The 117,583-nt window shown below is 40.8% G+C and overlaps 2 protein-coding genes and 1 long non-coding RNA gene across 11 annotated transcripts in view; 2 read left to right on the top strand and 1 right to left on the bottom strand.

The window, feature by feature from the left end:
* LOC116783177 overlaps window positions 1–289 on the top strand; it is a 1,827-nt gene extending 1,538 nt beyond the window's left edge. For both annotated transcript variants that reach the window (XR_004355516.1, XR_004355515.1), the window contains exon 2: window positions 1–289. This exon is cut by the window's left edge. This is a non-coding gene — a long non-coding RNA (uncharacterized LOC116783177).
* A 2,835-nt stretch (window positions 290–3,124) lies between these two features.
* Window positions 3,125–13,724, top strand: C2H2orf49 (chromosome 2 C2orf49 homolog). The gene is made up of 4 exons (XM_032680514.1): window positions 3,125–3,292; window positions 5,001–5,167; window positions 8,902–9,274; window positions 12,178–13,724. Exons 1-4 carry the CDS (start codon window positions 3,167–3,169, stop codon window positions 12,232–12,234), a joined length of 723 nt encoding a protein of 240 aa, XP_032536405.1. The 5' UTR covers window positions 3,125–3,166; the 3' UTR covers window positions 12,235–13,724.
* A 1,994-nt stretch (window positions 13,725–15,718) lies between these two features.
* FHL2 (four and a half LIM domains 2) lies at window positions 15,719–75,952 on the bottom strand. 8 transcript variants are annotated; one of them, XM_032680915.1, is made up of 8 exons: window positions 75,754–75,952; window positions 74,753–74,859; window positions 73,394–73,454; window positions 30,775–30,954; window positions 22,932–23,106; window positions 20,143–20,312; window positions 18,096–18,282; window positions 15,719–16,584 (listed from the first exon to the last, which is right to left on the bottom strand). In XM_032680915.1, exons 4-8 carry the CDS (start codon window positions 30,928–30,930, stop codon window positions 16,433–16,435), a joined length of 840 nt encoding a protein of 279 aa, XP_032536806.1. In that variant the 5' UTR covers window positions 30,931–30,954; window positions 73,394–73,454; window positions 74,753–74,859; window positions 75,754–75,952; the 3' UTR covers window positions 15,719–16,432. The 8 variants fall into 8 exon arrangements, with proteins under 8 accessions (XP_032536806.1, XP_032536807.1, XP_032536810.1 ...); XM_032680916.1 differs by lacking the exon at window positions 74,753–74,859; XM_032680919.1 differs by lacking the exons at window positions 73,394–73,454; window positions 74,753–74,859.
* Window positions 75,953–117,583: the final 41,631 nt, after the last annotated feature.

Raw genomic sequence — 117,583 nt, 5'->3', positions numbered from 1 at the left:
AAGGTAATTCTGGCTACAGGAGATGGTGACCACTGACTCACAGCCCACCGACTCAAAAGAAAAGAAGGACTGAGCATGTGGCCTAATTAACATGAGAAGAAAGGGAATCATTAACCAATAGGAGGTAGAATACTAACTATAAGGGAACTAGGCAACTTGTAGCCAATGAACATTAATGCCTTTCTTTGCTAAAATATATAAATAATGAAAAGTTTTGGTGGTCGTTACTGGCTTTGTGGATTTGCCATCCCTTTCTGTGCAGAACTGTAAATAAATCAAATACCTTGACTCTGTGTGTGGATTGGCCTCTTGCACACCAGGTGAAAGAACCTATTTTGGGGCAACATATACAGCTAATGAACAAAGTATAAAGGAAGGTATCAGAACTGATATAAAGCATTGTTTTTCTAGTTGGAAAATCTTAAAAAGAAAAATAATGGAAAATGACATGTGGTATCATTAATTTTAAAATTATTAACCAAAAAATAGAAAAAAATTATCTCTACTAAAAAATGCAATAGGATCATTCAGCAGATCTATGAAAACGATATAGGTTATTAAAGTTTTATCATTTTTACAGCAATTTGAAAAGAAACATTACATTTTTATCACACTGTTTACATTTCATCCCTGTCAGAACTTCACCGTGAGAGGACATGGTCTGGTTAGCCAAAGAGGAACTGTAATTTTGGGTACAAGTCCCTACAAAATAACTATTAACGTAAGAAACTCAAGGAGTGAAAGTCATGATCGGCAAAACTAATTTGGTTAGCAAGGATATGTTTTCCATGAGGAAAGAACTTACAAGATACTTTAGGGAGAGAGAGAGATGATCCATGTAATTTAGAAGACAGTAATTTCATTGGCTGAAATAAGCACCAAAATACAGGCTGAACATTTGCCTTAGAAAGTATATTCATTTACAAGATTACTTGAATTAAGGTGATTTTGTGATGTAATTGGCTAAAGTGAGAGAAGAGTGAGAAAATAAAAATAGAACTAGTCTATCGGTGTGTTTGTGTGTTGGGCACACAGCTATAAAGTTGGGGCTCTTGGCAGTTGGCAGTCCCGGCGCACAGCCTGCGTTTCCCCTCGGATGCAGCTTCCCTGGAGAGGGAGCAGAGGGAGGGTAACTGTGCCCTTGTGCTGCTCCAGTGATGGAAAGCTCCTTCCTTGGCCCACTGGACCCCAGCCCACCCAGTGCGGTCTCAGAAATAACCTGCGCTGAGCATCAGGGCCAGCATCCAAATTATGCATCCATGCAGAGGAGGACCCCATCCCAGCAGCACAAACACTGGACACCACTCATGGTCTGGGCAGCTCTGGGAGAATCCATTTGTTATTTCCAAACACTGTAGTCACATTACAGATCATAGTAACAGACCAAGCCTAACCCAGGCATACAAAAGATACACATAGGTAGAAAAAACAGTGCTTCCAAGAAAAAACAAGCAGTAACAGTAGGTGGGGTTGGTTTGGGAGGAGGGACAGAGGGAAAGCACAAGGAATTGAATTGCGTATGCTGCCAGATGGCTGTTTTGATGACACCATTATGAAATAATGCTACTACTTACTTGTACACTTAAATGATTTTTAAATATTCAAAATCTGAATTCTTGCACAGAAACACTGCATATATGTAGCAATAATGTGGCATACATAGTGATATATCTGCAGCTCGTTCATGTGGATGTACACTTAAAACCACGACATTATGGTACTTGTGTTACATTGTTGCCTGTGCTTCATAATTCTGTAAAATGAAAATCAAGTACTTCAAATTACGTTGCAATTTTGTATTGTAACAATGACATGGTTATTTACTCAAAATCATTTGTAATTCCCTATTCTGCTTTCAAATATGTAAGCAGATGACTAACTCCAGTGGACAGGCAACTATTTTACTTTGGAATTACAAAGCAACTTTTGTTATTGCAGATCAAGCTGCATTAACAAGCAGGTGCCACAAGCAGGTATGGGCAGGATGGAGATCCTGTTTCATTTCAGTAGCACAGCTCTGGCATGTAGCAGCAAAAGTGGTTTGTAGTCTTGTATGTTGACAAAATTATAATAAAGTGTGTTGTCCCTGCTCAACGCTATCAGCTGGGGGATAACCTCACCTCATCAGCAACACCTAACTCCATGGAAGGCAGGGAGGCCCTGCAGAGAGACTCAAGACAAATTAGAGGGCTGGGCAATCACCAACTGTACGAACTTTAACAGGGCAAGTGTAGGATTCTACACCTGGGATGGGGCAACCCTGAATATACGTACAGGTTGGGGAATGAGATGCTGGAAAGTAGTGCCATGAAAAGGGACCTTGGGGTCCTGGTCGATGGCAAGTTGAAGATGAGTCAGCAGTGCCCTGGCAGCCAGGAGGGGCAACCGTGTCCTGGGGGTCATCAGGCAAAGCATTGCCAGCTGGTTGAGGTAGGGGATTGTTGCACTCTGGTTTGGCTTCACCTCAAGCACCGTGTTCAGTTTGGGTGCCCCAATATAAGAAAGATATAAAGCTATTCGAGAGCATCCAAAGGAGGCACATGAAGATGGTGAGGGGCCTTGAAGGGAAGCTTTATGAGAAGCAGCTGAGGTCACTTGGCTTGTTGCAGAAGAGGCCGAGGAGAGACCTCTTAGCAGTCTACAACTTCCTTGAGAGAGGAAGAATAGGCGCAGACACTGATCTCTTCTCTGTGGTGACCAGTGACAGGACCCAAGAAAATGGCCTGAAGTTGTGTCAGGGGAGGCCTAGATTGGATATTAGGAAAACATTTTTCAGCCGGACGGTGGTTTGGCACTGGAACAGGCTCCCCAGGGAAGCGGTCACAGCACCAAGCCTGCCAGAGTTCAGGAAGAGTTTGGACAATACTCTCAGGCACATGGCGTGACTCGGGGCTGTCCTGTGCAGGGCCAGGAGTTGGACTTCGACGATCCTTGCGGATCCCTTCCAGTTCAGGATACTCTGTGATTCCGAGTGATTCTGTGTGTTTCCCTACCCTCCTCAGTCTCGGCCGCCCCGCGGAGCGCAGCTCCCTGGCCGGGCACACCCGGTCCCGCTGTCCCCGCCCCGCAGAAGGTGACGCCACTGCCCCGCGCGGCTGCTCTGGAAACGCGTCTCCAGCCCCGCGCGGGATTGTGGGAGGCTGGAAGGGGCTGCCGGGGGTCGAAGATGGCGGCGCAGGGAAGGGCCCGGGCGGGCGAGGAGCAGCCGGGATCGGCAGGCTCGGAGTCGGAGGTGCTGCTGCTGCACCCGGAGCTGCTCTCAGAGGAATTCCTACGGCTCACCCTGGAGCAGGTGCGTCCGGGAAGCCGGGCTGGGGCGAGGCGGACCGACGGTCCCTGAGGGGGAGTTCAGGGGAGAGCAGCCCCCGAGTCGGTGCTCCATAGGCCACGGAGTTGCTGAGAGGAGACCCGTGGCGTGGGAGATGTCTCCGTGTTTGCAGAGGGTTGTGATTGAACACCGAGGCTGCTAAAGAGCAGTTTGCCCAAATCGACAGAGTGTCTGCATACAGTAAAACTGTCTGTGGAAAGATGATATTTACACTGTTGAAGTTGCGACGTCCATACCCAGTGTAACCTGCTCCAGGTGACCCTGCCTTGGCAGGGGTGTTGGACTAGGTGATCTCCAGAGCTCCCTAAATATTCTGTGATTCCGTGAGTTAAGGAAGTGCAGCCTACGTAATCAGTCAAACTAATGCTTAAATACTGAAGTATTACTTAAGTACTTATTAATTCTTAATAGTTGAAAAAAGAAATTCAGTTTGAAAGTGAATTCTAAGCAGTTTAGGACCATACAAAGCTTTTGTTGATGTAATTTGAAGTACTTGTTACCGCTCTGCCTGAAAATTTTAGGTGTATGAAACAACAGGAATCAAAGTTTCAGGTTTTTGTATGAGCTCAAAGAATTTTCATGTGCTCTCGTCCATGTAGTCTATGTGGACAAAAACGTACACCTTTCAGGCCACCATCAGAAGTCATGAAGTGTTGCCAAAAACATTAGTGACAGAGGCTTCACCTGCTTTTGGTGACCTCTAGTTTGGAGGATATTAGTGGAGGTTTTTTTCTCCTTTAATAAATCTGACAGGAGGTACCAAGAAATGTTCACAGCCCCATACATGATTGAAAAGAAAACTGATGTTCTGGTAAAACTGACAGTTCCTAGAAATCTCACAAAATCACAGAATATTTAGGGTTGGAAGGGACGTCTGGAAGTCATCCAGTCCAACCCTCATGCCAAGGCAGGGTCACCTAGAGCAGGTGACACAGGAGCTCATCCAGGTGCATTTTGAATGTCACCAGAGAGGGAGACTTCACGACCTCCCTGGGCAGCCTGTTTCAGTGCTCTGCCACCCTCAACATAAAGAAGTTCTTCCTCCTGTTGAGCTTAAACTTATCTCCTTTATTCTTTGGGAACTGGGGAAGGAAGGACAGCTCTATATTCATAAGTCTGACCTGCGTTATGTTCTAGTTACCTGGTTTTTAGAAGAGTGAAGAAGAGCTCTGGTACTGTAGTTGGTTTCAGAGAGGTGTGTTTAAGAGTGCATGAAAACATCAGCCATCAACAGTATCTCTATCAAATTTTTTTCCTTTTTTTTTTTTTTACTGCTGTTTTTATTGGCAAAACCTGTGGGGTTTTGGATAGGGAGGGCTACCATTGCAAGTGGTAGAAAAAGAAACCACTATGCACTGACCAAAACATCCTGTGTTTTCCATTGCCTCACTGAAGGGAGGAACTGAGTCTAATCCACAGATTACCACAGTTTTCTACACAAAACAAGGGAATTTCACAATAGGAAGGCAGGAGACCAGGCTGTCATTGGCTGTGGGCAGTTCATGGCCTCTCCAAAGTGATCATGCCAGCCACCCACTTACTTTTGAAACTCTTGACATTTATGCCCAAAGCAGTACCTTAAAGTGTATTTTGAACAAATAAATGATGCTATTAAGATGGTTGTGCTTTGAATTTGTCATGATAATAACAACTTTTTTTCTGTCCCCCGCAGAAAAATATATTAGTCGAAAATGATGCGAAAATGGACAAAGACAGTCTCACTGATCTCTATATCCAACATGCCATTCCCCTGCCTCAGCGTGACCTACCAAAAAGTAGATGGGGGAAAATGATGGAAAAGAAGAGACAGCAAAATGACCTGAAAAGTGAGAATAAAAGGTAAGTTAGCTTTTATTGGGCTAGACCTGGAGAATTTAGGACAATGCATTTAGTTCAACCTTTGTTTGCCTGATTAATGAAATTTGTGCAGCTTTTGGACGTTGTCACAGGTTACAGAGAATGCTGTGTCAGGTTTCCTGTTTCAGAAGTGATAGATTCTCCTACTGCAATAATAGGAAAAAGGGAAAGATAATGTTTTTGTTTTGTCATCCAAATGTTATTAATGGTATTTAGTTTATAGTGCTTCTTGATGTAGAACCATAGAATAGTTTGGGTTGGAAAGGACCTTTGGTGGTCATCTAGTCCAAAGAAATAAAGATAGGAGGCTAGATGTTTTTGGGAGAAGGAGGCAATGTTAATTTTTAGATGAGAGAATTACTTCATCCAGAGTTTATATGTACAATAACTTTAGGAGCTCTTATTTTGGTACAATAAAATGCAGTAATGGTTAAACCATTATATTTGCTGGGAAAACAGTAAGTATAAGGAGATAACTTTAATCTACCAGTCTGCTTTTCTTTACCAGTTGTTCTTTGCACTTAGCATCTAGCACACTAGGCTTAGTCTTTTGCTCTGTTTTTAGACCGTTTTAAGATTTTCCAGAAGTTGCTGTTTTTGCTTTTATTGCCTCTTTCATACTTAACAAATATGATGACAAAATACTGTTTAGAAAAGTTAACCTTTTCCTGCTAGTATTACTAACCCTAGAGAAATGAGAGAAATAGATTATCATCACTTTCAGCAAGTAAAAGTTGCGCAGAAAAAATTTCAGTTTTAGTACACTATATCAAGGAAGTTCAATTGTCTTTTTGGAATATTAGAATATTACACTTTTCGTCATAATTGTGTGCACCACTTAAACAAAATTGACACGATGCCATTGTGCAGAAGAGGAAGTAGAACTTGGCATTCCTGTTTCTAAAACAAAATCAAAATTCCTAGATATTTTGAAGCTGTAAGTTATGTGCAAGTTGGAGCTGGGAACTAAGCGTGCTGTTAGTTCACTTTAGAAATCAGATAAACTGATTGATTGTATGAATAAGAGAACTCTCTGATGAGTTCTTTGTGGAAATCACATGGAATTAGTATGAGGCTTGAAGACTTGATAAGCACAGTTCAGTGAGTTTTGGCTTGCCTCTGGTAGTTACAGATTGGAGGTAAAAACACAATGAAATTTAAAAATCAGTGTTGAATATTGTGTTTAGTTTTACTGCTGGTGATTAATGTCATGTCCTAGAAGACTTGTTGTATGTCAGCTGATTTGATGTTATACTTCAGTAACGCAGTCAGATATCTGAGGTTACAGATGATGGTTTATATATCTTATTACTGAATATCTGAGTTTGCAGACAATCATAGCAAATAGGAACAAGCACAGTCTTTCCAATTTCAGACGTTTCAGAAAGGATTTGTGTTCAGGGATAGTTAATTTTGCAGATCTGTAAGATCATCTTACCTACTGAAAGAGAGAGGATGATAAGAATCTCACAGTGTATATGTAGTTTCTGAAATGCCAGCAAGTCGAAAGACTCTCACCTGCAAACGCTCAGTCTCCAGGAGCGCTGTGGCTGTTCATCCTCATAGCTGTGGTCTTGGTAGGGCTCATCATTTCTGCTTAGCCTTCTGAGAGGTCACTTCAGTATGCCCTGAGAACTGCTAAGGTGCTGATAATACTGAGTTCAGTGCAAAACACTGTACTTCTGACCAGTTTCACAGAAGAGGTGATCACCTGCCTGTTTTGGTAACAGGCAAATATTTAGGATAATCAGGGTGTGGGAGCTAAAACCTACACTTCTCTATGATTACCTTAAATACCAGATTAAGCTAGACAAAAATAGGAACATTTTTCATTAAATTGTCCTCATAATTGGGAGGCCATCCTGACTGCATGAGTAATCATGTGAGAGAGTGGAAACCCAGACTGCTCATGCAGTGAAGCTTTTGCTGTCTCTAGTAAATCTTGTATCTTACCATGCACATCAAAATAAGCAGCGGGATTAGATATAGATGTGCATTGAAATCTAGGTTGCACAGAAGGTGATCTGCAGGAGGGGACACAATCCCAAAATGGCTGATTTCAGCAGTTAGTGAATATCAGTGTCCTCCCTCAGAAGAGTGCTGGCCTACAGGAGTCCTACTGTGAAGCTTTTATGGTTCCTGTACTTTATATAAATGAAGAAAATGTCACTCCCAAGGTTCTGTTTTGTTCTGTGAGACATGTATCTAAAAATTGGATGTGACAGTCCTTGACAGTACAGCATCTAAATTTCTTTTGGAATGTTCCCAAAGTTTTTCTCTGGGAGTGTTACCTATATTATATCATTTGTACAAGTGCTGCAAATACTAAAATTGGGTTTAGAGTAGATAACAGTCCAGGAATTGCAGTTAGTTCCTAACTTGCCACTTTTCACCAATCTGAATATATAAAAACCCTGACTCCATAGGAAAAGCAGACTTATTATGGTAAGGAATGTGAGGGGGAAAAAATCTAAGACCTGAACTTTGTCTTGCTTTATGAACTCCTAAACTGTGACCACTTCCCTTTTTTTGAAGAAACCCCTGTTCTTGACAGAAATTGTACAAAGTGATGTGCAGTTTCTTAATATGTGAGGTTTATCAGCGGCTACTAATCTAATGTTGTTCCAAGTCCAAACTGATTAAATCTCTGCTTGTGGCTTATTTTGAAGTCTGTTGAGATACTTAACATCAAAATTGTCAAATTCATATAGTTGCAAATCAATGCAAATATATATTCAATTGTTGAAACACTGTAATTCAACTTTTATTCATCTGTTTAGTATGAGATGACTGAATAGTCAGTGTATACTGAAAGCTGAAGTTTCTGATCAGGAATATTATGTACCTTAATGGTGGTTTGGGTTTTTTATTTGTTAAATCTGCACTTTCCAAACACTTTTTCTTTGTCATTCTTGAGCAATACTTTTTTAAATCTTTGAATTCATGTAGAGTGAGTTATGTTTACTTTGTACTTTATTTTTTTGCAATTAAAATGTTTTCTGGTAATATTGTTTTGATATCAGCTTGATAGTATTCCTTCTCATGAGTCACTGAATTGGCCAGCTCTGACTACACATAGGCTTAAAGGCACAAACTATTAAAAAAAGTCATTAAATCCACTTAGGGTTCCTGTTTAAAGACATCTTGTTTTAAAAACAGGTGTGCTTTTTTTGCTTACTGTTTTTATTCCTTGTGTAACAATCTTTTGGACTATCTTAACATTATGATTTTGAGTAAGAGTGGAAACAGGGAAATTTAGAATTATCAGAATATTAGATGCTGTTCTTGTAGGTAAGGCAGCACATGTTTTCTCAAATATTCATCTTTTGAAATACTTAACACTTATCTCTGTAGTTGCTCTGGAAGAGCTGCAGTGGTACAAGCATAGAGTCTTTGTTTGTACAACTGTAATTGTTTGCCTTCACAGTTCCTCACACAATTGTCTTTGCTGAGGAACACTCTTCCTCACACAAACCCCTGCCCCTTTATATTTTGGAAGCAATTTTTGTTGCTTTTTATTTTTATTTAAGTATATGTAAGTTTATATAAGTATTTTTATTTTAAGTTTGGAGCAGATCAAAGTTTAATGTTAGTGTTTTGGGATATATATTTACTTTAGACAAGATTAAATTCATTTTCACTACTCGTGTCTTGACTATGCTATTTTTTGATCATATAACTTGTGTTTCTGAGAATTTTATGATTTGTATTTTCAGTGTTACAACAGTGGAAGGATTAAGGAAACGGCCATTGATTGTATTTGATGGTAATTCAACAAGTACAAGCATAAAGGTGAAGAAGACAGAGAATGGAGCTGCTGATCGCCTGAAACCTCCTCCAGCTGGAAGCCCCACCAACACTGTTCGAAGATTATCAGTTTCTTCAAATGCCTCAACATACATTTCAGCCTCCAGTTTGTCAGAGGACACTAAGCTGGGAATGAGGAATAGTGAGGCTCAGCAGAACAATATTTCAAAGACTAACAGCGGTGTGTTGACTAGTCTGAAGGTTTACCCTTTGTCTCCAATAGCAGGAACTACTGTTGTGAAGTTAAAGAGGTCTGTTCCAAAAGAAGAATCCGGGTTGCCGGTACGTTTGTGCAGTATCTTGTTTTGCAGCTTTTTATAGTTGAAACTTACAGGAGCCAAAGTTAGACCTTTGTAAGAGTTTTCAGGATTATTTTATTTTGGAGTAATAGTCGAGTATTTAGAAACAGATGAAGGTGTAGCTGGTTGGGAAAGATTAGAAGGAAATAAATAAAGTACTTTACACTTGACCATGGGAAACTTCTATGTGAGAGATGCAACTCTGTGGAAACCATGCCCATAATTTTAAAACGAGTAGGTAGGTAAAACTTAAGGTGGTGCTGGTAGCAGTCAAATAAAACACCAACTAGATAATTCTACTGGTAGGTCTGAGAGAAAGAACAGGTATTGTAGAACAACATGAACAGCCATGGAGGGAAGACAAGTGATCTGTTTTCTGTAGTAGGGAAGGAAAAAATGAAATGATTTGTAGCAATCACAGTTGAATGGTTGAGTAGGACAAGCTTTCACTTGTCACAGTAAAGGAAGAGATATTACAGGAGCAGAAGTGAGATGCTGAGAGCCACAGAATATATCCTTAGAGAAAGAATACCATCTGTTTAAAATCTTGCATAGGAATTAGCAAGCTAGAGGAAGGAACTGGATGTGTTAATCTGGAGAGAGCTTAGTCTGTGGGTCTGAATGAGAAGCCAAAACAACAAACTGTATCAGTCGAGGTGAGACGCCAAAGGTCGAGGGCTCATTTTGAGACGGGATTTTAATTGGATACTTGGACATTGAGGAAGACATGCTGAGATCTTGAACAGAAGGGTGCTGTTCTCATGTAGAAGTCTGATGAGTGAGATGTTAACCATAAAGGTAAATAAGTACCTTCTTTCTGCAAGTTGGATTTGGCTGTAAACAAATTTTGTGTGTACAAGAGAACTACGCTACAGATGGGGGCAGAACAAAACTGATGAGCTGAAGGGATGAGTGAAGAGCTAAGGCAGGATCTATGAATTCAGCAGGGCATTATCTTATAAGATGTAGGTAATGGTCCTGAATGTAGCTGCCAGATGGGGAGATGGAGCAGTGGTTGATTTTGACAACTGTGTGGTTAGTCTTAAAGGGCTTGTCAGTGAGCAGGAGCAATGGGTAATCTCTTCAAAACATGCCACGAGGTAGGGATAAGTCTTATATTTGTATGGTATTCCTTCATGATACAAATGAGGGAGTTTTCACATTTCCACTGGAGTACAGGAATATCTGAAATAAGTCTTGGTTTCAGAGGAAGAAAGAGAAATACGAACTCTTAGTTGAACTGCAGGGGGAGCTTTAGATATACAGTGTGGAGTTACGTTTATTAGAATCTTCCCAAGACGTGAGTCTGAACTTCTGTTTTCTCAATATTCCCTCATTAAATGCTTTCTGTTAATATCTTCTTTAAAAATCCTTTAATGAAAGAATGCAGGTAATATCCTTGCTGCATGGATTGGTAGGTTCCATCAGACTTGTGTTAAACATGAGCACCTAAACATGTGTCTGAAAGACAGCTTTAGCAACTTTTACAAGAACCATGGCTGAGGCTCTGAATGAAATTTATGCTGGAGAGGTGTGTTTCCTACTGTCCATATTACTAACTTTTTTTAGTATTTAGAACTCTTCCAAGTGTTGGTCAGATCTGAACCTGCAGAGCTTTTGAAACTTGTTTAATATGCACCTCACAGCTTCTTTATATTTCATTTAAATGTTCTGTAGACACAAGGATGGCACTTGTAAGTGCCACTATATAACTGACACTCAGAAGCTATGACCTCTGGCATTTGACTTTCTACATTAGCCACAGTTAGGTTGTTCCAGTTAATACCTGCAAGTTCAGTCATGCCTTGGTTAATGTGGGTCAGATGTGTTTGAAGTTAGGCAAGTGTGTTCTGTGGATGGTACTTTACTGTCTGAAATTAAAGAATGTGGTGTTGAATAGTAAGTGATGCAGTCAGGAAGAATCTGTACTTGGCAGATGGCTGTGGAGTGTAAAGCCTGATCTATTTTTAGTATAATGACAGTAGTGACAATTTTCTCTTCAAGCAAGTTACTGTTCTTTGACTTTCAAGAAAAACTGAAGCTCTGGTGCTGAATAGCACAGAACTATCCCTCTTATCTTTGGGTCTGATTCTCTTAAACTTTTCAGTGGTTGCAGTCCACAGGATTGCTGTAAATAACAGTGAAACTCTTAAAGACAAGAGTTGCAATGAGTTGCAGAATGTTCTTGAAAACTCATATACCTGTCTTTGCTTGTATGAACTATTAAAGCTCCATTTTTCAGATTTCTTTTGTTATTATTATTTTAGATGGTGAAAGGTAATTATTTCACCACTTCATCTCTCATTGTTTTGCCTCAGATTTTCTTGATTTTTACAAGTTCCTTGGGATGGGGGGGCTTGAAAGATTAGTTCATCTGAGGCTTTGGCAGTTATTTATCTTTTTTTATCCAGATCATTACAAGGGAAGACCAAATTTTCTTTCTCTTTTTCTAATGCTTTTACTCTTTGACAAAACTAAATTGGTTTCTTAACTGTATGTTCGGATTTTTTTCCTTATGCAATCCCATTTCAACAAGTATTTTAAGAACACTATCTGAAATAACTTTGGAAGGGTGTTTTGAAACTCCAACAGGTACCTGTTTCTAACCTGCATAATTGAAAGACATTTTTGAATATTTGATTTTAGATTAGTAGAAAACAAATACTTGTATGATTTGCAGGTAGTTAAATTCATTGGCTCTATTTTTATTTTCTGTAGAGAAGTTCTGTGATATTTAACTTTCTCCACAAGATGGCAATAGAAAGCTATTGTAGTAGCCTATAGCTGAGTACAGCAATAGTGGCAGATTTGAATATGTCAGATTAATGACTGACTTCTATTTGCACAGTATGCCTAAGAATACTTATATATTTCTTTGTATTTCAGAATGACCTAAAGCCTACGGAAGCAAAGAAGAAAATCCAGCATGTTACATGGCCGTGAAGTAGCTAATGGTGCTTGAAACATAAATATTACTTCCATATTTTAAAATAGATAGGTATATTTAAACAATTTACATAAAATTGTTTTTGAACCTTATAGAGATTCAGATTGCTGTGAAGCTTTAACAAGTTTAACAGTTCCCTGTCGTAAATCTGGAGTCACTATCACCAGTAACCTTAAGAGTGTCTACTCTTGCACAACAAGTAGTTAATTACTTCTTTAACAGGTGATGATATTACACTATACTAAACCCTCCACTTCTAGTTTTCAAGGTTATTATAGTTCATCTCCTCCATGTCACTATGATTCACACGTTGTTTCACTAAGATTCAGTTTCGTTCCACATCTGGTTAAATAGTTAAAACAGCTGTTGAGATTTAGAGTGATCCCAAGAGCCTTCTTGGCTTCAAAAAGGTAATTAATTTGGATGAGAACACTGACCATTCTGCTGATAAGATGGTCTACAAGAAATTTTTTTTGGTTTTGTTGCGCAGAACAGGAGTGTAAAATTTGCAGTGCAAGTTAGGCTGGTAACGAGAGATGAACTATTTTAACAGCGTTACTTCAAATTGAAGTTTCTCTTGATATATGAAATAAGAAATGCACTGATGGAAATATGTTATTAGACTGTTTGATATGAAACTTTGAGAGGAAGTAGTGAATGGATTAGTGCCATGTTCTCTTAAGTACATAGGCGTATTTTATACAGGCATAAGTGTAAAATTGTGCCAATGTAGCAAATATGGTTGCTTTCTAGGTTACAATCATGCTTATAAAATATGGGAAAAAACAGTGGAATGCAAACCAGTGCTTTTTCAGCTTATGAAGTTGGAGAGGGACATGGAGAGGAAGACAGAGAAGTACCTTGAGAGCATTAACACATGTAATTGCACTCTAGAAAAAAATACACAAACCTGTTTTCCTTGCTTTGATAATTTAAGATGGATTTTGGTTTTCTGTGAAACTTAATGTTTCATCTGAATTGTTGGTAGTGCCTTACAGGGCAGAAATCCAGTTAAGTTGATAGAAACATTTTTATTAAAATTCAGTGGCTCAGAGTGAAGCCAATTTAGATCAGTTTTAGGTATGGATGGTAAATAATAACAATGCTCCCAAACTTAGTAAAACAACAACAAAAAAAATCAACTTCTGAATCCTCTTAGTTAACCCACTAAAAGAAGCTGTCAGCAGTGATCGGAAAGCTTGTTTACATTTTTAACACTGGTTTATATTGAAACCAAACCCTGTAGTTTAGTTCATTACTTTACAGAAGTTCTCCATTCACTGTTACGATATAAAAGGCACTTCTCGAATGCTGTAAAATGGTAAGAATGTGTGTTTTAAAATAGTGTGCTGTTTCCCTTTTACTAAACACTTGTGCAGTTTTTGTACTTGAGTACAGCAAACTTTAATGTAATGTACATTTTGTATGTAAAGACATGTCTTTTAAGTAGCCTTATCCTATTTAAATAAATTAAATTAAAAGCAGACCAAGCAGTGCTGACTTGTTTTTATGATGTAATTAAGCTTGTTGATTTTATACAGTTATATTTCAGTGGACTTGATCAGGTTTAGCAGCAGTAGTATCATGTGAAGTGCTGGTTCTTGCACTAGTGTAACAGTCTGATAGGAATTCTGTTTTGTGCTTGGCTTATTGTCAGTGATCTAGAGTGTAGGATGTATTTTGTGCAGTTCCAGTTTCTAGGAGCACGTGTGTGTTGGTATGTGTTAAGGAGGGATATTCAGAGCTGTACTGGAATGATGGCATGATGCTGCTATTGCATGGTAACAGTCTTGGTTTTAAGCCGGTATGCTTTCCAGCCTTGCCATGTTTCACCTACCTTTCCCCAAAGCTGGGACCATTTTGCCCTCTGTTGTAGTACTTGGGAGGCAAGGTGCAAGCCATGCTGCTCTTACTGTCTTCATAGAATCATTAAGGTTAGAAAAGACCTCCAAGGTCATCGAGTCCACCCCTTCCCTGGATACCACCACACCCACTAAACGCTATCATGAAGTGGGTGATTCCACCACTTCCCTGGGAAACCTGTTCCAGTGCTTGACGACTTCCACTGAAGAAAATTTTCCTAATGTCCAACCTGTACCTCCCTTGTCACAACCTGAGGCTATTTCCCCTTGTCCTATCACTAGCTGCCTGAGAGAAGAGGCTGATGCCCATCGTGATTCAGTCTCCTTTCAGGTAGTTGTAGAGAGCAATAAGACCTCACCTCACCCTTCTTTCTTCAGGCTAAGCAACCCCCAGCCCCAGCCCCTTCACCAGCTCCACTGCCCCTCTCTGGATGCTCTCTAGCACCTCAATGTCCTTCTTGTAGTGAGGGCCCAAAACTGAACACAGTAGTCGAGGTCCAGCCTCCCCAGTACTGAGTACAGGGGCATTACCCCTTTAGCTAATAGTAATCCTTCTCTCAGCAAAGCTCTAGGGCAGAGCTGCAGTGTGCTAAGGGATTGCCGGACCCCAAAGGAGAGTAAGTGAGGTGTTTGCCCTCCTTTAGGAGGTGTGGATATAAAAGGGAGTTTTGTGGCTATTTACTACAGCTTTCATGATAAAATGAAATCACCAAAGGATAGAATTCAGTGAGTTCTGGTTAGCACAGTGTGCACTTCAAAAAAGCCAGCGAAGTTCTTCAAATGGTGTGCAATACTCCAAATCTGATCTGATGCATATATTCAGCTTGTTGAATTAATGAGAGGGGAATGACCTCTTCGTACTTGGTACAAAAAGAGACACATTCAAGAGTGGTGGCAGAAACTACGAGCAAACTTTCCCTACCCAGTTACACACAGAGTAAGTATATTCCTGAATCTTTCCACATCTGAAGATTCCTGTTGGAGGTGTGACATATTTCTTTCCTCCTTTCGCTGGACACAAATGGATTCCATTTGGAAGGTGTACTGTGATTGTACACTGCATAACATGGCCATATTTCTTGCAGTTTGCTTTGGGACAAGAATTATCTTCCTTTGGATTGTTTCCTTTTGATTTTGTTGTCCTGCCAGCACCCTGTTGCTGACAGTTGCCTCTATGGCAAACATGTGGCAGAAATTATGCTACAACTAAGGGTGTTATGTATCCCAATACAGAACACAATTAAAGCATGCCCTAGTATAGAAGTTAAACTGCTGACTTTTGCAAAGATAAATGTCTTTTGAGTTGTCTTGACCTCCTTGCTTGATGAGAAGGAAAAATACTTTGGTTTGGAGTTTAGAGCCTATGAACACATTTTTATCAGCTGCATTCAGTTCAGTATTTTCACACACTCAGTTTTGCTGATAATTTTCCCACTGACTTCAGTTAGTAGAGGACTATATTGTATCAGCAGGACCCTTCTGAGGATTGTCTAAATTTCACACCCCCAATGACTGGGTGCAAAAAGGGTAGTATTTGTATGTGTTGTGTTTCTTCAGACTCTGAGAACATTTTACTTGTAAATAATATGTAAATACAATTAAACCACAATCACAGTTTTGTTTTAAATTATTTTATTTTGAAAAATACACTGTGCAGTGTAATGTCAACTAACTGGAATACTGACACTCAATCAGAACTTGTACTTCACACAATGATCAGCTAGTCATGCAATAAACTGTACCTATTGTGACGCACTCCCAGTTATCATTATCTCTTTATGGCATGGCACAAATCCCTGTACATTGAAACACACTCTACCTTTGCAGTCTTTATACAGATTTGACAGCACACACTTGTCACACAGCTCAAGAACACTGGGGTGAGACCATCACTTTACTGAAATTGAATGGCATTTGCTGTTCATTTCAGTGGGCTGAAGGTTTCACCCTAAATATCCACCTATGAATGTATTGTGTGTGGCCATTGTAATCCTTGAACTGTATCACTTGCTTGTAACTGGAATATTTACTGGAAGGAAAAAAAAACAAACATGAAAAATAGTATGTATGTCAAAAACAGCCAAATGGTTTTACATCTTGTATTTTGAATCAGTTTTTGTTTGCTGTAGAAATCTTAAACACCAACACTGCTACTGGAGATATTCGAGTTGTTTTCCCTCCAGACTTGGAGAGTGTAATGAAGAAGGCTAAGTAATGTTAATAGTACAGTGAGACACAGAATGGCAAAGCTAGTTCTGAACATCCGAGTGTTTCGGACTATATATTGGAAGCACGGCTTTCCTCTCTTCTTCCTCACCTCTTAGTTTGAGCTTTAGATATCCTTCCCACATTCAGGGCAAAGGATGTCATCCCTTTCTGTGAGGAAGCCACGACCCACCAATGAAAGAGAGCACTTCTTACAGTTAAAGCAATCATTATGCCACTGCCGTTCTTCAAAGGAGATGTACTTGGTTCCTCCGAGTCCTGTTTGAAAACAAAAGCCTTCTGTTAGAAGCAAAGAATAGCACATCAGCCATCAAGTGATGCAGACTCCCCTCATCGGCCTGGAGATCTGACACAGAGTAGTGAAAAAATGCCATTGTGACAAATCCATTTGTTACTATGCTAGTTTTGCCATCCTTATTCTGTAGCAACTAATATATTCATCCCCAGATAATTCTGTTGCTTTCAGCTAAGTGAGTGAGTGAGGCTGTTATAACTGGTAATAATGGTAGAAATGAACTTTTGAGGGATGGCACTGGAACATACAGCTGAAGAAAAGCAAAGCACCTGCCCTTGAACAGAATTCTCGTAGTTTTCTACAGAATGTTTTATGGCATCTGAGCAAGTTATTTTTTTGTTTTGTAAAAGTTCATTTAGATCATTAAAAAAGAAGCCTTTCGGGTTGTGTCATGACTTGATTCATAGCTACAAAGGAAAAGTGCCTCAAGAAAAGAAACAGATTAGTAAAGAACAGGGAGGATTCCAAAGTTTGAGGCTATGGAGGTTATCATAAGGGATATTGAAGTTGTAGAAGAAAAAAAAGAGTCAAATATGTCTTGGTGGTAATTGTCTTTTGCTTAACTTCAGAAATGTCAAAAAATTTGAATATGATGCATTAGAATGAATATGGTACTTTGGAAGTCAGTGAAAAGATTTAGTTGGCATATCTCTTACCTGGTGAGAGAGTTTTTTGTTTAGTTTTGCCTTTAGTAACAACACGTTGAAACAAACCATATCTAACTATATGATAGAAAGGACTGCAATATTCAAGAGAGAAATGCCTCTTTCACACGAACATAAAACAGTACCTATGGGGTTATACACTGGCTTTTCTAGGACCTATGTAATCAATGCTCCAGATGTAACTCATATTTGCAGTTTTGGACTGTATAGATCATACTGTTAAAGGCTAATTACTTCCTAGAGGAGGTTATAGGTTTATGCTATTTAATAGTAAAGTTCTAAGCAGTTGCTCCTCTAAATACTTGTGCACTGGAAAGCGTATCTAAAACCCTTGTGACTTCTCAGTTGACGTCCTGAGAAGGCAGGGAAGAAATGTGCTCTGATACAGCATAAGCCAGTTAGACACTTCCTGCTGGTGAGGGGACTGTTGTTGCTGAGGTCAGTGATCCCTCTAATGAACACAAGTGGGACGATGTACAGAACATGCATATCCCATAGCTCTGTTAGTGCACGTCCACTGTGTTCCATGAAAATGAGGGGAAAAGGAGGAAACTTCAATTTAAGGACCTCTTCCATTTCTTTTTGTTAGGCACTGGAAAGGCATCGCAAGTATTTAATGTCATAGATCTTGAATTATATAGTCTCTTCAGTCTTTCAAGTTATTCAGAATAAATTATTGAACCATTTTTAATATTAGAAGTAGTTCACTGAAAAAAAAAAGGCAAACAAAACCCCAAAAAACCCAAACCAAACAAAAAAAACCCAATGCACAAAACCCCCACAAAATATAAAAGCTATGAGAGACCTACCACTGATTGGGTTTGTGCACCCAGCACACTTTTTGGCATAGAGGTTGCAGAAGCAGCTCAAGCAGTATGCAAACTCATCCCTGGAGGTAAAGCGTTGTCCGGACAACTGCTTCTTGCATCCAGTACAAACGAAGCACTCCTTATGCCATGGCTGCTCCCGGTAAGTAACACCTCCTGTAGTGATAGCCTGTTTTAGGAAAAATAAGACAGAAAGTGTTTTATTAAGGGTTGCAGGTTTGTGTTTTGATTTGGTAGAGAGGAAGGGTGATGAGATTTTTATGGGTGGGAGTCGATCTTGAGAAAATTACGCAAGTCATTTATTATAATTTCCTAATTTATACAAACAAGACCCAAAGTAAAAGTACTTTATTCTGCATATGTTGTGAAATCTGCCTCTCAGTTGTCCTCTTTGTTTTTTAAGCTATTCTTTCTATGTCACTTTTCATAAGCACGTGCTAGAATCTGTCTCATTACTGTTCCTTTATCTTGTCTTTCTTCATGGTGGAATGACTACCTTATCTATTTCAACTTCCTTGTTACTTTGGCAAAGACCCGGGCTTGGCTACTCTTGGGAGCCAACCAGATGAGCAGGGGGTGTTGCCAGGCCTATTTGCAGGTGATTTAAAGAATCTCTAGGGAGCAAGTGGACAGGAGCAGGCAAACAGGGGCGTGGCATATCAATGAGGGTGTGGCACGACAGTTTTCATGGCCGTTCGCACAGGCAGGGTGAGCAGGAAGGGTGCAGCCACTCTCCCTGGCTCCTGCTCCTGGGTTGTGTGGTAGGTGTGCATGGTTTTATTCAGTGATTGGTTTTTTTTCTCTCCTACTCAACTAGATCCAGCAATGGTTTCCAAATGATCAAAAGCCACACTCCTGCTGCTGCCAGCAGGAGTGTTCTAACCCAGACAGAACCCCCCAAGAAGAACGCAGCTGTCCAGGTCACTGGCTGTGGGGAGTGTCTGAGCCTGGCATGAGTACTGGAGGACAGTGCTAAAGACACCTGCACACGGTGCAATCAGGTGAATGATTAGCTCTGTTTAGTGGCAGAGCTTAAGGAAGAAGTAGAGAGGCTAATGACTATTAGGGAAAGTGAAAGGGAAATAGACAGGTGGAGTCACACCCTTTCAGCCTCAAAAGTTCAGCAGGAGTCGGAGAAGTCCCGCCCCTCCTGCCATCAGGCAGATGGAACAGACCAAGTAGATGGAAGGGAATGGAAACAGGTCCCTGGTCAGAGACATAAAAGAATCCTCTACTGAGCTCCACCTCCCCAGGTGTCCTTAAAGAGTAGGTATGAGGCCCTGGACCTAGAGAGTCAGGCAGGTGACACTCAAGAAGATCTGTCTGGAGGGTCTTGTGGTTGCAATCCGTCTATTAGATGATCACAACTGCAGCTATTAAGAAAAAAAGAAGGGTAGTTGTAGTTGGTGATTCCCTTCTGAGGGGAACCGAGGGCCCTGTTTGTTGACTGGACCCATCCCACAGGGAAGTCTGGTGCCTTCCTGGGGCTGGGGTGAGGGATATTAGCAAGAGACTCCTCTAGCTAATTTGGCTCACTGTTTATTACCCACTATTGGTAGTACAGGTTGGCAGTGATGAGATCAATAAAAGAGGTGCCAGGGCAATTAAAAAGGACTTTAAGGCTTTGGGTCAAGAAATCTTGAAGGTGCAGGAGCAGGCTCTCCCTATGTGTCGAAAGGTGAGTCGGTGGGGAAGACAACCAGCCTGGCTGAACAGTTAAGGACAGTTGAGGACAACAAAAAGTGTTTTTATAAATATTTCAATAGCAAAAGGAGGTCCAAGGAAAACCTCTGTTCTTTTAGTATGTTCTCTGTATGCTTTCAATATGAAGGGATGTTTAACCCTAAGAGAAGTCTCTCTATAGCAAATGCTGTACCTGATGCAGGATGGGAACTGAAAATATCTCTTAAAATTAGTTGATTCTGGATCTTTTTAATACATACAAAAATGAGATATTCTACCTCTTTGGACATAGAATGGGATGGACTTCAATGCCTTAGGTTTCAGGTAAGTAAAGTAAGAGCATTACCTTCTTGCACTGGACACACTGCATGGCAAATTGCTTTTCATAGCAGGGTACACAAAAGTTTTGATGGTCCTTAGGGATGAAACTCTTTGTCCCAATAGGCTGTTGGCAGCGGTAGCAGATAAAGCAGGTCTCATGCCAGCTGTTGCCTTTGTATTCCATCTTCCGAGTACCTGTAATGAGACCAGAGCATCAACTGAACTTCTTCTGGATGAGATGGATGCAATTTGTACTTGTTTGCCTGGCATCTGGCTGTCAGTCAATAAGTAGTGCAGCTCTGAGCTACAGGCTATTTCATGTTTCTACCAGCTTTGCGTAGTATTGAATACCATTTAAAGTTTTTGAAGAGCAAGAGGTTCTTCTCCTCCTGTGAAGCGGAGAAACATTTATTGATAATAATGATGGCTTAAAACACCTTTTTGTGGTCTTATTAGGCTAATAATGAGTTCTAATGCAAAGGAAGATTCTGGTGAACTTGAGAGACACCAATAAAGGCTGCTGCTAGTGCTGGGTGAAGGTAAAGCCATTCCTCGTTAAAGATTGACTTCATTCATTTCAAGTATATTTTGTTTCTTTTCCAGATAACAGCAAGATACCTGGTTAATTATAGAATCATAAAATCTTTTGGGTTGGAAGGGGCCTTAAAGATCATCTCGTTCCAAACCCCCTGCCATGGGCAGGGACACCTCTCACTGTTTAAAGCCCCATCCAACCTGGCCTTGAACACTACCAGGGATGGGGCATCCAATTCCTGGCAACCATCTTTCTTCCCTTTCCCAATGAAGTATAGTCACTGTCCGAGACAAAGGACTAATTCATATCTACTCTGGGGTCTTTTTCCTGTCCTCATTGAGGTCTACTATGAGTTTGCAATCATTTCCAGCTCAGCAACTCCTAATCTAAATACTTTTCTGTCTCTTGAGATTTTCAGTAGAAAAGAAGCTTTCTCTCTAAGTTGAAAACATAGTTGCAACGTGAAAGGGAGAAAAACCTTTAAATAGTCCTTAAATGAAAAATGGAAAAGTGGTTTAGTACTTAGGAAATGAATGATTCAAGGTTTAGGGCTCAGATACTTTGTTTTGCAGATTCAGTCCACTGTATGACAGGTGGACTCTGAGCCCCTCCAGGAAATTGGAGATGCCCTATTATATGAACAAATTTCTTTGCACACTCTATAATTTCCTATTTACCACTTCAAGTCAGAATATTTGATACTGGTCAGAAGGATAAACAAACAAATGTTGTTCCTACAGTTCTGCATCATTCTTGAAGCCTGTGACAACAAACATGATGTCGAATGCTTGGAAGACTGACAAGCCAAGCACGTTGGCTAATGACTAAGGACCACACTAATGCCCTTATTGCTAACTCTCCGCCCCACCATTACTTGCAGAGTGAAGTTTTGCCGTTTTCCCCCTTCTCAAATATTAATTCATCTTTGTTTACTAGTTGCATGTTTTTCTTCTTTTTTTTTATGGTCTCATTAAATTCTGCCCAGAGGCATACTTCAAGATTTATTTGGAGGTGGGGTTTTTTAAAGCATTTACCTGCAGCAGTAGTAAGTGAACTGTTAATTATCTTTCTGCCTGATGCTTATATGCTTGAATATTTCTGTTCCATTTTATTAATGGACATCTTCTAAAAATTATGCCCCCTCTGTGCTGCTAAATTTCTATATCATGCCAAGGAGCAAACAAATCAGTCCTTGAAGGAATGATGTTGTGGAAGAGGAGATGTGAATTTTTTTTTTTTATAGTCTAGAATTTTACTTTCACATTTTCAGCTGTTCTCTCTCAGGTATTGTGTTGTCACTGAAACTCAAGGCCTGGACTGAAGTCAGTGTGAGTTTAATTTGCAGAAGGATTGAAAGATAAATCTTGTAATTACTTTAGTATTTAAGAGGCATATCATGATAATGCTGCTTTTAAATATTGTTGTTATTTCTAGTTATAAGTCCTACTTTATCATCAAGCCCTCATTTTTACACCTTAGGAGCACAATGTTTTGGTTTTCCTTTTGTCTAAGGTGACCAATGTCAGAACCAGCTGACAAAGTAACTAGTAATCATAATGGAGTGTGTACAAGGATTCTTCAAATTACCTTTTAATATTTTATTTCTGCACTGATAGCCCTTTCAATTTAAAGCCCTCAGATTATTACAGAATGTTATAGTGTTGACGTGACCAGATGAGATTTTAACAATCTATTACCTCATGTTTCATGTTGAAAATAGCTCTTTCCTGTTTCTTCATATCTTTGTGCTCAAGAAGGACCTCAGAGTCACTTTGATGAATTTTTCATTTTTTTCTGAGAGAAGCTAAATTTAGAGTAATCACATAAAAAGCTAAATTTCAAATTAAGTAAGCTGTTAAATTTGCAAGCTGTTTCCAGTTTTCAAGAAGTGGAAGTCAATCAAGACAGAGTACAAAGTTGGGATTGGATAGAAAGTTCAATATTATTTTTCCAGACATCAAAAGCCTTTTAATGAATACTGCTGTAAAAAAATTATAAATCCTGTTAATAAAAATGCCAAGTAAAATAAATACTAATTTTCAAGAGTTATCTCTTTTATGTGAATAATAATTCTGCCATGAGCAGAACATCATGAACATTATGAACATTACATGTTCTGGTCATGGAAATGGCTTAGAATGCACAATCAACTATATTTTACATAGTTCACCATGACTTAGCAGAAATAGTCAAGGAAAAAGATCTGTCAGAAATGTTGCTGAGTTTGGGCTTAATATTTAGCCTAATCTTTTCTTAGTCCAAAAAGTGAACATCCTAACCTGGCATAATAGTCTTCTTGCACTCATTACATTTGGAAGAGTATTCATTGGAGTAGCAATCAGTACAAAGTAGATGTTCCTCTTTTGCAGCAAAAGGTTTGTCCACCAATGAATTCTTGCACTGGAAGCAGTGGAAGCAGGTTTCATGCCAGTGGCGGTCCTTGTAAGACAGATCCTGTAGAAATCCAAAACCACAAAGCAAGTGAAATGAACAGTTTGCACAACTAGAAGCTCAGATAATGCAAATATATCCAAATGTGAACTGCAGCCAGGAGCTGGGACTAATTTGTACAGTTCAAGAAAACAAAATGTTCTGATGAAGGTGAACTTATTTTGCTGTGAAAACTAAGAACAGCTCATGACAACTACTGACCCTTTTTCAGTTCAAGGTAACTTTTTTTGTATGCAGAGGAACAACTAATTTCATTTAGGTATTTCCTTTGAGAATAAAGCTCCACTTTTGAGTCAGATTAAAACTTGTTAACCTCATAGGTGTGCGTTATCTATTGCTGATTCCTAAGTAATTTCATACATATTCATTCCTGAACAGAAATCCTTTTCCCCACTGCTTTCTGGTACTTTTTCAGTTCAACAGACTTACACCAAGGGTGAAACAGATCTGACCTCTTTGGGGTTTTTTTCACTGCAATAAATCTTTATGGACTCTTATGTTTTGTTTTACGTATATTTCAATGTACCTATATATTGGACTGAAAGATGTGAGATCACATTGTACCTGCACCCAGTGATCCAGAACACTGGCCAAATGATTAATGTGAGGGCGTAAGCATTTAAAATACTCTCCACAGTGGTCCTCTTATTATTTAAAAGAACCCCAGTCCTTCTAAAAATTGTGACCTAAAGCAATGAATTGGGCTTTTTAAAATTTGAATTAAGGTGGCCTAATCGTATAACACTTGAATCGTGACTTTGGATTTCTCGCAAAAGGGAGCTTGGATCATTACAAGTAAAGGTGTCTACCCCAAAATATATAGGCTTAGGTTTGGGTTGGGAGTGTGAGTGGTTAGTACTGTCATGAATGGAGCAGAAATAACTTCTAACTCAAGATCCACTATGTATTTGTTGCAAGCACTGAGCTAATCTGGTCAACTGAAGGAAACGAATGAGTTGTAGGATACCAGATTTTTTAGTTGGGTAAAGCATCACGAAGTGTTTGCACCTGATCTGGCCTAAGCTGCTCTATGTCAGTCAGTACAGTCACAGGCAACTCCAAATGAGCAATCTTAGCCCAGAGCAAACAAAAGATACTGTGGATCTGGGTTAACTTAAAATAACAGCACATTATGTCTTCAGGAGCCTTGTTCTCATAAGTAGCTAACAGGAAACACTGGTATAGTTTCATCTAGCTTAGCTGATATGTAGTAACTTGTTAAATGATAGTGATTTCAGTCAGAAATTGACCATGCAATTAAGCATTTTTGTTTGGACATCTGCACTACTCACCTAAATTTCCTAAATCACTGTCAATAACAGTTGGTACCAATGCGTTTTGCATCTCTGAGATTGCACTCTGTGACAGAATATCTGACTCCCACTTTACAGCTTCCAGGCACTTGTTTATTCAGCTCATCTATTCTTTTCAGCTAGCTCCTTTTGAAACAGCACAAATTTCTCACTTTAAAATTTTAATCTTTTTTAATAGCAAATTGAAAACAATTTTTTTCAGTAGTTGTTTACATTTTTTTCTCTTTAAATGATGTTGAATAGCCTAAATCTGATCTCAGATTGTATTTTCAACAGAAAAGACTACAATATACAGCCAACAGTGATTTCCAAAATGTGAAATTTGCCTGGTAGAAAGTAGAATCACAACAGATCTGATTTTCTTTCTTTTGCAACATGATGTATTCCAATCTTTTTCCCCACTTGCTGCCTTTTTCCTCTTTTTGCAATTTTCTGCAAGCAACCTTTTAATCTTCACAGTTCACATGCTGATGTCTGCTTATTTTGTCAATAACATTTTACCCTGGAGAAGGTGCATGCCTTTTAGAAGAGGAGTAATGAAGAAAAAAATTAGGTGTGAATGATGAAAGATTGGATTCTTGAGTCAGTTATAATGGCAGATTGTATAGGTAGTAGCTGGGTAGGTGAAAGTAGCAGATATTTCATCATGGCAAAGTGATGAAGAATAGCTACAACATAAAGTACCCAAGATAAAGACTGGATTGAATAATCTTCAGATACTTTGGATTATTATAACATGTATTGTCATTGAATGTAGAGAGAATCTAAGATGCCTGGTTTTGAGATGCCTACAATAGAATATTAGAATGATGAATTGGATATCGCCTTCTCTCTCTGAATCTGTCACATCTGAAAGCAAGGAAGTCCAAGGTACTGATGAAACCATATATGCATCATGATTCTTCTTAAGTCAGTGTAATAAAGACACTGAAAAGGAGGTTTGGTCTACTTCAGTGTGTTGTCTATATTGCTGGAACCTTTGGCTTGTTTGTAAGCTGTGGATGTATTGATCTGGAGCAGATTCTACACTGGAGAAGTTGCATGTGCATAACTGACTTCAAACTTATCTGAAGGTCAGGCTGGTCCTCTGCTAAGCTGAAAAAACATCAGATTTAGTTTAGGCATGTGAATACTAGTTTATGCTAGCTGATTGTAACCCAAATAAATCTGTTCCAGCTGAAGTTACAAGGGATATACAACTAATTCCTGTTTATTGCATGGATTTCCAGGAAGAACCAAAACAGAATATTACTATTGTGGACTCGGAACTGCAGTATATCCTTAAAATATTGATAGGTATGACTTGTCAGCTGTTTCATGCAGCTCAAGGGAAATGAGTCCCTGGTGCTATATATTTTAAGTGTAGATTTTAATGCAACCTCCTATGTTACCCTAAAGAGTTATATAGAGAATGACTCTTTCTGCCATCATCTGTGCCTCTATGAAAACTGACTGCCATGTGCTTTTGTTAGAGGAGGCACCCATGAACATATATAAGAGACTTGTTAGATAAAGCACAGATAAGAGACTGAAGAATTACCATAGACTGGCATTTGAGAAGTGGAATGGGAGATGCATACGCACTGGTGCTCATGGGCATGCTCTACACTGTACAAGCATTTTGCAGCTGAAGTGCAGAGCGCACCAAGCCAGTCTGAGATGTGCTACTACGGAAAAGAGAAGGAGAGGAGGATAATACCATCTCTGCAGAGCTGTGATAAATCCTGTAGCAGTATTTGGAGGGAGAATTTTTAACACTTCGTTCAGTGACATTTCTTCTGAATATAGAAAATAATCCTTCTCTCATATAGTTTCATTTGAAGATTAAAAATTAACTAAATTAGCAATCCCTGAAACTATTCATATTTTAATGGGCTCTTTTCTCAGTCTGATCTCAGTATCAACCTCAGCTGAAAATTTCAGCTCAGGGTTCCTTGACACAACCAAATGAACAATGAATGTTTCTCAAACAAACATCAGTGTCAACCAAGTGGAGATCTTTTGTAGGTGCTCAGATGACTGTAAGCAAAACTTGACGCAAGATCCTATTTGTATCTGAAACTTTTTAGAGTCATACCATGCAAAACAGGTTTGAAACTCATGGTTTTGAAAAGCCACTATGTACTTTTAAAGTAATTTTATTTTCTCTTATTTTCCTTATGGTACTCACAAAGAAAACTTTGACAAAATAACTGCTAACATTGGTAAGATGATGTTTTAACAGCTTTTCCATAGTTCTGTACAGTTTTGCTCCAGTGTGGTTTATTTAGTCTCTAGGGTGAGACTGTGACTTTTTTTAAACTAGAAAATTGTTTTTCAAAAAATCCAAAACCTAGAAGACCCCCAAGACTAGAGTCACCAGGTCACCGGGTTACGCTTAAGGCTCCTCATATGTTGTCTTCTGCTCCGGCTTTTTAAATCTAAGTAAACTGAAGCCATTATGCATTAGCATTTCTCCTGAACTGGCTTTCAGCAGGGACCCAACAGGAAGAAGGAGATTAGAGAGCTTATTACCAGAAGAGGAACTGCATGTGTTCACAAAGACTACATTAGGCCTTTTTGCCTGCTAAAATGCTCTTTTCAGAAGAGCAGAGGAAACGGGGTATGCCAACAAAATGCTGTGCAGATTGTGCACTACACACACCCTGTAGCAAACCACTTAAGTATGTTAGACTGGCACATACCTGTCAAAAGCATGCTGAGAAAAGATAAAACCAAGCGATATTGTGCTGGACCCAGACCCTTAGGGGTATGAGAAGATATTAGGGTATCTACCCCTTTTACCATTCCACTTTAAAACAACTAGTCTGAGATTCAGTAATGCACTGAAAAAGTGCTGCAAGTCAGGACAAGGTTTAAATACTTAAAATGAGAAAAATAATTTTATCCCTTTCTTTATCTGCATTACTAGAGGTTTTAATTTTTTGTTTAGTTTATTTAAGACTGACCCTTCTGACTCATTTTTGGCCTGTGTGCTGAGACAGTAGCTTCATCTCACAATCCATTTATAATTTAATTCTCGCATGTTGCAGTTAGAGTGTTCACCCCTTCCTGCCTGCCAAGGTCAACTTGTGGACTGCATTAAACACTGGATTACTGTAGGTATTTCCTGGTTTTGCAATGATTTCTATACCATAGGATCTGCAAGGAAAGTATTAAAAAAGGCAAAGTCAACCAAAAGTCATGCTTCAGCAGTTAAGCACATGGGAATATAACGGATGGATTTTCAGAAAGAAGCATGAAACTGTAGGTGTGGTAAGTGTTCACCAGGGATGTAGGCAACAAAATGCCTTTTTTTTTTTTTTTTTAGAAAAGGTAAATTTATACTAAAACGTGTTAACATATGAATAACGTATAATAGCTGTGAGAGAAATGGCATCGTGTTTTTCTACTGCCTGCCAATGCCTTCTACCACGCAGTATGTGAAGCTTTTAATCTGTCTGTGAAACATCAGCTAGAATTGTTTACAGTTAATGAAATGGCATAAATCCAAAGATGTCATTCAGACACATGTTGTCAATCTGGGATTTTTTGATGGAAAAAATTTGATTTTTTTAAAATAAAGAACAAGTCAGTTATTACTCAGTTACTTTCACAGCTACCCATAAATTACTATAAAAACTAGAAAGATAGTGAAACAAATTTTCCCCTGATTTGAATTCAAGGAAAGCTTTTCTTCAGTATGGTTATCTTGTGGGCTCTCTGTGCCGTAGCTTAAACACAATGGGAAAATCTGGCTTCAGTTTCATCCTCTCAGATCCCAGTGCTGTCAGAACTGGACTATTACCAGTGTCCGAGCAGGCTTAAGTTCAACTCAGGTGAATTGATTCTGTGCATCAGTGCTGGTACACTACAGTAGTTCAGAGACAGAGAGCTGGCTGTCCTCTTGTCAACACCTGTTTTACTTTGGTTTAACCCTGTCATCTAAAGAAGGGCTGCTTTTAACTGGGAGGGCTGGAAAGAGGGAAATTAAGAGCACCTGGTTCTCAGTGCAGCTTTTCTAAGCGTAGAAAAACAATGGTGGCCTAGAAGGGAGTTGCAAAAGAAGATCTGAGGTGAGAGCTGCGTGGGACTTTTCAGGTTGTAATGTGGGTGCAAGAATGGGCACCCCTGCTAGATATAGAGGCCCAGACATGACCTTTTCTGATAACACTATCACTCCACTAGATTTTTGTTCCAAATTTTACAACCGTAGGTTATGTCAGAACATATAAACAAATGTGGAGTCCATTTTGTACATGAAGTAAACATACTGGTTTCATTCTCAAACACAGTGCAATTTATCTTCTTTGTTGAGGTGAAAAAGTAAATGCAATGTTTAAAAAGATATATAGAAAAATACATACATATATGTCTGTGTGTGTATTTCTTATATTTTTATATCCCTATGTATACACACAGTTTAATGAGAAGCAGAAGTCTGATTTTGTTGTGACTTTGTGTTTCACGGCTGAATTATGCTCAGTCATACAGTGGACATACTTGGTCTGAAACTTGTCTTGGGGCTGAGACATTTGTAAGGGCTCTCTCAAATATGTTCTCTAGTGTCTGTTACTGCAGTTGAAAAACTACTCTAGTTTTCTTTTCAGTGGGAACATTCATAGCATGTCTTTTTCTACCCAAGCACGTTGGGGTTTTTTTCAGAAATCTTGTGGCAATTTAAGTTTCAGCTTTTATCTGTCTGGCAGAATTCGGTTAAAATTGGTCAACAGGTTCAAAAGCTACAACATAAAGCATGGACAGGCACAAACAGCAGTCACAGAAACAAAAAAGGACATTTTCATTTCTGGTATGCTTCATAGCTTTTTAAGAAATATTTATTTACTATCTTTTATTTGTGTTTACCACATATAGTTCTGGTTCTTTACATATATAAAATATTCTTAGATTGTAGACTAAGGGGCCCTTTTATTTTTTTCCTATCTGCTATTAGAGTGCGTCTTGCTTAAAAAAAAAAGCAGTATATTGGATAACACCCACACTCCCTAAATCCATAAATCTGGGTTGAAAAGTTCAGCCTGATTAATTCCTGAATACTTTGACCGAGATTTGTTGAAGCCAGTCCAAGTTTTTAAATTCTTGAATATCAACACATGGAAATATCTTCTCAGGGGATTAGAAAGAGACCTTAAAACAAAAGCACATTCTGGAATGGGACAAAAATATTTTGCTTTTTCAGGTCAGGACAGGCCAGCTGTATCTCTTCTCTAATCTGAATATTTATGAGCTGTAGGAAAGCTGGCAATTTTATACCCCTTTACAGACTATTGCCAGTTCCCTGTCTTGATGATGAAACATTCTCACCTTTCTAAAGTTTCTGAAAGGGACTTTCCCACTGATTTGCCAATAGAGGGGGGTAGACCTCTTTGGAAGACATGCAACATTTATTTTTTCCAATCTGAGTAAGCATATATTTTTGTATCTCTGAACTAGTGATTGAGTAGTAGTATCACTATTAGGAATTAATTGGTGCTTCTAGAGGTGCAGATAAGCAATGGAGGAAATAAAATGTCAGTTCTCCTTGTATCGGTCAAGAATCCTATGGTCATGCAATGCAAATTGCAATTCTACTGCAAGCACACTCTGTCAGTGAAACTCTTGCCCAAATTTGAACAGGTCAATTTTGTGCAAGGAGGATGGCTATTGGATGGAGTCAGTCTGTGGCAGTCCAACAGACACTTCACTGGATGACTCATCTATCTTCATTCAGTCAGGGTGAAACTGGCATGAACTCCGGTTGTTTTGGTTGTCTTAAAAGAAATGCAGGTGGTTACACCTTATTGTACCAGGCAGGTGTTTCCATGTGGTACAGCAGTGCACAGCTCAAGCAGAGTCTCTTCTGTCCTTTCCAACCTTTAGTTAGACTCCTTTATCATCATTTAAAAGGCTATTTTTTTCTAACTCTATCTGATTTATTATGTGGGTCAGCATTAGCTAGATTTTGTGGTCCCCAAGTTGGCACTTTTTCTTGAGCGTGTCTTGTCTCTTTGATGACCACAGAATTATAATCACTGGAAAGCCAGCAGTGGCTTCCCTCCCTCTGACTCAAAGTTAAGAAAAATCTGCTTCTACCACCCTTCCAGATCGCAGCTGGCCCTGAGGACAGACTCTCCTAATGACTTAGAATTTCTTATATCAGATCATTTTATACCTTGCAGGAAGGCATTTCTATTACCATGCCTGGTAAAGAAGGGTTTGACAAATGAAGTGCTAAAAAGCAGATACAGGGGTCCAGAAACTATGCTCTCCCAGTAAAAAGAACCCCTATGTAGCTGTTAATCTGGATCCTTCCAGGTCTCAGCTCTGTATCCAGGCTGCTCTACCAAGATTTCTGTAACAAGACACAAATCTGGCATACCTTGCAGTCAGCGCCAATAGGTTTTTTACATTCCTCGCAGGTATTGGAATAAAGATTTTCATAGCATTTCACACAATAGGGGCTGTCCTCCTTCAGGATGTACTTCTTACCAAACAGGGACTCTTTGCAGTAGTGGCAGTCAAAGCGCTCAGTCATATTGGTATCTGGAGTCCAGCTATCCTGTCACGAAGACAGAAACAGGCACATACATGTCAGACTGAGCTACGCTTGACCCAATCCACCAGGAAAGGTTTATCAATTCTTGTTTACCACATTGTACCTCAGTTTTAATCTGACTTTTGGTCAAAATAAATGAACACAATAGGAAGAAACTGGACTATAAATTCTACAGTGCAGGGCAATGACAATAGCTCATCTACTTCAGCCATCCACTGATCTGTCTCTCACCAGAATTAGTGTTAGAGACAAGAGGGAGGAGTAACCCTTGAGTCTGAAGAATTCTCATGGGATTTGTGAGGGGGATTTGACCAATAGATCCAAAGCAAGAAGGTGTCTTTGTAGGGGGTGGAGGGAGCCAAGTACATTAGGAGGATGAGCCAGCTAATCTTCAGAAACAACATCTCCTGCATAAGGCAAGACAAAGGTTCTCATTGCTAGTAGATTTAGTAACGCACACTCTCAGGCACCACTGTTATGTACTTCTGCATCTTCCTTCTCTGCGTACTCAGTAAGCCAGTGTCTGGAAATTGTTCCCCTACAGGCAAACACCAACTCTGCATCTCTCCTCATGCATGAGACTATAGGCACTGTTAACAGTAGGAGGTATATCTCCTGTGATTGTGTATCTCATTCTTCTCTGATGCAACTGAATGAGTTATCCAACTGCACTGGCACACAAGTGGGAGCTAGATGCCCTGGCTCAGACAAATGTCAAACAATGATTATGGAAGGGGAAAAGCAAGTGGAAGAAACTGCATAGGATGTTTAAGTTTATCTGAATTAGGAACAACTGCTGTTTGCTCCTCAGGTCTTATGTCTCTATCATTTTCTGGATGCACATACAAGCAACAATGACACAAATGCCTTTGATTAACCACAATTTATTTTGCGTTTCATTAGAGTCATCAGCTTCTTTCTTAACCTGAGGGTTGCAACCTGTTGCACCTGAAATCTGTTTGGAGGTTACAGCTGGAGAGGGTGTAGCTGCCTGCTTAGGAAAGGAAATTTCACAAATGGAAAGTGAATGCCATGTGGACTGCATGATTTTCACTGCCTGCCAGGCCTCATCTCCTCTTTAAGCTACATTTGATCCATAAATCCTTAAATATTTTGAGTACTACTGGCTTAAGTGGGTACCTCTGTCTTTCACACACAAGTGACATTTACAGCAGCTGCAGTCCTTTTGCCAATATCAGCTCTCAAACAAAAAGTTGTTACTTGCTTAGTGTTCTTGGCACAGGTTGCTGGATTCTGGAGTTTGTCCTATCCTTCTGGTAGTGGGAGCCACCCACAGGGCATTCTGAAATCCTGAGTTCTTCTCCAGAATTTCAGTTTTTATTGTTATCTTCCATTCACTATAGCTGAAATGTGATTAGGATTTTAGGGCAGACTGAATGGGCAAGTTTATATTGTTTTGATGGGTAGAAAGCTTTTTTTGTTTGGCTTTTTTCTAACGGTTGATCAACTGCTGAATTGACCAGCCCAGACTGAGGGGTGAGTGGTTTTGAGGGGTGAGGGATGTGTGCCATAGGTTAGTGATGGCCTAGCTGGAAAGTCTTTTGAACTACAAGTAACTACTAAAGAAAAAGGAGAGGCAAACTACCAAACCTCAAAATATGCTTGGAGGAAAAATCATGACAACTGGTCATCTGTTCTACTGACAACCCAGAATGAGTAGCAGTCCAGCTGCTTTGACCTTAAAGATGCTATAGGAACTGAATAACTTTCTTATCCCAAAGGGGAGCTGGGAGTACCTTAGGTGCTCTTTGTCCTTAAGGACTAGAGAGGATCATAGGGACTGATAAGACAAAGACAGAAGGTAAGAAGACATGCTGCAGAGAGAAGTGTAGTGACTACCCAAAGCTCCCGTCTAGCCCATCTCCAACAGCAGTAGCTTGCAATGGAAGTCAAAGACAAGAGAACAGGGGCAGTAGAGAGGGACGTTTCCTTAACAACTGCTTCCAGCAAGTTAGTCTCCTCTTGAAGTAGAGTTGCAGTCATTACCACAACATTTAAAAGATGATGGTGGATTTATTTTGCTCTCTGTTTTGTACCTGTTTACACCCCTAACCTATATAACATGCTTGGACTTGCCCATGAAAGAACTAGAGAGGACTTAATTTCCTTCATGGAGTAATTTCAGCAAAATGAATGGAGTCAGACCAATGTACACTCAGTTGCACATGTAAATGTATGACAGATTTTGAGAGGAGTGACAGCTTTTTTCAAATATTTTGTATTTAAGACAGAAATCTGTACTTTTTATCAGATTTTATTAGATTTTTTTTCTGAATGATAGGATTTGGTTGTATATTTAATATGCATTATTGCTAAGATAAAGTGTGAGCAGAAACTGCTTATGAACTGGCATTTGTCACTTTTCTGCAGAATTAGTTCTTTCTAGCCTCGAATTAGATGTGTGATACCAAAGGGTGAAAAATTTCTTTCAGTGAAGATGTGGAAAAGCAAAAACCAGAGAGTGTGATTCCTTTACAGGTTTATACCATTTCTATATTCATCCAAAGATGCCAAAGTGCATTGTGACTGGAAGAAGGGCTATTACCTTAGAGGTGGATGTTCCTATCTCTTGGTCACAGGAGGTTCCTTCTTGAGTGCTGTATTGTCTTCTAGGTGCTTTTCAGGGGAGCAAAAGCAAGCATTATGTAATATATTTATTTAATAATTTATATAATAGTGTAATAATTTATTTAACAATTATTTAATAGTCGCTGCCCTTATTTCAGAAAATACCTGGGCACTTGCCTCACTATCCTGGAAGGCATCTAGTTTTGTTAAATGTGCTCTAAGATTGTCACAGTAGATTGTCCCTCTCACCCTGAGCAGGGAGAGGCAGTCCTCATTTCTATGTCCCAAACAGATTTAGGGATGAACTATACTCTTTGAAGACACTACAGGGAGAGCTCTGGATGGGATATGAAGAACAGCTCCAGAGATTTGGGAAATCAAAAGACAGGAAAGGAAAGTTTCCAAGGTCTGCATGTTGATTTTAGTTACGTGAAACTTTATTTGATCCGGGACCAATTTTGGATCCAGTATCTCTTAAAGTTAGGAATTCATGTTCATGTGGTTTCATTCAGAAAGCTGGAATTCAGGATTAAGCATCCCAAATTCCAGGCTGTTTAAGTCCTGGCCTTGGATTGAATCTCAGGATCTATTGTGTGATATTTTGAGGATATTGTGCAAGTTTTTTTCTGCGCCAGAGAGAATTAAATGTAAAGTAATCATGGGCCCTATTTACTAAATATTAGCAATAATTTCAAGCAAATTATTTCACTGTTGTCTTACAATGAATAAATGTGAAATCATATTGAGCAATGATTTTGCCTGTCACTTTGTACATATGGTCCTTTACATTGACAGTCCATTGACTCCTGTTATACAAAACCCCCTCATGCTTAGCTTAGTGCAGTCTTTATGCGCTGTTTTGGGCTTTATGAAAAAAAACAAAACAAAACAAACCAGAAGACTTGTATAGTTCTGGATGGACACAAATGGCAATTCAATCTCCTTGCCATTGATCTGTTTCTTCCTCTTGTATTTCATACTTAGTGACTGTAAAGTTTTGTGGGCCAGAGGCTCATTGTTATTACACCGCTTTGTAGTACAACAAGGTCTTTAGATTTTATTGCAGTAATCATTCTATACTTATGCTTTTTCAGATTGCTCTTAACAGTATCATGAAGGAGAAATTGATTTTTTTCTGCCATGCAGTCTCCCTCATGCAGCGTCAGTCATAACAAATACATCTTCAAAAGGAAAAGAGCTTTCTGTTGCATGCCCAGAAGAAAAGTTACAGCTTATGCCAAATGTTAGCACTACCCACACTGTGTCTTCCAGGAAGAGTAAGAATTGGCAGGAAAATTACCAAAAAATTAGTAGATTGACTTAAAATCTATGTTTCTTTCGTCTTCTTCCCCTGCTGGCTCAGTCTCATTTTACTAGCAGTAATTGCTAAAGTTATCATATTACCTCATAAAAATTATGGCTCATCATGTCATTAAGAAATCATCCAGCATTCCCCAATCCCGTGACACTATTGACTATTCAAATAGGGGCTGCAAGCCTAATAAGTGATGTTCTGTCCATCTCTTATTTCAACCCTTCTTATGGGGTATTGAATACTGGAAAGTGCAGATGCACATGCACAAGAGAGAGAAAGAAGCCAAGGCAAACTGTGTAAAACATGTAGGAGTTGTTTAGTTTATTCAGCGAAGTTCTGATCTCTTTTTGTAAAGGTATCTGGAGACACAGAATTCAGAATTAAGCCCCTGTAAGATGCCAAAGGGGGACTTGCTGTTGACCTCAATTAGGTCAATAGTACTAGGGCTCTACATGTGCTCCTGGAGCAGAATAGTCTGTTACCACCTGTACAGGAAATAAAAGGTCCTCCAAGATGTACACACATTTCTCCCACTTGACTATTTTTCCAGAAGAACTGTGCACATGGAGAACTTTCTATCTATTTATTTCCCTTCCCCTTAGAAAGGAAGATTTGTGTCTGGCAACTTTAGTGATATGAGCCATGCAGGTCTAGAGCATTTGGAAATAATTTATGTTGATATTCCAAAGGCTCAATTGCAAAGATTTATTTACAACTATGAACTAGCAGTTCAAACTATGCTGGTCTTTCTGGCAAGAGCTGACTATTTTCCTGTAACTCAGCTGCTCTTGCCACACTCATTATCTATCATCTCATTGCAGCAACAGCAAACCACTCTTCAAAGACCTACACATTTTTCCAAACCAGTCCATAAGACCATGCAAGGGGAGAAGGGGGAAACCTATTTTTATTTCTTTTTGATTGACTTTAGGAAAAGAAGAAATTACCATTTTCCTGTAGTATTGGTGAGAGGTGTGTGGGAAAGTTACATATGGTCATAAACCATCTGAACCTCAGTGTGTGGAAGTTAGCTGGTGTAGATGCACATCATGGGCACCCAGAGCAGTCCTGTGTGTTTAAATTTACTAAAACATATTAAGGGGTGCTATCCCTCTTTCTTTAGCTGTCCAGGTCTGGCTTATCTTCTTCTTCATGGAATAAGTGCCAACGAACACTTATGATGGAGCAGAGGGAGAGCAAAGGGAATCTGAGTGCTTGGAGGTCTTACTGGCCATAGGACAGGTGTTGCTGCTTTAAGTTGCCTGTATCCCTGATCCCCCAGCACCAGGCTCCTGGTTATGGGGAGTCAACCAGAAAAGCCAAGTCTCTCTCCATGGGCCACAGAAGGACATTTGCTTCCTTATGCTAAAGATGGTCAATGCAAAAGCTAACGAGGTGATGGGAGGCAAGTGATGCACAACTCATCCTGCAGAAAGCACAGCCAGCCACTCTTCCTTTCCATAGACCCTCTGCCCCTGCCAGTGGCTTCACTGCTGTGTCAAGGTACCCTTTCTGAGTGAAGAGAGAAAAAATATTTGCAAAGTTATTGAAACACTGAAGCTTATTACTATGTTGTTCATACCAACATCTTTTTGTGGGTCATTAAAAAGAGGAGGCAAGACTACTATATGGAACAAATTGTTGGGTAACCCTGTTCCCCATGATCTGGAGTTTATGCTTAGCTTGTAAATGAGACAGGGATGCTTAGGCAGACGTGTTTGCACTCCTTCTCTTCTAAATTTTTAAGGTGAGAAGAAAGCAGAAGAGTTTTTCTCTTGCTGCTGCTATGGAAGAGCAATCCTGAAGTAAGCCCATCAAAAGAATTTGATGCCCTGTCTTCAAGAAATCAAGGCACTTATGTTATGTCATTGGTCTCCCAGAACAGCCCTGTTAACGAGCCCATGCTGCTTTACCAGTGTCCACGTCAAGGTTAGAATAGTAGAAGTCCAATTATAGAGGTGTTCCTTGCTGTTTCTGAAAGTTTTGAGCTCAGAGTAGATATTCATAGATCTCTTAGAAGCTCCCCAGCAAAAGCCAGGTTTGATATTTGAAAAAAATCGTACTAATAACAACAAAAAAACCCAAATAAAAATAGGCCACAAGTAAATAGACCTCTTCCTAAATATCTCGATCAGGCCTTTAGATACCAACTCTTAAAAGCTATTTTAAAAAACGTTTAATCTCTAATAGACTTTTTAAAGTCAACTTATTCTTCAAAATCACAGATTTTTCCAAGAACTCAGTTTCCTTGGAAATGGCTGACTTATTTTGCCTATGGTATAACATTCCAATGTCTCTTTTTAAGTATTTTAGAGCAATTTTCTGAGCAGACAGACTGTATTAACATGTGCAGATAACCAAAGCATACCTGGCTCCTGTCTGGATTGCACAGTCAGCCTATCATGACTTGGAAAGTGGATAGTGTGCTATTTAAGACTGTTTTCCTTAACATAAATAATAAAAACCCCCAAATAGAAAATGTTTCTTGTGTATTAAGGTTCCTCCTGCATCTGGCTAAAGTAATCCCTGTTATAGTAGTGGAGAAGGAATACTCTACTTGTGGTTTCTGTGTAGTTTATTGTGTTTGGCAGCCAATAAAGATCTGCTCCAATTTAGTCATTCTAGCAGTGGTAGAATGAGCACCAATGGTAGTAACTACAAATACCACAGTAGAACTGAGCACAGATGCTTTGAAAGTTTACCCCACACAATTTACACTATGATTATCTCAGGCTGACACTGAAATGACTGGAGGATGTGTCGTCTTACCAACCTTCCTGCACACATTTCAATTAGAAAAGGAGTCTATTGAAATAACATGGAACATGACTCTTAAATCTACCACAACAAGGAAGAGCTCTGTTCAAGCAGAAAGGCTTGTTCTTATTTTCTATTTTAAAGCCTTTTCAAACTGCTGTCTTCCTTCTTTCTTTTGCAGAATAAGCAAAAGCTTGCTCAAAGAGAAAGGTAGAATACTTGATATTACGTAAGTATAAAAATTCATATTACTAATAAGCATATTTAAGCAGATAACAGAAAATGATAGAGGAGAAAAATAGTACATTAATAAATCTGATTATTATCTCTGGCCCTACCCTGCATAAGTAATGTATAAGCTAAGTGTCTGCAGACATTACACTCCGGTGGAGGTTTATTTTTCCAGAAAAAGATTACTTTCTCTTATTGACAAGAACACTACTAATCTCAGAGAAATTAGACCATAAGATAAAAATATCCAGAGATGCCATGTGCTATCATGCAGTGACATTTCCAAATTCTCCTATATTTGTGAAATCCTGCACACTACTATCCAGGGCAAAAAACCAGAACAGTGTCCCAAATATTCTGGTTTTCCTTCTTTATAGAAAGAATATAAGAAAATCTGAGAGGACTCTGTGGAAGAAGAATGCTTTTTTATTTGTTCTGACCTCTAGAAGAACACCTCTGGTTCTGTTTACTGAAGTAAGACCACAAAGCCCCCTCCTACCTGAGATAATTGACACGTGGTGGTTTGGAGGATCAGTTAATGTACTTCTTACAGCTGCCCTATAAAACTACTGTAGCAGTGGATGCCTCAGAGCTGTGAGGTATCCACACTTCTCTGCTCAGCTGCCATGCCCTTGGCCTTCCAATCATGACAAACAGGCTACATAAACCTTAGGGGTTTACCCATTCATCTGGGCACATCTTGGCAAAACAGATTGACTGCACCTGGGTGAAACCAGTTTGGTCCAATTTGTTTGGGGTTTGGGGCTGGAGACTGGACACAGAGAGCAAAGAAATCATCTATTAAGGTTGAGCCAAAGTACCTGTGGTGTGTGAGAGATAGAGGAAAACAAGAAAGACACAGAGAGCCTGGGGACTTGGACAGAGGAGATCTTTTTGTGTGCAAGATCCTTTCTAACTGAAGAAGGAAGAAACTGAAACCACAGAGAGATGCATGGCATAGTATAGAGGGGTGGAATTCATCACAGCCAAAATCCCAGTCTCTGAAGACACTTTTGCTCTAAATCTCTAGAGTGCTTCAAAACAATGGCAAAATACATCTAGGGAAATGCAACTCACTACTTTTATTATGCAGATGAAGTAAAGAGTGATGGGCTTTAAGCCCTTATATCTGTGCTCGTCAAGGATCTAGAACTACCTCACACCATCAAAAGTGATATCTTAGACCTTGTCTGGTGTGGTTCATATATTTGCAACTTTAAAGTTGAAAATTTGCTGTGAAAGGTCGAGATAAATATGCTTATGTCAGCGTTATGCTCACCTATGTTCCTCTTACAGCATATTACTGTATGTGTAGTAGCCATTCAGCATACTAATTAATATAATTCAAGATAATAGAGAAGGGTATGTGAAAAGGAACAAAATTAGGACTGTAACTTTTTCACCTGGCACGGGTATTTTGGTGATCATCCTTAAAAGAAGAGTCTGGTGGTTTTTAATCAAATTCTGTCTATATACATAGCTAATTAATATTGTTGAAATGTTAATGCTTCAGTGGCTGTCAATGTATCCAAGATTTATTTTCATGAAACCTGTCATCACCCTGCCATTTCACACTCTCACTTGGGGTGAATCTGCATCACAAATAACTGTGCATATGTAAATGAAACATTAAAACTACACCATTAGAATTAATCAGTCTCAAAATGCAAATTATGAGATCCCCTAATCTCTGAAGCAGTACCCAAGTGAGGGAAGATGATTGCCTACAACACTACACCATCCAGAGTTTGTCTGATGATGCTCAGGACAGATTTATCCATCAGAGAAACATAAATGAGACTTAGACCTGAATGTAACTGGTCCACAGGGACCTTGAAACAATGTGAGTGTGCTGGCCAGCAGCAACAGGTATTGTTTGTGGCTAATGGTGTTAACACTTATCCAATGCTCCCTGAACTCTGAATGTCCTGACCCCTGTGAGGCAAGGAAAGGCAAGGCAAGGAGATGAGGACGTCAGCAGGTAAGACGTTGCTTGGCTCAATGCCCTGGAGAACTGAGCTGGGGGTCACTTATGTGACTATAGGTCTTTGCAGCCCTCCTCATCCCTTTCTTTGGGGATGAAAGCTTGAATTTGCAGTGTAATGCAGCAAAAACTGTCACTAACCCTTGTAATTGTAGGAGTTGTACTTTGTCACCAGTCTTTGGGGGTTTTTTTGGCTCCTGACATTCAGAGCATGATGGGATTCTGGCAGACTGTGTTGTGTGTGATCAAAGGAGTTGTCTGATCTTTCTTCTAATGCAAGGTGTGCCATCTGGGAGAGCTGATGTCTGTATGGACAGAAAAGATGTGATTTTGGAGAAAGTGCTATCTTTAGACTTTGTTAAGAAACTGTATAATCATAGGTAGGAAACATCATTATCTGTACTTCAGCTGGGAATCACCAATACATGCTCTTCATGGAAGCTTCACATAGACAAACAATATCTGACACAGTATAAACACTGCTATGAGATAACAGTGATCTCACAAAAACTAGTGATATTTTCCTATAAATCCAAACCACCTGGAAGTGACTATTTGGTGCTTGCATGTGTAGGACTGCTGATTCCCATGGGAGTACATTTGGCAGAGTGGTGAGAACCAAAAATAGGTATATTCTACCGCTGCGCTTTAGCCATCTTGATCTTCTAAGCTTTCTCAAAAGACTACAAGAACTGGTCCATCCTCCAGCCTCAGGTGTGCTAGCCAGATGGAGATGTCAGGTGGGAACCCCAGGTAACTTTTAAAAATTTGACTTCTCAACAATGGTATTTAGTGTCTTTTTGGCTACCCTGCTCATCTCAACCACGTGTTGGCTTGCAAGCCAAAGATCATCATCTATGCTATGGCTAGGGTAAAAGATAGTTTTATTGGTGCTCTGCTCTGGTTTTGATAGTGAAACTACGACCTGTTAGGAACTGAGTTTTCAATATAGCAACTCATATCCTTTTTTTAAATTTTCTCCAAATGTGGTCAAGAATACACACAGGCTCTATTGAAGGAGTAACCATTAGAATGCATCCTTTCCCAGGTATATGTACAGATGCAAAAACCAGAAAATTTTATAAAATAAAAAAAAATACTATTTTTTTGTTTACCTGCAATATCCAAATGCCTAAAGCAATCATTTTCAGAGTTTACCCTCTGGCTGCCAAAAGGCACAGAAGATTTGGGCAGAAAGCAGGGAGTCCCATAAATTTATGAAATTATGAAAATAGGGTTTGTAGCAGAAACCCAATGACAACCTTAATTGTAGCACTCCTTCATATTTGGATACATTTGCATATCTAATAACATACAGCCTTATGTTAGTCTCTTTTAGCACAATTCCCATTTAAGATAACATATAAATATGCATAGCCATCAATAAAATGTTACAGCTACTGACCCTGGCAATCTCAATGTCAATTAGCAATCTTAGTTAATATACCTCTAGATTGGAGTCAGGGGAGTAACAATCACAGACTGACTGACTTGCTGGTATATAATTTTTAAAAGATTTGCTTTCTTGTGACTGTGTGTATCTCTGTACACAGCAAAGCTGAAATATGCAGGTCAACTAAATAAAAGCCGCATGCCTTTGGGGAAGGAGAAAGTTTAGAACAGCCATTAATGCAGACAATGAAAGTTAGTATTTCCTTTATTATGTACACAGAGAAATCCACACTAGCATACAGTAAGGACCTGGGTTATTGTGGCTGCACACACATGCACACAAAGAGAAGCACAAAAAGAAGGAATTCAGAGCTATTAATTAGGATCTGTATTCTAATTTATTCTCTCCACATAAAAAGGAGAAATATGATGCTGATGGCTCCCCATTTTTCCCACACACAATCTGTCCACAGTGTTCGCCTGCAAAGAGGAAAGGCTACCTTTGTTTCATGTGCATCTGCTCTTGCTACAAAAATGCTCCTTTGTTGAGCTCGGCAGCAGTAGTGTGCACAGAGGTGTAAGGAATCTAAGACCTCAGCTTCTACTTTTTATCACCTCTCCAGTGGATTACACACGCAGCACAATACAGTCATTAAAAATAGTTACACATGAAAAGACACAGCGCCTCATCAGCTCGCTGATGTGTCACTTTACTGACGGACATGCAGCAGTAATTGCTGTGATAAGAAATTTGTCTTTTTCTGCTCTTTGCACCCCTCCCGTGCACTCAGAAGAAAGGGAGACCGGCAATCTCCCTTCTTGCATCCCTCCCCAACAACCCACTGGGGCGTTAAACAACCCTCTCCTCCTCTCTGCACCCTTTGTTTAAAGCGACACCTTCACATATATGTTCTGTGGGTAGTGGGGAGGGAAGGGGGAAAAAGGGATATTTACTTACAGAGCAGTAGCGGGCAGCTAATGTCACCTCCTGGACCAGGGACAGGGGGTCACATCCACTAACAAATGTGCAAAGAGCACACTGGCCTGCTTGCAGCAGAGAGCTGTACAGCCAGCTGGGGCTTTCTACTGCCTGCGAAGAGCAGCTCTTCCGATTCCAGCTCTGCAGTCAGTGTTGTGTGGAAAGAGGCTGCTGCCTTCCCCAGCCTAGTGAAACCCCTCTCTATCATTTTACCATATAAGGAGACAAAAGCATTGGAGACACTCATTCTTTTAGACGCTCTGCAGCTGGCATTCGACACTTTCTCTATTCCAAGGGTGTCAATACTTCCCCCTCCTAAACATCTTGTCTTTCTTGGCCCCCTTCCTAAAATAAGGCTCCCCCTCCCCTCCTCTAGTCTTTGTTTCTGTAAACCCCTGATGCTTATTAATAACATGGGTTTGCTGAATCCAAGGGCTCACTCTTTAAAGAAGGAAAGGTTTTACAGCAACTCAAGCCCAGACATTTGTAAGGCTCTTCACCTGGCTGAAAGAATAAAGTCTTTGGTTGAAATTGGTACCAGGCTTTATTTCCTTTGGTCATTTTGCCTGCTGTGACTTAGTGTCTTGTCCAAAGAAGAGTGAAGCAAGCTGTGTCTCTTCTCCTTCATGGAGCAGTGCATGTTTTTACGAGGAGCAAGTGTGCAGGTGTTTCTTTACGAGCATTCAGAGCCCATTCTACTTTTTCTTCACCCTTCTTTCTTTCCAGATTCCCCCGTAATCAGAAAGAAAGAGAAGAAAATTAACAAAACGAAAAAACCTCTTTGTGTAAGAGAAAGCCAAAGGAACAGATTGTCTCAGCACATGCTCAGTATCCAGCGGAGAGCCCTACCAGTGGGCACATGTTAAGGAGAGGGGAACGATTAATCCTCCTATAACCAGGAACTAATTTTTCTGCTACAAAATCCAATTTCATCTATCAGCCGTCCTACCAGAAACACATTCTGTTAATCAAAACAGTGAGGGTCCTGGGAAACCTCCCAGAGGGAAGAATTTCAATCAGAAGCACATGGGAGGTGTCTGCTCTGTAGATTGAGGGGTAGGGTGGAGTGGCATTTCAGGGTAATTCTTCAGTAATGACCGGTGCTTGCCAAAGGGAGGTGCTTTAATTTGAATGCTTTCAACCTTAAAGGAAATCAGAAGGACAAAAACATAAAGGACATTAGCCAGAGACAGTGTTGTTGTTTGGCATCCAGAAGATGCAAAGTAGTCCGGTGTCCTTTCGTGTTGGACACCAGGTCCTGACACGTGTCTGGGCAGTGGTAGAGATGTATACATGGATTAGCTAAGGGTTTTTCCTGAGAAACAAATGTATGCCAGAACTATGACCTGTACTTGCTGTTCTCTTGTGCACCCAAATGGTAATCAGATTTGGAATGGGGATGAAATGTATATGGTTGGTCTCAGTAATACTCCAAATCTAGAAAAGCACAGACAGAATAAAATGGTGGAGAAGGGCAATTCCTAGTTTTTCTATCAGAAGCCAAACCTCCTTAATAGACGTGAGTAATTTTGATGACCAGCAATGCCCATGGGTCTGTTTGTCAGTCGATTCAGCCTTTGCCGTTGCATTTTCAAAACAGAGGCATCATGCCCTGGAGGACTGACCATGGGCGTATAGGATTAAGGATGCCATGGCAATTAAATCTCCTTTTAATCAAAGCTGCTGCACTGCCCAGCCACAGGGGGAGTCCCTGACTCGTCCCTTGCATTTGCAGTGGCAGTGGAAGATGAATTAAACCAGACAGTGAGCAATTTTCAGTGAACCCTCGAGCTCCACTGGAGCTGCACCTATATCTTGGGAGAGCTGCTGGTTGGGTTTCTAGCCCCATCACTGACTTGCTGGGTGCCCTTGGACAAGACATTGCATCTTTCTGTTCTTTAGTTTCACTGTCTCTAAATATAAAGCTCAGGACAGCCAAAATTCTATATGAGTTGTTGACAAATTTACAAAGGACTAGTTAGTGCATCATTATCATCATCATCATCATCATGAATTTTCTTTCTTTTAGAGTCAACTATTGCACAGTGACAATAATAATAGAAATTTATTTCCATCTTAGTTGCAGTTCTTACCTCAGCTCTGGTTTAAAAATGTGTATAAAGAAGAAAAAAGGGCCTTGATGGCAATTAGATTTAGGCTATTTGAGTAAGTTTGTTTCCAATGCTTCTAAATAAATTAAATATTCTGAATGTGTTAATTATTTTTTCAATTTCCATGATATTTTCACTTCTCTGTCTGTCCACTGACAGCTACTGCAGCAACTCTGACAGAAATTTTTTGATATGACCTGTACACATAGAAGACAAGAGTATTCCACAATTACAAGTTAAAATATATACTGGCTTCAGCTGAAATGGTTTAGTTTAACTGTTGCAGGTCATGGGTTGACTTCAGGAAAATAATTTTTTTCTGATTTAATCTAATATCTCTGACTCCTTGAAAGCAGAGGAGCCTCTGCCAATTTAAAACCCAATGATCTATGGGCTCACTATAGGACTTAACTCTCAGCAGCCACATTGAGACTGCGTGGAGCTGTGAATGGAATGAGGGAGAGTTACCAGGCAGCACCTTCCTTCATCCCATGATGAGATATATGGACTCCATCAAATACTACTAGGGAAGGTAAAGGGAACCTGTGACCTCTTATCCTTCTTCAGGAGTTCCAAAGCTGCTCACTCCACATTTTATCTCACAAGTAAATATTCATCAGTGATTGGCAGCATACCACCCCCCACCAATTTCCCACAAGAATCAAATCCAATGGAGATGGGTGGGTGGGAGAAACCCAAATTTTCTTAATTGTCAGGGATATGGGAAGGAAAGGGCAGGGGCTTTTTTCACTGGCAAATGTATTATGTCACCCACTTCTTTATTTATATATATGTATATAATTTTATTTTTACTTCATTGCTTCTCTGATTAACCCAGCACAGATCAGGCATCTTCAAGGCTTCAGAGGAGACAATTCAATAAAAACAGGGGGCAGTGTTTCCAATAGTGTGTTAAATTTAAGGGTGGAAGTGCAAGTACCATTCGGTACAATCCTGTGAATTAGAAACACATCATATAGTTCATATTTTCCTCATGTATATAGCACTTATGTAGCATATATTGCTTGTTCTTCAGTGGTATGTGTGTTTAGCAGCTTTAATTCTATATGTAGGATGCTGTACCTCACATATGGGAAAAAAAGATGGAAAAAGTATAATTTTCATAGCAGGACTTCTCAATGATTTTACTAACCATTCATAAGTCTCATTTCAGCAACTGAGTTGATGCCGGAATAACTATCATTTCAGCTCTTATCTTCTTTTCTGGCTGAAAAGAGCGAACAAAGGAAAATAGTGGAAAGGGACAGCTAGAAGCGGAATATTACTATTTCCGCCAGTTTGAGACACGGAGAAATATAATGTCTCTGAGACAGCAGGGGAGGTGGAAATCTACACTTATAAAGTGGCTAAGCTACTGACTGATTCTTCACGCCACCAGTTTATCCTGGAAACTGTTAATTTACTTTATCGGAATTCAACTAATCCCTTTCTGATACTCGAACCTGTGTAACACAAGCTTTGTTTGAATATGAGAGTACGCATTTAGGAGAACTGCTATTTTTGGCACTACTACTTAGGAGAAAAGACAACGCAGAAAGAATCGTGCCTTGCAGAATGTACCACCTAAGGAGTCTTTCTGCTGTGCCTTTTGCAACTGGACTTGTCTATCTTGTATTGGCCTTTTTAGCCACCAACGCGCTTGTAACAAACGTGGGTAGAGCCCTTCCCAAATCTTCGTTCGCAAAGCCCAGCCATGATGATGACTTAGGAAATAGTATAGACTTGTGCAGGGGTTGCATTTTAGTTCATTAAACCTAAAATAACAGCCAGGCAATATTAAATCTTCCTGAAATTTCATTCTCATAAGATGTTCACAGATATATCGTTTTCCCCAAGTGTATGAGGAATATGCAATGGATAAAAAGGTATTTTCAACATTTTTCTTTCTCAATTCAGACTCCTGGTCACAAAGCTTTTTGCGATATTTTGATCTTCTTTTCTCCCCCTAGGTAACTTGATCCTCAAGTAGAAATACTCAGCAAGCAAGAAATATCAGGGTTTTACAGATTCTGATGGAGGAATTACGGACATCCTTGGACAATCCATTAAAACCACCACTGTCACGGCAGATAGTGAAAGTCTTTCTGCTTTGGGATGATGCAAGACTTATTTGATTTTTGGGAGGATGTTTAGCCTGAATCAATGTGAAAAGATTAGTGTTTTAGAAACTCCAATCTGATCTGGAAAAAAAGTGTTTCCATGTTTTCTTTCTTAATATGTCTGAATAGTTTTCACATACAGTGTTAAAAGATTTTCTTCAGTAATTTAAATGCTATGGTTCAGTATCTTTGAAGATCTTCTGATTATGTATGGGAAAAGTTATCTTTAGAAGGATAATGTAATGCTATGTTATAACACAGATGATACAGACTCATACCCAAGTGTGTTTCTGTAATAGAGTGATATGGGATGGAGCTGAAAGCATTTTAGACCATTATGGTCAGTTTGGACAAAGATTTCATTCAGTCTTCAAATTTAGTCTGGACCTTCTATGGAGCTAGCCCTAGTTTCATTCAGAGAAATCTATCCCCCAAAAAAGGTGTCCCAAGGTGAATGTGGCAGTGAGACACTGGTCAATATGTGGTCTGGCAGTGTCATTGTAGTTGCTTCTATGCCCCTTTCTCTGTGGACAAGTGAAATGTGGAGAGGGTTTGCAACAGATGACCCAGGCAGCTGTGTCCCTGCTGCTTTCCCCTCTCCCAGCTGAGCAGACAAAGAGCTGTTGACACTGACGAGCAGAGGAACATGATCACAGAGACGAAGAGTAGTGGTGCTTCAAAGGAGCAGACAACACACCCAAGGAAGCCTCAAGGAGCAATGCAGGGTTTAAAGGAACCGATATCTGCTAAGGAAAATTCTTCTTGTTAATAGTTAGGTTTTCAACAGCTTGGAAAGCTGAGGCAACTTGTTACAGGACTGACAGGTCCTTCACTGGACAAGAGGCACCATCAGAAGATCCATCCCACGTCCTCATGGATTAAAGAAAAGCCATAAAATCCATTGCAGGATAAAGGCAGCCCATCAAAAAATTCCCCAAGCAGTAGCTGTAAGGCAGCCACCCTGAACAGCCCTCACCAGGCTGCTGACTGAGCGAAGAAGAAATAAGGAAGAGCTGTAACAAAGAGAGTGGAAGACAACAATTTCCCCCCCTACTTTCTCTACCATTCTTTCTCCTTCTTTCCCTCACAGAGGAACAGATGGTGCCTCTACTTTTAAGGAAAGTAGAGTGAAGCATTTGGATCTTTGCCATCTGCACAATTCTTTGGATTCTAAGTGTTCTTTAAACCCCTCAGCTCCATAGTATGTTCATCTGTAACCAGGGACAGGGACTTTGGTGGCATGTCTTTGGAAGCACTTTGGAACAGAGAGAGACAACCTCCAACAAGAGGCAAGCAGTCTTTAGGAATGATGACTAAATGATGATAATGGGGAGACCTATGCCGAGAAGCTGTTGCTTCTTCCCTTTCCTCTGAATTCAACTTAACTGTTATGTGGGGCCTGAATATGACAGATAAGCAGAGTATTTTGGGTTTCCTACCCATTCAGATGGAACCTGGGATGTCAAATTGCTACAGAGGCTGCACTAATTGCTGTTCTTCTGAATTGGCAAATACTAACTCTTAATTTCAGATTTATTAATTTCAGTAAACTCATGATTTATCATTCCTTGTTCCAGACACATGAAACAAACACACTGTGATTGTTCAAAACAACTAATCACTCTGTGTTTCTCATAGGATGAGAGACTTGTTATTCTATACCAAATAGCTTATATTCCCAGTGGTGTTCCCAGCAGAACCCTTCAGTGTTTTAGGTGAAATCCCCTTTCCATAATCCTCCCCCTCCCACTGCCCCACTGCTTGTGGCTTCTCCAAAATGTTACTTCTGTATGAATAATTTCCTTCTGCTCACCTGAGCGCTTTTTCTGTCTCAATTCCTGATATCTATTATGACCCTCTTGAAATAGCCAACAGCAACATTTGAAATTGCCATTCCACTTTATGAGGCAGCCACTTTATGGGAGCTTCTGAGAAAAGATAGGTTTGAGAAAGTGAACAGTTGGCAGACACCTCAAGAACCTACCTAAGTAACTTCCGAGACAGAAGTGACAATGTCTAACTCATCCCTGGCAAATCTTTGTCTGATTTGCCTGTAAGGATTAACATTAGGGCTCCACAACTTTCAAAGTCGAATGAGCATAAGTTTTTTTGCTCAAACAGGGATGTAAAACGAAGGAGGGAGAGAAAGAGGGGATGAAGGAGGTTGGTTCAGAGTAAAGTTTTCATACCTGTAAAGTGTTCATGCCTGTAAAGGATTAATAGTGCCAGGAACAACCTGTAATTTGTAGTTATTCAGATCACACCATGGCAATATGAGAATCATTGAACAGAAGGGCTCCTCCAATTTGTTATGCTGCTCTTGGGGACTCAGAAATGTCTTGGGAAGAATGTGAGAAGAGAATGTAATGATATTTCTTCACAATATTGTGCCAGCCTACAAGAACTTTTGGGTTGGGGATTTCTCAACCTGGAGGCAGTATTCATACTGAATATCACTTTCACGAAGTGATATCACTTGCACAGTTCCCTCCTGATTCCCTGTAAGGAAATTCACAGATTCCTGCTACAGGTAGCCCTATTCTGTGTTGTTGAAAAACCATCTTCCTTGTGTTAATTTCAAGCATATTACCCACTAGTTTTGTCTGAGGCCTCCTAGGTCTTACCTTTGGAGAGATAATGAGCAACTGATCTTTATTCATGTGCTACAGGCTGTTAATGTCTTTGTCTATTTTTATCATAACTCCCCTCAGCCATCTCTCTCCTAGGCTGAAGAGTACCAGTCTACCTATTCAGTCTGTGTGAAAGCTATTCTCTGTGTTTCATCATTCCTCCTCAAACTTTTTCCAATATGACTATTTACTTTTTTAGATTATATGACCTAAACTTTAACATTCAGTTTGCTTTTTGGCTGCTTTTGACCAGTTTGCATTTGTTTGGGGTTTTTTTGTAGACCTATATAACCTCTAAATTTTACACCCAGGTAGACATCTCAGAACCATTACTTTATAGCTAAAGTTAGATTTCCCCCCACATTCACTGTTTTATGGTTATCTACATTCAGTTTAAGATGCTGTTCCAGTGCCCACTCATCCTGTCGCCTAAGATCCTTTTTTTCCTCAGTCTTAGAAGAATTTCCACTAATTATCTTCTATTAATCTTTTTACTGTAAAATCTGCCTGTTTATCTTTCAATTGATTTTATGTAATACATGCAAATATTTTCCCTCTTACCATGTTACTGAGTAAATGTTTTTAAGGGTGTATGGTGAGGGCCCTTATTGAGTACATGGAAAAGGACAAATAAGAAGATGCTGTCAACCAAAGGTCTCCTGTATCTCCATGCTGCTTATTGTCTTAGAGAAACACGATGGATTTGCAGAGCGTGATTTCTCTTTACCTAGCTGTATTGAATTTCTCCAATGTATCATATTTACACATCCGCTCTATCCTGCACAGTGATTTCTACTAAATTTATCTGTCTTACCAGGCTCTATTTCTCCTGGTTTCTCTTGGAACCATTTAAAAAGGCTGACACTGTATTGGATACATTCAGGTGCTCAGTTTTGAGTCTGTTTTAAATAAAAGGCCATGCACTGTTATTATTTCAGCTAATCCATCCTTCAGTCCCTTTAGATCTGTTGGGTGAGCACCATCTGGTTCTAACATTTTCTTCCTATTCATTTTTTTAATTTGTTCCATACCTCTTCTACAGATGCTTCAGCTTGAAATAGATCCTCTGATGATCCCCATAAGGAAGCATTCCACTGAAGGAAGCTTTCCAAGTTCCTCACAGTGAACACAGGAACAAAAAAAAAAGAGCACTTAGCCTTTTCTGTTGCAGCTATCTCTTCCTCAAGGACTGGTTATCTGTTGGCCCTATCATTCCTCAAACTCTTCAACTTGCCTAGCATTCAAAAACATACAGATAGTTGCAAATCACTTCCTAGATCACTTCAGACTCATAATATTTTGATGTAAGTAGAAACAGTCCCCCTCTCCAATCTGAATACGACTGGGGACATCCGATTTTGCAGAAAGATCCTTCTGTATGGCAACAATTATTTTTCTTCTCAACTACTGTTTGTATATACTACAGATAAACTGAGAGGGTCTGAGACGTAGGCTCAGACATATATTATGACTGAATATATGAGCTTAGATTGCGCACTCCGAAGCAGAGTCCTTGCTGTTGATCCTCTTTGGCCTGTGCTTACTTTGAACCCTATAACTGCTCATGCCCTTTAAATAATAGGATTAAAGTAATCATTTGGTTGCTGATGTGAATTTCATATCTAACAATTCCCATAGAGCTGAAAAAATATACCATCCATTGTCAGTCTGATAGACTTATGGATTTTGTTTGTCCCTGCCAAGTTTATATCCACATGGCTGTCTAGTGGAGTTGCTGTCTTAATGTGAATGAAATTCAAATGTTTTGAGTAAAAAATGGCTTGTCTTGGATATAATGTGTCTAATGCTGGAAGATAAGTAATTTTTCTGAATCGTTAGAGAGGAGTCAGAACCACATTATGAAGCAGTGCTAGTCCTTTTGTTTATCCCTAATGTTTAACCATAAAGTCTAGTGAGTCCTTGATGGGTTGCTATAATGCAAATGCTTTAAATGGCTGAGCAGTGTCCATTTGGCTGGCTGATCCCTGAAGGGCCTGCCCACAGTGATGCTGACTCTTCCTTATATCCAGAAGGATGTCCAGGAATCCAGACCCCTCATTTGCAACGGGGGGTTTCTAGGACTTGGATGTCCAGAAAAAAATGTGCGGAAGGGGCTGGCTTGTCTGGCAGCAGACACAGCACTGGTTGGCAGCAGGAACTTAACTTGCAGGGGAGGGCAGAGGAAGACGTGAGGAAGGCAGACTGGTCTGCTTGGCTGCCTACAGCACTTCTACAGGCATGCTCACTCTGCTTCTCCTGATGGCTTTCTGTGTGAGTATGCCTCGGACCCAGAGCTGTCTGCCATTTCCTTTAGTAAGCTGCATATCCACCCTACCTTTGCATTAGTAAACACGGGGAAAAGGCAGAAAGGAGGCATGGCTGTAGGTACTTGAGCAGGTATCCAAGATAAGATTCTGGTCACAAATCATAGAACATAGAATCACAGAATGTTTTGGGTTGGAAAGGACCTAAAAGATCATCTTGTTCCAAGCCCTCAGCCATGGGCGGGACCACCTTCCACTAGACCAAGTTGCTCAGAGCCCCATCCAACTTGGCCTTGAACACTCTCAGTGAGGTTATCCACAACTGGGCAACCTGTTCCTGTATCTCATCCCCCTCATAGTAAAGAATTTCTTCCTAACATGTAATCTAAACCACTCTCAGTTTGAAGCAATTCTGCCCTGTCCTGTCACTACATGCCCTTGCAAAAAGTTCCTCTCCATATTTCTTGTAGGCTCCCTTCGGGTACTGGAAGGCCACAATTAAGTCACCCCAAAACCTTCTTTTCTCCAGGCTTAACAATTCCAATTCTCTCAGCCTTTCCTCACAGCAGAGGTGCTCCAGCCCTCTAATCATCTTGGTGGCACTCCACTGGGCTCGCTCCAACAGATCCATGTATTTCCTGTGCTGGGGCCCCCAGAGCTGGCTGCAGTGCTCCAGGTGGTGTCTCACCAGAGCAGAGAAGAGGGACAGAATCATCTCCCTCGACCTGCTGGTTACACTGCTTTTGATGCAGCCCAGGACGTGATCAATTTTCTGGGCTGCAAGCCCACATTACCAGGTCATGTCCCACCTCTCACACACCAGCACCCCAAAGTCCTTCTCAGCAGGGCTGCTCTTGATCTGTTCATCCCTAGCCTGTATTGATACTGGCAGATGCATCCAGGTGCAGTACCTTGTACTTGGTCTTGTTAAAGCTCCTGAAATTCCCATTGGCCCTCTTCTTCTTGAATTTGCCCAGGTCCCTATGGATGGCATCCTGTCCTTCAGGTGTGTGTCAACCTCACCACTCAGCTTGGTGTCACCTGCAAACTTCCAGGCATGATAATCTGGATGTCCCCATGCCCTTCATGTGCAAGGTCCACATCAACTCAGCTTCTCTCATTCAACAAATTAGGGAACCATTGCCAAAAGCAGTCAACTACAAGGAGTGGCAGACTCCACTAAGAAGTAATGATACAAGAAGTAATGATAACGAGGGGAGAAAAGCCTAGGACAAAGCAAAGACCATGCATGGCCACAGGTGATGCCCAACATACAAGCTGGGTGCTCCTGCTCATAGCGGTAGGAGTGGGTGGCCCAGACACACCACCCCTGTGTGTTCGTCTTGCCACTGGAAACAAAGTGAGAGCTGCTGAGAAGAAAAGGTGGATGAACAAACTGCCCTTGCACACTGCAAACTTCTTGTGCCAATGTCAGGGTGATCTTCTCAGGGTGACCCCATCACCCATTCCTCTGGTCCCTTTGACTTCCCCAATTGCATCTAATACCTGCAGTTTGTGCTAGCCAAAACACTACAGAAGGTGGTCCAAAGTGAACAAACTCTTTCACACCCTTTCATTTTGAGATGGCAAAGTCATTTCTGCATACTGTCACTCTCTGTTACAGCCCCACCAAGTGAGGAAAAATTCGTCACAAAATATTTCCACTTCCTATAGGGGTAGTTGTTTCCACCAGAAACACTTTCCATTCGTCTGATTTGCTTTGTCTGTGTTCTGAGTCCCGGGTTGGACCTGAAAGCAGACTTTCAAGAATCTCTATAGCACCAGAGTAGCCTTGGTTCATCTCATGAATCTCCAGACAACACCCCAAAACACATCAATATACAGGAATATTGATACAAGAAGTAATAATTACCAAGGAGAAAGATGAGAAGTAAGCATGACCTGGTTCTTATTATAGAGAGTCTACATCACTAAGCATCATGGTTCATAAAAGTAGAAAGGAGAGTTTGCTGGTCAACAAATCTGTTCCTTAATCAATAAAATGCTTTGTGTAACCTTTGCAAATAACCTGGCAGCCATCTCACCTTATTTTAACTGACCAAATATTAGCTGACCCAAACAAGCCACCCACGATCCTGCTACAGTGGATGGAGAGAGGTGTTTGTGAAGAGTGATTTGTGAGACACCTGTTGCAGATAACATGAATTACCCCATAAGTGTGCTTTTCTTTTCCCCACTGAATTTAGAGGGAATCCAGCTGTCTAATTCAGATGAATACCTGACTTTGGACAGCTAAATCATGGCATGTATGTCCAGGTAGAATTCCATACCTGAATTCAGCCACTGTAGTCCTTGATGTTTAATTGAGTAGAACTGGACACAACATCACTTATGCTGGCTAGAGGGTCTTCAAGGCACATGAAAGGAAGAAAGGGGAGAGTGTCTCTCCAAGACTTATTCCTTGGAGTCCTGGGTCACTGCAGTCCTGAGTTTGGTCTCTGTCTGCCAATCTGAAACACACTTCAGCACCTGAGTCTGCCCTCAGATCTGGCCCTTACTTCTCCTTTCTGAATTAGGAAAATGTGCTATTTTTTCTGTCCTAAAAAGATGTTAAGATGTTGAGAGAAGAAATACTTAATGTGAAATGCAGGTCATACAAGTGCATAACACACAATGTGTTTAACCTGTGCTCACACAAATTCCTGGGTCAAGGCTCACACAGTGTAGTTGTACAGCAGAGTTTATTCTAAGATCTTTGTTTTTTCTGTTGTTCTGCACCAAAAGTGCCATGTTGTATCTCTCTCTTCATATTAGAATTAGTGTTCTAAGCCTTGAGTGTCCTGCTACCTTCTACACCCAACACTGGAGGCTGTGGAATGTGTTGCAATGGAAATCATGCATAGGAAATTAGGTTACCCAGCATTTAAAATATGGGCTGAGTAACTGAATAATGGGTTTCTGTGTAGTGGCATCTGTGGATTGCAGGTATTTCTGGTTTCATGTGGTAATCTCTGTGAGTGCTGGGCTTTGCTTCCGGAGCCACAGACTACTAGAAAGGAGCACTAGTCAATGCTGTCTATTTCCCTCCATGCAAATTTCTAGGGAGGCTTTGGTGAAAATCTATTAAGCTTGACAGGGAATATGGTGATCTGGAAGCCCACTAGCTTTGTTTATGAAATGTATGAAACAACTTCTGTCCCCATATAAGAGCCCATTCTATTCTCATGATAAAGTGGTTTCATAGTATACTTATTTTCTTTTTTTAAAGGAAAGTTTTCCTCTAATTTGTTGTGGTATGGAAGTTCCACAGACATAGCAGAAAAAAAAATACAAAAGAGAACCTGTAAAACTGGCTTTGTAAAAAAAAAAAATTACTGAAAATATGAAGTGAGACTGAGGGAAAATATTTTTTCTTCCATCTCTTTCAGTTTCACTGCTTCTTGGTGGTATGTCTTAACAGTAGCCGGTAAATCAACCTGCAGCAGAAACATTTTGAGTTTTATGAAGTCAATGGATCCCTTTGAAATGTTTGTGGTAGTCTTCCTTCCATGTTTGTCAGAGGGAGTTGAGCAAAATCAGGCAAAATTGCTCCAACAGCTTTTAGAAAAACTAGGATTTTGTGTAATATGACCTATGCTTCTCAAAGCTAATCAGTGTTAGATGATGAACATTGTTGAAACAGCCTGAGATTTATCAGCATGAAACTGTACACTGTGACATAATGCTGAAGATAAAATATTGCAGTCAATAATCATTCATCTCACTGAAAAACAATTGTGTCAGAGTGTCTGTGCTTTGGTTAGACAATACAGAGCTACAAAAAAAAGGAAAAATGGTAAGAAAAAATGTTAAACCACACATTGGTGGTGCAAATCTACACAAGTAGATTAGAAGGAAAAGAAATAGATCTGAGTTTTGCTAAAATTAGTGGATGTTTCTGGGAAAACTCCTATTGATAGCTGTGGGGCCAGGATTTCACCCCCTAGTTAGTATTCACATTCACTTTCTTCTCTGGTTTTCTTCCTTATAAAATAGCCTTTTACATTTTCTGTATTACAGAAGCATTTGAATGAGTCTGCCCCCTCCCAGCCTCTTGCCAGCTGCAGTCAAAGGTCTGCCTTGTTCTGATGGCTTGCTGTTTGGAAGGGAAAAAGTAAAGTTATTCATCCATTAATCATATTTTCAAATGCTAGGTATTATTGTTGGAAAGACTGCCTTTAGAATGAGTTCACTTTGTAAATAGCCTTTGGATCTTTTTGTTTAATTTCACTTTTTAATTCAAATCCAGTGAAAAATCACTTCATTATTTTTTATATTCCTGCATTTTATTCGAGCTAAAGACCTCTGGTCAACACAGGTTTTTTTAAAAAACCTAATGTTTAGCAGTACATGATTGGAATGCTGCTTCTGCTTCTTGTTTTTAAAAGGAAACACTGTCAATACACCAGTGGCATTACTTTTACACTAAGTGTCCAAGCAGAATGATTTTCTTATTTTCATTGTTTTAGCCTGAGGCTTGGATGATAGACAAAGAATTTGAGGACATGAGAAAATTTCTGGCATGGGAGAAGTGAGACTACTCTATAAAAAATATTAGTTTTGCACACAATTTCTTTATTGCACAACTTACTGTGGAGGCACATCAGCTTAGCTTAGCAGAAAGGTCTTGGATAAACAGACCAAGTGGAGCAAAGCACCAGTGAAGGCAGCTGCCATCTCCCACTGGGATCCCTCTAGAACTCTGCACTCTCTGGTGGGACACGCTACCTGTGGGATAACTTATGAAACTCATCTTACCAGTGCTGTGGAGCAGAAGGTTGGAGCTCTGTGCACATCTGAGCAGACCATGGTCTAGCTGCAAGACTGTTACTGCTGAAGAACAGGGAGACATGTGGAGATGCTGGCTGCAGTGTCTCAAGACATTAAGCCTGCCGAGGCATCGATGCGGGGACAGTAAGCCTCAACATAAGATAGGCACATGTGCAGACAATTTGGTATTTTACATTCCTCTTTTTTTCCACTTACATGCTGTTCTTGACATGAAAGGTGGAACAAACTTGTTCCTAAATATGTTGCTTCAGCTTTATCTACACGGACTGTCACAGCCCCCACCAGCATAAGCGTGGAGAGCTCAGACAGACACGTTAATTGAGGGCATCCACCATGGCAGTGGGTCCCCATCGTAGGTAAGGTTGGATACATGGGAGCACCCCCAGAGGCATAGCTGCAATCATAAATCAAATAGGACACCAAGATGCTGCCAGGCACTGAGACTCAGTCAGCCATGCTGGTCAGTTGCCCAGACACTGTATGGGGCTCTCCCACCTGGGCACGGCTTAAGAGCAAATCCTATCCCTAGGATATGTTTTGGATGTGGCCACTCAATTTCAGAGGCTATGAGTGTGTAATGGCCTGGGCACAGCTCAGGGCTGCCTCTCCTGCAGGAGCACTATCAGGTGTATGGCACATGTTGCCTTGGCAGAGCCCAGGAGGCAGCCCTGGGACCAGACCCAACTTCTCCACGTCCACTGGCCCAATAGCACCTGATGTAAACACTCACCACTCATCTAAAGTCAGTGGATCTCCAGCAGCTTTAGACCAACTAACGATCTACACTTCTGTCTTTGAAATCCTTACTTAGGGTCTGAGCTCAGTCTCAAACTGAATTGGGCTGTCCTTTGGGCTTTGTGTCAGATCTAGGGAGTCATGCTCCCCAGGTACTTGGGTACCAGGGACAAAAGATCCTGTCCAAGCCTGTATAGGGCTCAGCATTTTAGAAAATGCTGTCTTTCATTTAATTACCTAAATAATGGAATAGTAAACAAACTTTGGTATAAAGTGTGATAGCTTTAGCTTTGGGACTAAAAGTTAATTGATACTTCTTACCTTTGTGTTACACTTAGTGATCCTTGGATTTGAAAACTTTTGGTTATAAGAATGTTTATAATAAAAATGTGTAAATGCATCTAAACAAGTGTACACACATGCACAACCTTATTTTCCCTAAGAGCTCTTCTTTTACTGGCTTCATTTGAAAATTAATGCTCTCATGAGATTAAAAGTAATTTAAGGTAACAATAGCCTGATAATTGGCATTTGGCAGTTATTAGTAATGCTATTTTACAGGCTAGTTTTGAAGAATTCCTGCTTTGCAGGAATTGTAACACCCAGTTATGATTCAGTGCTTTGCTTTCTTTTCCCTTTTCACACAGCTGCTGTAATCAATACCCAGTACTTGTTTAAAACATGAAATCAGCGAGCATCGCTTATAATTTTCCTTTCTTTCTTTTATGACCATTAGGAAATCATGTGAAAGAGGTGAAAAAGTAAAATATTCCTTCTGTCCTCTTTTTTTTTCCCCACTATCTCTTCATTTTCCAAAAATTCAACATAAAGCAGAAAATACTGATAGAGGGGAAAACCCCAAAAAAACTAAAGAAAAGCTTTCTGCCTGAAGTCATTCAGTTTGCTATTCAAACCAGGGAAGAGTCTCTAGGTAGACATGGTTGTGTTCCTTGAGAGCATGAAAACATGACAATGTATTATTAGTGAAGAAACTGAAGAGCAGCTATTAGTTAGCACCTGGTTTCCAAAAGCTGACTAGAAATACAAAGAGGGATGTTCTGTGTGTGTCCTGGAATAAATATCTTAAAATACACTCTTCCCCTGAAAAAGCAGCACTCCCCTCAAGATGTCTATAAAAAGTTCTGAGAAATTGCAAATGGCAGGTGAAAAGGAGAAAAGGGCTCAAAGAACAATGAAAACAAAAATAAGGCGCTGTCTTACCTTGCTGCAGCTCAGTGCTGCCTCTGCTCATGAGTCTGCAAACAAGAGAGGACAGGGACAGACTCGACGATTTATTGGATTGCCCAAACTACATGTTTCGTAATGAGACAGTTGGGCATTCGTGCTTCGGGTGAGCTATAAATATAATATCTCCAAAACACCAGCCATTGGCAGGAGATAAGGACTGCAGCATCTCTGTGTTGCCAGCCTTTTAAGGCATCACGGCTAGGGCAGCACGAGGCCCCCAAAGGAAAGGGCTGTTGTTCTCCTGAGCAGTTCCAGTCCGTCACTTTGCTGTATTGGGGACTGCCTGACCTTAAAATACAGTCACCTGCTATAAGAAGGTCCTGTGAGGGACCTGTAAGGAGATGGCGATGTTTCAGGGCTCAATACTTTGGCTGAGATATGAGCAACTCTAATTTCTCAATCAGATTATTTGTCAAGGCTCTGGGATTCACAGAAATGCCCTCAGAAATTTCGACTGCTCTGTGAATGTAACAAACTCCAACTCTCTTTTTTTTGTCTGTCTGTCCACCCCAGGTGTGCAGCCTTTTGCAAGGTACTTTGTGCCTCAGGGCCTGCCTTGTTTTAGCCCTGCACCTCCTGGTGCAGGGAGCTGTAGTGCCAGTGCTATCATCTCACTATAAAAAAGACAGCGACTTTAGAGATTAACCTGATGAGATCACAAGAGAAGTCTGTGTTGGCAGCAGGAATGTGGCTCAGGGGTGAGTTTTCTGCTCAGGGCTCCCTTCCCACTGCAATATAATTGTGTTGATGAGTGAAATGGACTCTTGTACACAGAAAAAACAAGAGGTTTGATGTGGAAAAAGGTCTTCCAGCAACTCCCATGGGCAGTGTCTTACTGGCTGTGGAGGAAAACCTGTCTGAGCAAGGCTCAGTGCGGAGGTGGGGTTACAACCTGTCTATCTCCTTGCTAGTATTGGGTCCATCTCTGCGTTGCAATGTACTTCTGCAGAGAAAGTTGCAACAGAGACATAGTCCTTTACATCCATAGATGTAAAGTTAAACTATTTTAAGAGGAGGAAAATGAAAACCTTTCTTTAAGACAGGGAGGTGAAAAAATAGCATCAGGCAACCTCTGCGTGCAGGTAAATGTCTCTCCTTTACACAGTAGCATAGTTATCTGGAAAAGTACTGTGCTGTTGAATTGAGGTTGCTGGTTGTTCCTCCTCCTGGCTGAAGCAGCACTACTTGCTGAGGGATTCAATTTCTTTGCCAGATTTATTTATTACTTCCTTGGTCCTGAAGAGCTCCTCATTCCCTTCATCTTCCTCTTCTCTCTCTTCTCTTCAGAAGTCTGGTCAAACCATAGTCCTTAGGAGATAGCATGACCTCCCAACTTGTCTCTGAGCAGTTCATTTGGACAGCAAGTGCGGGTCAAGCTTCAGAGAGTGGATACTAACACAAACTATGTGCCAGGCTTTCTGACATGACAAACTGATTTATGGTTTGACATGGAGCCCAGTCAGGTTTTATGGTTATAACTCCAAACCAATGAGAAGTTGGTATCTGAAGCATTCATCCTAACATTAAAAAGCCTATAACAGCATGTCCTCAGCCTCTGCCAAGCGGCATGGTTTGACAGCCTGAGTCAAGCCTCTGGGAACAAATGACTTTCACACATCTCCTTTTGTCCATGCAGAAATGCCTGGCTTCAAAGAACCATGGATGAGGAGCATGGCCCAGAGACTTTGGTTAGGGAGATAAGAGAAATATCCCACAGATTCCTCAGAAAAATATTGTTCATCCTAGATCTAGTGGCCTTTTGCCACATGTTCCTTTAGCTACCATGTAAACAGCCCTTTCACATTTCCCAGAACAATAAACAGTTATGAAAAGCTGTTGAAGCAGCAAAAATGTGGTAGTTAAGACATATCTTTGGACAGCTCTGGAAAGCCTCAACCTTTTCACGTTAGCCAATATTTTTGTTTGCACAATTCAAGGATCTGGGTGATGTTGTAGGAACAACCTGGATAAACGACGGTTGTCCCTGCCCCAGTCCAGGATGTTCTGGGCAGTAATGACATGTTTAATCCCCAGGTGTCAACCCAGCTGCAGAGCATATTTGGATCTGGTGTCCACATCCAGCAACTGGGGACCAGCTTGGTGTAAATGTGGCCTCCCAGCACACTTCATTTGAAAACTTGAGAAGATGGGTTACAGTTCAGATTTTCTCTCTGAAAAGAGCAAACATCCTCTGAAGCTGGTTGGTTCCCATTGTCCCTCTATTTAGACTATCCCAGTTTTATTTTGGGTATTGCTTTACTGTTTGATGAGCCTCCTCAGGGAAAGGAGGACTACTTGAAAGTGGCCCTGCCATTCTCTGCAAGCCATGCAAGATGCCAGAGTATGGGCATCCAAGAAGGATGTAAGTGTTCAGGATAGCTTTAACAAGCAAAAATCTAACCATCTTGCACTAGTACAGTCTTTAATAAAGGAAGAGCTCTACTGACAGATATTCATGGAAATCTGACCTTGTTGTCGCGGTTCATGGCAGGTAGCACAGCAATTAAAACTGTGTTATGATATTGTTGAGCCTTTAATCTAATTTGGAAGATTTAGAGGTAGGTTCTGTACATATGGTACTGACTGCCAGAGACTTAGCAGCAGGGCCAGAGGGGAGGAGGAAGTCTGTGGAGATTTTGCTGGTAGTCAATATTTTGCAAACTCTTTACACTCAGGCACTAGCAGTGAGGAAGATGGGATTAGCATTTGCCACTATGAACTTGGGATTTGGCTGTGTTAGCATGCCATTGGTCTGTCTGCTTCCTCTAGCCCTTCACAGACACAGGTCACATCAGTGCCTTCCAAATTAGGCATCTGCACATAAAACTCCACACCCAGCCCCCTCATACTTGAGGGAAGAGCACTCACAAATGCCAACCTCCATGGAAACCTGTGGCCACATAGCCTTTTGCCAGGAGGCACATAGGGTGCCAGGAGCATCAGACATCTTCAGGCCTTCCCAGACCTGTGAAAATGCTTGTGGCAGGCAGCATTTGGGCTCTAGCAGCAGCAGCCTTAGGGATGCCAGTGACCTCTAGATATCTGGGGATGGAGAAGTACCTGGAGGAACTCAGCCCTAGCTTCCTCCTGGTGGGCAGCTGTCCTCATTGCCACCACCATGTTCAGACTCTGGAGCACAGGTGAGATGGAGGTGCTTTTGTATGAAGCAGCAAAGCAAGTGTGATTTCCAAGGGCCTAATCTCTGCCTGGTTTCCCCTTATGTGCTGTGTTCTGAGCTGAACCTCCAGGAAGACGTCATTGCTGCAAAGATATGCTCAGGCTGGAGAGCAGGCTGAAACACCCAGAGCCCTGTGACCTGCATGTTTTCTGTGGACATTGTCATCAGCAGTTCACCTCACCCAATTTTTGACATCAAAAGCTGGCATCCAGTGTAAGCCTGTTATCTGCGTGCTTTTCTGTGAGGGCTGGAGGTGTCTATCTCCTGCTGACTACAAGCTGAGAGGAGATGGCTCACACCAGACTTACTTGCACATAAATTCAATCACCGGATAACTTCTGGTGACTGAATTTATGTGAAATGTACCTCACTTAGCATGAGATGCCCTTGCTTTGTGTAATGTGCCTCAAAAATATCTGTTGGACCAGATGTAGGTATATCCTTGAACAGTTTCTTGAATTCCCACATGTTTTGGGTTGAGAACTCTCTGAGGCAGAAGCAAATCGTATTTAATGACCTCAATGCAACTATTTTTCTTTTCTTTCAGTGAGTTTCTCCAGCTGTTTCTGAACTCAAATACTTGGGATGTTTGGTCCATCCCATGGCCAGTCTCTGCAGCTTGCTCCCCTCATGCCTGATGGCTGTCAGAGCTCAGAGCACAGGCACGAGCTCTTCCCCCAGCACAAACAATGCCACATTCAAATAAATGATGCAGATGAGCCTTAATTTGAAAATTCAGACACTGAACTCTCCAAAATCTCTAAACCCAAAGTTTGCGTTAAAAACCTAGGGAGATTTCCACCTTCTCCCCCTCTCCATCCCCTGTCCCACTCACATTGAGGGAGATGAATCCTTTCCCCGGGCTTCTTTCTGCCCCTACTTAATGGCCCCATATCTCAGGGCTCACTTTGCAGACCTGGTGACACAGCGCTGACAGATGCCCCGAGTAAAGAGAGGACTGGATGGTGACTGTCAAGCGAGAGGGAGTTCTGGATATGTTTTCAGAGTGCAAACAGAGTTGGAAAAGCAGAAATAATTTCTTCTTCACTTCTCCATTTGTCTGCCCAGCAAATGTTACAGCTCATAAAAGGCCACTGCTCTTAGCAGCTGTTGCATGGCCCCATGTCTGCCCTTTCCCATTTTGGCTGAAATACTTATTCACTATGCTTTAGCTGCTGTTTTTGGATCATGCTGAAACTTCTTCAGTCCAAAGCTAAATCCACCCTCGGAATCCACTAAAATAAGTCCTGACAAAGCTAAGGAGGCTTCACCTAACAACAAACTAAGATATAAACTTTTGTGAGTTGTAGTGACAAAGGGATCCAAGTGATTGCCTGAGTTCAAAGCAGCTGAGAGAAGCAATCCCAGTAACATTGAATTTTGGTGCCCTGTTTGCACATTTACCTGCCTGTCTGAATTAATATCTTTACCCCGCTGTACCTAACTCCACCAGTATGTATGAGTATGTGTGCAAAAAAACCTTTTGAAGAGAGGTATTTTCTCATGAGACAACTGTTATCTGGCAAGTGCATGAAAGTCTCAGTGAAGGACAGAGGAGCTGGAAGTGCCAAGCACTTTGAAAAAAAAATCAAATTAAGCTCTCTGGGGCTCAAGTTTCCCACTTGTATGGGAAACTATGAGAGAGATCATTGCTCAAGAACAAGATTTGGAAAATACAAAAAGGATAAAATAAAACCAAAAATACTGAAATGATAAAACCCCCCAACCCTTAGTGGACTAAGAGTTTCCCAGACCTCCACAGCCAATAGGCGGATCCTTCTGGCAGGAGCACATTTCTCAGCAAAATGTTCCAAGACTGGCTTTGATTGCTCTTTCCCCACATCTTCTGACTCAGATTTCACATTGGGTGGAAGGTACATGATCTCAAGTAGAGGTGCTTCAGCACCTCAAAATCACCCTGGCTGCACTCATTACTGTATTTCAATCAATAGGCTGTTCTTAGAACATATAAAGTAGGACTTGGGCTCTAAAATTAGTTTGACATTATACTACCTCCAAAGGCACTTCCCAAAACAGTGGAGAAATAGAAACTAGGATAATGCAGCTGGAGTGGTGATAAACGTAGAATCTTGCACAAAAATATTTAAGCCTTGTGTCGTCTCTGCACACTATGGAGTAGGAGCATGGTCAGCCTTCTTGGTGTTGACTTGATACAAGCCTGGTGGCTCAGGTTAGCTTGCTGAAGACCACCATGTGCAATTTGAAACAAGCCCAGCAATATTAAAAAGTTATGTTTATAAAGAGCAGCTGTTGGCATGACAGTGTATATCCTTCCCCTGGAGACACAATCAACTGGTAATTTAATCTTTGCTAGAAGTTTGTTATGTTGATGATAGAAGTGCAGCCTAGGGCTCCCGTGTACCTCTTAGGCCATTTAGCACAATGAGAAGCATTTCACTGTAGAGCCTAGATTAGTCTGGATACAAGTGACAAAATTAATGTCAAACCTGCCACCTGCCACTGCCCCTTACTCAGATCCTGCACATGACTCTGATAAGCCTCAGATGCTTGTTTTCTCTTTTCATTGGTCACTGATTTTCTCATCCATAATATAGAAAGTCTTCAGATGATTGTATTTATTTTATCTGTTTCATTGATGCCTTTTGTGAAACGTCACAATGATTTTGCTGGTGGATGAAAAAAGTTATACATATTAAAACTGTCACCCTAATTTTATGGTCAAGTTCAACAGACAACATGACGTTTACCAGGAGAACAGCTTCTTATGATCCCTCAGTTAAATAACAACTACTTCTGACATCATCGAGGCTGCCAACCTGGTTAGATTTTTCAAAAACAATTCAAGGACAAATTATCAGCTCTATGGCCGCGTATTATTTTGAAAGACTTGACAGACATGTTTAGCCATTAAGTCGTTGGAGTGGAGAAAACAAAACCAAAGCATGCTGAGCAAGGAAGTGACATGTGTCACTATATGTGTCTTGTCAGCTGAGACTAGTAAAATTCTTACCCACTGATCAAAATGCATGAAGATCTCTCTGATTTTCAAGTTGTTGGGAAAAAAAACCCCACAAGTGTCTTTTTCATGCTTTGAAAAGATGCACTTACATTCAATATGACTGAAGGACAGTGAAATTAAAGTCTTTATTATGCAAAATCCGCATGCTGCTTTCGCACATATTCTGACTCTGAATTTGATGACCTTTTTCTTCTGCATTCTGTTTCTGCACATATCCTGACTATGAATTTGCTGACCTTTTCCTAATTGCCGCCTGCATGCATACCTCATAAAACCATTACCCAAGGTGATACCAGACCACCTTAGCATCACCATAATTCTCTTTGCATTTCTTTCTGTGCTCCACCATCTCTTCTCTTGGCTGTTATGTCTGGCACATCACATCTCTCCCCTGCTTCCTTTCTGCACCAGATACCTGCAGTGTCAGCAGTGGGGTCTGCCAACCTCCCCTCTCTACTCAAGCTATGAAACCTGCAAGATAATCCTTTTAATCACTGCCTCCTTAGTATCCCTGCCACCATTTCTTTCTTCTCAAGGATTAATGGACATTTTCTCAAAAAATCTGCAGTTTTGCACCTTTACCTCATTCCCCACACCTCCTCATTTAACTTTATCTCCCCACAACACGTTATTCCTCTTCTCTTGCAGTTGACAAACATTCTTGTGGTGTTCCTCCCCTATCCAGCCCCACACAAGCATGTGTGCCTGGCACAGTTTTGGCAAAGTGTGCCAAACCAAGGCAGGAGCTCTGGCTATCTTTTGCAGCTGTTGTTTTATGGTTCCTCTGTTGTGCTGGAGCTCACCCTTGCCTCTCAAACAGGAGGGGTGCAGAAAGCAGTTCAAATCCATAAATCACCCAGACACGCAAAATATGCCCAGCACCGGCGATCAGGGCAGCTGCCGAGTGTATTCCTAGCATTTCTTGGAAAACACTTCTGTAAACAAATCTGCCGTTTAATTTTTGGGCACAAATATCAAACATTCTGGAGAGCACCCTGCCAAGATGGAGGCAAGAGGTTCACAGGTCTCTTTGATATGTGATCATGCTAAACTTGGCTCCTACTCAGAAGATAGCAATGCTTCTTTCTGTCCTTTAGGAACAATGTGCTTCTTTGCAAGAGTGTATCAAGAAGGTTTTTCTGAGTCACTACATGAGCCGTGGGCGTCACCCACGGTTTGAACTGATCTTTGGCCTGCACTGGTTCGACAGTTGCCAGACCTAAAGAACTATAAAAAGAAAGGCCTTCTGGCATTGAAGAATCTAGAACCAAGGGAGATGAACAAATAGAAAGAAAGAGAAGTTGTTGTCTCTGCCTTGCATGCTGAAGTGCTTTTAGGGCATTCAGTTCTGTGGATTGTCACAACAAATCCTAAAACAACACTGGATCCCAGACCTGTGGACTCTGGCTCTTATCCTACTTTGGTCCTGATCTTTTGTTGTGTCAGGAAGGGCTCTGGAGACAACTTCACCTTCTGGAGATCAAATTTTTAGAAAAATATATATTGAATATTGAAAAATCTTGATGATGGTGATGAAGAAGAGGAGCAGGAGGAGGAGAAAGTGTGGTAGGGGAAGACTGGGGGATCTCAGAAACACAGCTCCCAAAGTACTCTTTCTGTCACAGTTTTGTTAAAGGACTGAATTGAGAAGCCCTTCAAATGTGGGACCTAGTGCTGCTATGATGGAAAACGACTTGTGTCATGTCTCAGTGTGACTACAAATAACAGATCAGTTCTGCTCCTGCTAGCAGGTCAAATTGCTCAGCTTTCTTGTGGTAGCTCTGTAGATTTGAATGACAGAATCTTATCAAGCACAACCCTTCTGTATAAAACTCTCTAGGCAGCAGTGCTTGTGCAAAAGCAAAAGTTATTTTTTTAGGTCAAAATCATTCTTCCCAGAGATAAGATCAGGGTAATGTCAAACAATACAAGATCATCCTCCTGTTCATGTGACAGTGGCAGGTATATCTACAGTCCTTAGAAAAGAAGTAAAAATTTTTGCCATGAGAGACCACTTTCGAAAGTTTGCAATTGAGGATTGTCACCAGTGTCACATATGAGAACTAAACACAGGGACTACCTAATGTAGAGCATTGGCTAATGGGAATCCTGGATTTGGAAGAACAGATGAAAAATAAAGCAGTGTTAACAGAATACAGAATATGATAAATATGATAAATGACTTTTGGTTTTAATGTTTTCCGAAACTGTCTCCTCCAGTACCTCCATACCTTCAAAGGAAGAGAATCCCATCATGGGGTATTGCAGGGGCATAGCTCTTGCCAAGCATGTTCACATCATTTTCAGCCTGAAATAATTTGATTACCGTTAATTCTCATCTCAATACAGTCAAGATCTAATTGACTGCATTCATTATCACTGTTTATATGTTTATATCTACTGTGATTGTTGGTTTATACATATATATGAGCTGGTGTTTTGAGTGTATAAAGAATTAGTGCAAGGAGGCCTGAATCTTGATCTGCCTTTGAGGAGAAGCTTTCCTTCACAGGCAGCATGCATTAAGGTAAGCACCAAGATATTTTTTCCCTGTCTGGGCAGAAGAACCCACCTATCCAGCAGGCACCAATACTTCCCAGCTCATATGATGGCAGGAATGGGAGACGTGATGAGGACTTGAAATACCTCAAGGAAGAAAAGAGGTGTGCAAGGACATACATATCGCTGAATAAGCATCCACTCAATGAAATACACGCTTTGGACCAGGTCTTGTTCAAAGGCAAGTTTCCAGCTGAAAGGTATGTAAGCATGATGAGAGCATTTTAACTGGAAAAAAACCAGATAACAGAGTTAGAATAATCTGTCTGCAGCTGTAAGTTTTCTTTTTTTTATGCACAGCTGCCTCTAAATAAGGAGATTGTAATGCTGATCTTTGGGTTCCCGAATAATTCATTCCTTATTTTATCTTCAAGTCTGTCTGGTGGTAGGAGTGATTTAAGGATAACTGGCAAACCACTATCATTCCATTCTCAAATAAGCCACAATTCAGTAAGGGGGGGAGGGGGTGTTGGACCATTCTCCTAGAAAAAATACAAAGCCAGAGGTAACCAGATATTTCTCCGTGAGTTGTGTGGGACATTTGGAAGTTTATAATGAAGTCTTCTTGGGACACAGTCTTTATCTCTGGAAAGCTGGAAAAGCACCTCAGTAAGGAGTCTCCAGCAAGTTCACGGTGCTAGGGTTGGCTGAATCTCATGAGCTTTGTGATGTAGGTGGGGCTGCTGCAGGTCCATGTTCGTGGGTACAACCTGTAGCGAGGCTGAGCGTACATTCCCAATTGGCAAACACACACATGCATACAATATGCATTTCTGGTTACATGGAATAGCACAAAGAGGAATCAGTGCCACCAGCACCACCAGCACTCACACAAACATGAACAGCCCAATCTTGTTGCCCCTCTCTGGGGAATGAGGATTGAAACCTGCTACTGGGATATACACACGATGTGTGTCATTTCAGGACATACTTAATACATAGTTCAGGAGCTGGTCATAGGCACTCCGTCCTCTAGTTGGCACCTAGCTCCCAGTCTCCTTCAGCTGCTGGCACTAGGACTTACAAACCTCAGAGGTCTGTGGTCCCACTCTGGGTGCTGGTACTCCCTAATCCTACTAGTCTTGTTTGAAGCTTGGTAGCAATCACATTAAATGACTCAGGACAGAGAATGACATGCTCAGAGAAGATAGGTAGAAATAGGATTTAGTGAAAATACAGGATAGGTGGTGGTGTAGAAGCATAGGACTCCATCAGGCAAGTGTACACTCAATTAGGCCCTTTTATCTTCTTTCCCCCTCTATTTCCTCATGTTTATTATCACCCCAGTTTATCTTAATGCTTTCCTTTTTCCACCTCCAGTCTTCCCAATCAATATCCATTGGGGATACCCACACATTCCCAAGTTCCCCTGAAAACCTTCTGTAAGACATTTTATACAAGACTCATATTTTCCTTCCTGTGCATACTATGCTAAGTTCTGCATTCTGTTATGTATTATCTCCCTTTCCTCTACATGACTCTCTGACCCATTGGACTACCCTCTCACTGGGTGTAATTTTTTCTCTTTATGGTTGTAGGGAGTTGCTGATTCAGTGGGCCCTGTTTTCACTGCTCAAGTCACTAGGCTACCTCCATCTGTCACTGATCCTGCCTGGGTTTACTGCTTACTACTTGCTAACTTACCCTTTGGACACATAATTTAACACATAGAACCCAACATTACTCTTTGGGTGGCTAGTAAAAGCCAAGCAGAACTTTACATAGGGAACCATGCTGTCCTGTCTCTCCTTTCTGCACAGAAGATGTCTAAACAATGTAAAAATACTTCTTTAGCACAGAGGAATAAGTGGATCTCCAGTTCTCCATGCATATATAGGACTGAGTTTCCATGCAATCTTGATTGCTTCCCTCTTGGAGTGTCTAACTTGAAATGCATGAAAGAAGCATGAGTTCTAGAGGTTTCAAATGCAGTTTCAAATTCAGTCCTCGGAAAGCTACATTTTCCTACAAAACAGAGTTTATCCCCTCCCCTGAAAGCACAAGTGCCATGTTTATCCTCAGCATCTCTGCCTCACATACTTCTGGACCTGCAACAATCCTAGTTGCCATAATTTAATTAAACTATCAGTTTGAAATGTCTGAGTGTTGTATTGAGATTGGGTGGAAAATATGAGCACAGACAATTGTGTTAGCTAGGAATAGCTAGACAGCTTGCAGCGTAAGACAAGAAAGGCTGACGTTAAGTGCAATCCAAGCTGACAAATTCTGAGGCTATGGGATTAGGCTGGTCCTGTTGAGGACTGCTGAAGAACTGAGACTGTAAATGTTTATTTTAAAATAGGCATCCAGGGATGTGTTTCAGATCATTTGTTACTCCTTACTGCAGTTGTGTGTATTTCCTTAATATGCACTATTGTTTTTAGCCCAGCCAGTGCTTGACACTGCTTGAACAAAGCTATTTGTAAGAGGAAGAGTGCAAGAGCTGGACTTACTGTTGGCAATATCTACACCATGGAGATACTCAGAAACTAACCACAGTTAAGAAGGCTTTGTCCCCTTTTCTTTATACTCAGATGGCTTTTTTCTTTACTGACATTATGTTCATTTCACTCAAACTGAAGCTCTATCCTGTGAGAAAGAGGAGAGCTGTAATGGAGCATTGTAGTAGTTACACAACACTCTCCATTTCTGGAAAAGCTACCATGTTTATCAATCCACTGTATCCTGCGTGGAGGGCTAAGCTTTGTGGTTTTCTCTGAGCTTTCTACTGTGCTTTAGCAGCAGAGAAATCGGTGACAGGGGTGTAGTGATAGCTTTCTGCTCCATCCTCCTAGCCACTTCATCCCTACCGAGTGGTTTCCCCATCCTCAGCCCCTCCTGGCAACTCCTGTCCAGGAAGGTGGGCGACACATCAGATCTGATATTTGGAGGGGCACAGCTGGAGGTGGGGAGAAAGCAGCACCACTGTGTTTGCTTATTCTTTATTAGCATACTTTGAATAAAAGACCATAATGCTTGTTGATTTTACGGACATGAACTAAAAAGAGCCTCTGACAAGAGATTAGAAAGTCATGGCAGCTAATTAGCAGAAAACCATTAAAAGGCATGTTATCTTAAAGGTAGCAAAGTGTGAAAACTCTTTTTGTTTTTAAGGCTGATTAGTTGTGTGATGTCCATTCTCAGGCAAGATCATAAAGCAGGGTTGCTTAATGCAATCATTAGGAAGTAAAAATCTTGATTTTCCAGCTATTCTGAAGATGTTGTTTTTAGGGTGTATGTTCCTGTTGAATGCATCTGTGTTGCTTCTAAACCAAAAGGATACGAAAGGAAACAAGTGTGAGACTTGTTTCACATCAGCAGCTTGGCTGATAGGGCTTTCACAGTGGGAGCCTGCTCTCTGGGCTTTCTCAAAAATGGAAAGCTAAAGTCAGTTCAGCTGAAACACAACCAAGATTATTAAGACTGACTTTGGACCTGGTCCAGACTAAAACAGACCATGGCTCTCATTATCCCAAATAAAACCTCTACCTTTCCTCCAACTTGCTCACCAGCCCCTGGGACAGTCACAAGGACTGCCACGGGTTTATAAACTCTCCTGTTGAGTTTAGGGGTCAGGGGTCAGCCTGTTTCCTCGTGCTGCTGCATCAGCTGCCAGTCACCTTCTGCCCCTCATAGCAGCGTCTGCCCAGCCTGGCTCTGGGGAGGGGACATCTGAGCATCATCCTGCCCCAGTGCCCCCCCACTTTCCCTGGCCCTTCAGGAGCCCTGGCTGCCAGCTGGGTCATGGACTGCGTTTCTCTGTAGCAGCATCTGCTGCTCCATTTCAACTGCCTGATGGGCCCTGCAACCAAGGGGCCTATGGGCAGTCCTCCTTAGAAATCAAAACAAGAAGAAAAATGTCACATTAAAAACAATCTAGGCATTAGATTATGAGCTGCTATGTGGAAGTAAAACCCAACCAAACAACAACAACAAAAACCCCTTAAAACCCCCCAAATACCACAATATCCTAATTATCTCTTCCTGAGTTCTTTTCCTGGATCTTTCCAGGCGAAACAGCCAGTTCGTCTTTTTCCTCTTCCAGGATGTTGGGTAACTTTTGGACATGTTCCAAACTCCCCTGAAGTTAGTGAAAAGTTTCCAAGGTCTCTGAATCAAGCCCTGAATGCAGGAGGGTAAAAAGTGTGAACATCCTACCTTGCATTCTAGGTGAAAACACACACATCCTGCAAGTGCCACACATTAGTGCTCAGTAAGTACTCCTTTCCTTTTCTCTGTTTCTCCAGAGTGTGAAAAGGTCTCTCTGATGATACAGCAGACAAACACCTTCTCAGAAAGGAGGACAGGCCTGGTTCCTTTCTAGCAGTGAAGTCGCCGTTAGCGATGGAGTTGCAGATCACAGGTCCTTCTCCTGGTCCTTGAATGCATAATTTCCCAGACCCTACTTTGCAAATACCTGAGGTGAAGGCTAAAGATTAACCAGGGACTTTATAAGCTCTGGTACAGTTTGTGCCAGGCCCAGCTCAGGACGAGGTTTGCCAAAGCCTCTCACCATTCAATGCTCTGTCACAAGGGTATTGAATCTTGTAGCAAGAAACACACACTCCTCTCCTCACTTATACCATCTTCTAGTGCAAATGAACATCCCATAGATGCAAGAATAACCCCACATCAAGTCACCACTTTTTATAGCAGCTTGATTATTCCAGAAGTGATGCCTCAGGTGAGTTTCAAAATTTAAATTTCTGATATTCTTCATATTTTCCCAAAGCTGTTTTTTCATTATGTATTTTTAATAATCTGTTATAATGTCCTGAGAAATTGAGGTTCTGCGTGCCTTCCTCTAGCTTTCCTCCTCCTGACCATGGGGCTCACTGAACACCACAGATTCACAGAAAAAGAGAAACCTTCGCCCCTGGGCAAGATCAGCTACAGGCATACGATTTCTGACAGATAAAATGTTATCTTGTTCTTATTCAACAGCCTTCATGAAGTATATCAACCTGTTTTGTTCATGCCTGACTTAAGTCTTTAACTCAATCCTTTAATAAAAGCTTATGAGTCCTGCTGTGGTCAGTGGAGGCCCTGGAAGGTGGGTCAGAAGTGACTCAGGAAGGGACACACGTGTCCTGGGCAGGTTAGGTTAGAAAATATGAACACCCAGCTATCTGCATTTCTGTAGTGTACCAGCCTAATTTGGAATAAAAATCTTCTAAAGTTCTACTTTCAAACCATGGTGTGGTAAAGGTCAAAGGCGTGAAGCACATCTGGCCAGATGTGTTGTAGGTGCTCAGAGGGACTGAACAGTGGTGGTACCATAGTGGGCACATGGAAAGATAAGCAAGAAGAGATTTTTTTTTTTCCATGAAAGCAGTTTGTCAAAATTCCTCTTCTTGGTACCCGTTATCATGAAAGCTGCCCAAACATGCATCCACAAGACAATAAAAGTGTGATCTAGGACTCATCTTCAGTCACCTTGTATCTTCACTTCCCTGCTATCAGAGTATATTGTGATTTCTGGATCATATGGCAGAAGAATCATAGTCCCTTCTTGTTACATTATTAATGTTGGTCATTTCAGACAAAGTAATGATTTCTTTGTGGACAGGTTAACTACATCTGAATCATTGCAGCAGAGGCAAAAACATATTTAATTTCCTAAGCAAAGATTCTGCAACCTACTCACTGGGGTTCTCTGATTTCCCACCAAGCTGGCAGCATCGCGTAGGACCACACTAAGCTAAACATTTAAAAACGTCAAATAATTTGGGTTGTCTAAACAATCTTCCAAATAAAAACATTTTGTCAGCCTGTAGGTGTACACAGACAAGAGAGATTCTTCTGGAACTGGTGCAGATACTTTGGGAAATGGTCTGTTTCTCCATAGCACCATGTCACAAAGAGCCTCCACTCCAAGCAGTGTCCTTGGCTTTGTTTAGGATCACTGCTATGAATTCAAAGAGAGGTTCTTGGTTAGGATTAGCTGAGAGGGGTTATTTTTGTCAATTATTATTTCATTATTTAGGCTGTACATGCTTTCGTAGCCCACACAGGCTTTGAAGTGGATTGTAAAAATATGCAAAGATGTTTTTATTTTCTTTAATATGCAGATATTTTCGGAGGTCCCACAAGGTACAGGTAAGGCTGCAGGATAGTGAGCCTGCTGCAGGCAGCCCATCCCACTTCTATTAATTATTGTTGTTATTATTATTGCTAGGGTTATTGCTGTTATTATCAAAACTGCTAACAATGTTAATAAATACAGCAACTGATTTAGGTTAGCTTCTATCAGCACCTCCCTTCTAAGTGAAGCAAGGTCTTTGCTGAAACTGCTTCCTGCTGCAAATGATTATTCTGAACCACTTCTTCCATCACGCTAGCAACAGACACTTTCCAGATACTTTAGCTCACTAGACACTCCTTGGAAATGTCAGACATGTCTTTTGTGAAGAGCTCATGTTTTTAACAATATGATAGTATTTCAAGCAAATACTTAGTAAGTTTTGCCAGTGGGTCCTAGCATCTTTGGAAGAAAAGGAGAGTAATGGGCAGTGCTGGTGGGTGGAAGAGAGGATATCAGTTGTGTAAAAAACATACCTTGTGGTTTTAGTGACGCATGAATTATAATCACTGAAGGCAGTAAGGTTCATTCCAGTCACTGTGACAAAGACAAAAGGCGAACATTTGTCTTACTAATAATTTACAGGAACCTGGTGTTCAACCATGCAATGCTGCCATGGGTAGAAAAATATGTTTCAGAAAAGTACTGTAACATTAGCTGTCCCCCAAAACATCCACTCAATCATTTTTGCATAGATGAATGCTGACATGACAGAAGAACTATTTGTTGTACATATGTGAGTGGAGCGCAGAGCACTTTGGAGTGACTCCCTGTGCTCCCCAGGTAAGTCATGTTATACCTCAGAGCCTCCATGGAACAGGGACATGTATAGCTGCCCAAAAAGAGTGCCTCAGCCATCCTGCTTCATCCAGGGCAAAAATCCAGACAGGTAAAAGGCCTCATTCTCCTACCCTTCCTTTTGGCCTTTCTCCCCTCCCTCTCTCTTCACTCCAGATTACAGTCTGGTCAGTCTTAACATGTCACCTGCCAGGCATCTTTTAGCTTACTATTATCAGATGGCTTAGACTAATATTTCCTTGTCCTGGTCTTGGCTGCTCATTCTTACCCATAAACTACCTTTACCACTAGGCTGAAATAAAGTGGTTTTTTTTTAAAAAAAAGTCTGATTTTTGGTTTTGTTTTTCCTTTCATCCAGATTGGTTGCTAGATGTGACATGATAGTAGCAGCAGAGACATGGGAACAGGAAGAGAGGACCCCTGGAATACATCCCTGGAATTGTTCAAGGCCAGGTTGGATGGGGCTTTGAGCAACCTGGTCTACTGGAAGGTGTCCCTGCCTGTGGTAGGGGAGCTGGAACTAGATGATGTTCAAGGTCCTTTCCAAACCAAGCCATTCTGTGATTCTATGACCTTAAGAAGGGTCCTGCTGCAGGGCTGTCACATGTGGAAAGCATTGCACTGGTCAGCAGTGGGGTGACAGGAGCTCTTTGCCCACTCCTCTCTGCTAAGTGAAACAGAGGGAGCCTCTGGTTTCAGTTTGAGGGTATTCCTGAAGTGTCAGACTCCCAAGTGGATTTTTCAGAGCAAATTTGGTTATGCAATGCAGCCTTTTTTTCCCCTGGGATGTAAAGTCAGATGTACATATATACAAAAGGGAAGGTACCATGTAACATGCAGATGTTACAGCTTAAATATATGTGTCGAAGTGAGTCTCCTCAGGCACCATGTGCAGTCTATGGAGCCCTAATACCATTCAGCTTATCTGAAAGTATGAGGACATTCTCACTTTTTTAAACATCCTCACTATTTTAGACAGTGAGCACTGCTCAAACAAAACAAGACAAAACCCTCCAGATATCAGCTATAAACACTACCTCAGAAAAAAAGAGTTGCTCCAAGTCAACTTTCAGTGGCAAATCAACCCTGGTGGTATTCTGATTGTCTTCTGATTGTCTTCTGATAGCAGAGATTGTCTTCAGAGCTGGATTCAGAGAGGGAAAGGACAAGAGAGCCTACCTATTATCCACAGACACCTTTTACCGTTTTCCCCTTCCACCACTCAGTGCTTTTCACCCAGCTGTAGCAGCACAGCACCAAAGAAACTATGACACTGCCTCTTAAAATTAAGCTAATCAATGCACATGCTGGGCTGAGCTGACACAGGTTTGTGGCAGAAGGTTTTGAAGTGGAGCTGCTTAAAATCTGCTAGTGGATGGCAGGTTATTTGTATGTCAGAAAACACTCCTGATGGAAACAAACAAGCATAAACACCTACCCTTTACAAGCCTGCTTTCATACTTAAAGAAACCTGATGCTCAGCCATGTGGAGAAATCATTTCTTTCCTCTCCATAGCAGAAAGTTCAGTGAAATGGAAAGCAGCTCTTACAGCTGAGTGTTCCAACTGGAATTATTAAGTATTTTTTAATAGCTTGCAAAATGATGCATTCACTTTATCTATTATCATGTAAATATTTTGTACTAAATACACTAAACCATCTTTTGCAACATTAGTTTGGATTAGACACATACTATTAAAATTACTCTTAATGAAAATATTTAGGTCTGAAAGGGGATTTAAATATTATTTTCTATCACTTTAGTTCTTTTGTATGAAGGAGAATGAAGTCCTTTATGTTTAAATGGTTTAAAGCATCCAGCTTAAACTGCATTACCCTAGAACTTTTGTGTTGCCATTAATAGCCCACTCTTAATTTGAAGTACAGAAGAAAAATAGTAATCAAAACCTGAATTTCCAAGCATTTTTGAATTTAAACCTATCTCTGTACTTATATTAAAAGAAGTGATTTATATGCTAAGTTAACAGACTCTTAAAATAAGACACTAAAAGCAGAAGTTATAAAGCATACAGTTTACCTGAGTTGCCTTGAGGAGTCCTTCTATATCACACACTTGCCTGGACTCAGCCTTTAAAACTGAGTTAATTGGGATTTAACAGGAAAACACTGCCAGAAGCTTATCAGACTGGCAGCCACGGCTCTTTGCAAAGGTGCCCTTCTTCTGCATCCTCATCACTGCTGTCCCTAAGGACAGTGGTGGCCTCCTTCCCCGCATAAGGCTCGCCCAGCACTCTCAGCCAAGCGTGTGGGAGGAACAGTCTTCTCTTTGCAGGATAAGGGACTCATTATATTCTTAGCATGGATTGTGCCCATCCCTCTACTCCTCTGGGATCAGCTCCCAGCTTTGGTTTTTGAACCCATGACTCCACAGTCCCAGGAAGAGACCTAAACCTGTGCTCAGAGCTGAGAACTGTACATGCTCATGGCACGTTTCAGCCAGGATGGATATCTGCCCACATTTAAATCTTTTCCTGACCCAGGAGTCTTAAGCATGTACTAAGAATTTAGGAATCGATTCCAGGGAAATCAGGTTCATAATTTGGAAGCCGTTTCCCAACACAACTCAGACATTTGCTGTCCTTGAGCTATCAACACAACCTGAGGACTCTGAGGTAAAAGTTCAGGGCAGTCTGAAAGATGCAACTGGGGGGAAGCACTAAGATGTTCATGCTTGGCCACAGCTCTTTTCCTTTCAGAGCAGAGTGATGTTGCTCTCTGCAGCAAAGTTATGCTCCCAGCAAGAGCTCTTCAGCCCGGGTCCCTCTCACCCGTGGGCATGCGTTATGGTTCAAGGTGATTTAACAACCCTCAGACCTTGCTGGGGGTTTTAACCTTTTACTGGGGAATCTTGGCATCCTTCACTACATTGTATTTTGAAAGAAATAAAACCACTTCTACCTACATGCTTTAATGATTTTAAAATGTGTTTTTAGGTTATCTGAATGGTTAGTTAATACTGTACAAGACTTCACAACCTGGGGAAAAAAGTCTGCATTTTTCACTAGCCATTAGCCCAGCAACAGCTAGGCTCCTCGGAGCTGTGAGACCATTTTATAAGCACACAGAAAGGTGACAAGTCTGGCTCTTACAGCAGGAGCTACCTGTGTCCCTCTCCTCTGTAACCCCATTAAAGGTTCCCTGCATGTCAGCAGGGAACAAGTGTTATGGCTGGGGTCATCCCTGCCAGGTCTGGGTGAAGTGGCTCGAGTGCTCACATGGATGATCATACTGTCCAGTCTGCTAGAAACTGGAGAGAGAAGAAGCAGCAGGATTTTCATCCACACAAAAAAAGGATGATGTTCTCCACTTGGTAGTTTGCTAGAGAAACACGGGTAACATAGGTTGGTTTGGGGGATTTCAGCTGTGAGATAACTCACGTTTGGAGATTTATGCAGCCTCTCTATTTCAGCTCTCTGTATTTTATTTTTGCTTTTCAATTACTTTTGCAGGTCATTGAGAATTGGATCTGGTTTTAAATTGTTTCAGATCCTTTTGATCTGGAGACATGTTGTCTTGTCTGTCACTCCAAAACAGTGATCTTAAAAAACCTCCAAATCCACTGCTCAGGGTCTGTCTTGCACTTCTTGGTCTGCTTATTTGTGGTGCACTGTACAGCTCTACTCCTGCCTGCAAAGGCCCCTCATTTCCCAAGGCTTCAGATGGGCTGTTAGGGTCCGCTAGTCTTTGTCCTCACAAATCTCTCTCCTCTACGACAGCTAACTCTCTGCAGTAGGTTTTCTATAAAGGAGTGGCACAAGAAAGCAGACAACCTAATCTATGTGATTTGAGAGTGAGTTACTATGGCCACAAATGTGATGGGGAAGTGTCTATTTCAGAAATAGGAGCGAAACATATCTAGCAACCTATAAATAAACAACTTTGGGGCCCAGGCTGTCAGACACATGTGTCACAGAAGTGCCTGTTACAGCTCTTCAGTACTTTAAAACTGAAGTCATAGCTATAGGCATATGATAGAGAACAAGAGTATGAGAAGACCAGAGATATATAGCAGGTCAAATACAGCCTTTGTAATTTATGATGGAGCAATTTTACCCCCACAGATGAATGAAAGAGGATGCAGGAGGCTACTTGCACCCCTGGTCTAACCTGTCAGGCTACATCTGTCTTGTTTTGGGCCAACAGATACTGCCTCTTACTTTAGGTAGATTTACCTAGTCTACCTACAGTAATCTGTCATACTCTCTAGCTGAGTCAGTTGCCCTGTCTTTTGCACCCAGAATACAGCCTTGAGCACTCCCAGTGACAACATGCATGAGGCATCAATCACTTTCCTCAACTATCAGATAAAGAAAAAGGGACAGGCTAAGTTCTCACCAAGAAAATGCAGTGAAGGTGTGATTGTGGTTGTGTCATTTGTCAGCTCAGACTCACATGGAGATTGGTGCAAGGTAGCCTGAAGGTTCGATGGACTGTCAATGCTGATTTCTCCAGGGGTGTGCTCTAGGTGAAGCTGTACTCTATATCACAGTCTCCCCTGCCAATGTGTACAAAGATGTCTGGATTAAGCAAGCAGAGGTGTGCTTGCACAGGCTCACATAAGCATCACACCTTCCTTTTGCATGAAGACATATTACTAGGGCTTGCTGCCTCAAAGGCTTGTATATCTTATTTATGCAAGTCTAGATGGAATCATAGGATCACAGAATCATCAAGCTTGGAAGAGATCTTCAAGATCGTCCACTTCAACCACCAACCTAGCATCACTGTAATCACCTCTAAACCATATTCCCAAGTGCCACACCTCCTATTTGGTGTATCTGGATTTCAAGAAAAGGAAAGCTTCAAGGAAGTTTTCATGAAGTAATTAATTTGCCCTTTTTCAGTCTCCTAAAGATATTCTTCTGTTCCCTTACACATTCATTTTCCTTCACAAAGCAGCATTCATAGATGACAAATCTAGCTGATCTTTACAGTCTGGTGTGTGTTTCCTTGGATAATTCACCCCGTGGCTATGCCACTGTCAGCAAAATCCACTCTATGTCTTCTCCTGCCCAAGCCCCCACATGGTCACCTCTGCTACCACAACACAGAGCACAGCTGACTCAGCTGAGCTAATACTGAGACAATTGAGACTACTGAGACAACTGAGTCACCTAAAAATACTCCTAAAAAAATAATAATATAACCCAACCTGTTCCTCTGCTTTGTTCTCCACAATAAATTTAGCAGCACAAGTAAAGTGGTAATGTGGAATTGGAAAGTACTGATGAAGGTGGGAAGGCTGGCAGAGTAGTCACCAGAGAAATAAAATCTGTGATATTGTAGAAAGCTGCCTGCACTATGGGAAGTTGCCATGGTCAGAAGGTTTCATGTTAAGTCTCTGCATTTGCAAACATCTACTCTCAAGAGATTAGAATTAAAAATGGTACAGCATGTTAACAGAGGTGGGCAGAGAGCATCATGCATATCTGTGGGTTTTTCTCCAAGAAAGAATTTCTTGTCTAGAGTATGTCTAACACAGCACAGAGCCCACAAATCCCAGTGTAGCATTATCTGATGTGGGAAGGTGGATAAATGACTAAAATAAACAAGAGAGCTCAACAGAAGTCTCCTGCTACATTTGGGGTGTAACGTGGTCCTTATTTCAGTTTTTCCTCTTGACAAGAGGGTACGCAATCTGCCTGAGAGACTCTAGTAACAAGAAGAGTTGTCTTACAATTAAGGGGAATGAAGTTTTGTGACTAATCTGTGGATGGAGAGCAGTACTATTTTAAGCACAGTTTGGGAGAGTGCTTGTTCACTTAACAGATAAGTCAGTCAGTGGATGAGTTTTCAGATGAAGCTCTGATTTGTTTCCTCAGAAGAGCATCAGGGGGTGTATATGGAAGGAGGAACACACACCCAAGAAAAGGATACAGGAATTTTTCCTCTTTCCCTCATTATTTTAACTGAAGCACATAACATGAGACATTTTTTAAAAAATGCAAACCACGGAGTTACTAAAGAGGGATGATTATCCTCTACTCAAAACGTGGAGCAGGCTGGCACTGAAATGTGTGGTGAGATTTTGGTCACTCCTTTTTGTTTTGTTTTGCAAAGCAACCAGCACAGTTGAACCATTGACCTGCTCAGCTCTTCAGTGCTGAAGTAAGTAAAAGTACTTTGTTTGAAAATAAATGTGGTTATTGCTTTTAAGAAGATTCCAGGTAGCATAGGTTATTTTAGCATAGTCTCATGTACTGTGGAAAAGCTCCTGAAATAAAATTTTTATGCTGAAAAATAATTATGAAATCTATTAATGAACATGAATTATCACTTAAAAATTTTCATGTTAGCCAGCTAAAGAATTCTAATACTCCTTATTTACACCTTCAACATCTCATGCTTTCATACATCAGCAAATGTAGAGGGCTGTCATTAAAGAGTGAAATGGCTTTGTACCATTCAGGACTTCTGGCACAGTGGATTGCTATTCCTTTTCATGTCCTGACAAGTTCAACCTAGGGAAGTGTACCACTTCCAGAGTATTCTTCTTGCTATCACAGTCTCAGCTGGCTATTTCTGATTCTTATAGTCAAGTCCTTTGAAGCCCTCCAAAGGGTCAAAAAGTCAAGACCTCTGGTTGCTAAACATGAAAAAAAGGTGAATCCCAAAGTGCTTTCAATCCCAAGCCAAAGAGCAGGAGAGCAAAGTTGTCCCTTTTCATTGTGTTCATCCTGGAGACAGGCTCTGCCATGCTATCCCCTCATATCTTATGGTGACTTCCTCAGCATGACAGCAGGGGAGTTTTTGGCCCCTGAAATGCCTTCCTGATTACTGCTGCTGAGCTCAGGGCTGCTCCCGCAGAGCGAAACTTTGCCATCTCTCCCCTGGAGCAGAGTTTCTGAGAATATTCTCTGCTGCCTAACAGCCCCTCTTCAGTGATGATGAACTGCTGTTGACAGTCCTCTTCAAATGAGCCAAACAAAGCTGGAGGAGCTGTGTGAGGCTTTAACATAGATTAAGATACACAGTGGTTATCCACCACCATGTGTCAATAATTAGCTATTAATTAGGCTAAGTAAAAGATAAACATTGGCTTTAAGAACCGTTTCCAGACATTAAGGGTTTGCCCTTACTGTATATCCATACCCAGCATCTGCTGAAAGCAAGTTAAGTAGCTCTTAAATTCTTTGGCTATATGTGTCACACAGTATTTGCTTTTAATTTTAGAGAATGTGGTCTTGCTTTTGGCATGGCTGAAAGTTTACATCATGTACAATTTTTAGCAACCTACCTGCTGTCACTCTACACTGATGATGGCAACTAAAGCTGTACAAGAGTCTAAAGAGGATTTCCAGGAAAATCCTTGGTAGGATGATATACTTCAATATTTGAGTTGATGCTGGCCAATCCTCTTGGCTCTGAAGCCCAATGCATATTTTGGCTGGCATAGGGCTTCCCCCACAGTTGAATAAGAGTTGTGTTTTTCAGGAGGCAATAGAGCCATTGCCTTAAACCTGAGTAAAACTGAAAGAGGATGCAATAAGAAATACCTTTAACTGTGTGTCATCCCAAAGTGCATCCTACCGATGCTTCAAAGGAACATTTCATCTGCGCCTTCCTTATTATCTACTCTCCTGTCCTTTCCCAACTAATTACCAAATGTTTCTGGAAGACTGAAGAGAAAAATATTAAAGAATAATTTTATTCTTTAGACACTCCACTCTTTTCTATTCCATTGCAATCCCCATGCCTTATCTAAGCATGTGCAAATAGTCAGTTGCTTAATATATTTAGTCAAAACAATATTTAAGCAAAGAAAATGTTTTTAATATTGAACTTAATGGACATCTTCATTTCTATTATCATGGCAGAGTCAAGATACCAGATTTTGTAAGATCCTAGGCTTTGAAACGTCTGTAGCCTGAAGATCCTTGAGTCCTGAGTGTTAAACAAGTGGAGTTATAGCTTTCCTCGCAAAGGGGTTTAGCAAAAATGACGTTCAGAATTTTTTCTCAGACTGTGCGTCTCCCCTCAAAGACAGAGAGGTCTTTTTTATCTTCATTCACTGTGAAAAAAATTCAAGCTGCAATCTGAAGTAGCACTATATCTTTGTGATCTCCTGTCTAAGATAAAACAGTGCTTGTTCAATTCTAGCAAAGGCTCAGCAGTAGCCACAAACCGTTTTGCGATGCAGATTCTGCATTCAAAGTGAAGGAGTGAACTTTCAGCTTTGGGGGTTCATCACTGCTAAGGCTCACGCATCTTCTCTGCCACTATGTTCATGGTGCCCTGCAATGCAATACAGCTGAAAGGATTTGGAAAATCAGAAGGCTTTTATCTAATGTGTCTGTACCTGTCTCAGTGTATGTTATCTAACTACCGCTCGCCTTCCTAGCTTTACCCTGACACTCCTCTCTCAAACAATTCCTTTTTAGAGTGTCTCCTTGCTTTGTGCCAGGCACTTTGCCATCCGCCTGAGCAGATGGAAATATGCATGCCTCTAACAAATGTGACCTTGTTAGGCTGCTCGTCCCTCATGTTTGAGCAAGAGAGAGATGTAAAACGTTACACCCACTACCTTCCAGGGGCGAAGAGACTCCAACAGCGCACGTCTGCCATGCTGGGAGGTGTCTCCTGGTAACGTTGCCTTGATATGATCAACATTGCAGCTACTGCTTTTCAGCATCTCAATGTTGTTATAAAGCATATGCTTGCCTGCACGCCAACACTTGCTCTCTCTTCACCTCCTGGAAAATGCACCTGGGGGCTAAACATGGGGGGCCAGGAAGCAGCCATGGCACAGCAGTAGCTGTCCTTTTGGCAGTTGTTGAAAAGGGAACTTGAGAGAGGAGCGTAAAATAGAAAGGTAATTTGAGAACGGAAAAAGAGGATAAATAGAGGTTTGTGAATAGTTTTGCTCTGTGACTTGATCCTAAGAGGAAGTTCTAAAAAATGACTGCAACTGCTGCAGTGTAAGTGGGGTTTGTCTCACTTTATACAAGATACAAGAAAATTGTAAGTCTAAAGCCTGAGAGCATAACTAAAGAATGGAACACAATCTCCAGAGAGCAATTCATTCAAACTCTCTTAGGCACTTGTCCTCTGGAGCAGCCTATTCATTCCTAGAATAAGAGGTTATATTCTCTCAGCCCTTGAGAGCTACAGACAGTTGTTCACAGAGAGCTCTCTCAAGCTTTTGGAATATCCTGGGGTCTCTGAGACACCTGCATGGGGCAGGAGGGACTACAGGAGGTGACCCGTGCTGTTGTGGCTGCCTGGCAGGACCCCAGGGTACCACACAGCACGTGAAACCAAAATGTGGGCAGCAGAATGAACTCCCTAACTTGCAGGTCCTTATATCAGGGCTAGTGAATTTCATACAAATAAAATACCCCCAATAATCACACTCAGACGATTGCCTTGATGAGATTAAAAAGTGCTCCTGTTACAACTCCATGAACTTCAGGTAGTCAAGCTCTATCCCTCCTCCTCTACCAAAATGAGCTACAGAATGTGAGGTCCAAGGACTGCCTTCACAATGAATCACAGTTGAGGGCAATATTTCAGTGCCTTACAAGTTCCCTTCTCACCTTAAGCATCTTTCTAGTGTAGTAGTCTTGAAAACTGGCAGGGGAATCCAGGGGAACTGTAATAGAGACATGAGGCTGGGGAGTGTTGCCAATGTGCAAGGAAGAGTGTTGCGGTCCGAAATTCAAATACCAACAGAAAAAGAACTGCTAGGATTAAACAGGAAACCTTGGGCCAGAGAGGCTGGGAAAAAAACCACCATCTAAAAGACCAGACAAGATCCATTGTCCTGATCTCCCCCAGCAGGATGTAGAGAGACTTTGCATGATGCTATCAGATATCCCACCGTTTTCTCCCTCCCTGTGTAAATCCTTGTTTCAGGAAAAGATGACCACTCTTTCCCAGTATAATCTTGCTTACTGGAAGTATCAAACCTTTTTCCCCAAAATGTAAATACTGTATCTGAGAAATGTAAATCCATTTTTCCCCTTAGGTTACCCTTGTTACTGGAAATGGTAATAGATTGTGGAATCCCCTATTTGGCATAACCCTGCCTCCTCATTAGCATGTAAGCCCCCAAGACCCTTAAATAGCACTCACATGTTCAATAAATGATTCCAGTTTTTTGCCTCTATATCTGGAATTGTGTTAGCTTTATTGGACTGTTACAGAAGAGGGTGCATTGACCTTCAGTTCATCCTAAGCCTTCTCTCCCCTTCTCCACACCTCTGTATCACTTCCAAACCCTCTTCATCTGCTACTGGCATATCTTTCTGAGTTTTGAAACTGTTGCATACAAGGTAAGGAAGAATATACACTTAGAATATACTGAGATACCACTGGAGATAAATAGGAACTTTCATCTCTGTATTCATGTAAGATGCAGCTGGCACTACAGTCATTTGAAATTAAATAAATCTAGGCCCTTTCAGCACACCTAAGACTGCTGAAGCTTAACAGAACAACTTGACTTTCATCTTTCACCCCTTGCCATCGGCGGCAGGATCCCACTGATGCAGTGGAATAAGGATTGAGTTCCCTTTTCAGACTGGGTAATGTGGCTGAATGATAGCAGCTCTTAAGAAGTATTAGCTCACTGAGCAGTTGTTAGCAATAGACAAGCAAGACTTACTAGACAGCCAACCTAAAAATCAGAAACAAGTTAGTATTTGAGACAATTTAAAAACAGCTACTGATACCCTGTATCTCTCCTTTGTTGGAGGTGGAGAGGTGGTGCCAGTTAAATGTGTGTTCTCTCCTTTTAGGGTGTAAGTCTCTGCTGCTGGTAAACTGTTTTCATGTTTGGTAAACCAGCCAACTTGTGACCTATTAGTTGCTGACAAGTGAAGAGGGTACTCTTCTATCCTTGGTACAATAATCAAAAATAATAGGGCCAGATTATTAAATCTGATCTGGCACTCTCTGTGGTGTTCAGAAGTTGAAAATGGGCTGGTAAACCTCTATCTGGAAATGGCCCAGCCAAAAATGCCTCTCTCAGTCACCCCAACTCACAGGGAGAGCAAAAATTAAGAGAAGGAGGTGAAGATCTGCCCCATGTAAAGGTAAGGTTAACCCAGATCACTGCATCAGTGTAAATGAGGTCTCTTAACCCACAGGTACAGACTGTTGAAATAACACAGCTGGCCTTATCCTGATAGTTCTTATTTTCTGGATCAACCTAGAGCAGGCTGTATGTCAACCAAGTCAATCTGACCACAGCTTTCTGCCAAGTAGCATTTCTTGAGGTTATCCACGGAGGTATAATGCTGTGCTGGCAGAAGGGAGGAGACATTATCAGCAGCTTCTGAGTTACCATTCAGCAGTGGAAAAGAAAGAGAAAACTGTTTGGATGCTCCTCGATACTCGTTTCCCATTGCTCTTGATCCACAAGAAATTTGTAAGCTACCACTTCTCCTTCCTTCCCACTTGGAAACACCTCTTCTGAAAGGGGAATGAGATTTCTGTACTTCATCCTTAACTGCTCTCCCTGTAGGTAGGGAAGAGAAGGCAGCCTCAGAGTAGGAGGTTGTCTTCAGCTTCACTGGAAAGAAATAGGAGAAACTCTTTTCTGGCAAGGAAAATGGTTGGCAGTATTATCATTGCCAGTGCCAAGTGTTAAGAAAAAGACAAACAATGAGCAGATTTCAGCAAACATGAGATTAAAAGACAGTGCCTCGTGACTTGAATTAATGGCCTCGTGATACTTGAACTTGTGGTGTTAAGGAAGGTTGTATATGTGTGGGAAGGGAAGGATTAGATGTTCTCCTTATGGGCTTATCTATCACAAGGCTTAAAGAGATCCTTTTTAAAAACGAAATGTGGGATTTTTACTCAGTCCTGTGTTTTCACAATCTAGGGCTTGATGTAAAAGATCAAATCATTGAACAAAATGATAAATGGGCATCACCATCAAAGTGCAACACATTCAAGCCTTCTTCTTTTAAAGACATCAGTGTTTCTCATGAAAACATCATACAATAAACCTCTACCACAACAAAGACCTGGGAAAAGCATGCAGTAAATGTCTCAGTTTTAGATTTTGTGGCTGTATGGACTCTTGTTTCCTTTGATCAAATACTGGGAACCGCACCACAAACTATGGGATTAATATACTCGTTTTTTAGATTAGTATCCTGGTTCTGGCCAGGACAAGGTTAATTTTTGCAGTAGCTGAGAAGGGACATGACCAGGACTGGAAGTTTATTCTATACCGCCTCATGTCACTGCTGGGGTCAGGGGAAAGGGAAAAGGGCTTCCTTCTGGTCGAGCAAGCATGGTGGACGGAGCAGTGGGGTAATGCTGGTTCCAAGCCAGAGGGACTGTTGGGGATAATGTGACAGAGGGAGCAGTTGGGTATTGTCTATTGTTTGGGGTTTTCCACAGTGAGCAATAATGCTTCTTTTCTTGTACCCTCTGCCATTAGTGTTGTTGCTGTTATTGTTCATATTCTTATCTCATTGCTGTTTTCAGTAAATTGCTCTTAACTCATGATCTTTGCCTTTTGTGCCTTCAGTTCTCCTCTCCAGCCTGCTGCAGCATGGAGGGACAAAGGGAAGGGAAGAGTAAGTGAGCATTAGTGGTTTGGAGAGCCTCAGTGGAAGCACTGAACTGGGGGCTACCATTCCTAAACCATGACAATTAGTCGAAAATCTTCCTTCAAAACTGTTTTTGGTGAAAACCAATGTAAGATTTATTTTCCCAAGTAAATATTTGCTTTCCTAGATGAATATTTAGTTTATTGAGAAAATAAATTCTATTAATTGGAACTTCAACCCTAGGATCTTATGAAAACTGTGGTGTATTGGTTCTCCTCTGTAACCTTGTTTCCTACCATGTCCCACTGTTTCCCCAGGGAACAAGACTCTTTAGCAGCACAGTTGTAAGGTCACAGGCATCACCTGCCCAACAAGCTTGCTGTGTGTGGAAAGGATGTGGATACAAGAGAGTTAATAAACAGCTCTCAACAATCACTGTAGAAGCATTTCTAAAATACCTTTCTTGGTAGTGATATTTTTTTTAAAATAAAAACAATAATCTAGATGTGTGTTTTTTTTTTTTCTTTTTTTTTTCAGAAAATCAAATCTTCCTTGCAAAGCGAGGGGCAAGTATTTGTTTTCTCTCAGCTGGTACAAACTATTTTTGCACCTTTGCTGTTTGGCACTAGATGCAATTATGTTTCTGTATTGCCATAGTGCCTGAGAGGCTTGACAGAGACCAGAAAAATCACACACACCAGAACATTTCTTTCGTGAAGATGAAGTAACAGATTTTTTGCTGACAAATAGCAAATCTTTACATTTGTTTGACAAAATCCTTAGTACCTTTCAGATCACAATGCGGATTTAAAATACAGACAAATCAAAATAAGGATGTGCTGAGATTTCTTATGTGTAAGATAAGAAATTTTTTAAAACACCAGTATATGTGAAACATGTACACCAGCTGCAACTAGAAGCAGAGACTTTCTAGCAATTAAAAACAAGAGCAAGGTCCTACTGCTCTATACAAAGTGGAAAAGCAGTTTACGTTTTTGTGTTAGATTTGGCATTGTCAAATAATGCGTAAGCTCAAACCAAAACCTCTCCTTTGTTTGGGACATTTGATGTGGATTCTCTGACATCTAATGAGGAGATCACATCAACTGTACATCCTTCTAGGGTTTTGTTTCTTTAGTTAGTTGCTTATTTTGATGACTGGTGTAGGAAAAGAAAATACTTCTATATGAGAGCACTACCCTTTTAACAATGCATATGGAAGTTATCCAGGGCATCAGTGGTTGTTGAGTGATACACACACACATTATGATAGGACAGAAAGACATCTGCAGCAGTGTACCCAACAAGCTACTAACCCTCTTTCAGAGTTTTACAGAGTCCAGTAGCATAAACTCATTTCCTATAAGGTTTCTCTTCATCAAGTTAAATAGGAAAAGCACTTGGAAGGTAAGTTCCTATTTTTGCCTTTGTGTTGACATTTCAAAACTATCTCCAGAATCAGCTCTAATGTTTTAAAGAAACTGCCACGTGGGTGGGGAGAAATAGTGCTGAGCAAGACCAGGAGCAACATCAGAAGGCTGTCTGCCAGGTTCTGCCTTGCCATCCTGAAATTCAGTTCTGAGGGGGTCATGAGATATTTTCATGGATATAAAAGTAGAAAATCTGTATAAACCCAAGTAGGGCTATGGACTTTGGCTTCAAGTTCTCTCCTGACTTCTCAGCTCTAGTTTTTCTTGCCTGCTTCTCCATTTCAGCCTTGGATTTTCTCAAACCTCATCTACGCAGTAATTTTCTGGTTTATGTCCACAGCCTTTTTAGTCTTGTCTCTCAGATGCTACAGGCAAAACCTGCATGCTGATGTCCAGAGGGAAAAAAGGAGGGTGGGTAGATCAGATTATACCTCTGCCATTCATACCTGTGCTATGGCTCATCTGGTAAACTGACTGGAGGTGTCTTCCTACCGGGTACCCCAGAGAGTCCCAGCTACACCAGAGGAAAGGTTGTCATCTCTCTCACAGTGTTTAGAAGAAGGTGATGAGGAAAAGGAAGGGAGTCTTCAGGCAGAAGAGAAAATGAGATGGCAGATTTCCCTGCCTCTGGAATTAATGGCATTCACTGGCAAATGTTAAGGCAAGTCCAGACAGGAAGACAGGAGTTGTATCTCTTGTACAAGTGTTGAGAGAGAGAGGGAGAGAGAGGAAAGAGGATGATAATTAATTTGATATGGTTGTTTCTGGTTCTTCAGTAAGGAAGGGTCAACAGTTCCTGGAGCAGATGCAGATGGGTTAGGTAGCAGAATGGGCCGTGCTTGTCAAAAACTCATCAGCCATCAACAGCTCCCAAGTCTCTTCCCTGAGCGGACTGGCCAGGGCGAAAGACACACCTACCCTGAAATTCAGTTCTCTTCCACCAGTCCCAAGCCTCTTTGACTTCAGAAAAAGAAGGAATTGACCCCTACTCATTGCCCTTTTAGATAAGAGCACAGAGTCATCCTCTGGTTTTCACAGCTTTTAAAAATAAGTTAAAAGGTCACACAGACTCCAATTTCTGGTTAAACTTTGATCATTGTGCAGAGCTTTGCTGTATGATCATGTTGGCCTTTTCTCTTTAAATTCATAAGAGAGCATGTGTAGGGTTTTTTTCCTCATCTACAGAAGTAATTTAAATTCGTACATTGAGAAAAAAATTCTGTGTAAACATGGTTTTATTGAACTACTGGATCATATGATTTATTGCCTCCTACTTTTACTGAGTTTATTTCACATTACAAAGCGTGGTAACACAGCCTTTTCCTTTCTTACAGTTCTACTGACTTATCTTTTCCTTCTTACTTCTTCCACAAAGTTTGCATAACAATCAGTGATCTAAACCACCTCAGCTAATCATATGAGAATGCCCCAAGTCTTTTGATGAATAATAAAAAATGTGATTAGGGCTTTCTGCTTTGCTATTTCTGATGCCAGTTATAGCATGTTCACTAACAAATTCTATGGAATACATGCAAAGGGCAACATACAATCCAGAAGTAAAGCAATAAGTGAAGAAACACTTTTAAGGTTTTCAAATGGTATTAGGACTGAATTTTAGTCAGCAATTTCATTTAAGGAATGGTAGATGATCGCAGATTATAAACTAAGTGGAGGTTATAAACCATACCATGGCTGCTCATTAGCCATTGTGAAATAAAACCAGTTTGATCCACCCACACCACTACCTCAGGTTATGCAACTGGGAAATGTACCCAGGGAATAAGGCTTCTGTACTACTGATGTAAAATAACAAAACTACAGCTGCTTTGGAGAAGAGTGTTACAAGACTACTTATAATTAGTGTCTTTCCATTTGCTGTTATTTAGAAAACAGCTTTCTTTTGGGGGGAGGAAACTACAATGACATATGACCGAAAGTCCAACCATCTCGGTAATCTGCCTCCAAATGTGGATGGAAAAAAGATGCAGAAATGAGTAAAAGAACAGGAATTCACCCTCACAGTATCTTCCCAGTATCCATTTGATCCATTGATACTAAAAAAGAAAGGTATAGTATGTCTAATCAATAAATTTAAAAAAAAAGTAAGATGCTGCCTTTATGTAAGTTTAGGTGTGTTGCACTGTAAGAGTACAGCGAGAATGACAATGTAGTAGGAAATACCCCCGTGAGCTGCAATTTTGTGTACTTCTGACTACAAATGATGAGAAGAAAAAAAAAAAGTCTGTTTGAAGAAACCTGATTGGGATTAGACATTTATAGCATTTCCCTTACCTCCCCCTCATCCTATAGCTCATTTTGTCAGAAAGCCATACCTGGGCACCTGCTGGACAGTGAACAGTGAACATCATCTGCCTGTGCCTGCAGAGAGGCCAATTCCAAGTTGGCAAGTACATGTCCAGGCAAAAGCTTTTATTTTTATTAGTGTAACCACTGTCCTGTGGCCTTATTTTTGAAGTTTGTTGCTGAGCCTTTCAACAGTTGTAAACATCCAGATGTCTCTCATCTCAACCGAGAGAGCTTTCTGAGTAGTTTTCCCTGCCTATGCTTCTGTGGTTCATAACTCTGACAGAAACCATCTTTTTGTGGGATAGAAAATGAACTTCATGCAATCAGCAGGACAACATTTTGTGGATCATTAGGCAGCCCAGCACAGGACGATTGTTTGAGGAACACAGTGAAAATGGAGGATACAGTGATGGACATTTCTATTCTATCATATCCTAAAACCTGAATGCTTGAATAATTTATGCTTATGCACAGATTCCTCAGCGAGAGGACAAAACAAAATCTGATAATGTTTCTTTTAAGCAAGTCTCAACAAAATCATAGCTCTTACTTGCCAAATAATGAAGCTGCTGTTTTTCCTTCTCTTTTTTGAAGGCACTGTATGAACTTTTGTAGTCTTGGGTTATTGCCCTCCAGAATGGCCTATAATTTGAGTGACTGAACATACTGCCTTTGTTATGACTTTGAACAGGGTTAGTTCTAAATAAATTATAAATAATGTGAAAAAACACAGCAAACAAATGCAGAAGCATCCATGTGAGCAGACCAGACAAGACTAGCCTTTTGTATCCAAGTAAATCACATGGTGGGAGGTGGATCTGCTCACATTGACAAGGACAATTAGAAATCCTGGTAATGACTGTAAACTTTGCATGCTTATCACGATGATTGTTTGTGGGTTCCCTTACACTTTTCATGGTGGGCTTTCTCAGGCAGCAGAAAAACGCCTGCCTCAGTAGGAAGGTCAGACAAGTTTGGAAAAGGAAAACATGTGAGGCCTTCAGCATGAGAGCAGGTTGTCCATGAAGGGTATTAGGGCATTCAGGCCACCACAGGCATATTTCCCTCCTGGAGGGGCGAGATGAAGGTGGAGACGAGGGGCTAAGGGCAAACTTCTCCGGAAAAGTATCAGCAGCAGATTATCTGGCAGTTGTGTAGGCACAGGACTGTCCATGTATTGAGATAGATTTGCTTTTCCTGGTTGGCACATCCAGTTTGAGGTTTGCCATCATTTCAGGTCTGTCAGTCAGACTGTCTTGGCCCAACCAGCCCTCATCGGTCATCTGGAGAGGGTCTGCACAGAGAGGTGTTTCTCTTGGCCATTGCAGAACATGCTTCTTGCCATGACTGCATGTGTACCCAAAAAATATGGCATGGTGGCTGTGCAGGTCCTCCGGGAAGGGACACAGAAAAAGAGACGGTTCCATTTATGTTGCAGCCACCTCAAGAGAGAGTTTCTCAACTTCCCTACTCCAGTGTTTGTACAAAACCTGGCAGCTGCAGACAGAGCAGCTCTAGTGGTCCCTGGGCTGTAGATGCTTCCAGAACCCATAGCTGGTATGAACAAATATTCAGGAGTTTGAAAAAAAACCCCAACTCTGGTGTTATAAGAAATATTTCTTCATTAACTTCACTCAAGACCTACAGACTTCAAGTTAATCAGAGCTTTATCCCTGTTTTCTGCTTTAGGACTGATCCAATTAGGGTTTGGACCTTTTCTGGCTTAAACAAACCCTATGCTGTGAATCCATTGCTGTGTAGGCAATGTGTTGATATGTGAGAATGAAGGGATATGTTAAAAATATAAATACACTGAAGGGAATAATAATAAAAAATGATAAATACAGGGTAAACTGATCATTTAAATGTTTAAAAAGTAATACTTTGATGATTTGATGATGATTTGATGATGATTTGGTTCACATAAAGTAGGTAAGGAAAATACTTCAAACATAATTTTTATCATTGCTATATCTCTGAAAACTGTAAAGTGTTTACAACTGGCTGAAGATCCTCTGGGAAAGCATCTACTTTTTAACAGCATTATCTTCTCAGTCTGTTCCTATAACTTCTGTGTACTGCTGTTGTGACAACAGATCAGTTGCAGCTATTCAAGTTTACAACTGAATTTGGATTAATAGATCATTTTAAGGTCTTCTCTAAATCAAGAGCATGGTCCACATAAATTATAGGTGAGTCAGAGTATTTTGGAAGTGTTTTCCAAATCTCATATATTGCTATAGATATTTTTTAGCCTCATTGTGCCTTTTTCCTTTTTCCAATAGAAAATGGAGAAAAACATAGTCCAGGTTACTGTACAAACTTTCTGTGTTTAGCTGTATGGAGTTAATATTTCATTCTAGTCCTTCACGGTGTATAAACTTGAAGCTCAGTGATGTAAATTGGGCAGCTGGAATTCACAAACATAACTGCAAATCCTATTAGCAGTTAAACACAGCAGGTCTGAGATGCACCCTAGTGTGCATGAGATCTACTATGCAAATACAAGATAGTCACTTTGGGTTGAGTGACATTTGCAACTTAGAGGTAAAAATACGCTTCAAAGTTAGTCTATTTAAGCAAGTCTACCTTTTCTAGAAAGAGCCTACTGAGTCACTTGAAACATAACATTTGATAGAGGAGAGTGAAAACCAGCCAAGAACTCAAAACAGCCAAGATGTCCTGATCAAGTGTGAAGTTGGGTTGTGACAACAGACAGGCTTGTTACCTGGCAACTTAAGAAAAGCAGGAGGGTGTTTAGCTTCCAGCAGAACTAAAGTAAACAGGTAAGAGCAGGAGGCTGGATGGGGATGTGTTTCTGTTACACACTGGAAAGTGCTATCCAGGATATCTAAACACATTCCTCATGCATGCTCTTCCAGCCAACACCTGTCTGTCACATCCGCGCCCGACTCTAATTCAGCCATATAAGCAACCATATTCTAGCTGCTTCCCTGAAGGAAGAAATCCAGTCCATTTTTTTCAATTAGCTATCAATATCAGAGGCTCAGCAGTAGACACTGCAGTGACAATGACCGCTTGGCTGTGACCTGCACAGTTGTTGTAGGACTAGATCTTCTATTCCATCCTGCTGCGAGGAGGTAGTTTCTTAATGATGCACAGACTTTAAAACCTGATGACTGCTTCCATCTGTTTCACAACACAGGCCATAGTGCTGGGTCCTTCTGGGGAAAACGAAGAGGAAAAAGAAGAGGGGAGGCGAGAGGAGGGAAGGGGAAAGGAGAGAAGGGGAGGAGAAGGGAGAGGGAAGGGGAATATTTGTACTTACTCAGAGACAACTAATAATGGCAAATGTAGCATTTTCTTTTATAACTTGTTCCAGCAACTAACAGCCTAACAGCTGAAAACATCTGCTACTGTTTCTGGTTTAAATGCACTTGGATTTAACTTCCAGATATTAAGCCTTTTTTTCCCCTCCCTCTAACGGGAAATGACACACAGCAACTCAATCTCCCTTCACCATGTTTTTGAAGAACTAACAGATTCTTCCTGTCTCTGAGTACACATTGATTTTTCCAGCCTTTAATTCATTTTGGAATCTCTTCCCTGCAGTCTCTGTAGCCTTTCAAGTTCCTTTAAAAATGGGGACACCAGAATTATGTGCTAGTATCTATGTTGACAACAGTGCTAAATTTACCGCACTGCTCCTCTGATTATATACTCACGATCTCAGCTGCCCTTGGTGACTGTGCTGGTCCTTGTATGCTGTCACCTCTGAAGTTGCTGTTGGGAGCTGATATTTCTGAGGATACAGCTCCCCACTCTGTGAAGATGGCCTGGATCTTTTCCAGCTGTAGTTTTTTCGGGTCTGATCCCCACTTGACAGTACAATCAAAAGCATGTTTGGGCTGTGATTCCACACCTGTTGTAGGGTACACACTGAAGCACTCATGGATGACCTGAGCTGGAGGTAGATGTTGAAACCCAGCTTCCCTGAGTAGCCAAGGTCATTCAGTATCACCCATCCCTCCCGAGGTGAGGGATGTCTTGTTCCATTGTCTACACTTATTACTGGAGATAATCTCATGTAAGGTTCTCAATTTGAAGTGATGAAGAGTTAAACTCTAATACAAATGCCAATGGAAAATGGAACATGACTAGAAATGAACATTTATGAATACCATGTATTAGCAATTTTTAGTATCTGTCATACAAAGCGTTTAGGGCATTTAGTGTATTATATTGATAGCACTAGCCCAAAAGTCAGGTAGAATTTTCTAAAGCAGAATCTCCTTTATCACACAAACTTGTAATTTCATCAAAAGAGGAAATCAGACTTTCTTTATGAACAGATTGATCTTCCATAAGGCCATGTTGATCAGCATTAATTAAATTCTCTGCCTTTTCTTCTTCTTTAATTTTCAAGGCCTTTTATTATTGTGTATTCCCTAATAACTAATGTCAGGCTCAACAGACAGAGCTAGTCTGCTGCTAACACAGAATCAGCATGTTCCCACATTTCTGGGATTTGCAAGGGCCTTCAAGACTTCTACAAAAATAGTGTCAGAATAGACCATCTTGGGGTTTTTTGCTACCACTAATACAAATTCTCACTAAGTTATCATCTCAACTAGTTTGTCATCTCCCTCTAGCAATCCGCTGATATCACAGCAAGTGTTTTGCTCCTGGTAGAATTAAAATTCCTCTAACAGTCTGGGTAGAAGATAGGCTGTGCCACTTCAGATCAGGGAGGGAGCTAACACAGCACTAGCAACACACAACAGCAGATGCTGAGAAAGCTGATAAAGACAGGTAAATAACCTTAGATTTGTAAGGTAAATAGCCTTAGATTGTTCCAGCAAACAGCAAGTGCACTCATATTTTGTCTTGTTTTGCTATGCATATTTTCTATGATGTATTGTCTTTAACATTCCCTACATTCGCTACTCTATATATACACATCCGTAAACACTCTCACACTTCTATGCTCCCACCTTCACTATTAACAAGTAACACTTTGACCAAAGCTCCCTCAACTGCAGATGAGACATTTTTTAGCCAGGTCTAAGAAAAACTTTGGATATGCCACTTCTGTACCTGTTGATGCATCTTCCATGTACTGATCTAGCAAGATAATGCAAACCCCAGTTCATAAAACAAATGATTAGCTGTCTTGCACTTCTCATTTGTTCAGGGAACACATTCACAAAATCCCCCTTTTCTCCTTCCCATTGAATGGATGTGAGTCCTTAGAACAATTTTGAAACAACATTGTGGGATCTATCGGTAAAGTACATCCATTAATGGTTTGACTGTGCAGAGGTCTCTTAAAAGGAACAAGATGACTAGTAGATTATAAGAATGCTACTTACTTTAGCCACTGCAGTAATCTAATTAAAAGCATTTTAATTCTTTTTTAATTATTTTAATTATTATATACTTGTAGGACAAACAGGCATAACACAGAGAGCAAACAAGAGGGTCTGAGATGGAGTTGTTAATCACGCATTAAATTAAATAAGTGACAAGTGCTTTTGTACAGTGTGCTTACCAAATAGCAACTCCATGATTAGCACTTCTATAATTGTGATTGATGTGGGATATATTGTACAACAGCCTTTCCACAAGTGCAGATTCATTGATTGCTAAAATGGGAAAGCAAATACAATTGATCATGAGTGACCCAACATCTTGGAAATTTCCAGAGACTCTTCCAGCAATGTCCAAGTAAATCTCTAATTATATCTGATGTGAGTGGCTTTAACTATATCCCTGTTTTTTTCAAAGATGACATTCAGTTCTGAGATGTTCTGCAACAGGTGGCCTTTAGCTGGATGGTTACCGAGTGACACTGGGGACTGCAATTTTATTGCGCTGTACATAAAATACAAAGAATGTGACAGCATCAGAAGACACTATAAAGTAGGAGGGGAAAGCATCCAGATAAACTGTGGCCAATTCTCTTTTTATTTTTTTTTTTCCCAGTTTGCCTTTTTAAAGATGATCTTTCCTGACCTTTGCTCTTTAAAAAACCCTGGGTTTGCTTGCTCATTCACTCACCTCAGCCTTTCTCCAAGGGCATTTGGAAGGTAAACACTGAGTTCTTTTCTGCTCTCTCCAAAATACTCTAGGTGCTGCAAGAAAAATGTAGTGTCTTTTCTCTTTTAAAAAGTAAGCCTTTTGGTGCTCTTCAAAATTTACAAGTTCCTTTCAATTTTGGACCACTTGGTGGAGATAGTGTGTGTGTTCATGTCATTGTATAAAACCTTGATTTTATTGTTTTGTTAAGTTAAACCAAAACTTTATGGGAGATGAAGCATAATTCCTTCACCTCAGCTGAGTTGCTTACACTCCTCAGGAGAGCTTTGCAGAAATTATCTTGACTCCTCTGGCAGTGTGGTGACCAGAGAAGCTGGCAGTGGTTTATGAGCCAAAGGAGAGGGGTGTAGTGTGTCCCCAAGGAAGTAAGAGGTAGCAACCAGCTCTCCTGGGAAGCACAACGCTGGCCATGAACTAATTCTGGGAACTTGGGGAAGTACCTCTTCCTCTGTGGGGTTGGAAAGCTTCTCTGTGAATGAGACCTACACTCTGGGGGTGGCTGCTCCCCATTTAGGTACCCAGAGCAAGCTGGGAAGAGGATAGGAAACACTCTGGATTCAGACACACTGTCCTTTCCTCTCAAGGAGGTTAAATTTGGGGGTTTAAACCACGGTCAGGCTTGCCAGCACCAAGTGATCATGGTCCAGGATAGCAGAGCTGAGGGGATAGTGAGTCATACTTGTTGAGGTTTTGACTCCAAGTCAAGCAACATGCTGGAGCCTCATAGCCCCTGGCCTGCCTTTAGATCAGGGATAGTCCCTCCCTGTGAAAAGGTTTTTAAATCAGATCAGTCAGAGAAGGGTGGAAACTGGTACCTGGTGTCTGAGCTTCCAACATTGTACTGGGGGAAAAGAAAGGGAGTGAGTGACAGGGTAAGAAAACCAGGTGTGAGCCCTGGCCCTTTAGGCTTGAAAGTCTATTGCTTGCAAACCAAAAAATTATGTTCAGTGACCACAGTGCTAATAATATGAAGGAGGATTTGTAACTGTGTATTTATCACAGAATCACAGAATATGCTGAGTTGGAAGGGACCCACAAGGATCATCAAGTCCAACTCTTGATGGTCCAACAGGACCATCCTCAAGAGACACACCATGTGCCTGAGAGTATCATCCAAATGCTTCTTGAATTCTGGTAGGCTTGGTGCTGTGACCACTCCCTGGGGAGCCTGTTTCAGTGCCCAACCACTCTCTGGGTGAAAAACCTCTTTTTAATATGCAACCTAAACCTCCCCTGACACAGCTTCAGACCATTCCCTCAGGTCCTGTCACTGGTCACCACAGAGAAGATATCGGTGCCTGCCCCTGCACTGTCCCTTACGAGGAAGTTGTAGACTGCAATGAGATCTCCCTTCAGTCTGCTCCAGGCTGAACAGACCGAGTGCCCCCAGCCGTTCCTCATACGGCTTCCCTTCAAGGCCCTTCACCTTCTTCATAGCCCTCCTTTGGACACTCTCTGATGGCTTAACATCTTTCTTATATTGTGGAACCCAAAATTGCACACAGTGCTCGAGGTAGAGCCACACCTGTGCAGAGCAAAGCAGGACAATCCCATCCCTCGACTGGCTGGTGATGCTTTGCCTGATGCCCCACCTGGACACAGTTGACCCTCCTGGCTGCCAGGGCACTGCTGACTCATATTCAGCTTGCCATCGACCCGGAACCCCAGGCCCCTTTCCATGGCACTGTTTTCATTCCCCAGTGTATATATACATCTGGGGTTGCCCCACCCCAGGTGCAGAATCCAACACTTCCCCTTGTTGAACTTCGTATGGTTGGTGATTGCCCAGTCTTCTAATTTGTCGAGGTCTCTCTGCAGGGCCTCCCTGCCTTCGAGGGAGTCAACAGCTCCTCCCAATTTTGTGTCATCTGCAAACTTGCTTAGTATCCCTTCCAGTCCTGTGTCCAAGTCATTTATGAAGATATTGAAGAGCACTGGCCCTAAGATGGAACTCTGTGGAACCCCACTAGTGACAGGTCACCAGTCTGATGTTAGCCCATCATATCCCTATGGGCATTGCTTTAGCAATATAAAAGGCCTGTAGACCATCACTGGATGGTCTTGTCTATTCAGACTGAAAGCCTGCCTTACAGACATGCAGTTCCTGTGACATCCAGCGCCAGACACCCAGTAGTAGTTGGGGAAGTAAGTACAACGGGAGACTGCTGATGATGAAAGGAAAAGCAGATCTGCCCTCTTGTGTACAAGGTATTTACTGCATCTTCTTCTAAATTAATCTGAAATTAATATATTCTTTGTATTAATAAATAAGAAAAACATATGAATGGTTTGAGTGTTTTAAACTAACTATAAAAAAAGAAAAATAAAATAAAGAATGAAGGACGATGTGATTTCTTCTCAGGAACTGGTTTGTAGACCTAAAGGTAACCAGTGTTTGTAGCTTGGTCAAGAGAAGCTGCTCTGAACACTTAGGGCTATCAAACTAGAGAATATGAAAATAGAAGTAGTACAAAAACTCTAAGGAGGATAAATCTAATTGCCAGGGAAACTCAACCATCTGCAAAATTATTACCCATTAAAAGTAAGCTGCCTTTTTTTTTAATGAGGATGCAAAATAGCTTAATTATTTTCATTGCACTCATCACAGCAGGAAGGACCAAGAAAAAAGATTTTGGCTGAAGCAAGCATATTTTGCCAGCCTTAATTAAACCAGAGAGGGACAGAGGGCACCCGACTTCCCAGGGTTAGTAAGGTCAGACTGAGCTTTCGTGTCCTCCTCCTTCCAGCTGTTTTCTTTTGAAACTTCACAGTCAATTCCTTAATCCCTGATCTTCCCAAATCTCATGTATTAGACCTGGAACTTTTAAGACATTATAACCTGGGCAGCTTCTCTGGACACACAGATCGAAAGATCAGACCCTTGGCAAATAGAAAATGCAGCACAGGGTGTTTCCAGTGCAAAACTCAGGTTTGTCCTGCCATGGCACCAGCAGATGAACCTGTCAGTTTATAACTAGCGCTCATTTTCTCTTTGCAAACCATTTAATAATGTCCAGGTGTGGAAAGAACCTGAAAGTAGGGTTTTTTTCTTAGAATAGGGTTTAGGGTTTTTTTTCTTCTTTCTTTTCTTTTCTTCTTTTTCTTTTCTTTTTTTCTTTTCTTTCTTTTCTTTTCTTTTCTTTTCTTTTCTTTTCTTTCTTTTCTTTTCTTTTCTTTTTCTTTTTTCTTTTCTTTTTTTCTTTCCTTTTCTTTTTTTTTCTTTTTCTTTTCTCTTCTCTCTCTTTTCTCTTCTCTTCCTCTCTTCTCTTCTCTTCTCTTCTCTTCTCTTCTCTCTCTCCTCTTCTCTTCCTCTCTTCTCTTCTCTTCCTCTTCTCTTCTCTTCTCTTCTTCTCTCTCTTCTCTTCTCTCTCCCCCCCTTTCTTCCCAAACCTTCCTCTTGCTTCTTCCTCTTCCTTTCCCTTCCTCTTTTTTCTTCCCTCCCTTTCCCTTCCCCCTTTTTTCTCCCCCCTTCCACTTCTCCTTTCTCTTTTTCTCTTTTCTCTTTTCTTCTTTTTTTTTCTTTTTTTTTTATTGACAGTGGTGGGAAAAAAAAAAGAAAAATAAAAAGCCAGGGTAGTACTACAGAAGAATCTGTCAGTAGACCATGGATTTACAGCTGATAGACCAATTTGGAGTGAAATCTAGATGCAGCTTTATAACATGGGTTACAGCAAAAGGTGTATTTGCAATTTGTGACCAATGCTTCAACAGTAGACTAGGTTTGATGGCATCAGTTTTTCTCTTCTTTATAATGAAAAAGCAATTATATCCTGGGACTGAGGATATAGTAATATATAACAATATAATGTAGTAATAAAAACAATAAATAAACTCTTACATCTTCCATAGAAGCAGTAGATGCTGTTTAGGTGCATTTTCCTACAATTTTTGCTCTCCTGATTCTCTCCAGTGTTTTTGTAAGTGTCCCAATGGGATAAGCAATAAAGCCATCTCATGTGAATTAGACTGGTTTTGTCTGAAGCAAAATTACAGTAATAATGTTTACTTGGTAAATCCTATTTAATATAACTTCATTGTAAAACAACCCTGATTCCCCTCTTTACTGTAGGACAAACAAGAATAAGAAAGTGAAAAAAGTATTTTCTGCCACTGAAATAAAACCAATTATTATTATTGTTCCTTCTTCTCAGTCTTTATTGTTGAAGATTTGGGAGTTCTGTAGCCTTTACGATTGTTTGTGCTACAAAGTTGTGTAGTTAGTCTCTGTCTAACATCTGGGGCTGCAGTTTGAAATGGTGCTGGGGACAAAACTATTCAAATGTATTGTGAAGCTTGGTTTCATCACTGTCTGTCTATAATCTCTGTGACCAGCCTAAGGGCTACAAAAGACTGGGAGAAAGGCAGATCAGGTGATTTCTGTTAATCATCTCTCATTGGAAGAAACGCCAAAATAAATATCCTTTACAAGTGCTTTTGACCAAAAAATATCTAAACACTTTGCTTTTTTGGTATCAGATTCACTCTTTCATATCTGTATATAGGTATAAATGCATACACACACATATATACAAACCTCCCAAATATCTTCCATCCTCCTACTGTTTCTCTCTTTCTTTCTTAGAAGGCTGAAACTCAAGCACAGGTAAAGGAAAACATGCAATATCCCCACTCCAGTTTCTTCTTAGGACACTTCATGCTGGTGGGTGTGCATAAAGCAGTCCCCAGAGAACAGATACCTGTGAATCCAGGAGAACTGGAAGCATGCAGAGGAGCCTCCTTGGCCTTCTGTCATTGGCCATCCAGACTCAAACAGAAGCCAAGACATCCTGAAGAGGTCTTGGGCCACCAGAGCACTGACCTCATTGCTTGCTATTTTTGCAGACATGTCTTGCTCACTTACATTCATTACACTGCGGATGCTTTTAGTGTAAGTTTTAAGGTCTATATTTCAAAAATGAGAGAAATCTGCCACAGAGTCAGCACTTGGCAATAGCTGAATGACTAATAGCCAGCAGAGGTTAATGTGCCTTAACATCCTCACAGGCCATCAACCCTTAGAGCTGATCATTAATTGCTTCCAATAGCCTGTGCCATTGTCATTACTGCTTAGTTATTCAGATGGGCATATTCAGATTGAGTAATATCAATTTCAGGACTTCAATTTTCATAAATGGAGAACTCTGTCTTTTTTTCCCAGACACATTCCACATCCAATCTAACATTATTTTTCTTCCCACTTTAATAAATGATGCTCCATGCCTCTTAAGCTTTCATAAAAGTGAAGACATTTCCTACATATAAGACAGCATATAGAACAGACAAATAACCAGCTTTTATTATGTTATCGTCGCATCATTGAACAAATAACCACAGAAATCAATCATGGTAAGTAATAAATGAATGAACTAGAAATTATAGGAAGAACTGCACCCAAACTGCAGAGCAGATGCAGCATATGACCTGGTCCTACTTTCTGTTCTCCACACAGAGGGACATGGGGCACTCTGGGGAAGCTTTGAGCTCAGACTCCTGGGCTTCCCTTCCTAGGCACCACGTGGCATGGGGAAGCTTTGTTTCATCAAAGTACAGAAGTTGCACAGGGTAATTTTCCAAAACTCCCACTACTTCAGGCTCCTCAATTACACTGCAACATATTGCATAAGCCCAAGTTGCTTTAGATTTGTCTTGATAAGGAAGTCTTGTAAGAGGGTCTCAAAATCACGTGCCCTCATTTTTGCCCTGGAATCCACTAACCCTATCCCCTCCATTATTTTTTTTCAACAGAAGAAAATGTGTGCATGCAAGACTGGTGAGATCCAGCTGATCCCTTCTATGGATGTGGCAGGCATCTGATATCACAGGTATACTTCTTTCCTTCCCAGGGCAAAGGTTTACAATCAGTCTTTGAGAAATCAAAGCTAAAGGCGTGTATACTTGTTGTTAGCACTCAAAATTACAGAGATACAAAACGCCAAATTCTTCCCATTCCAGATGAAACTTGTGCAAGAACTGACACCCAGATCTTCCTTTCAGGATAGACTACAAGATATCAACACAGTAAGTACCTCCTTGGCATGTTTGTATGGTGAACTCTGGTGGGTAGAGTGGAGGAGGTCAGACTTGTCACAGCAGATTTTCCTGCTTTGAAGATTGGTGAATTTTTCAGTTATAGAATTAGAAGAAAAGAAGCACCATAACCAGTCCACATACAATAATTCACAGGCAAAGAGTCACAGAGGTTTGGATCCAAGGTTGTGATATGCTTAATCAGAGAACACTTCTCAGCTATTCATTTTTCTACCCCAACATGTGCCCATCGTTCTGACTGTTTATAGTTAAGGTTGTCAAAATTCTTTGCAATCTGATCGTCCATTGTAAAGTACTGCTGTTACCATGTTTACATGCTCTCAAAAGCAAAAGCGTAAGAGTTCTGAGTGCCTCACTTCTGACAGCTCTTTTGGCCAAGGCAGGCTGGCAGATCAGCACCCAGGCTTAGGAAGGCATGCGAGGAAGAAGGGGTAGAAGAATGGGCATTGTCACTTCAGTTACTTTCAGTGAACACTATTCTGAGAATGTGCCCATTGCTGTTTGTGTCTGTACACATATAAGTCATAGGTTGACAAATGATGTGTCTCAGGTAGAATTTGTCTTTAAAGGATGTTGGTGTTGGGTCTTTTGGGGACCTCAGCCTTGTGTGCATGAGACCATCATCTTAGTCCATTTGGAGAAGGTGCAAGCAGCATTTCATGTTACAGAGGTCTGCTTCTCAATATAGCACTTCCTGCAAGTTCAGCTGGACAGAGCGGGATGGTAGGCTCTCACATTCTTTACATAGCTAAATGCTGTGTGACTTGCCAAGAAAAGGTAAGGACAAGAAAAACCATTTGCTATGGAATGGATGCAGTATGAGTATGTTTGCACAGACAAATTAAACAGAGCCAGGCCATGAGTTCGAGCATTTCTCCTCTACATATATACTCCTCAGCTTATCAGTAGTGTTTTCCCTAAACAGGTTTGGTCAGTCAACCAGCAGTCCTCTACACAGTGCCTCGATGGAACTCAGAGGTTAGGATGTGAAGGCACCACCCCAGCATACCTGGACATGGCCACACCTGGGTTTTTTGAAGGGGAGAAAGAGATAATATGGATTTTAGCTGCCTGGATATGAATCATGCCCTGTTCCTTAACTTCTAAGCTGTGGTCAGTCCCTCTTCCAATTTGAATTAGGTATAGATAAAGCTTATGAGGCTAAAAATTGTGAATTGTAAATTGCAAAAATTCTAAATCTTGAAACTCCTCTTTGTTTGCTTTTTTTGTCTGTTATTATTTCCATTTTAAGAACTCTCCAGTGATGGAAAGAGCTCTGTTTAAAAGAGTTCACCAAGAAAATGAAGAGGCAATGAAAAACCTGGGGGAAATGGATGAAAAGAGAGGAGGATGAGGAAGAAGAATGTCCTGTGTCTTTTTGGTTACAAACTTTTGAAATCTCTCCTGCATTTATATATATATATATGTATATATGTATGTACGTGTGTATGTCCATCATGGACATCTGGAAGATTTCATGTATTATTGCTACCCTATCACTGCACTACTTGTCAGGTCCATGACAGATGTGAGCTTTTTGGCAGATGATGAGAATGTAAAAACCTTTATCTGGAGGTTATTTCATGCCTGGAGTGATGCAAAAGTGAGGGCAGAAGCACAAGAAGGGGAAATAGAGAGTGAAAGGCTGCCAAGGGTTTATCAGGATAAAGAGATAGGAAGGGAAGTTCAAAAGATCAAGGACAGGACTACATGAGGTCTTGATAGTGAAGGGCAATAACTGTATTTTTTAAGCTGTGAAATGGGAGGGAAGACAGGGTCAGAAGACAAGGTGGCAGCGGTGGTGCATAGGGTGTGATGGAGGCTAATCTGTTACTAGAAGGGGGAAAGCAGCTAGACATCATTTTGGTCCAAATGTTTAGGTTTCTCCTTCTTAAAAAATGCTGCTGCTGCTGAGAAATCTCTTGGACTGTGGGATTCTTAAGATTTGCTTCTTGAAACTTCATTTACATTTGGAGTAATTCTCCAGCCTTGCTCACACAGCCATCTCACTCCACTCATCTCACACAACTATCTCTGTGCTACTCCAAAGACAGTGGTAAAGCCATGACTTTGGAGATGAGGAGGCAGCACCACAGATGGTTCCTGTCTGATCAGCCAAAGGCTGCCCACATTTAATATCACCTACCTGCCATGTCACAGATGGGACAGTGTTTTAACATGTCAGGCAGGCCTGTGTCACCCATACTCAAATAGGTCCTGATCACTGTCATGCTGCCCTGCAACAGCCCAGCATCCCAATGTCTCTTGTGTCCTTGGACCGCTCCTTTCAGACATCACTCCTAATCCCTTGTCTCTTGCAACAAGTAAAAAGAAATTTGACAGTATAAAGAAAACAGGAAAAACTTTTAGGCTTCTACCCTCTCCGCTGAATTAATCATATCTGGCAGATTTGTGGCTTCCTATGACCCTTGAGTTTTCCTGTCTGCTAACACATCAGGCACTGATTTTCCTCCCTCTTTCCCCTTACAGCAAGCATTACAGTGATCTTCTTAACACTGACAGGGGCAGGGCTTATTTCCAGTAAAAGGGCACCATACTTATCTGTGCGGGGTAAGTGAGGTTAGGAAATAGGTGCATGGGAATAATAAAGGCACAAAGGGCAACAGGCTTTCAATATGTGTATGCAGTTAAATGTAACAAGTTCAGACACTATCATTTATTTTTTTCCACTGTTCACACACACAAAAAAATCTCTATGCTGTTTTCTCTCTGTGAGTGCTTTACTATTTTTCTTAACCTCTGCATTGCAGTGCAGCTAGGCTGTGTACATGAAGATATACTGCCTGCCCTGGGGAAGATCCGAGATAAGCATAGACGTGACATACAAATGGCAAAATGGCAAGGGGGAGAGAGCGATCTAATCGACTGGCCGCAAGCTTTGTACATTAAGATAGGAAAAACATACACAGAAGAGGAAAGCCGGTTTCTGCTGGGAGAGGCACACTGCTCTCCCCTTCTCTTCTTTGTCCTTGTCTTTTTGCCCTTGTCTCCCTCATGCCCTTTTTCATATTTCCCATGCTGAGATTGTGTTAGACTTGTGAGGGCTGTAGCATGGCCTGTGCACATGTACCAGCCAGTTAGTTTGTTTTCTAATTTAGCTTGCTGCCTGTCTCTGTCTCTCCTCATGGCCTTCATCCTGGTACAGGGATGTCAGCTGTTCTTTTCTAAAATTGGCTCCATTCCTTTTTGTCTGGTGAATACGTAACACTTACTGACAGTCTTTGGGTTTGAACATTTTCCTATGTCTCCCATATTGCACACAAAGATGGAAAATGGGCTTCTCTCCTCTTCTCCCTTCCTCACACCTATAACTTTTTTCTGGTGTCAGATCTGAACTCAGCAATGCCAAAGGATTTCCTGTGCTTTTGTTTCTCTACACTGTTCATCTTTGGGTATAGTTTTTTAACTCTCCTCTTACAAGACCATATGGCCATGGTTGCACAGGTGACATGATATACATAGCTCCCATTGTACAAACATAGCTCCCGTTGGTGTTACAACATACTCAGGCTACCATGCAATATACCTGTGGAGATGAGGTGACAAACACTGCTCCTGCATTTTATGGGATGCTGGTAAGTGCCCAGGAGGAAGAAGGAGTCTTCCCTCAAGAGATGACGAGATAATAAAGCCAATTCTGATAGGCATTGAGAAGTTATGCACCAGTTAAGCTTTTACAGACTTTTCCAGGGTAACAGTTAATTTTAACACGACACACGCACACATCATTTTTCTCTTTTGTTTTTGAGAGTGTAAAGGAAAAACCCATTTCTGTGACAAAGGACAAAGATCTTCGGCAAAATTGCACTCTTTCTAAAACAAGCTTTCTTTATTTTCTGATTGCACACAACAAAAACAGAAAGAAAAAAGGAAAGACTAATTGCAGCCAATATGGCATTTTCCTTTATTGCACACAAATTCCATCTCATTGCAGAGCCATGGCCAATACTTTAAACATACAAATCTTGAGAATCACCTGGGACAAAACTCTGGTGGGATGATGATGGTGTAGAAGATCTCAGGGGTTTAACACAAACACAGTACACTTCCTCCGTCATGAATATCTTGGCTTTTTATGTGCTAGCCAAGAGAAAAATGGGCACTTGGCTAGGCGTCTCTTCTCTTCTGATAGCTTTTTTCATCCTCTTTTCTCACAGACAGTTCTGAAAAGAGCTGTCAGACTGCACCTGCCTGTTTCACACCTCTCTGAGTGAGCAAGGACAAGGGCAATGGAGCCAAGCACTCATCCCTGGCTATCACCCAGACAGTCTGTGTGCACTTGGGCAACTTCTCAAATCTTCCACCACCCCTCCTCACCACCCCACAATTAACAGAGGTCATTTCTGAGCTCTCTAGAACGTCTCCTCTGCAACCACTGTAGAATCATCAGTCTGGCTCCATGCTCCATAACTTCATGCATGTAACTGAAGAACCTGGTAAACATCTCACCCCCGTCATCCCCTCTGTTTGTGGTCATTGGAAGGCCAGAGGCAGGCACTTCCAGGTGAGAAGTGCACAAGGTGGGATGTGCTGGTCTGGTAGGAGTCTGGGCTGCTACTTTCTTTCTCTGAGTTCCCGGCACTTAGTACAGGGGTGCAGAAGCTTGGGCACATATGTTCCAACATGTCACAAGAGTGACTTCTGAATTGGACTGTCTTCAACAAGATGTCTGAAATGTGATGGAGACTTTATATTCATCTATTGAGAGGACTTTGTCTGCTGTCTATTGTGAAACTCTTCCCAAATGAAACTTAATTGCTTGGTCTTGTAATAAATTGTATATTCCCCGACTTTTCAAAGAAAGCATGTCTCTTCCTGTACCTGCCACAGGAAGAAACACATTGATACCACATTGCACTAAAGTGATGTTGTGGTTTCTCAGAGCACAGATAACGTAAGATAAAGATTTGTCAAGTAACTTTTGAAAAGGTAGCTTCAAATCATCTAGCCTCATTAATACAGAGAGTTTCAAATAGCCATCTTGCTGACCTAGCTCAGAGACACATGAAGATTTAAGAAAGGAAAGGTCCCAGTGAAGTCAATGGGCTTAAAAATAAGAAGAGACTAACGGGATCTACATATATACAGGGGTAGAAGTAGGCTGAATGCTTTGGCAGGGTGAAACCCTGCTCTCAAATTCACTGCGGTGACCCAATTTCTTTACGGTCTCTGCAGGGGAAATGCACACCCTGCAGTTCATCTCCTTCCTTCAGTGTCATTAGTTCTTATCCTTCCACATTGACTTTGCAGGGGAAGGATTTTGCTGCACTACTGAGTGTCTGGGAAATGGCACCTCATTTTTACACTGTGGTTAGGAGAGGGTTGTTGATTCTAGAAAAAAAGCCTGCCCTGAGATTTTCCATGCAAGGACTGGAAGGGAGATGGAGCTCTTCTTTGTCCCTTTCTCTATCAGTGAGCAACTTCATTGCTGCAAAGTTTTAGATAACTGACCCACAGGGAGGGGGCAGATTGAACAGGAGTAAAACTACCCCTTTTTGTTCTCTCAAATAAAGCTTGAAGCTTAATCTACTGAACAACAGAGACACAATGACCAGCTTCCATAGGCTGGGCAGGAGATGGGGGCAACAGGGGGGCTGGATACAGAGGAGGAAAATGGTTTGGTAGTTGTTTTGAGCTGCCAGCTGTCTGAAGACAAGATTAGGTTGCAGATACCTTGGCCTGTACCCAGCACTGCCTTTCTTATGCAAATGCTTGTATGTTACTTGATTTGCATTTTCTACAACTTCCTCCTCAGTAATATGCAGTTAATATTTATATATATTTAGCTAATGCACAGTTTATATGTACACATTTTACTGCAGTTCTGCAGGTTAGTTAACCAAAATCTGTCTGAATTTTGCTCTGCTTATGGATTTGTATGGGTGCAAACAGGATCACAATATGTCTGTGCAAAGTGCGTGGGAAAAGAGAAATAAATTGAATTTCATAAAAAGATATTTACTGCTAAAAAAAAAAAGTGTATAATTTTTTTGTCCCTTATTTTAGTTCAGGAGATGCCATAAAATAAAACATCATGGAGCAAGGACACTTCTGGAGAGCAAGCACTTGAGAAGCAGGTAATTACATGTCCCCCAGCGTGTCCCTGCCAATGGCACTGTCTGCGTGACAACATTTATTCAATCAACTCTGTATCATGTAAGGATGTACTTAAGAAAAATTCGGTGCCCGTCCCTAGCTAAGTCACAGTCTGATTCTTCACAAGAAACAAGGCTACTGGCTTTTTTTCATGATCGTTTTTGTTGCAAAGAAGGGGGTTGTAGAGCCTCTCTTCTACCACCAGAGGTCATGAGCAAAACACCTCAGTCAGTCACTCTCCTGGAGGGAAGAAAGTGGAAGAATCAGCAGAAATACTGCTACATTAGTGGTAAGTAAAATGCAGATGATAACCATAAGGATCTCCATCAGTTGGGAGGGAAGGTGCCGAGGTTAACAATGCAGCCATCAGTCTGCCAGTGCGGGAGTTGGGAGACAGGCACTGGGGAGAGGCACTGCTCCTACACTGACGGATGTAACAGATTTGTTGGCATATTTTACTGTTTTGTATTTGCTTATTCATGAACACTAACACAGGACACTCTCTGTGTTTTGCAGAAGACGTGCAGAATCTAAAAGCTCTGTTGAAACTTGTGTGAATATTCAAAAAAGGCACTTGCCTCTTACCTCAAAATGGTCTTTTATTATTTGCGGACGTATTCCGGCAATACTAGAAAGGCATCTGAACATAATCAGCAACCGAGAGAGGGAATTTTCCTGACCATAAAGCCTGGATCAGCTCATGGACAAGAAACATGAGCACGTGATTTCTCTGACCAGCCATAAGACATGAAAATTGGAAAGGCAGCAGAAAGCTTAGGGAAAAAAAATGTCTCAAGTATATCCACACTGTAAAACTTTAAAGAGTTATAAAGTCACGGACTATAAACTGTGTGCACATCATTTGCAAAAGGAAATGTGCTTTCAGACAAATCATTTACAACAAATAATTTCATCTCCTCTCCCTTCCCCTTTGAGCACAGCTGTGGGCAATGTTTGTTGGAAAGGAAAGGATCAAGAGTAGCAAACCAAAACTGACATTTTTTTAATTCAGAAAATGTCAAGACAAGAAACTGTGCTAAACTGTAAAGCATCATCATGTCCTGGTCAGAGCTCTGTGCTCTCACTTACTGGTGGCCAGGATGAGTTGTCTTCTCATGAGGAGCACACACGGGGAAAGAAGAATGGCTTGTGGCAGAAAGAATGGTACTGATGAGACAGAATTTCCCAATTTCCTCCACAGTTTTACAACTCTATGGCATACATACTTTCACTATAAATAAGAAGGAGTAATTATATTCATATTAAAAAAACCTACCCAGTTTCTCTGAAGAAGTCTTAAAGTCTGTTTTTACTGAGATAAGGCTCTTGAAAAAGATGAGATTTATTTCTCAAAATTAGTAAAACACATTTCTGAGCAATGACTAAAATAAGCTTCATCTTCAGTGAGTTATTACTTACTACTCTGAAAGAGAAGTTTATTACAGAAATCTTGACAGCTCATTAACTACCCTACTAAAGAACGCTTGTGCTATAATAAAACTACCATCACTCCACCTTCACAGCAAAAGAAAAAATGAGCAGATCATTTGCATATTGTGTTCAGTCAACAGCCACAGAAACACAAGCCTCCAAGGCTCAAGTCAGTGCCACAATGAGGTTGCAGTGGGCCCTGGGAAAAGCCTGCCTCCTGCAGGGAAAGGCCACATGACCAGGGCTCCTCCATGCCTGCCCTTTGGCCACCTCCTTCAAGAGCTTCTCAGCCACCTCCATCAATGAGGATTTCTATCTTCTTCTCTGTAGTCGGGGGATGTTCAGGTGAGCAATGGTTTCTGAGACACTTTTGCCATTTCTAGCATCTCCCCACAGAAAAGACATGGGTCCACCTTCTGTCACTCTGAAGGTGTATTAGCCTTCCCTTTTTGCTGAATCTGTTCCCCAAAATCTCCCATAAAAGGGTCCAGGGTTTAAATACGTCTCACTGATGTAAATCAGGTCAATTATATTGTGTACCGCCCTTAGCAGAGAGAGGAAGGTTGATCTCCCTTCCTCTCATTATAACCTGATGAGCTGGGGGACTTGTATGGGTTCCTGCCTTCTCTTCCCCCCTATAACCTCATTTTCCCCACAGTAGACGCAGCCAAATCCTTGAATTTATGCAGAAATAATATTTTGTAACTCTCCTGTCATACTCATTTTCTTCCTCCATTCTCTCTGCAGCTTGTCACATCTTTCTTTAAAGTGTGGTTATCAGCCCTGGATAGAGTAACATTCTGGCAGGGACCTTATCATTATGGATCAGAGCATGTTAAATACTTCTGGTGTCTTGCACATGACATCCCTGCCAGTGAATCCAAGAATGGGAGTTGTCTTTTCTGCAGCACTATCACACACACATTTTTAGCTTGTGAATCACAGCAATTGCTGAATCATTTTCCACTTTACTGATGACTTACTGTTAGTACTGCACTGTCCATTTCTGTATTCACACCTTATGGCTAAAGGAAGCTTTTTGAATTTCTTTTTACTGAACAACCTGCAGAACTTGGATCAGTTCTACACTGGTCAAAGCAATTTAAAATGTTATCCCTGTCTTCCAATGTTCTTGCATCCCTTCCCAGTTTGTTGTCATTTATGAATGGCAAAACAAAAGGTTTTCAGTTCCATCCTACAAGTTGCTTAACATGACCAAACCTATGGTAAATCCCTACTGAACATTGTTTGAAACACACCCATGTTTGACAAAAAAACCCCCCATCTCTATGCATGCTTTTCCCTCAGTGTACACGTCCACCTATGAGCAAGGTGTCTAAGCTGCTGTTACAGTGGGTGGAGGCTGGAGAGCTATTCTGCTTATCCTCCAGTGGGCAAGGAGTGAATTTGGTGTCTGGAGTGTACATTGGTGCCCTTGGGGCGGCTATACAGGGCTGGCAGATCTGACACAAGACCCATGGGATGTCCACTCTCCTTTGAAGTGGTAGCTGAAGGTCAGCCAGGAGGTGTTTCAGGTGGTACTTGATGCCTTTATGCGGGCAACTGCATTGTCCTAGATCTCCTCCCTGTAAAGGAGGCTTAGATGCCTAGGTTACATATAGACACCTACACGGTAAACAAGAGACATTCCTACGCACAAATCTGAGGCTGAATCTTGTCCTACCTATCTTCATTTTTGCTTAGGGGAATGCCATCTAAAGCAGTGTGAAAAGCCATATGAAAGTCAAAGCAAATCATGTTTGTTGTTTTCCCCTAGGCTACTTATTTAGTCAAAGACTGAAATTAGATTGGTTTGACATGATTCGTGTTAAGTCCATGATTGCTGGCTTTCAACCACTGTATTATCTTTTGGATGCTTCAGGGTCATTTGCCTAATAAGTTTGCTTAATAACTTATTCTTAAGCACCAAAGTTACATTCCCTGAATTCTAGCTCCTTGGACTCTTCTCCACCTTCTAAAAATATGTGCCATACTGCAGTTTTGCACATCTCTAAGGCATCTCATAAGCTCCTGAAGACAATTGTAGAAAACCAAAATTGCTTCAGCAAATTTTCCAGTGTGTGTTTCATTGAGTGTTACTAATTTGAATGATTCTACTTAACTAAATGTTGGTTAGACTCTGCTTTGAAAATACAACCTGCATTTCTAAATATCTAGTCTCAATTAACCTCATTTTGTGATGAGTGAGGCTGTTGAATGCTTCGATCCTCATTGCCCTTTGCCTTTGTGAGCTTCTGGACCTCTGCTTTCACTTGTTCTCATCTGGTTTTCCCTATATTCCTCAAGGTCCTCCCTGCTCCTTGCTGTTTGTAACACATTTTACAGCTTGGTCCTTCTGAATTTAATATTGCTTATTGTGGATATGAGGAGTAGTGGAAAAAGATTGTTTGTCCTTCCTGCAGACCAGATGCTGGATTCAGTTACTATTAATGTTATCTGACAACAGTATTGAAAACCAATGATGTCAGGTTTTGGCTTCAGTGTTCCAGTGCTGTACTGCTGCTTGATTATTTCAGCCTTATGCATAAAATGGTGTATGATTGCTTTTTGCAGGCTGTTTTGAACTAGTCTTTATGTAACAACAGATGATATGAGACAAAATTGAAGGATACAAGCAATACCCCACACATAATTATCTTTAGTCTTGTGTCTGTGCTTCCGACATCCGCTTTCAGGTCACTGAGATAATTTTGCTATCATGTTTTCTTTTGTACTCATGTCAAACAGGAATCTAGACATTAAGGATGGCGATGGCTATTACGACCTAAAAAGGTCATGTTAGAAAAACTATTTGGTTTTGTTGCAGCGTGAATTTTGTTGGTTTGGGTTGTTTAAATTTTGGTCAATCCCAAATGTGTATTGAAACTATAGAATTTCTGGACTCATTGAGAATGTCTAGCAGCAAAAGGCAGATATATTTGCTAATGGCAAGTAGCCCATCGTTCAGCGTGGTTGTGATTAAAGCTTAAAATGGTCTTGGATGCAATCTTTTGAACTCCAAATTATGGCTCACATGACAGATTGATGCAGAAAATGTTTACACTTCATTATGCTGTAAGATGATGGATAAGCTTGCAACTGCATTTGATCAGTGAAGTGTAGGAACAGGTCAGATGAAGTAGCAGATGGAGCAGGTTGAGAAATGAGGATAGAAAGTTAATTGTGGCCAAGATTAATTTCCTTTATTTGACTATGTGGGAGAAGGGTTTGAAATTGTTTTGAAGGTGTTTTTAATTTCAGAAGACAATAAAAGTATTTAGCTCTCCACATGACTTTAGGCACTAAATTTAATCTATAGATTTCAAAGCACTTCACAAACACAGCTGTTAATCTTCTTTCTTGTCTTTGGAAGGAGAGGCTCAGACAATTTAGTGAACTGTCACTTCACCTCAACTTTTCCACAGCAGGTTCAATGCAGAGTCCAGCTGTCCCCGGTTAGTACATCCTCAGACCTCAGATTGGGCACAGAAAGCTAGCTCTTCTCTTAATATACTTGGGGAAAACTATAAATGGGGTCTGTTTGAGCTCCGAGTGAACGGGCAGGATTGCAAACTGTGTGTGGGAATACAACCTCCAATGCGGTGCCACATCTGGAGTGTTGGTTTGTCAGGATCTTAGAGCCACACACAAGCACCTGGCATGAAATTGTCTTTGTGTACCTGCTGCATTCAGAACACACAGCCATTTGCACAAAAGTACGGAGAAAAAATACTGATATTTCCCATTAGATAGGTGGAAACCAAATGATTTCTGTGCTTTTTTGCTCAATTGCACATTGCTTTCTACTTTCTCTTATACATTGCAAAGGTTCCTGTATGTCACCAAAGTTCTTCATGCTCTGTTCCATAACTGCATGTGTGGTATCCAGTCATCCCAAGCAGTCTCCAGTCCTCTGTAGCTTGTGATCTCCCATGCTTTTTAGAAATCATTGACTCATTTCTTTACCATTGAAATCAAAGGCCAAAATCCTGTAGACTCCAATGAGGCCAGTGCTTTTTCCCTGTGTCTCTGCCGTCATTAAGAAGAAGCTATTTGACTTTTAGGTGTGTTATCATTCTGAATAAGCTGCCAAAAAAAAGGGAAAATTAACAGGTTTCAATCACTTTAGTTTCTTCAGCAAATCTGGAGTTGTACACAGACATTTTAGTTTTCTCAGTATGTGTCCTGTCATTTGTCTCCTCTTGAGAGAGTCCAATTACGTACATGTCACAGTCATATTATAAAACAGCCATTTCACAAAATAACTGATTTCACAATGTAATTGAAACATTAAGAATACCATTTGCTGTATTTACAAATCCTGACAGCTAACAAGGGCACTCACAGAGCAGATGGGTATCTCTTCAACTAGTGTTTACCAATTTGGGGTACTTCACTGAAGTAGAGATTTTTGAAAAGGGATTTTTTACACAGGGGTAGCTGTGTGCTGATGTTAAGTAGGAGGATGGCTTTTCCTGAATAACACAGTCAGATGTAGTCCTAATCACGACAATTAAATAGCACATCTCCTGGCACTTAACAGTGGTGCAAACTAGCCGAGAATACTCACTACATCAAAGTAACTGCAACTGGTGTGGGGCGCACATCCTGTGGATGTTACATAGGCAAAATGGCAATGGAGTAAATAAGAATTTTGGCTGAGCTGTGCCTCTTGTCATCACATGGCTTTGAAATCTGAAAATCTAAGGTTTGATTTCATGCTCTGAATAGGAAATAAATGAACACATAAATAATAGTATCTTCTCATATAATTCTAACTTCTCTGTACGCTTCAGGTTCTGTCCATTTAAAAAAAAAAAAAAAATCAAAAAATATTCAGATCATTACTATATCTAAGCCCAAATTCTTAACGATTATTGAAATAAAGTATTATTATTCTTGTAATAGCATCGTATAACACTGTTGACAACGTCGTCATTATATGATGTAATTACATCACATAACAACATAGTAACCTATGTGATGTAATATATGTGATGTAACTAAGCTACCTACTTCTTCTATAACACTTTTCACCCAGAGATATCAACACACTTCACAAAGAAGAGCCAGCAAGAAATGTGCATGTCTGCAGAGTGCGGATGAACCCAATCAATGTATGTGTACAGAACAGAAATGCCTGTAAATATTAATCTGAAATATTATTTCAATAGCACATTACATTTCATATCAGCACAACTGAAGCTCTTTTTAGAAGGGTTGAGGGGAAATTATTTTCTACGAGTTTATTCATTCAGTACAAATGACTGGAGAAAAGGACAATGACCATGAAACTAGCATTAATCTTCACATATAATTGATCATTTAATTGCAGTAGCCTTTCATGAAGATAAATAATCACTAGTTGATACAGAATTGTACTCAAGATTTACAGAGTAAACACCCATCACATTTTAGACATCACACAATAGCCCATGCTATAATTATCAGTTCATCATTAGTATTGTTAAACATATCACGTAGACACTGGAAATCAATCCCAAAATACCAAAACTTCAAGCAGCATCCTAACTGAAATACAACAACCTTCATATTGAGGTTATTGACTAGTTTAAAATTAGTCTATGTAACCAGAACTCTGGTTCTGCTTTTAAAACAGAAGCATGATCCAATGTTTTGGGGTAAACTCTCATGTTGTTGTGAAGAAAAAATTGTCAAGATAATAAAACGTGGGAAGTAACAGAGAGCTGAACTCCAGCGGCATTGCCAGACTACGTTATTAATTTTGGATTAGGTATGAGTGATGGATTTAACATTTATACTAGAGATCAAGATGGAAGGGTTACTTCCAATTCTTCTTTATAAAAAATGCCCCCCTTTATGACCTCTCTGAAGAGAGATATGTGAACAATTTATAGCTAAACTATATGATGTTGCTGAAGCTTAAGTAAATAACTAAGGTTGTTGGCAGTGATAAGTTGCAGCACATCATAGATAAATCTTCTCTGTTGGGAGTTTATCACCATTTTTCAAAGAATGGTGGAAAAATCTTTATAAAAATGGGAATATACTTGAGAGCAGAGCAAGCGATTACCTTGTTTAGCCAAAATCTTGCCCATAGTGCAGTTGGTAACCATCTGCCTTCGTACTATTTGTCTGTAGCTCTGGCTGTGCCTGACCTACATGTGACACTTCTGAGCAGATGTGCATCAGGATATAACAGATGAGAGAATGCCAGCCTCTGCCAAAAGGACTCCACACATATTGGGAAGGATGAATACCAATAAATCAGGATCAGATGGGATGCACTGTACAGCTTTTTCAGAGTAGAGAAACAGTTGAATTATTTTATCTATTAAATGAATCGATAAAAGATTTAATAGTAATATGTCCTCCTGGTGTATTTGTCTTAAGCAGTAGCATAAAATTTGTGTCCATCCAGGACCTTTTATTTCCAGGGAACTAGAGAATGAAACACAGGTTTGATGCCTGGAAGTTGAGATACACCAAAACAACATTAATTCCATCCTATTACTTCCCACTTACCTTCTATTCATACTTCATTTAGTTTGTGCAACTGACTGAAGCATGTTATCAGAATTCACAAGCTCAGAGTATATATTTAAGATATTACAGGAAGTGCATAGGGGAAGGGGAAGAGAATACTTAGAAGGATTCAACACAGATGAGTTGAATGCATGTATGTTGAAGGGGGCTCATGGAATCTATGTGATAGCTAAGATAGGAAAAGTGCTGTGCTGTCAACAAGCATCATACAGAAATAGAGATAAGCATGTGCTCAGCTAGTATCCCCTGTATGTCTGATACTAAACAGCCTGGAATTCTTCATTTAAATTGCAGGAAATTTCATTTTGTGCTAGGCACTTGTCATTTGGATGATGTGTTCAATTGGCTGGCCCAAGGAGGGTTCATCAGAAAGAGTTTCGAGGGACAGACACACTGGTGTTAAGAACATTAGTTAGGACTGTGTTAGGACTGAAACTTAAATTTCATCATTTTTTCAATAGTAGCTTTACAATTCTCTTAAGTTCTTCTTAACACAGTAGGGTCTTTATTACTGCACTATCTTTTACTGAAGTTTCATCTAAGGATCTGTTTAAAACCGGGCACTACTTGTTAAAAATACTTGGTATAGTGACTTCTTTAACCAAAAAAATTAAAGTAGTTTTCTCATCTAATATATGCATGTCCTTCATTATCAGTGGATATATACTGGAACAGGCTCCCCAGCGAAGTGGTCACAGCACCAAGCCTGACAGAAGTCAAGAAGTCAAGAAGTGTTTGGACAATGCTCTCAGGCACATGGTGTAACTCTTGGAGATGATCCTATGCAGGGCCAATTGGACTTGATGATCTTTGTGGGTGCCTTCCAACTCAGCATATTCTGTGATTCAATGGTATATCATAGCCAATTTATAAGCATTTGTAACAATGCAGTGAACAACATGGTTTGAAACAGAAATACAAGAATTTTTCCTAAAGAAAACAAGTGGGCAAAAATGAGAAGTAAAATTGGTGAGAAAACAGAATATATTTGATTTAATGTGGGTTCATACATCTCTTTAAAGATAGCTGAATAAATTCAGAACAGAGTGATTTGTGTCTTTTTTGTATTAATATGATTATTAATATCAATACTGTTAATATAGCCCAATGTTATTTTAATCCCAATGTTTTCAGAATCAGAGATAAGTCTTTGATGTCCCTGAATGTACACAAAAGCTGCACATTTAGAAATAACATTTTCTGTGGTACCGACTTCCCCACAATATGCTCTCACAGATACCTGCATTTCCTATTCTCAGTTCAGCTTTGTGCCTGTTGTAGAATTTACTGAGAGCCACAAATCTGAATGCTGTGATCCACAGAGTGACTACTTCAATAAATTATATTACATTTTAGTAAGTTGAATTAGGACTCTTTTCTTGAAGTATACTCTTTCCAGGGCCACCAGGTTTGTGTG

Source organism: Chiroxiphia lanceolata, chromosome 2 (genome assembly GCF_009829145.1).
Source record: "Chiroxiphia lanceolata isolate bChiLan1 chromosome 2, bChiLan1.pri, whole genome shotgun sequence".
NCBI lineage: Eukaryota > Metazoa > Chordata > Aves > Passeriformes > Pipridae > Chiroxiphia > Chiroxiphia lanceolata.
This window is presented reverse-complemented; position numbering and strand designations above follow the sequence as displayed.

What these genes read in the sequence shown, in the direction of transcription:
- C2H2orf49 (XM_032680514.1), top strand. Translation starts at nt 3,167, where the DNA reads ATGGCGGCGCAGGGAAGGGCCCGGGCGGGCGAGGAGCAGCCGGGATCG. An exon ending in TACGGCTCACCCTGGAGCAG is followed by an intron (nt 3,293 to 5,000) that starts GTGCGTCCGGGA and finishes TGTCCCCCGCAG; the next exon opens with AAAAATATATTAGTCGAAAA. An exon ending in CTGAAAAGTGAGAATAAAAG is followed by an intron (nt 5,168 to 8,901) that starts GTAAGTTAGCTT and finishes TTGTATTTTCAG; the next exon opens with TGTTACAACAGTGGAAGGAT.
- FHL2 (XM_032680915.1), bottom strand. Translation starts at nt 30,930, where the DNA reads ATGACTGAGCGCTTTGACTGCCACTACTGCAAAGAGTCCCTGTTTGGT. An exon ending in CTATTGGCGCTGACTGCAAG is followed by an intron (nt 23,107 to 30,774) that starts GTATGCCAGATT and finishes GGATTTCTACAG; the next exon opens with GATCTGTCTTACAAGGACCG. An exon ending in GTGCACAAACCCAATCAGTG is followed by an intron (nt 16,585 to 18,095) that starts GTAGGTCTCTCA and finishes GTTTTCAAACAG; the next exon opens with GACTCGGAGGAACCAAGTAC.